Below are 104,365 nucleotides of genomic sequence, written 5' to 3'. Positions count from 1 at the left end.
CACAGAAATTAAACCTGATCAGTGGGTAAACCTGATGCGAACTGGAGATGAGAGAACTATTTATTTCATGTCAGACATAGATGTCTTGCAAAAATCACTCTTCAATGGAAGAGAAGATATTCCTACCACTGATGAAACAAACAGCCTTGAACTGCCAAGTTACTGTCAGGGGCAGCTGAACTATATGCAGATCAAGACAAGCACACAGGAATGTATGGGAGAGATGTTTAAACTTGCAAGATACTTAATCCTTCTTCAATGGAAAAAAGAAAAAAAATGGCGATAGTGTAAAATCTTCAAATGTTTGGATTTCTAAATAATTGAATCTCATTTTATGGAAAAGCTGTTCTGTAAAACTGATACTGTTGTGAAATGTCCATGTTGCAGTAGTAATGGTGTTAACAAGCCCCAAGCATTCAAAATCAGGAGGCAGGCTCTATGAAGATTAAAAATAAATACACTTGGGAGGCTTTATTTGCCTCTTGTTGTTTGAGCATTTGGGGTGTATGTTGGTTAAGTTTTCAAGCTTTTCTCCACAACCATGTGGTCTTGAAATTCACTTTAAAAAAATTCAAGCTGAGATTCTCAAGACTCCGGGAACTGTGGCTTTACGAAAAACTCCAAATAGTGCAAGATTTGTAATTATAATCACAAGCATTGATGACACTGCTAAAGGGAAATATACAGTGGGAGTTGTTTTTATGTGCCAAAAACCTTCACTACTGGAGCTGCCTTTCTGGTCCTTAATGGGCATGATTAATCCAATAGTCTTTTCCAGAGTAATTGATTAACTGCATACAAATAGGAAAATACTGGCAGTACTATTATAATATCTGTCTCATTATAGGTGATAGGAAAAGAATCCTAAAGGTGCAATGTATAATAAAGGCAACAAGATTCTGATCCTTCATGATCTGAGCCGCCTCATACTAGTGTGGTAAAAGAAATTTAAACCCCTCAAGTGAGCTGTCAAGGTTCCTTCCCCACTCTGAACTTTAGGGTACAGATGTGGGGACCTGCATGAAAACCTCCTAAGCTTACTTTTACCAGCTTAGGTTAAAACTTCCCCAAGCTACAAACTATTTTACCTTTTGCCCTTGGACTTTTGCTGCCACCAACAAATGTCTAACCGGTATTTATTATTGGGAAAGAGTTCATTTGGAAACGTCTTTCCCCCCCAAATCCTCACCAAAACTTTATACCCCCCTTCCTGGGGAAGGCTTGATAAAAATCCTTACCAATCTGCATAGGTGACCACAGACCCAAACCCTTGGATCTTAAGAACAATGAAAAAATAATCAGGTTCTTAAAAGAAGAATTTTAATAGAAGAAAAAGTAAAAAGAATCACCTCTGTAAAAAAGGATGGTAAATACCTTACAGGGTAATTAGATTCAAAACACAGAGAATCCTTCTAGGCAAAACCTTAAGTTACAAAAAGACACAAAGACAGGAATATCCATTCCATTCAGCACAGCTTATTTTCTCAGCCATTTAAACAAACAGAATCTAACACCTATCTAGCTAGATTACTTACTAAGTTCTAAGACTCCATTCCTGTTCTGTCCCTGGCAAAAGCATCACACAGACAGACCCAGACCCTTTTTTTTTAATGACATGAGCATTTTGAGAAGTAAGCATAGAAACAGCTATATTTTCAGTAAACATGTCATTTGTAGAAACATCATATTGATCTGATTTCAGAGACATTGAAATCAATGGGAACTGCAGGTGCTTAGCACCTCTACAACTCAGATCATGTTTCTTTTAGGCCATTAAGTATGGTATGGTCCTACTACAAAAAAATCCTCAAAGGTAAAACAATCCTGTCCCCTAAATGACACAAGTAGAAGACTGATTCAACTACATTCTGTTTCTCACAAATGTTATGAGTCACAGCATTTTTCAGTTTAACTCTCCTTGTTTGCCAGGCCCTCTGTCTCTTGCTAAGCTGTAGACACTTACCTCAGTGACACATGGGTTGTATTTTTTTTCCAGTGCTAATTATACTTGTTCCAATTTTAAATAGTACACACAAGTAATGTATTTGTGAGGGTTAATAAATTGTAAACATATGGTTAAATCCAGTAATCAGCTCAGTTTATTGAACTACTAACTTGTGTCAATATTTTGGCTTGAATCTGTGCTAAACAAAATTTGACATTCCTGTAATTGCTTTGAAGACACATCCAGTATCTAGGACATTGATTATAGCTGTTTCTTCATCTCCTGCTAGTGCATCTCTGCAGTGTATGCCTAAAAATTTATAAGTGAAAAAAATCCTGAATAAACGCTAAGCAAAGACACACTCATGGACTTTAAGGCCTGAAGGGACCATCATGATCCTCTAGTCTGCCCTCTTGCAGATTGCAGGCCACAGAATCTCACCCATCCACTTCTATAATAGACCTCCTAACTAGGGTTACCAGATAGCAACTGTGAAAAAACAGGAGGGGGAGGCGGGGTTATAGGTGCCTATGAAAAAAAAAAAGTCCCTAAAAATGGGACTGTCCCTTTAAAAACGGGACATCTGGTCACCCTAACCTCTGGCTGAGTTACTTGAGTCCTCAAATCGTGATTTGAAGACTTCAAGTTAAAAGGAATATTAGTTTTGGCTCTAACACCAACAAGAACAATATTTCTATAGAAAAATAACTTGGGAAAATACTGTTAAAGCAAAGGCTTCTGTGAATAATTTTTAAAATTTTGTTAGTCTTTGTCAGACCCTCTGTCCCAGCTCTACCTGAAAATTTTCAGGTATGTGTGAACCTTACTTTGCAATTGCAATAGTCATTACAAGTGTGCTCATATAGAAGCCTCGCTGTGAGTTAATCTAGCAGAAAAAACAGAATACCACAGTGACCTCCATCTCTGAAAAAAGAAGGTGGCTGCAGGACAAATGGAACCCCGTCTTGTATACCTTTCCATGGAAGATGGATGACTCATTGTACAGCTTCATAGGGTGCAGCTGCATACAAAAAAATGACTGTTGTAAGTATTATTGGACCATATCTCCATATAAGAGTAGGCATAGCCTTGCACTTTACCATAGGCCACTCCTGTTTAGCAAAAAGAGCAGCAGTCCATGGGCTCCATCTGCATATTGGATTATTGCAGAGGTGGGTCTTCTTCATGCTCCATGGATTTCAGTGTATGAAGAATGAGGTAGCTGCAGGCCCACTTGCAGAGCTATGCAGGACCAGGCGTTGTCTCAACTGCACAGGGATGCATCTTTCTATTAAGAATGAGAACTTCATTCCAGAGCTGCCAAGGACCCCTTTGCCGTATGACCCATGAGGGCATTTCAGAAGCTGTCAGGGGCCATGCTGCCTGAGAGAGAACGGTAGGAGCAGGTTTTGGTGTGGACTGCTTGGGAGGGAGGCTATTCCAGCATATGGAACGCAATAGCAGCTGCAGGGCTGCCAATGGTTTCAATAGTTGGTGTTTTTTTTTCTTAAACCCTCAGCTCCCGGAGTCATGTGACTGGTACTCTCAGCCTCTATTTTTAAAGAAAGGCGGCAAGCTCCTTCGCAGAGCTTCTCATGGCTGCTTGAAAACGTGACCCTCCCCCCAAGGCTCGGAAGCCAAACGGCAAATAGAGCCCAGCGTTCAGTGTTTTTGTTAAAAACCCCACCATTTTGTAGCCTCTCTCATGTTTGACTGGGGCCCTGTCTCAAGGTCGGGTGAGGGTGGCCGGGTGAGGCAGGTGGGAGCCATGGGCCTTGGCTCTGCAACCTGTCATTGGGCAGCCCACTCATCAGAGTGGAGGGGGCCTCTGCGGTGGCTCCCTGCTATGAGGCAAAGGTGGGTAAGGCCCTGGCACCGCAGGTCCCAAGGGCTGGGGGCCTGTCTGAGGAAGACGGTGGGATTCCTGTGGGGGAGGGACACTGCCTCCTGACTGTGAAATGAGCGCCAAAACTACTTGAATGGACTTGCGCCCTTCACTACGCATGCGCCGGAACACAGCCGAGTCGGGCGCCAGAAAGCGCATGCGTCCTTGAGCCCCTCACTAGCCTCGGAGTGACACGGGCGTAAGCGGACAGGTAGAGGGAGGAAGTGAGCGTTCGTTCAGGGGGCTGATAGGGCGGGGAGGCACTGCGCCTGTGCAGTGGGGTAGCTAAGCGGCTGGCGCTCTCCAGCAGCAGAGCGCGGCTGAGGTGGTGCGCGTGCGCATTGTGAGCACTCGGGGTGTTGCTGCCGCCGCTGTCAGTTCCGGCTGTTTGTTCGGGAAGTGGATCCGGCCCGGAGCCGCCGCCGCCGCCTGAGGAGACCCCACCTCTCGCGCCGCCCGGAGCTTCCGCTCCCCACCGGCCATGGCCAGAGACTACGATCACCTTTTCAAGCTGCTCATCATCGGCGACAGCGGTGAGGCGGGGAGCGGGGCCGGGCCTCGGGGGTGGCGGGGCTAGGCCGCTCCCCGGGGCAGGAGCCCCCCGCGCCCCCGACGGGGGAGGGGAGCGAGCTTGGCGGCGTCTGCCTGGGAGAGAGGCCTGTGGCGCCTCGCGGCGGGGTAGCGCCGGGCCGGGGGGGCTGGTCTGTGCAAGGGGCGATGCCGCCGGGCGGGGGCACGGCCGGGCGGTCTGTGCCGGGGAGTGGGGGTCTGGGTAGGGGGGTTGGGGGCGGGGTGGAAGGGCTGTTCTGGTGTTTCGCTGGCTGACCAGGCTTAATGCCCGGTCAGATAGCGGCGAGGGGGGTGATACTCATTGAGCAAAGGCTGGAGGCAGAAACTTCTATAGACTGGGTGGCTGCCACCTCCTAGTCCTGCCAGAGCTGCAGTGGTGGCTTCTTATCCACCAGTGGGAGTGAAAAGACACCCTCCGCCTGCCAGCTTCCTTGGTGGACTTCTACAGGCTTGCCCTAACTAAGTGGGGCTAATCCTATCTCACCACGGGCCTGCGGAGAGGCCTTCTGCAGCTAGAACGAAACGGTTGTCTCCTTTGTTTGTACAGAGTCTCTTTTTAACCTGTGGAACTTGCAGCCACAGGGTGTTGAGGCAAATAAGTTTAACAAGATTCAAAAAAGGACACGTGTTTATGTAAGGATAACATCAGCATTTACACTAGCTAGGATAGACTGTACAAGGGCAATCAAACCTCAGGTTTTCAGGGCATATGTTGTTGTCTAGCTGGGATCAGGAAGGAATTCCCTCATAATATAACCTACAGTTAAGTACAGTCTAGAGAGTTTGGTCTGTGCTCAGAATGCCCTAAGGACTGTTGTTTCCAATGTGTCAATTCCTATGTTTTTAACATTAAAAATAAAGTTTTTCTTTAGTATTTGTTAAGATATGCCCAGCTGAAGCTTTGTGTATGTGTTCATCAACTTAGAAATAAGCTTTGGGTCTTGTTTCGATCTTTAAAATGGAAGAGGAGTATGTGTTGGATGTATATGTTCCATCTACTAATCATGGGTGCCTAAAACCTTAACCTGTTGGTTGAAGAAAGGGAAAATGTCTGATCTTTGATTTTAAAAGGCTTTGCAGAATTTGAAACACTTTTGAAGGGCAAATAATTGAATTTACCATCTGTCATGTCAGTTGATCTATTTTGAAGTGCACCAGAAATGCAGGTGGTGGATTTCTACTTCTATATAGGGGTCCCCAAACTTCACCCAGTTAAGTTCCATAGTCGCAACCCTTCAAGATCCTGAAACTTAATTTAAATAAAATGGAGTATATGGCATCCACCCATATCTTTTAACAGAGGTGTGACCTGTAAAGACAGCAGGTCCCAGCATGCAATGTGGCATGGCCATTTGGATAAAAACGGAACACTGCATGATCCTAGGAACCATCTCAGTAGGTTTGTAGCTCCCTGTCAAAAGTGGTTGAGTGTATACTACACTGTGGCCCCCTCAATGCTGCTCCTGGGGCTGCAAGAAAGATAGGACTAGTGTTTACGGAGTCCTTATTTTAAATAAGGTCCTTTTTTTTTTTAAAGGGATATTCTTCTAAAACCCAAGGAGATACATGTGGTAGCATACTGATCGCTTTACTAGAGTTTAAATACTGTCTTCCTTGCCTGCCAGTAGGTTTCAAAACAATATAGGCAAGATTGGTTATTTAGAGAGAGCCCTATTTTAGAGAGGAAGATTTTTCTTTTGATCAGTTAAATCTCTTTGCTGGCAATTCTTAACTTGGGCAAAGCCCCTAATCACTGGAGAGTGCCCAGTGTGAGAAACTGTGCATGACCTGATTGTGAGAGGACTGGATGCCTGCAGCTTGGGGTTCTAACAGTTAAATCCACTGTAGAGCTACAAGTATTGATTGTTAATGTTTTCTCTTTAATCCCAAGAGGAAGGCTTTGTCCCAGTTTCCAGAAACATTTCATTTGCATCATTAATTGATCTTTACAGAAAAGCCTAGTGTTAAGAAATGCAATGTTGTTGGATGGATTGTTACATTTCATTTGCACAATATGGAATTGTGACAGAGTTTAAAGGACAGTAGGTTTTCGTGTTTAAAACAGGTCATTTTGAAAAGATGATTGTAGTCTTAGCCATCCAAGTTGTGCCAAAAATTTTAAAAATGAATTGTACAGATAATTAGTCTATCACTTTCTACTTGCATGCTTATGTCTGCTCTTTCATTCAGCTATAGCTGGGTTTGTTTTGAAAGCTGCGATGGGCAAATTTATGCACTACTAGATTTCACAAAATTAGTAGGCAAGGCAGTGCTTTTGAATTCTTTCTTTCACATGAGTGGAAGAAGCTCTACTGACTCTCTCTCTCTCTCTCTCTCTCTCTCTCTCCCTATTCCCCCTCCCTCCCCTGAACTTAAAATGTACGTCCGTAGGAGGTGGGAGGTCATGGGCAGTGTGGTTTCTCTGTATATGAGCAGTGTGCTCTATAGTCAGTGTTCATTCAGTGAGATCGGTCATCTGGGTAACAGCTAGAATTTCCTGAATTCCGGAGGCTTGGCTTTTTGTTACAAGCCTTTTGGTGGTTGCCCTTGGTCAAGCCATTGTCCACCACTGAAGAAGATCCTCCTGACAAGATGCAAGTCATATGCTCTCCAGGGAGTTTTACAGTGTTGTTTGCAGCTGGTTTTGTCTTAAATGTAGAGATGCAGTCTGATAAGACTATAAGACCCAACATGTGGTGTTGAGGCCACTTGGATCGAGATGACATGCTGCTCACTGGGATCTGTAGACTCAGCAAGCTGCATCTTTTGGAAAGTTGATAGTGGTTGCAACAGGGTTTATTATATAATTTATATGAAGCCTTTGGGTTCTTGGCATGTTGCTAGTGCAGCCCTCTCTAAAGTTTGGGCAACTGTTATCATCCACCTTCTCGGAGCTTAGGGATGTTCAGCATCTGGCAACTGTACTTGGCTGTCAGTATTGCCTTCCGTATAACACGCATCTTCTGTGAGAGGCTACCTTTTCTGCTCTTGATGTTTAGGCAAGTACTGGCTAGGCTTATGCTCTTGACCTATGAGACATGGATTTTGGGGATGGTAGGGAAGATACTCCATTTAGTGTTACGGGAGGTTGGAGGAATCTGAAAAGACTGTGAAGAACTATAGGAGCTTTGTGCAGTTGTCATACAGAAATCCTTGCGGATTTGTTAATAGTGACTGTATTAACCAGTTTCTCAGTGACCAGGCAACCTAACACGAGTAAGCACTCACCTGATAGACCAGAGGTGGGAAAACTACGGCCCGTGGGCCACATCCAGTCCGCGGGACCCTCCTGCCTGGCCCCTGAGCTCTGGCCCAGGAGGCTAGCCCCCGGCCCCTCCCCTGCTGTCCTTCCTCCCCCTCAACTCACTGCACCACAGGCGCAATGCCCTGGGTGGTCGGGTGGCGAGCTCCTGGGGCAGCACAGTTGCAGAGCCCAGTCTGACCTGGCACTCTGTGCTGCGCGATGGCGTGGCTGGCTCCAGCCGGGCGGTGCAGTTGTAGCGCCACCGGTGCTCCAGGCAGTGCGGTAAGGGAGCAGGGGGGGTTGGATAGAGGGCTGGGGTGGTCAGGGGGTGGGGAACGGGGGGGTTGGATGGGGGTAGGGGGTGTCAGGGGGCAGTCAGAAAGGGGGGGTTGGATGGGGCAGCTGGGGGCAGTCAGGGGCGGGGGTACCGGGGGCAGTCAGGGGACAGAGAGCAGGGGGGTGGAAGGGGCAGGGGTCCCAGGGGATGGGGGAGGAATCAGGGGGTGAGAAATGGGTGGGTGGGGGCGCGGATAGGGTGCTAAGTCACGCCTGGCTGATTGGGGAGGCACAGCCTCCCCTAACTGGCCCTCCATACAATTTCCAAAACCCAGTGCATCCCTCAGGCCAAAAAGTTTGCCTGTCCCTGTGATAGACCCTAGTTTTAAATGAGAGGAAATAACATTGGTCAAAAAGAAAAGGAGGACTTGTGGCACTTTAGAGACTAACCAATTTATTTGAGCATAAGCTTTCGTGAGCTTCAGCTCGCTTCATCGGATGCATACTGTGGAAACTGCAGAAGACATTATATACACAGAGACCATGATACAATACCTCCTCCCACCCCACTCTCCTGCTGGTTATAGCTTATCTAAAGTGATCACTCTCCTTACAATGTGTATGATAATCAAGGTGGGCCATTTCCAGCACAAATCCAGGTTCTCTCACCCCCCCCCCCTTTCCAAAAACCACACACACAAACTCACTCGTGTGTGTGGTTTTTGGAAAGGGGGTGGGGGGGTGAGAGAACCTGGATTTGTGCTGGAAATGGCCCACCTTGATTATCATACACATTGTAAGGAGAGTGAACACTTTAGATAAGCTATTACCAGCAGGAGAGTGGGGTGGGAGGAGGTATTGTATCATGGTCTCTGTGTATATAATGTCTTCTGCAGTTTCCACGGTATGCATCCGATGAAGCGAGCTGTAGCTCACGAAAGCTTATGCTCAAATAAATTGGTTAGTCTCTAAGGTGCCACAAGTACTCCTTTTCTTTTTGCGAATACAGACTAACATGGCTGTTACTCTGGAACATTGGTCAGTTACTGTGATCAGGAGGGCAAACTGGAGCTAAGGGTCTCTTCTAAGAAGCAACAAAAATGACTAGCTGGGATTTCCTCATGCCAAAACCCAATGGGTTTGTTGTGAAGGAATCAGTTCTTTGTGGTGGATTTTATTGGAAGCAGATGTGTGCAAGATGTTACCATGAAACTGGAAATGCTGGATTGTGACTGCAGATTGTTTAAGGAAAACCTGAATGAAGTACTGTTCCAAGCATTTTAAATTGTTACATGAAACATCTCATGCAAAGGGTGCAATTTCAGAGTGATCCTGCAGTATGGAATACTTGCTGCTTCCTGTTGGATGACAGTATAGAACAATGGTTCCCAATCTTCTTGAGCAGTTGCACTAGTTTACCTTGGCTGTGTTAGTCTGTGCTTGCTGTCTTCCATTAAATAATGCCCATTCTAACCCCAATTTGGCAGCACCAAACCCTGATCTCAAGGCCCAAGTAGCTCAAATTTCATTGTGGGTTCACGTGTACGTGATTTGAATGGGAGATATAGGCAGTGGTGCTCAGGCCTGGCACAAAAGATCACAGAGATGGGATTTTTTTAGACTATCTGCTGGGGATGCCTGCTGTAGCATTATTGATCCAGGAACTGAAAGTTGGGGAAATTGCAATGTGAGCTGTAGCTCACGAAAGCTCATGCTCAAATAAATTGGTTAGTCTCTAAGGTGCCACAAGTACTCCTTTTCTTTTTGCGAATACAGACTAACACGGCTGTTACTCTGAAATGGATAACTTGAGATCTGACCTGCAGTTCTGTTCGTGTCAGTTTTCTCCTCTGAGGCTTTGGTCAGGAACTGATAATCTGATTCTATCTTCCAGAAGAAGGAATTAAATGGGATTCAGAAAACACAGTGAATGAAAGACAAAATACCACCATCTGTTACTTCTATTCCAACAGAACTCAGTATTTTTTTCTCTCTCAGGTGTTGGCAAAAGCAGTTTGCTGTTACGCTTCGCAGATAATACTTTCTCAGGTGAGTGTTCCCTTTCCTCCAGTGGTGAATTGGCCAAGGGCTGTCCTAGCACTAAAGAACTCTCATCCTGGGAGTTCACTTAACCTGGCACTGCTAGCCATTTTAGAAATCTGTTATCTTCCCAGCTCCATTTCTCTTGGCACACCCACACACAGTCCTTGCATTTTGATTGTGAAAATCACGTGGTATCTAGATCAGTGTGAATCCTGTAGAAGAGTTCAATTTTTTAAATGTTCGTTGCACCATGCAAACTTCTGCCCATTGTAAAACCTTCCATTGATCCTGTGGGATTAGGATTGATGAAGTACTATAGTTAAATCATTATAATTTAATTCTTTGTAACATGATTCAGAGTTATCAGGAGGAGATTAATATAATAGATTGTAGTTGAAGGAAAGAGTGCTTCCACTAGCAGTTTAGATAAATTTTGCCCTGCAAGCTCTCAAGAGTAAAATATTTGTGTATTTGTTACCCCTCTTTTGATTAATTTGGTGCTTATTCTCAACCACTGGTATGGTGTTGGAATAGCTTTCTTGAAATAGATTTTTTGCTACTGGATTTGATTTTTTTGGTATCAGTGGTAGAAAATAGCCTGGTGTCTTGAATGATTATTATACAAATAAAAATGTGGCTTGAGATACCTGTCTAAAAGGAGCCCAAATAGATTGGGGAAAGTGACAGTGCTCCTGAAGCTACCACCAGCTGCAGCCTAGACATGTGTCCTAGTAAATGTGATAAGTCTAAAGGGAACACGGTTTGGTGTTCTCACTTGCATACACACTTCCTCTCTGTAGGCAGCTACATTACCACAATTGGAGTGGATTTTAAAATCCGGACAGTTGAGATTAATGGAGAGAAGGTGAAGCTACAGATATGGGACACAGCTGGACAAGAGCGTTTCCGGACTATCACATCGACGTGAGTATAGTTGGGCTCCTTTGAATATGGCTCTAAGCTTAGATATTATGGGCTTCTTGGAATGCAGCTTGGCTATTATAGGTTGGCAGTTTCTCAAGTATGTGGTTTATCTGTGTTTGTGGGGATTCTTTTTCAAGCTCTCCCATGACAATTAGGGATGAAGGATTTATGGTTAAGGCACAGGACTGGGAGGCAGGATTTCTGGATTCTTGGCTATGCAACAGATTTTCTGTATGATCTTGGGCAAGTCTCTTAATTCCGCTGCCTCTAGTTTCCCAACTGTAAAACTGGGAATGTTTCTCTCTTTTTTTAAATACATCAGTAGATCTAGCCTCTCAACCTTCTGCAAAATGTGCTACAGAAGTCCAAAATATTAATCCTCTCTATTAGTTTTGTAGTTTTAATGAGGAGTTTGAGGTTTAAGAATTCAATGTCAAATACGTGGATTCTTTTTGGAATTGCGAATGGTGAAGGGACATTCTGATGGTTAGATTAAAGTACATAGTGTTCTGTTGAAACGGACACCAACAGAATGTTAACCTTCTTCTTGGTCTGAGGTCAGTTCACGCTCATTGTCCTTTGAACAACTGCAGTGCTTTTCCTGTTCCTGAAGAAACCACACCCTGAGCTGCAGCTGCAGCACTGAGAGCTCAGGAGAATGAAATGTTTTTGCTATGACTGGTTACAGTGGATTTGGGCTGCTCAGAGTGGTGTTGGGGGAAGAGGAAGGAAGATATTTGGAAATGGATCCTTTGTTTCCTTTCTGTATAAAATAAAATTGTACTGGGAGCACCCAAGTGCCTGTTTTCTCATACACTATAAGGCCAGAAAGGACCATTGTGATCATCTAGTGTTGTCCTCCCGCACGTTGCAGGCCACAGAACCTCGCCCACCCACTTCTGTAATAGACCCATAATCACTGGCTGAGTTACTGAAGTCCTCAAATCATGATTTAAAGACTTCAAGTTACCGAGAATCCACCATTTACTCTAGTTTAAACCTGCAAGTGGCCCATGCCCCATGCTGCAGAGGATGGTGAAAAATCCCCAGGGTCTCTGCCAATCTAACCAGAGGGAAAATTCCTTCTTGACCCCAAATATGGTGATCAGTTGGACCCTGAGGATATGGGCGAGACCCACCAGCCAGACACCTGGGAAAGAATTCTCTGTAGTAACTCGGAGCCCTACCCATATAGTGTCCCATCTCTGGCAGTTGAGGGTATTTGCTATTAGCAGTTACAGATGAGCCACATGCCATTGTAGGCAGTCCTATCATACCATCCCCTCCACAAAACTTACCAAGGTCAGTATTGAAGCCAGTTAGATTTTTTGCCTCCACTGCTTCCCTTGGAAGGCTGTTTCAGAACTTCACTCCTGGATGGTTAGAAAACTTTGTCTCATTTCAAGCCTAAACTTGTTGATGGCCAGTTTATATCCATTTGTTCTCGCGTCAACGTTGGCACTTAACTTAAATAACTCCTCTCCCTTCCTGGTATTTATCCTTCTGATCTATTTATAGAGGGCAATCATATCTCCTCTCCTCCTTCATTTGGTTAGTCATTCACAACTGACTTCTCCTTTGGCTTCTGTCAATTAACTGAGGCAGGTCATTTTTCATATAACATATCCGCCAAAATAAAAAGCATCATGCGGTTTGATGCTTTTGGGAGAGGTCTGGATGTTTAGAAATCAGTGAACTGTGCTCCATCCCTTTTCCTTTGCATTTCTTCACTTATACTGCTGGAGACTTGTTTCATAAAAGCATTGCAGACTTCGCTACTTCTCATAGTGATCCTGTGCATGACATCACTTCTTGTTTCAATGCTGTGGCCAGCTTCAGAAAGGAAGTGGTGAGGGGGGAGGCAGTAAGGCACTGCTAAAGTTCTTATCAGCTGTGCATATGGGCCACTTGTTCTGGCTGAATTTGTGCTGAGTCAGCAATGCACCTTCCTGTTTTCAGAATTGGCAGCCACACTTCAGCTCTGAGTTAATGAGCCTTGGTTTACAAGGCTATGGGGGCTGATGCAAGCTAGATCCGAAAACCACGATGCCCAGCAATTAAAGGGGAATACCAGGAAATGAGACTTACTTTTGAGGACAGGAATAGCTGCAGAAGCGACTGTCTAATATAATGTGTAAACCTTTTGCTTCTCCTTCCACTCACAATCGTTTAAAAACAAGAACTTTTGAGAGTCATAGAGGATGCTTTCTACATGAAGGTTTTTGGATTTCCTGATGCATTTAGTGCTATTGCTGTCACAACTTCTCTGAGTGAGCTGAAGACAAATTGTAATATGAGGGGGGAGTAACGAGCCCCCTTGTTTTCCCATATTGCAGAGTTTTTGGGGTAGTTACCAGCCTGCCACAGAAACTTCCATGGACAAGCAATAAAAATGTCCAGCTTTGCACACAACTGAATGGACATTTTTGCTTTTCAGCCCCCTATGGGACATTGATGGCCCATACTTAAGGAAGAAGTGAAAAAGCTGCTTCAAGACTGTATTGTAGTAGAGAAGCTTTTTCCTCTGGCTAGGTGGGCTGGCTGTGGCATGCTGCTACTTCCTCTTTAGTTGGCCAGTAGGCATGAGGCAGCCTCCTCTAAGGTGGACCATATTCCCTGTATAGATAATAAACAACAAGATTGTGGATCCAGAATTTTATTGTCAAGGGAGTAACTGAGTAGCAGATCAAATTACCAGGTTATAGAGTGTACAGAAGGGCTTGGCCAAACAAAGCATGGGTTGGGTACTAATACATTGTCAACAGAATGGTTGAAACTTTAGGTTGCTGTAGCGGTGCCTGTTTGGATTGAAAGGGGAAAAGCTGATCCTTTGCTATTGCTATAGACCAGTAAATCTTTTTTGCAGATAAAGGAGAGTCTACAGGTAGATGTCAAGTATGGTAAACAAGCTTGAAGTCTGAGAGCATCTGTCGTAATAGTGGTGGGTTTGAAGTGCTGCTGGGAAGACTTAGAATTGCAACATGACTGAACTGAGTGCAAGTCTGTAGTACAAAATGGGAAGACATAAGAAGCTGCAGTCAAGTCATCTCTCTGTAAAAGCCCAACATACTTAAGTTACAGAAGCTGAAGACGACACAGGAGTTGTTAAGGAATGTAAAGGAAGCTGAGCAGGAGAATTATTTTTGAGAAAGCCAGGAAAAGTAAAATAGACTGAAAAAATCCTACAGTAAATAGCAAAATGTCAAAGGCAGCAAGACTGTGTACATATGAAATAATCAGGGGTCTTGGGGTTATTTGTGTCTAGGTGGAGCAGTGACTAGTGCACTAGCCACTTAACTTTAGAGAGCTGGGTTGACTTTCTCCTAAATCCAAAGAGAATTTTAGTTTAGACCTGGTAATCCCATATGTGCACATCACAAACCCTCTGGAGACATTGCAGGTCACGAATAAGATGTGAGAGTTACATGCACTGCATCTTTCCATGCTTGGTCTGCTCAAGTACATTTGTGAATATAGAACAGTTTTTAACAGGGTTGGTAGTTTATATCCAGTCCCCTTAAAATAAGGATTGTGTGGGCTTAACTCAAGGAGTGAAGTAATTATAGAGTGATTAGCTACCATGCATTTGTAGAAGAACAAGGTAGAGATATGTCCAAGTCAGGAATCAGTTTTCCAGGACAACAGAAGTAGAGTTGTGGTGTACTGAACACCAGATATGGTTATTAAAAGATTAGATGTACTTAATCAACAAAAATTCTGATTGCAGATTATATGCATTCGTGCATCTGACAAGCAGTAAGTAAGGAAATGGTGAACTTTAACAAATGCTGAATTCACTCCAGTCAGGTGAGATTCCAGAGGACTGGAAAAGGCAAACATGTAAACTGTAAACCAGTGAACTAACAATAACGGCTTTGGAGATGCCATACTGGACTAGACCAACAGCCCACCTAGTTGGGTGTCCTGTCTTTGACAGTGGCAAGTTTTGGATGCTAGAGGGAGGTGTTAATCTCCAGGTTGTATCTAACTTTATGATACAAAACCAGAAAATAGAGGGAGGTTTTTTTTTCCTGATCGCGGGTGGTGATCCGCTTATATCCTGAAGCATGAGATTTGCTTCCACTTGTAATATAAAACAGACTACCCTAACTGCAGGTGCTATTGATAAATGTCTAATCCCTTTCTAAAAAACATATTAAGCTTTCTGACTCAATAGTATCCTGTAGCAGCAAGTCCCACATGCTAATTCTAAAATGTTTCCTCCTTTTATAGGAGTAGCCTTAGAAGAGATGTAGTGGGAAGGCGTAGCGGGTTGATTTAAGGATATCATTGTTTAAACAAGCAGTCCTGGAGTTTTGTGAAGATTTACTACACTGTTGTATAATGATTCAATAATAATGTACTTACAGCTTAAGATTTTACAAAGTTTTGTAGAAAAGATCAGGGTAATGTTTATAATGCATTTATGCATCTGTATGAACTGCAGGATTCTCATTCTTTTATTTTAATTTCTTATGATGTAACTCCAGAATTTAAGCTTTCGTACATTTCAGGTCTCTAGTTTCCTGGTTGAAAGGTAACCTTCAAAGGGTGAATTGACCCAGTAATCTTTGTCTGCGGACAACTTGAAATAATAACTTGGAGGTGTGAGTAGCCCCATTATCTCAATAGGGCATTAAATCGGAAAACCGGTGATGCTTTAAACATCAACAGCTATTTTATGACTATTCTTTTTAGGAAAACACCAAGTTACTATGCTTCTCAATTGTTGGATGTTGTGGCAGATATTGAGTTGCAGGGGGTAGCTATTTGTCAATGTTTTCAGGAATGGGGAAGGAGGATTTCATTCCTCCCTCCTTCAAATTTAAAATGGCCTCCATCCTATCCAAAATAGGGAGGAGAAAGAGAAGATGCATCTTCTCCTTGGTATCAAAAGCCTCAATTGTTTCTTAATTGTCAAAAACACAAAACTGACTCCCACTCCTTCCCGGGTGCCAAAAGCCCCGTCTGTCCCTTACCCATCTGCCAAAGCCAACAACTTCCCCCAGGCAACTTCTATAAAGCAGTTATGTGTCTTTAGTGCAGCACAAGGAAAATTGAAAGTATGGCCACAGTGTAAATCAATATAAAAATACAGTGACAGTACTGTGCTGCACTCAGGGGTTGCATCAGTTATTTCTAAGGTGCCACTTAAGACACAAGGCCTTGGATAAGATTCATGGATAGTGTAAAACGGGGCGACTAGCTTAAAAAAAGGGGGGGGGGGGGTTAGTATCCGGAAATAAAGGTAGTCATAGATTAAACCATCAGGTTAGTGAAATGTTGAGTGAGATCTCAGACAATGAAGAAAATTGTAGTTTAGCATTGTCATAAATATAAAGGGAAGGGTAAACCCCTTTGAAATCCCTCCTTGCCAGGGGAAAGCTCCTCTCACCTGTAAAGGGTTAAGAAGCTAAAGGTAATCTCGCTGGCACCTGACCAAAATGACCAATGAGGAGACAAGATACTTTCAAAAGCTGGGAGGAGGGAGAGAAACAAAGGGTCTTTGAGTCTGTCTATAGTCTGTCTTTGTTGGGGATAGACCAGGAATGGAGTCTTAGAACTTTTAGTAAGTAATCTAGCTAGGTATGTGTTAGATTATGATTTCTTTAAATGGCTGAGAAAAGAATTGTGCTGAATAGAATAACTATTTCTGTCTGTGTATCTTTTTTGTAACTTAAGGTTTTGCCTAGAGGGGTTCTCTATGTTTTTGAATCTAATTACCCTGTAAGATATCTACCATCCTGATTTTACAGGGGGGATTTCTTCATTTCTATTTACTTCTATTTTTATTAAAAGTCTTGTAAGAAACTGAATGCTTTTTCATTGTTCTCAGATCCAAGGGTTTGGGTCTGTGGTCACCTATGCAAATTGGTGAGGCTTTTTATCCAACATTTCCCAGGAAAGGGGGGGGGGTGCAAGTGTTGGGAGGATTGTTCATTGTTCTTAAGATCCAAGGGTCTGGGTCTGTAGTCACCTAGGCAAATTGGCGAGGCTTTTTACCAAACCTTGTCCAGGAAGTGGGGTGCAAGGTTTTGGGAAGTATTTTGGGGGGAAAGACGCGTCCAAACAGCTCTTCCCCAGTCACCAGTATTAGTTTGGTGGTGGTAGCGGCCAATCCAAGGACAAAGGGTGGAATATTTTGTACCTTGGGGAAGTTTTGACCTAAGCTGGTAAAGAGAAGCTTAGGAGGTTTTTCATGCAGGTCCCCACATGTGTACCCTAGAGTTCAGAGTGGGGGAGGAACCTTGACAAGCATAGACAAATGTAACATTGTGGGGGGAGAAATGGGTCAACCTGAAGAACATATGTTAAATGAAAGAGTCTTCCAGTTCGGAATCAAGAAGAGGATTTAGATGTAAACAGTCTGTCCATTGCTCAGCACCAGCAAAGCCAAGCCAGATACAGTACTAGGTTTGTCAGCAGGCTGAGAGAGCACAAAGCGGGAGGCGCTGTGGCTATATGTTAGGACCCAGTCTGGAGCAGAGCTTGTAGTACAAGTCACTGTTTCACATGGAACAATATTTTTGATGCTGACTGCAGCCCGTGGGGATAAAGGTGTTATGTAGTCTAAAGAATCTAAGTTATAAAGGAAATTTCATATTTTTTTCTGTTGAGGAAAAGATGAATTGGCCTAACAAACTTCAAAATCATGAAAGGATTGGTTGAGAGAACTGGTTAAAGGGTTTAAAAGTACAGCAAAATCTAGAAAACCAGTTTGGGACTGAATATTCATGGTCTAAGCTATTTCATGCCAAGGGAATTGAACACGTGGCATATGTTTCTGAGAAAGCAATGCAAGAAAATTGATATGCCTGGGTTTCTTTCTGGAACGTAAGAGTAGAGATGAGAACACACAGGTAGGCAGACAGGGTCGGATGGTGGCCTTTCATGCTTCTGAAGTGTGGTGATCCTATGCAAAAAAGTTGCACGGCACCTAGTTGCAGCCACCGCCACCACCTGGTGATGTGAAACAGAGGCCAAGACAGAACAATTAGCGGGAAGAAGCATAGCGGAGAAGCCTCCTAGAGATAGGAGTACTTTGCACTTCAGTGGGTGAGAAGCACTGAGTGTGTTGCAAAGGTCTGATATCATTAATTCTTTTTCTCTCTCCTGCTGGTAATAGCTCACCTTACCTGATCACTCTCCTTACAGTCTGTATGGTAACACCCATTGTTTCAGGTTCTCTGTGTATATAAAATCTCCCCACTGTATTTTCCACTGCATGCATCCGCTGGAGTGAGCTGTAGCTCACGAAAGCTTATGCTCAAATTTGTTAGTCTCTTAAAAAAACAGATGAGGATACTGAGGCAGAGATGTTAAGTGATTTGCTCAAGCTGTTATGGTGAGTCAGTGGCAGAGATGAAAATAGAAATCAGAACTAGTCTGAAGTGTAGCCCAGTTGGTCTTGCTCAGTTTCACAGTGCACAGATGGACTGGGGTGTCTTCTGTCTGGGGAAGGATTAATTCAGCAAAGGGAGAACTAGATTCAAAGTGTTGGTCGCAGTTGTCATCTCGGAAGAGCCCTTGTGGAAATGCTGATAGCAAGAGATTTGTCTCTGGAAATCTTGAAAAATATTTCTAAGGGAAGTGCCTCAGTTTGGCTGCTGTGAACTTCCGCATTTGCATTAGTAGAAGCTAATCCTAGTCAGACACAAGAAGAGGAGGAGGAGGGGAAAGACAGGTAAACGTGAAAAGTGCATCTAGTAAAATAACTCTTGGAGTGGTTCTACAAAGAAAACCATTTAAAAAAACAAAAATGCCAAACTATTGGGAGGGATCAGTGTTAATTGTCTCAGTGATTTACAGAGCAAATTTGCTCAATTCACAAGTGAAAGGTTTCTTTCTGAACTGCCAGCGCTGCAAACTCAACTGGCCTCTGAATGTTAAGCTGAACGTAAAGGTTCTTTCCTTCATGCATATCATTGTACCAAAGGTTTTGCGTGCCATAAAAGGTCTTCAGTGATGCCTGCACTGTGCCATTTTTTTCAGTGTTTGCACAGGTGAAATAAATTGGAACTTAGTGAACAATTCTGATGCACAAAAAGAAACTGAATCCATCTCCTTTTCTTATCTGTGTTGGTTCTGCAGGACTAACTGGCTTTGACTGCATTTCACTTATTTTTAATCACTAAAGGTAGCAGATATGACTGAATGCACATATGGAGCAGATCTGTTGAGTAGGAAGGTGCTGTCAGTACACAGTTGCTTTTCAGAGTAAAATAGGACTTTAAAGCAAAAGGAGTAACTGGGGGGGCTAAATAGCAAAACAGACCTCTGAATAGTTTATATCTGGAGATCTGATCACAAATTAGACTTGTTCACATGTTAGTTTCTAATGAGCATTTTTCACATTTCAAAACTACTGCACAATTTGGCATGATTTAACTATCTCTGCTGGAAGGCCTATGGCTGGAATAGTGGGTGCTGTTGCCAGAGAGGAACTGAAGGCACCTAGAGATGGAGGGGAGCTTGCAAAATTCCTTTCCTGACTGCAACCATTGATCAGTCTTTAATTTGTGCAGGAACCAAGATTCAAATGAAATAGGAAGGCAGTGGAGGATGGATTGCCACTGTCTGCTTTCACAGCTGGAAGATATGCTTATCCTTGTTTGGGTCCCAGGCAGCCCAAAGAGGACCTGTAGGAGCAGGTTTATCAATATAGGGGCTCTGAAACTTGTTCATATGGGCCAGCTGAGCAGAGAACTGTGCATGTTTAGGGGCAGAGCATGAGCTGATAGTTGCACATTAAATGACTCGCAGTGGGGTCAAGGGGTGATCTAGAGGCCCATTCCAGGGGGTGATCTAGAGGCCCATTCCAAAGGAAGGTGTTCGGGGTAAGGCCAAGCAGCCTGAAGTTTGAACTAGCATCTGTGTCCTTTTCCCACCCCCTAGGTATTACAGAGGGACGCATGGGGTGATTGTTGTCTATGATGTCACCAGTGCAGAATCCTTTGTGAATGTAAAGCGGTGGTTACATGAAATTAACCAAAACTGCGATGATGTCTGCCGGATACTGGGTAAGCTCCTACTCTGCTGCTGCTTGTTCTGGGAAGCCTTTGCTATGGCAGCCTGGCCAGCGTAGGAGGTGTAGCATTGACCTTTTTTCCTTTTTAGTGGGAAATAAGAATGATGACCCAGAGCGGAAAGTAGTGGAGACGGAAGATGCCTATAAATTTGCCGGGCAGATGGGGATCCAACTGTTTGAGACCAGCGCCAAAGAAAACATTAATGTGGAAGAGGTAATACCCTGAAGGGAATAGGAATATGGCTACTTTTCAGAAGTAACAGGCTAGGAATGGCAAATATTGCATCTGTTAAAGGGAGATGGAAATTTCACTGTTAGGAGGCCACATACCAACAAGAGTAGGAGGGGTTTTCATTGCTGTTGGTTAGCATTTATTCTGCCTGGGGAGGAAGAGTAACCCTCCGTGTATGCAAAGGGCAGATGAGCAGTTACAGTGGGAAGGAGAGAGATGGGGTCAGGTGGAGAGGTGCTGAAGATCCGATGACTTTTCTTCAGTGCAATAAAGGTTAAAGCTGGAGGGCGAAAATTAATAAAAATGCATCAGCCTATTAGGTATTTTTCCCAAGAGATCTTTTTTTCACTGCAAGTGGCAGCCTCAGTGGAAGGGAATGCTAGACCCTGAGTCATTGGCTTTGGTGGTGCTGTGGGCAAGTAAGGATTATGCCAAACCCTGACTTGCTCTTCTTGGGCTAGACCCTCATTCACTGGTTTTAGTGGGGGAGGGAAATGTGGGGCTGGACCCCAAGTCACTGGCCTTTGGAGGGGTTGTGAGGAGAATGTGCTGAAATCTGACTTGCTGGGCTTAGTGGCATCATCTACTCCTCTGGAGAGTACCCCCTCAGCAGCCAGCCTGCACTCCCAGATGGTCTGAACTTGATTGTGTTTCTCTTGCAGATGTTTAATTGCATTACAGAGCTGGTTCTGCGAGCAAAGAAAGAAAACTTAGCAAAGCAGCAACAGCAGCAACAGAACGACGTAGTGAAGCTAACTAAGAACAGTAAAAGGAAGAAGCGGTGCTGCTAATGCCATTTCCCTGTTGCAGAGACTCTGCTCTGACAGATCAGCCCCTTCTAGACTTGGGCTACTTCACTGGGGCAGGCTTCGGGAGGACTTTCTCAGTTTGTGCCGTTATTTAAAGATTTTTCTCCGTGTTTTCTATCAAGAGGCCCTGGCACCTTACCATGTTAGTGCCAAGAAAGTATCGGATGGACTCTTGCCCCTTCTCTCCTCCCCTGCTCATTCCAGTGCGCCTTGTAGACAAGAAAGGACGTTGCCTACCAAGTGGACTGATTAACCCAAGAGTTTGTACATAATGTATATTGCTTTAACCAGCCGCACCTCCCTCTTGTCACTCTGGCTTATGCCTTCTTAATGTCAACCAATCATGAACTGCAGAGTTATCTTTTTAAAGATAGAATACCAAGTTCTTAACTTGAGTAGGCTCCAGGCTGGCAGCGATTGCTGCTGGGGGCTTGGGCTTCATTTTGTTTGGGCTCCAGGCTGGCAACTGGTGCCCCTGGGGCCTTTGGCTTCACTTTGAGTTCCAGGCTGTTACTGGGGCTTCAGCTTCATTTTTCTAGGTTCCAGGGTTGCTGCTGGAGCCTGGGGTTTCACTTTACCAGCCCCTGGGCTAGCGGCTGGTGCTGGGTTTCACTTTGCCATGCTCCAGGTTTGTGGCCAGGGCCTTGGGTTTAACATTTGCTTTGTGGTGCAGCTCAGCTGTATCTGCTCTTCAGTTTGTATCAAGATATTTAAAAACAAACCTGCAAAAAATGGGATTTATTTGGATTTAAACTTTTTAAAAAAACAAAATGAAACTAAACTCCTGTGACTTCTGTTTCTGGGTCTGCTGGTTGTTCCAGGCGAGGGTCCAGACTCTTCTTGAGAGCAACAAAACAGTGTGAATCTGCCAAAAAAAGCTCTTCGTGTTGCCCTGTCCACAAGTAGATCTGAACTCAGATGTGAATGCCGGTGGCAAAGCATTGCTTTCAAGAGAGATGGAACATGTGGAAGTGAATCCAGCTCTTTTGGTTGGTGTCTGGATCCAAAAGTTGCTGCAGGATCATTCCCAGGAGTCTCCTGACAGAGATGATTGCTCTCGCTAATGTAAAGAAATGGAAAGCTATTGCTTGCATTATGTGGTGATGGTTGTGGGTAGGGGTTATCTCTGGTAACATACTCTGGTCTCACTATGCTGAACAAATAGCATTCCCCGGGCCGCCTTTGGCTTTTGTGGGAAAATAAGGGCTCAGTTCATCAGTCCCTGGATAGATATGCTCAGAGGCTGAGACTGTCGTAGCAGGAGCAGGATCTATTTGGGCTGCTGAGTAACGTGTTCATCAACTGATTCTCTAAGCAAAAAAGCAATTCTTTTGAAATACTGACCGGAAAGGGGTGGGGGTTTTGGCTTCATACTTGACCCTGAAGATGACACAGCACTTGGGTGTCAGCACATGGTCCTCTGGAATCACTGGCCTTAGGTTTGGTAGGGCATGTCCCACTGACATGCATGAGCTTGGACTCATCCCAATCACACCCAAGAAAGGCTAAATTGAAATCAGACTTATTTATTTTGCCTGCCTTTTTAGATTCTTATGGTTTGTGGTAAAAGCTCTGATCGTACAATCACATCACAGATCAGTCTGACTTTAAAGATTTTTTTTTTTATGCAAACCATGAACGTGTGACAGGTTTTTAACCAGTGCAAGTGTTGGGAGTGTATAGCAGCTGCCTTTTCCCATCCCCCATCTCTTTTCTGCACATATCTGTCCATGTTTCATTGGTAACCCAAGAGTAAAAATGAGCTGGAGATAGTGAGGTGATACTGCTAGAGTGAGCACTGCATGAATGACAAGATGTGCATTGGTTGCCTCTGCAGGTGGCAGCAGAAATTACACCAGGCATCCACCCCATGTGCTTCCAATGTGGAATATAGCATATGTACCAGGAAGGAGGTCTGTCAACCTTCTCTAGCCCTTCCTATTGAAATGGAGCTGGCTTGTGCCACAGTTACCACTCCGTGGGCTCGACTTGAAATACATTGATAGGGCTCGTGTGCTGAAGAGTTTGTAGATCTGGGTAGGGGTAAAGGGTATAGGGAAAAGGAAAACTCTGAATTTGTTGGAACTGATACAATAAAGTGAGGAAATGGTGCACCTGATCTGGAGTGTTTTGATGTGGAAAGGTTAGTTCTCACTGAGTCCGGGTCTTCGTGGCCACAGGTGTGAGCTTTGCCAATCCTGCAATCCAGCTTCCTGGCTTGAAGTGGGATTTTTTTTTAGTGCTGCCTCTATTGGCTGCTGCTGCCACTGAGTATTAAACTGAAAGAGGGTGGGGACTGGGGACTGCATCTCTAGTGGTGCTGATGTGAAGTTTCCTAATGTTAAGCGATGGAATGTCTAACTGGTTTGCTAGGATTATTTCTGTATTGACAGTTTCTAATTATGCTTTTTAAATAATTTTAAAAAACTAAAAATAAAGGTTAAAGCTGCCAAATCTTCCTTTTGAAGGTCTGTTTCCTCTGCTGTCCAGCATCTGGAGCTGGGTTCTCTCCCTGGCTTGCCTCCATCCTCGTTATATGTGGTGCTTTTCTGCAGGGGGTGTTTAGCAAGGGACAGTGGCTGCCTTCAGTCCTCTTGCTGCCCTGGGATTTTTCACTCTTTAGTGGAACTGTATATTACATCTTTCTTTATGGGTTGAAAATTGTTGATCTGCATTTTATTCCTTCATTCCTGTCCCCAGGTAAAGCTTTGAAGACTTCACTTGCAGTTACACAGGGTAGAGCTGGAGACTCCAGCAGAGTTTGGAGCTCTGTTAGAAGCAGGAGAGGACAAATATTAATAAAAATCAGAGGCTCTTTTTTTTTCTCCCCACTGCAATTTTTTACATTGTGGGTTTACCTCCACTTAATGTCCCCCTCGGTACTTAGTTTCTCCCCCCCATGGACAGCGTTGTGTTGATGGGAGAGCTGCTACCGCTTCTCAGGGTGGTGGATTAACTGTGCTGATGGGAGAAATTCTCCCGTCGGTGTAGGAGCGTCTTAAGCGCTGCAACTCCGCCAGTGCAGCCAGGGCCGGCTCTAAGCACTAGCCAAGGAGGAACGTGCTTGGGCTGGCCCATGTGAAGGGGCGGCATTCCGGCCGTGCTTGGGGCGGCACATTTCAAGGGCCGGCCTTTTTCTTTCTTTTCTTTTTTTGCTTCAGTGGCTTGGTGCTTGGGGAGGCAAAAGAGCTAGAGCCGGCCCTGAATGCAGCATTTTAAGTGTAGATCTTCCCTTAGTTTCCCAGGCAGCTGAAGGTGTGAATACTCAAAATAGATGGGTTACTACTGCTTCTCTGCCCTTTTCACCGGGAAGCGCACACATGGCTGAATTGCTTGAGATTGCGAGATGTCCTGAGTGTGTATTCAGGGTGAGGTGGCTCTCTAGGTTCAGAGAATAACCAGGGATCAAAGCCCAGAGACAGTACCGTAGAAATGACCCATTTTATTCTGAAGAGAACTATTTACAAAAGAAGCTGTGGAGCATTGTTTTTACTAAAAATATGCCTTTATAGATGTATATAATACGTATCTTATAAAACCCATACACTTATTTACATTACTGCTACGTACAAAAATTACAGCACTGTGGTATGTACATATCTATAGATACATTCTTTCTGTTTGTCCCTGCTGTGTGCTTTTTCACTTTCAGTCTATGGGGACTGTCACTTCACTGTCTTACCCAGGCACGTCCCTTGTACCTCTAAGCTTTTGGTTAAAACAATCTTGCTTTGCAGTGAAGTGGGAATGGTAAAGAGGGTTTGCTGGATGTCCAGAATCCACCATCAATCCTAGATAGGGTAAGGCCTAAACACATCACCTGACATCCTTGTGCGTGTACTATTGCCAGTAAGCCCACTTTATTGCTGCTCTGCACAAGCTGTGCCGTAGACTTCACTCCTCAGTTTCTCTTCTTAAATGGATCTTGTTTTCTTGTTGAATGGTACCTTGCTGATCTAGGTGTGTGTTAAGATAGTAAAGTGCGAGTGACTTGACTTGAATCTACATTTATTTGTATTTGTTTTCTGTACTATGCTCGAGTCTCATATATAACAGTAGGCCCCAGCTGTAGACTTTGTTAAAGGGAGCTTCCCCCTAGCTAGCAAAAAAAAAAATTTCCTTGTTTTCCCACAGAGGCAGCGAGATTGCTTTGTAATTGTCGTGCAGTTGTGTGAAATGTGCAGCCTCCATCCTTTAACTGTGCAACTGTTGTACAAGGTGCATGTCTCATCCCTGCCATACTGCCTGGAACGGTCCCTTAAGTACTGATGGGTGAAAATATTTTGTAGTGGTGTTCACTGCTGCAGATCCAATTCCTGGGCAGTGGTATAATCCCTGTATGCTGATGCTTGCCTGGGATACGGAATCTACTTTGCTGGGCTTCTTCCGGTTAGTGTTCTCCCTCCCAGTGACCTTTTTCAATAGGTTTGTAAGTGTCAGCTGCCCTGGGGGGGAGGGGGCGCTGGCATGTTCAACCCTCATAGGCAGTGAAAGGAGCCTGGACTTAATCCATCATCAGCTGTGCTGTCTATGATGGTGAGTGCTCAAGGACAGTTTAAGGCAGTGGTGGGCAACCTGTGGCCTGTAGGCCGCATGCAGCCTGTCCGGGTAATCCGCTGGCAGGCTGAGAGACACTTTGTTTACACTGACAGGTTTCAGAGTAACAGCCGTGTTAGTCTGTATTCGCAAAAAGAAAAGGAGTACTTGTGCCACCTTAGAGACTAACCAAAGGTGCCACAAGTACTCCTTTTCTTTTTGTTTACACTGACTGCCCGCAGCTCCCAGTGGCCACGGTTCACCGTTCCTGGCCAATAGGAGCTGTGGGAAACAGCACAGGCCGCAGGGAGGTGCTGGCTGCCGCTTCCCACAGCTCCCATTGGCCCAGAACAGCGAACCGCTGCCACTAGGAGGTGCGGACAGCTGTGCCTGCAGATGGTCAGTGTAAACAAACTGTCTCATGGCCCCCCCAGTGGATTACCCTGATGGGCCACCCACAGGCCGCAGGTTGCCCACCACTGGTTTAAGGGACGATGAAACATTTAGGACACTTAAAGCAGAGCATTAACTACGTGACACTTTGGGAACATCTTGCTGAGACATTGTACTGATGCATAAAACAGTATCTATCTGGTGTTAAGCTAGTTTTGTTGCAGTTGAGCAACAGCAGCTCAGCATAAGGACAATTTCCTCTGACCTGGTCCCTGGTTCATAAGCTCTGTCCTTCCCGTGTTCTGGGCTGAATAGTTCCCATGCCCAACCATCAGCTCGAAATATGCTTGCTTTCCTCTCTCAACCTTCCTACTGGAAAAAAAATATTGCAAAGAGATTAAGGACTAGCTTCTTCCTTAAACGAAGAGCCATGCTGTGAATTTCGATCACTAGCCTAAGCACCTGTGACCCACGTCCACTCTCCCCTCCCAGTGAACATGCAACAAAAGGCACCTTTCTTATCACTGCATCTTCATTGCATAACTTAAGCCCCTTTCCTTAGGATGGCGCATATACGCTCCCTCATGGCTATACATTTCCCCTCCTCACCCACACACGTGCTGCGTACGCAGCTTGGAGAGGACTGTAGGAGACCGGCAATTGGGAAATGAAAAGGTGACAGCAGCATAAAATCCTTCTGGAACAGGCTGTTGCTTAAACATGCTAGCGTCAGCTTTCTCTAACGGGGAAATGCTTATTTCATTGGTGGGAAAGTAATTTTAAAGGAAGAGCTCTAAGTGGTACTTATATGGCCTGCAGAAGGTACCAACCCTACTACTAATCTCCTACATGCTGCAGGACTTCTAGCACCAAAGTGTGTGCGTGTATGTAGAGTAGCAGCATGACCATACTCCTCACACCAGGCTGATCAAAGCCTTCTCACTACAAGGGAGGGTCTACAGCGACACTGAGCATAAGGGGATCCAAACTTCTACCATCAAGGCCTGAGTAGCAGAAAACATATACACAGGAGCTACGGTTGGCCCTGAAGATCAGCCCTATAACTGAAGCTACTGCAGCAATGCTGAGCAGTGGAAGAGCTACACCTAGGACCTGATTTTCAGACACACAACAACCCATTCCTATTCAAATCCATCAGTTTTAGGTGCTCGGGACTTTGAGATGGCAGGTCATTGGAGCCCAGTCCTTATTCCTATTGAAGTGACTCAGATTTTTGGCTATTGATTTCACTAGGAAGATGCACAAGGCCTTTAGCCCGAAGGCTGAGCTACACTGAACTTCCCCAGCCAGACTTAAGGCTAAGGGAAGAGTTGGTACATGAGGAGTACTGAACATTCACAACTCCCATTCACTGCATGTTGAGTTGTAGGTGCTCAGCCTCCCCGATGATCAAATCCTCAATACTTGGGGGCGGGGGGCGTGTCTGGAACTGACCAACAGGGAGCTAGATTCACCTTTTAGCATAGTGCAGTTGTAAATCTGCTAGAGCTGGAAGGGATCTGGATTCCTGATGCAGTAGGAGTAGCTATGGAGAGCACCAGGGGGAATAAAGACTTCCAGTCATATGCAGAGGACAATAAGGACTTCCCCCATAGAGTAAGCTACAGCCATGTAAACATGTTACGTTTCCAGGACCAATGCAACTACAGCCTGTGTAATCTGCAGGACAGCCCAGCTGCCAGGACTGGAGGTTGTATGAAGGCCACTCCTTTCCCCTGCTCTTACTGTGATGCCAGTAGTCAGTCCCCTGTGATGCCAGTAGTCAGTCCCCTGTATTGCCTTGTCCTGGGGTTGCTTATTTCCTTCTCCAGCATGAGAGAATGAGTTTAAGACAATTGGATTATTCTTCACAGCAGAAACTGAGGGGCCTGTGTCAAAACGCCTAAAACGTACCCTGAAGTTTATCACTTTGCTTAAGGAATAAGAAAAGTTGCTCTCAGTTGGTATCACATTGTCAAACTGCAAATCTCCAATTCATGTAAACATTTTGTTCAGACCAGGTGGATTGTAAATAGTGCAGTCTCAAGGGTTAATTCCTTCACCCTTTGTGTTTTTCCTTTTGGATCAGATTCAGGTCCATTAGGAAGCTGAGCAGTTGCCCCCAGCTCTAAGCAGGAATAATTGGAAATATTTCTCCTTTCAAATTAATTTTTCTTGAAAAAGGAAAAGAGACGGTTCCTTTCTGCCCCAATGGGCTCATCCCCCTGCTGCTCCGGCCTGAACACGGGGGAGGGTCTTGCATACCGCTTTGCTCTGTAGCCATTGGAGAAGGAATAAGCAGGCTGGCTCCATTCCTTCAGATGTTTGTCCATCAGCTGCTGGTCAATGACCCTGTGCATGTCATCCTGTAATAGAAGGGAAAAGGGATGCTCAGTCAGAAGCACAGCCAGGGTGTCAGCAGAATTTACTCATGGACAGGGCTAAAATGGGATTATAGAATGGCCATGATGAAAGGAGGAAGGGTGGAGGGTACAAGGACCTCATTTAACCACACAGCATGAGCCTTCATCAACATCGCTGGCTGCTCCTCAAGCACCAGCCCATAAAGAGACAAGAAGTTTACCTTTTGCCCCACCATTATTAAAATGGAAATCAGGCCATTCACAGTTTAATGTAGTTTAAGGGGTGGCTGTTTTCCAGGGTTTTGCTGATGCCCGTGAAATGGCGCATCGCTTCTGGTACCCTTCTCCAAGGTCCCTGGCTTGTCTTTTCAAAGCTGGCTGGCTGTCATCTCCCCTCTCTCTGTCCAGAAAGCTGCACAGCTGAGGCATGTGACTGAAGCAGAGTCCAGGAAGGGACAGGACTGTAGTACTGAACCTAGAGTAGCTCTGTACTGAAGAGTAGGCAGGCCAGGTGACAGAGACGTGGTGAGGGTGACCACATACATGAGAACCTCTTCAAGAGGGAACTAAGGAGGTAAGGTTTTTTTTGATAATCAAAGAGAAACTACTGTCATGGGGTGTGCTACGGATGAGTTATGTGGCATTAGTACAATTTACTGAGGAGTATTATGGTGACTTTGTTTCCGATCAGTTTTCAAATAACATGGCACAGACCATCGGCAGTTGCCTGATCAGCAGGAGGTTATAATTCGCCACTGGATCATCCAACACTTTTAAAGTATAAGAAACCTTCCTTCCCCTAAGTAACTTTCACAGCATTGTAATCAACAGGATTGCCATTTGCAAAAGGATTCTAGTCAACAGCCAACTCTAACATCATCCAGCAAGACATGACTTGACAACAGGGAAATCGAAGTTTAATAACCCCAAACCCAGTTCTGCTCCATTTGGCCCTAATGTCGTATGCAAGCAGGAGACCATCTTGTACATGTTTCGCAAGAAAACAGGATCAGAATTACCATCTTGTGTGAAATTTCAAGTATGTCAAATCAGCCCAAATGACGAGGCTCCTTGCCTCTCAAGGAGGTTGCTCACCCTTGCAGTGTCCATGGGGGTCAATAGAACTTGAGGCTCTGACTAGTTGAACACAGCAATACAAATACACAGCACTTCCGATGTTCAAAGAGTTGTGCAAACACCAGTTCCTCACATAGACACCTCGCTGGAAGCAGGTACAGTCAGAATTCCCAGTTCACGGATGGGGAAATGGAGTCTGAGTGGTGATGTAATCTGCCATTCTCAGAGCAAGTATTCTGTTCGTACCTGTCTCCTACTGCACCTCAGCTGACTCAGCCCCACATCCTGCAGAAGGTATTTGTTTGTGTTTTGTTTTGAATTTAGAACAGACTAACAGCTACCCATCACTCATGGGAATGACATTCTGAAAAGCCAGGACAGTCAGGGTTGAGCTTTCACATCTGTCTTCTGAACGAGGCCTCTGCGTTCTGATAGCTGCTCTCTCACTCCAGCCGGCACCATTAGGCACCCTCACGCTAAAAGTCCTATTTTTGCAACACCTGAATTCAGGCTCTGCTGGGCTAATCCCGGAATGAGGAAATAGCCACCTGGCTGCGGTGGCTGATGAACTCCTCACGGCTGTCAAAACCTACTGTTTAGATGAAACCCCCTGAGTGGTGGGGTCTGATTATGCAGAATGACTTTCTAGCCAGATGGCTACATAGTTGAACAAAGATTCGGCACTAATCAGACTCAGGGTTGCGTGAGTCCAGAAGATGGCAATTTCCAACCCACACACATTCTATGCAGCATAACACTCTACTGGAGCTTGGTTGCTATGGACGACCATCAAATGCCAGAGGACACAGATGGCACATGCTCCATCACCCACCATCACAGCTCAAATGCCAGCTCTGATTTGGTATGTTCAGGGCTCCAGAGATGTGGAACACCGTCAGTGATGCAGTGAAGGCACTGGGCTCCTGGGAATCATGTAAACAGCCTGCAGACACTTATGGCACCGTTCACTTTTACAGTGTCTTAAATTAAGCCCATTATTTACAGGGTAATAGGAAGTGATGTCTCACTTTACAAGGTGATCTGGTTAGTCACCAGGAGTGGGGAAATTGAATAATTTATCCTGAAGAGATTAGCTTGTTTTCAGGAGGGAAAATACCTGCCTTTCTAACTATTCTAGTACACGTAATATAGCAATGTGCATTTTAGATTCGTTCTGACCCCAAAATATTTCCCTCTCCACCCCTTCCTAACTCTGTTTTCAGGCCCGTTTTAGAAATATAAATTAACCTAGCATTGTCGTACTGGAACACAAGCAGTTCCAGTTTGTCCACTAGGTTGCCTCTGCCCTACGTTTCTGATGGTTTAGAGGCAGATGGTCAACTTCCAACAAGCACATAAAACACCACGCCTGGTCATCAGTAATGCTTGATCTTGGTGTGTGGGAGAAGGGGGAGAATTGCCCCTTGTGGCCTAGTCACCCGATATCTGGAGGTGGATGGACTGACATCCCTTGTGATGTACTTGCCCAAAGCCCAGCCCTGTTATCTGAGCTCCTTAGGAAGCAGATGCAGTGAGCTGGAAGTAGCAGGAAGAGGGACAGGGCCGTTAGGGGGCCTGAAGCAAGGACAGACGGAAGAGTTCATAGTTTTTTAAATCAGGGCTGGAAAAAAGGGGGCAGTGATGGAAGAAAGTGAAGGGGGAAGGGGTCAAGCTGAACTTCATTATTCACTCCAGCAGCTTAACATCCTTTGGGCTTATACACCCAGCATTTCAAAGGGCATCTTCCCCCATGCAGATGAGGAAGGCACTTAGCCATCTCACTGGCAGCTCTGTGTCCTCATTTAACTGTGGCAGACCATTATATATAATGCAGAGCAAAGGATAAAAATAGGGAGGCTGGATAGAGAGCCCTTTAAAAGCCTGTCCCAGGAGACATTACATCTTGAGGGAGCTGACTAGACAACAAGAGGTAGGTCAGAAGTTCAGTGACTTGCCCTGGCTCACACCGAGAGGCCATGTCTGAGCTGGCATTAGACCTCAGCAAGCTGTGGCTCCTAGTAGTTTGCAGCAAGGGATACACAGGGATGGAGTGGAGAGGAGAAACTGGGTGGAGGGAGCAGTGATGTATCAGTTTCATTCAGTAAACCAAAGTATAAAGGGATAATTTGACAGTGCTTGTGTATTCTGATTAGCTGAGGTGGAGCCTCCATTTTTAGAGTACATTGTTACAAAGAACACGTATGGTTTTGGGCGGATGTCTACGGACTAGAACACTGCGCCAGGACAATATCATCCCACTGCTAGAGACAAGCCTCGGGGAAAGCACAAGCCTTTATCAACGCTAACCATCAAACCTAGTTAGACACGCTATTATCCAAACAAGCTATTCCATTGACTAGCTCTCATAAACACATCATTAATGGCGTTGGCCTAATGCAGTCATGACAGTTGTTCACCTCAGCATTGTTGGACAGCTGCATTTGGTTGTCTTAGAGCTCAAGAGGCTGATTCATTGCTGCCTTTCACCTGGTGGAGTCACTTACACCTGCGCAAAGTGGCTGTAACATGCTACTATAGCAGAATTCTGCTCTCCCTCCTGCCAGTGGTAACATTTCAGAGCCAGCTTGCAAGGGAGTAAAAGACTTCACATCATGGAAGGCACCAGAGAATCAGGCCCCAGGTTTCTTTCAGCTCAGGTGTTGTGGGCTTCTCCCACTCTACTGGGGTTTCATGCAGGTTTCCAACAGCCAGGCATGTCTTATTTAATAGTGAAAGTTAAAGGGAAGCTGTTGCATCTCTATTTGAATAAGCAACACAAAAGCTCCTTTCAGCATCTAAATTTTTCCCCGTTTGCTTTTGGGGGCACCACTGCTGCTCCTTATTCAGATAATGGTAGGCACAGGTCAAATTCAGTGAAAATTTCTAGTGACCCATAGTGTAAGAAATGGCACTTAGTCTCACCAGTCTGATACTTTCCCATGATATGTGTTCAGTGGCAGATCCTGGGTTCTCCTGTGCAGCAATGTATGAATAAAAGACCAACTGGAATATTTAATTCTACTAAGATCTGCTGTTTCCATACCCAAGCTGAGATGAGAATGGTTTATCTTGGTTGAATGCATGTATCTGTATAAATGTACATACTGTAAATAAGCTCTCCCCAGCTCTAGGAAGCTACGATACATGGCTATTTTTGTCAAGGGCCGTTGGTTAAAATAGAGACTAAGAGAGCAAAACTATAGTACTTTGGACACCTCACCAGCACCAAGATACAATTATGAATTAAACACAGCTAGAGTAGTGGGAGCGTTAATTTAATTTTCTAAAAATACTTGGGGTCTTGGGAAAAAAATCCAACACCACCCCCAAAATACTTAAACTTCATTTATATTAGATGGTTATCAGACATGAATGACTCTTTTTTTAAAAAAAATCTACCTCTAATCTTCTTTTCTGGTTCAGTAAATCAGGAGGCTTGGCAAAAACTTACTGCAATATAGTAATATATATATTTTTTACATGTGGAGTTCCATTTCTGATCTAATCTTCTGTAGTGGGCCACATTCTGCTCCCACTAAAGTCAATGGGAGCAGGATTGGTCCCACTATATTTCTGCTGTTTGACATTATATGCTATGAAATACAAAACAGCAAACGCCTGTTTATAAAACTACAATTTAGCAAAGCACTACACGTGGTAACTAAGAGTCCAAGTTCCAGGAGTAACGAGGGATGTCCATATAGCCTTATCTGCAGCCTTTGGGATCTGTTGTACTGTCATCAGTCAAAAGATAGGACTACAAATTAAAAAAAACAACCCCAATTTTTATTTCAATTACTCTTCTAGGCAGGTGAATGACACTGAATGCATTTTTAGCTATTAGCAGCAAGAATGTCTAGTATGGGCATACCAGGCCCGAATCCCACTGCCTTCCACCTTTTGTAGTCACATGCATGCAGACTGGGTACAAAACACTACCCAATCAGAAATCGCCACTCACAATGGGGGGTGGAACTTAATACTCACTTTGCACAAATTTAAATGACTGCACAAAGGGAGAATGGGCTCATGGTCCTTACCAGAGGCAGGGACACCTTGAATAGTCCAGTTTTTCCACGTAGCTTTTGAAAGACTTCTATCGACTAGTGTGGGGAGTTCAAGTTCACTTGACATAGGGCATGTCTTCAGCTTTAACGTGGCTGTGTAATCACAGCCCAGCGCTGGGGGAGAGCTCTCCCAGTGCTAGAAAAAAACCGCCTCCACGAGGGACGTAGCTCCCAGCACTGGGGCACCCTGGCGCTTTACAATGCGGAAACTTGCTGCGCTCAGGGGGGTGTTTTTTCACACCCCAGAGTGAGAAATGTGCAGCGCTGTAAAGTGCCAGGGTAGACAAGCCCTTAGTCTTTGTGAGTTTGGGTCTGTACCTAGGGGGTTTCTCAGTTCTCGGTGAAAAGCAGTGATTTTTTGTCTCCCAGGTCAGTAGCTGTTATCATCTAGAGCCCGTTTGGTGGTCTGTGTAAAATAAGTCTCAGTCCAGGCCTTACTGGGTAGATACTCCAGCTCTAAACCAACCATCACCTTGGCCATTTTAGAGATGACAAGGACTGAATGGATCATGGAGACTGAACTCCCTTCAACTCTAGAGAGGATCCCTCCAGGGCAGGACTGGGGTGCACTGGCCGGGCAACGTCCAGGAGTTTGCTCTATCCAAACCTGTTCTGTGAATAGCCAGAAGGTTTCAGTTGCAAGAGCTACCAATCCAGCATCCTCCACTACTAAAAACGGAGGTAAGTTAGCTACTGTGTCATCCCATCAAGGCGATTCCCTGTTAACATCCATGGAATAGGATTTTTTTTTAATGTATCTTCTAAATTTTGTGCATGCAATTAGATGAGTGTGATGTGTGCTCTCAGCCTAGAGGGAGAGAAAAGCAGTTTCCCTCATTCTCAGGCTTGATCTACACTTAAAACTTACATTGGCAGAGCTGTGTCGGTCAGGGGCATGAATGCGGACTAAACTCCCAGTGTAGCCACAGCTATGCCAACCGAAGAGTACTTCTGTGAGCACACGTAATGTTGTTTGGAGAGAGAATGTTCTTACACTGGCAGAAAAACGCCTGTTGGCGTAGGTTGTGTCTACACTAAGGGGCTATGTCGACATTGCTATGCCAGCATAAGCTTTATAGTGTAGACTTAGCCTGAGTGGGCAATGTTATGGTTTTAAAGTTTGAGTCCTTGCCCAGCTGTCACTAACATTGGATTGGCTTCCCAAATGACTGCTTCAGTGTCAGATTTGTGAGTGTTGTCGTGGCATGGAAAGCTAGTTTCTACGTTCTGATCTGAAGAGAGAGAGCGCAGTGCCTGAAATGGCTTTTCTTGGCAAAAGGTTTTACATGCTAAAGGGCCAAATTGTGCTCAGTTACACTACTGTGAGTCTCTGTGGACCAGTTCTGGGTTTACTCTGGCATAACTGAGAGCAAAGCTGGCCCTACGATGTAAAAAGGTTTTGCTTTAACTTTAAAACCCTTACCATGACGCAATGTTTTGGTTATACAAAACTTTTCAAAGGCTGTTTGTTCTCGTTCATTATTATTCAACAAAATTAACTCCGTTTTATAGGCCAAATTCATGCCTGATGTAACTCCTGAAGTCAATGGAATTACACCAGGAGCTATAATAATTCTGATGATTTAAAATAGTAATTACCTGTTATGTTTTCTTGTTCACAGCCAGTTGTCCCAACACACATCAAACCCAGTGAAGGTTTCAAAGGAGAAGGACTTCCGGATTGGACACAAATGACAACATACTCTTCAGAAAATACTATTTCCCAGACAGACTCTATTAGCTTCCCTAAAATAGACCGGACCTTTCCATTCATTCCTCAGAAAGGAACAGCTCATCTCACCTGTTTAATAAGATTTGTGCACATGCCAAGAGACATTTGCCATCAGTTTACCTGTGCAACCTCACTTAAGTCAGTGAGTTGTGCAGGTGTAAGTGATGGTAGAATTTTACCCTTATAGACCTGTTCAAGCCAATGACAAGACTCCCACTAGCTTCAAAAAGAAAAGGAGGACTTGTGGCACCTTAGAGACTAAAATTTATTTGAGCATCAGCTTTTGTGAGCTACAGCTCACTTTATCGGATGCATGAAAGCTGATGCTCAAAGAAATTTGTTAGTCTCTAAGGTGCCACAAGTCCTCCTTTTCTTTTTGTGGATACAGACGAACACGGCTGTTACTCTGAAACCTGCCACTAGCTTCCGTGGATACAGATTCATACCCTAGCTTTGGAGAGGAAAACAGGTGTTAAAAGGAAACAGCTATAGGAGACAGACAGTGAATTCCAATGGGCACCTTTCACTGTGTGGAAATGATCATGGAGGATGCCACGTGTAATGAAAGTAGTGAATGGAACAGAGGCTAGTGTAGTCTGTGAAGCACACTTTCCTCACAGCAGAGAATGAAGCAACACTGGACTTGGATGTGATGGGAGAGTGAATGAGGTGGGTGGGATGGAGCGTGGGAGCTCACCTCAAAGGCAGGAGGGGTGTACGACTAAAGCTGTTGGTACGGGAACTGAGAAAGGCCACTAGATCAGAAACCAAAGGAGCCAGATAGTAAAAAGCCCTGAGGAAGCAAACTGTAAGCAGGAGAAAAAAGAGAAACGAAAACACAATGGAGTTACAATAGGAGAAAGGTTGCATGGGAGAGGTTTCTACTGGTCAGGTTGGATAGTCAGTGCAGTCATCATTTTACACATTCTGTAACAAGCTATAACAAATCAGGGATTGAGCAATCTCTGTCTCTCTGCCTTGGTCCTTGTCTCTCCTTCCATTTGTTTGTATCTTTTTTCACACATCCCTCCCTCCATATTATTTGTCCAAATTAATAACTACTGTCTCTTATTTCTCTCAAGCGATCTCTGGCTTTGTGTGACTTTGGTACTAGTGGCTCCCAAACTGGAAGAACCCAGGTTAGCCATTTTACCTATAATTTGGAGTGGGACTGAGCTTTCACCTTTCCATCTAGCTAGATTTTCTGATGGAAAAGAAAGCATTTACATCTGTGTCCTGAAATGGTAGACCCCAAATGATCAGTAATGGCTTCCTTGCCTCTGTTCCCTATCTGAAAAGGAGGCACAGAAGACTGACTGAAGTTTTTAGAAGATTTAGTCCTGCTACACGTGAGTGTCTTCAGTCAGCATGTTGTTCAGATAGTAATCTGATCTGAGATGGTCAATGTCTCTGACCTATGGACATAGGAAATCTAGAGTAAGGAACCTTTGTCCCTGTACAGCAAAACTTTTCCATATCCACATCCCAGAGGCCGAGCCGGGTCACAGCTGTTAGAAAGAAGGACTGAGTTTTGAAAAAGAGATGTACCTGTCACCAGGGTTATGGGCAGCTGTGAAATTAGAGTTGGTTCCTTTAGTTGTTCTATCCCCATATTAAATAGTTGTTTCTTTATAGTATACTGTAACAGCCACTGTCTGCAAGGGTCCAAGTCCAGAGATCACTCCCCTGCTTTAACCCTGGGGCTCTCAGGGACTTGTGCCCTTCACATTAGTGTTTTATTACTTGAGAAACAACAACTTTTGTATTCCAGATATATTCCAGCTTTAAGTGTGACATGAGCTTACAGACAAGAATGAGTCAGCCTGTGGAACTTTCACTTCGTCAACCAGTATACCCCCTCACCTTGAGCCAATGATCTGTAAGTGCTTCCACCAATGCTTTGTACTGATGTTGGGCATCACCTACCTGCCATGCCTCAAGCTGCTGCGAGAGGTTCAGTTTCTGTTGAATAGCATCCAGCAGCTGACTGTTCAGAGACATCATGTCGATCTTGCACTTGGCTAGTTCCATTTCCACTGCATTCTTCCTGGGGGAAAAAAAGAGAGACATGGACAATCTCAGAGCACAATTCAATTTTATCTAAATCAATTCCTGCAGGTCTTCAGAACCACCTCACCAGTTTTCACTGATTTCCATTCAGCACATTCAACAAAATCAGGATATGGAACCTGGCATCAGATCTGCCAAAGGACTCTGAATATTCAGTGGGTGACTAGCTCCAGCTTCTACTGGGACAATGAAAAGGAGATGGATCCTGTAGAAGGGACCAGTTCAGTAAGCCACCAGGTGAGCAGAGCCCTTATCATATGGAGAATACTTCTCTGTAGAGGGGGAATGGAAAGTGGGACATACTCTGATAAATTGTTGTGTAGGCGTCCAGTGTTAAGACCCTGGCCCAAACAGTTTATACTTGTAAGTCTTTATTCAACCATTTCCTGTGCCTCATATGCCCAAGAAACAATATAAACTGGTAGGGAATATCCTGGCTGCTAATTTTAGATGCAAGTTTGTTCTGATATTTGTATCAACCACATCTGATTCATCCGCTACCCTGGAATAACAACTTTCCCCTGCTTTTCTGCAGAAGAGTGGTCTGGGAATTAGTTTTTATGTTATAGGCAGAGTTGGTAGCACCACCTATACTTAACGACGCTCAACACCTCCCATTAAAACACGGTTCTCAGTTGCTTATAACTTTGCCAAATTAACAGTTCAGTCTGAAATTTTCCATGCTGGGTGTCTGCCTGAGGCTGAATTGTTTTAGAAAGTTTCAGCAAAAATGGCCTGAGATAAGAGGGAAATACACTTTGTCCATGTTAATAATAATCTTCCAACTGCTCCACTGAGATGGTCCAATACCTCCAGCCTTTGGAGCAGGGTTTTGAAGTTTGGCAGGGGATGTTACCCTGGTGCTTGGGATGTGCCTTTTGCTGTTTTTTATATCTGTATGTGCAAGCACAAACACTCTCACCTAAAGCACCATCCCACCCTTCCCTTGTCTGCAATCAATCAGCCACAGTCACTGTACACCCTCTCTCCAGTAATATCTCTCACACCCAGTTCCACACACCATAAATATTAATGGCTTGTCCCACGTGAACTACTAGGGTCACCTGAACAGCAAAAAATCTGCAGACCTCCAGTGAAAGGCCCCAGGTCTGAGTGTTTCAGAAAAATAGGCTTCTATTGTAAAACAGCCCATCACTGCTAGATATTAACAGTAGAATTTATGCATCCCCCAAGTGGCATAGTTGCCATAGAGACAGCAGAACTGGCAACCCATACTGCTATTAAATGTCAAAGCAAGCCTTTTGCACGAATCAGCAGCAGGGATATTCCCTACTTCTGCCAACAGATGGAGCTGTTACAATGGCATTCTGAAGGGATTTGGTATCCTTTGGGACACTGTAAAAAACACTTGACAGATCGTATAATTTAAAAAACAAAATGAGCCATTCTGTATGCTTGCTTATGTCCCCTCCCTCCTCATATACACGCATGTTTTTGTGTGCTTTTCTCCTCTTGCCAACCCAGCAAGGATTAGGCATTGCTGTAAGGAAGTGGGCTGCATTGTGTTCCGTCTTGTCTCATTTCACCGGAGGTTAGAGAGTCTCCTCTAATCTAGAATAAGCAGAATACAAGTGCTTTTGCCCTTCTTTCCCTTCCTCCAGAGCCTGGTGTTCTGAACTTCATGTTCCTCCCTCAGGCTGCCTAAAACTGAGCCAGCAAAGATGGGGAGGGAAGGGGCAGACTGGGGAGGTAAAAAAATGAAAAAACGTGGCATAAAAGACGGGATCGAAGTCATAGGAGGGGAAGGACAGCAGGATGCACTAACAGGGTTGCACAGAGAAAGTAAAGCAGGAGAAAGGGAGAGCAGAGAGGAGGTGGAGCACAGAGGCTAAGGGCAGAGGAACAGGATAGAGGAGAAGCATAATTAAAGGACCAGAGGATTGCAGTAACAGAGATTCACAGAGGCACCAGAGCAAAATGGAAGAGGGGGGCTGGAAGAGCTATGGAATAGGTTAGAGAAGGTGCAGTAGCAGAGTTACACAGAGGAATTGGAAGGGAGGCTGGAAGAGCAAAAGAGAATAGGAGGAGGAGGAGGAGGAAGGGACCAGTTCCAATATTTGTATTCCCTTCCCAAATGGGGCAATAGCCATCTCTTGGCTTGATGAAAAGATCTGTCCCCCAAACTTGATGAAAATAGAATTTATGGAGTTTCTTTTAAATGAGAGCAGAACTGCTGGTTCCAGGAACTTCCCGGGATCAGAACCCCGGTCACAGGCACTTAGCAGGACTCCTCAGCACTCAGAAGTGGGAAGATCTACCACTTTACTGGCAGCAGCCTGGCAACAAAGCTGCCCCCAAAGTGTCTCCTTTGAACAAACTGGTGGGTAAATTCTGAGACCACAACCCAAACTCTTCTCTGTTCTTCGATAGAATTCTAGTTACTTGGCAATGGCTTCATCTCGATCCCTGATGGCCTTCAGAAGCCGTTCGTTTGTCTCCTTATCTTCAGCTGACCCTCGGAGCCTGTCCCTTTCCTCTTTCAGTGCAGTCATCTCCACACTCAGCAGCGTCACCTGTCAGGAACAGGAAGAGCACTGTCAAACATTTCTCCTCTCAGGGTAATAATTAGTATGGGTGGAAGGCGCCCAACTGGCATCCTTGAAGAGAGAAGTCCTCTCATCACACAGCAGTTAGCATGAGCAGTAACTGGCCTCTACTAGACATGTGCCTCAGCTCTGATCTGAATGAACCACCTTGTAAGGGTGAGAGTTTCCAGTCTCCGGGCCCATCAAACCTTTGCCTTTACAGAGGCTGCCAACAATGGTCATAACTGAAGTGGTGGCTCCTACCTGAAAGGCCTATGCGTTGCCAACTCACTTGACATGGGCCACCAAACGCCATCAGATGGCAATGACTCCACCCCATTACATTTAATGGTCACCATGGATAATGTTAGAGGCCATTGCTCCACTGCAGCGCCTATGATCCACCATAAAGAAGATGGGTTGTGATCCCGCTATCTCAGCTGCATTGCAGCCACTGAAGGTTCACTGTCGAAATGTTACTTCCTCACCAAGGGACTCCTCTATTGATCCAACATCCTTTCAGCCTGCACTCTTGTCTCTGACCTTTCCTTGACATCACTTGGGTTCATATATTTTCAAGTGTCCCCCGCCCCTCCGCAATAAGATTAAAAAAATAATAAATTTTTTTTTTCCTGACTGTCTTTTCTTTAGAAGCAGTGAGCAGTTAAAAACAAACCTATACAAGAGTGATGATGCGAAAAAGGCCACTCAGCTCTAAGGAAGGAGTTACTGGCACTCATCAGAATTTTAATTAGACTTTAAAATACATGTAAAATATTTAATAATCTGAGAATCTATTTACCCTTTAGTCCAGTCCAAAGTGAATTAATAGCGTATGAAATCACGAGGGACTCGCTCTATCGCAGCTCTGCAATCTTCCATAGGCATTTAGTTTCTTGGTCTGCTGTATGCAGGAGTTCCATTACCAACGTACTGCACTAACTCCTTGGAAATCTTCCTGAGATGCAGCAAACTACCCTTCTCTAAACCTCACTGGTGGTGGGAAGACAGCTAAGAAGTTATCCACCACATCGATACTTACTTTTCCACTGTCACTGGATCTGCCATGGATCTGCTTCTGGGTATGGACAGATTGTGGGAGATGAATGTACACAGAGAAACTGCTTCTGAAGATGGAGTTGTGATGACAGGTGAAAATACAGTACTGGCTGGCAAGTCTTTCTGGGAGGCTGCAGGAGGGGGTGAGATATGTTCACTAGGCTGAAGTCCTACACAGTGTTGGACTCTCCATGTCCCAGTAAAGAATACAGAACCACAGGGCTGGAAGGGCTGGTAGGGCTGGAAGGGATCTCAAGGGGTCATCTAGTCCACCCCGTGTGCTGAGGCAGAACCAAGTAAACATCCCTGAGAGTTGTTTGTTTGACCTGTTCTTAAAAATTTCCAGTGGTGGGGATTTCACAACCTCCCATGGAAGACTATTCCTGAGCTTAACTACCCTTATAGTTAGATTTTTTCCCTAATATCTAACCTAAATCTCCCTGGCTGCAGATTAAGCTGATTACTTCTTGTCCTACCTATCATTTTTGTTGCTATCCTGTGGACTCTCCTCCATTTTATCCACATCTGTCTTAAAGTGTGGCACTCAGAACTGGACACAGTACTCCAGCTGAGGCCTCACCAATGCTGAGCAGAATGTGACAATTACCTCCCAGCTTTGACAGATGAGGTAGTGGGTTGTAATGGAATTAACTGTGAGAAGCTACCCAATACTTTGTCTGAAGTATTGCTGGGAGCACCTCTTTCATCCCTAGGAAAGGCTCTGGCTTTAACTTGAATCTTCTCCGTGTTAGCATATTCCTAAGAACGAAAGAGCTGTTCCCTGTGAGATTGCCACACAAGCACTAGGGAACCCTTCAAAGATATGTCTGTGTATTAACCATTTATACAGTGGGAAAGCTCCTCATTTGTGTTTGTTCAACTGGCCCTGATTGGGAAAGCCACCATGCTTATTCCCAGGAAGGGGAGGGCTATACAGTCCCAATACAGTACCTTCCTCCAAGTGGCAGTGGTCAGAGGTTCTAAATGAGCTGTAAGACATTGCATTAGTGTTTTTTCCCCCCTAGGAGAGGAACACAGTTCAGAGCAGGTGGCTGGGGAGCCCACACTATTTCATCCATCTAAAGCAGATGAGCTTCCAAGCAGAGGTTGGAACAGACTTTCAGCATGGGACAGTCTATAAGAATTGACCAGTTCCTTTGTTCACAGATTGCACTGCATGGCAAGCCCTGTAAATATGCCTGTTATACATATCCAGAGGTGTGTTAGAAGGCACTGTCCCTGTAATGATATCGGTAGCTGTGGATGTACAGAGGGGTGTACAGGAGAAAACACACCACTTGGTGGGAGTAGAATGGAGAAGTCATTCACCTGCTCAGCAATTTTCTTTAGCATTAAACAAAGATTTTCTGATTGTTTCTCCCACGTGGTTACTTACCCTATGGAAACTGTGGTACTTTGAGCAGTCAGCACGGACCCACTGTAGATGTGCATGGGCCTGATCAGTGAGAGAGTGGGTTTATTTTGGAATAGCAGTGTTCACTGGGCAGCATATTCACTCTGTGCTGCCTCATGCTCCCATATCGGGGCATAAAGAGTGGGGTGGCTGTGACCCCACTCAGTTCCTGTGTTGCCGAGGAATCTGAAAAGTGGTAACAGAGGATGGGTTGCGGGACTTGCACTGACAACAACAGCATCCTGAAGAACCACAGTTACTAGGGAATGGTGAGTCTTTCTTCTTCAAGGTTGTCAGCGTGGATCCCACTGTAGATGACTGGCCACTAGTACCTTCCCTGAATGGTGGGAGTGAGGGGTCTCAGCTGTATTGGTCAAACAGTGATTGAAGTACCACTCCCTGAATTTGGCATCAGGCAGCCTTATCAAGTGCATGAAGTCTGTGGGTTGCTCTGTGTAGCCTTATAGATTTTGGAGATCACCATGTTCCTGATGCAGGTGGAAGATGCCGGCTGTACTCTGCGGAAGTGTGCTTTGATGTCTGGAGGGAGATGCTTGCCAGCCATTTGCTAGCAGGTGGATCCTGTGTGATGAGATAGCTTAGTCTTTTGATGTGCTGAATATGGCCTGAAAGCCTTGCTTCTGATGAGGTAATAGAACAAAGCACTAGAGAGGTCTAAGTAGGCGCTTCCTTTCTCCTGGCGCTGAAGGGGGCTTTGGGAAGAAGGCTAGTCAAGCAATCCATTGGTTTAGGTGGAATTCTGAGACCACTGTAGGGATGAACTTGGGATATAGTATCAGTACCACCGTGTCCCTATGGAAGGGTGTGTAAGGCAGTCTGGCCATAAGGGCTCGGAGTTCATTAACTCTCTGTGGTGAGAAAATGGCCACAAGAGAGAAGACAGGCTTGATATTAAGGTGGTGTACAGAGCATTCTGATAGTGATTCAAAGGGGGTATCCACAAGCTTTAGAAGGATGGCATTGAGGTCCCAGATGGGAGTTGGGTCTTTGACTGGAAGGCAAGCCCTGCAAGGGAGGCCTTTGAGGAATTTTGATACTGTAGGGCATGCGAAGACCAGCTATGAGTGTACTGGAGTGCGACAAGCAGATATTGTAGCAAAATGAGAGTTGAATCCTAACCCTGCATGATCTTGGATATTATTCAGGTGATCAAGTCATGCCGAGACCACGTGCCTTGCATCTGCCAGTGGTTCAGGTAAGTGCCCCAGCCTGTCCTTAATGCGTCCGTGATAAGCATTATCATGAGGGAAAGGACAGAAAACAGCACCCCTTTTCTTATGTTCACTAAGTCTAGCCACCAATAGAACTCTTGCATGACCCAAGGCACTGAACAGCTTCCTGTGATGTCTGGACAGGAAGTATACAGATGTCAGCCACAACTGTAAGGGCCATAGGTGAAGTCTGGCAAGTGGCACGTACATGGACACTGACATGTAATCTAAAAGTCTCAGACATGTATGCACTGTCTGAGGTAGGCTCTTGCCAACCTGGAGTCAATTAAAGCTCCTCTGAACTCATCTGCAGTGGCATGAGAAACAATGTCTCATAGTTCACAAGGAGCCCCATTTAAGAGAATAGGGAAAGGAGGTATTCCAAGACTTAGAAATCTCATGTTGGAACGTGCTTCAGCCAGTCGTCCAGGTACGGGTGGACATGGATTCCCTACCTCCTTAAATGCTCTTCCACCACTGGTAGGCATTTGGCTAATATTCCTGGTGTTGTGGAGAGTCCAAAGGGCAGAACCTTGCATTTGTAATGGTTGGGCCCCACTGTGAATCTTAGGTACTTCCACAAAGCCATACATCTGACCCACAAGAAGTACGCATCCTACAAGTTGAGAGCCATGAACCGGTCTTAAGCACAGAATGACAGAATGATGGAAGTATGCTGAACCAAAGACAACATATGTATTTGTTCAGTTTCCTCAGATCTAGGATAGACCAAGACCCCCTTTCTTTTTCAGAATGAGGAAATACTGGGAGTAGAAGCCCCTTGCCTTGAGATCCTGCTTCGTCTCGGAGCCACAAAGGAAAGAGGCCACTTCTGTTAGTAGCTGGCTCTCATGAGAAGGATCCCTGAAGAGCGCGGCAGAGGGCAAAGAGTGGAACTCAATGGGGTGACTATGAGACAAGTGTCTTGATCTCCAAAGTCTCGGCAGGCCACACAAGGAACTTCTGGAATGTTTTAAAGTCAGCCTTTGCTGATGCCATTGCCGTTGGATACCACTGCATCTAGCAGCGAAGGGTGGAGACCATTTAGTGGTGAGATGAGGCACGGACATGGCTCAGCCCTGGATCTAGCCCTTCCCAGTATTCAGGCATCAGTGGTCTGGCTGGGGATGCTGCTGGGAAGAGAGATCTCTTCCTTTTCCTCAGTTTGGGAAGGCTTTGAAGAAGTGTTTAGATTGAGCTGCAACTTAGTGGGTTGGATACTTGCCGGGTTCTGTCTTGCTGCCACAGCCAGTAAGAGGGAACCAAGACAGGGTTGCAGCCATCCCATCTTTATGCTCTCGGATGAGGCAGCACAGGGTGCATACATGGCTCCTGCCACTCCAGTTCCAATCTCGCATGTGCACACCTACAGAGGGATCCACACTGAGACATACTTGAAGAACATTGGGTTAGCAAAGATTGACTCATACAGGGCTCTGAAAGGTGTTGCCAACAGGTCTTCTCAGGATATGACTAGACGACCTCTTCCACATAAGCAGAGCGCCCTGTGGGAATGTGCCACAATCCTGTCTTACAAAGCAACATGCATTTTAGAAGGTCCAGGGAATCTGCATGGATTGCTCACCTGGCTGTGAAGTCTCTGCAGCTCCTCCAGGCTCTGCCTCAGCTTCCCTCTTTCTCCCTCCATTAACTCCCTCAGGGCTCTTGAGTCCTCACTTGTTTGCCTGATCTGTTCTTCTAAGGCATCATCATCACTTCTCCGAGAACTCTGGCAAAAAGAGAGAAACATCTTGCTGAGCTTTCATTTATAAGTTACAGTTTGCATTAGTTTTGTACTGATTTGGAGACAGCTCTAAGAGAGTAAAAGGAAGTGGGAACGTCACTCTGCAAGAGCTCTGATATTACAGTACATGTTCACATATATTTATACAGTGTCCAGAGGGCTCACAATGCAAGCAGTCACAAACACATCAACTACGATGAACACACACACAGCCCCTAAGCCTGGGCAGAAAGAATACACACAGGTGACTTACCTTAGCACAAAGATATACAGACATGCTCCCCACTTTGTAATCCTCTGCCCTTATCTCTGAGTACAACCCAGCTCCGATATTTACCTCTTCATACACTTATTCCTAACCAGGTTTCTATGTTTAGGCCTTTATATGTTATCTCCATTCTCCCTTGAACAAATACAATCTTGTATTCTTGCTCAACCTTTTATGATTCAATCACAACTCCTACAGGCATTGAAACTGGTTGGGTCAGGGTTCCCATTCATGTCTGAGGTTTGCAAGTACACATAGCCTGCTGGCTTATTTCTGGATGTTCCACTCCAGAATGGAGCTGCCTTCAGGTTGGCTATTTCCTTGTGGGGAACGCACAAGTCTCGAGGATGAAGCAAATGGAGGGCCAAGATGTGATTTTTGAGTCTTTCTGAAAGGCTACACATTTCCCCACTATTTTACTCTGTCATGGAGGTTGTCCCAGTCCTCCAAAGAGAGGATCTGCAGATCTCCTCCAGCATGATTCCATTCAATCACCTATTACGTTAAGTTTCTGAGTTCTGCTTCCATCCTCAGTACTCCAAGGCAAACAGTAGGTGCTATTCTGCTGTAGAACATTCCCTCTTCCAGGCATAGGGGCCACCTCTGATGGCTTATCACAGGAGTGTTTGTGTCTATACTCTATAGGGACCCCAATTCTCATGATAACTCTTACCTTGATTTTCACTCACTGATCTCTTTATATCATTGCAGTTTAAAACAGGGTTGGGAGACTTTAATCAGAAATGAAGGTGAAAGAACCAAAATACCATGAGAAACTTTGCAATATATTCAAGCTGGCTGAAACTAACACAAACTAGAACTCTTGCAGGAAACCCTGATCTCATGAGTTTTCCAGAATGATTTCTAGACTAGAGAGATTTGGATGAGTTTTCCAGAATGATTTCTAGACTAGAAAGATTTGGATGAGTATCTGAACAGAACCTTGATACCTTTTGAGGTCATAAGCTTAAATCCCTTGGGTTGGCATGAACAAATACTGGCCTACTTGTGATATGTGAGATTGCTGAAAATGGGTTGTGTACTCTGATGTCCCATCTTCAAGGCCACAAAAGAATTCTGAAAGCCCACAGAATTAAGGATCTAAAATAACCCAGACTCTTCCTTGCCTAGCATCAACACTGACACCAAAAATCCTTCTCTGTGTCCAAATACCTACCGGGGAGTCTGTGCCATCCAGAACACTTTGTATGAGCCTCTTCAGCTCATTGAGACCGGCACGTAGGCTGCCAGCGGGGACATCTTTGGCTGATGAGGTTTCTGAAGACTCATCCATGGAGGAGTCTGTGGAGACTGCAGAGTCTGCGCTGTCATTTCCTCTGAGATGAGAGCAGAGATACCTGACTTGGCAGTAGGCCTCCCAGAGCTGCAGTCTCAGCTGGAACAAGACAGCATTATATTAGTCCATGGCTTTAGAGACCCATGAGATTCTATTGTTTGTAGACCTCCAGAATGTGACGATGCCCCATTAGCTAGAAAAGTCCTTCGATGCACCCTATCCTAGATGTAATATTCATGAAAAACAACAAGTATTTATCTAGTGCTTTTCATCTAAAGGTCTTGAAGTATCATTACCTGCATTGAATATATAGGGAAACTGACACAGAGAGGTTACTTGGTTTGCCTAATGATACATGGTGAGTCAGCATAAGAGATTGAGACAAAACCCAGATTTCCTGACTTACAGCCCAGTGCCATGTCCACTGGATCACATTGTCTCCTTGAACAGCCAGGTTTTGTGCAGCCCTTGCTCTTTTCATCTGTGTGCATGCGCACATGGATTTTAAATGTACTTTACAATATGTGTTAATAGTGCTGCCCTTTCGCTCTCTCCTAACTGGTGTGGTTCTGTACCCCTAGGTAAGTTCACAGAAGCATATGCACGTGTATTAATGCACTGCTTTATCAGATGCAAAAAAAAGTGTTGGATGACTACAGTGTGGTTTGCAATAGGCTGTGACTGTGGGTTTCTTAACTGATATCAATAGCAGCTTTGCGGAATGTGGTGTGTGATTGCCGTTTGCACTAGTCTGCCATGCTTTCCAGCTACTAGCCGTGAACATGTTTACACGTGTGTTCATATGGGCACATTTACAAAGGTTCATATGCTTCCCCAGTGTGCAAGGATGATCATACCTGTTCTCTCTCTTGTTCCTGCTCTTCTGCCTCCATGCTCTGCTCAATCTCAGATAGCAGGGATGTGCTGGTTGTGTTGAAACTTTGGAGACTTCTCTCCTCGCTAAGCTCTTCTACCTTTCCCTGGAGCTGCCGACAGGACAGTCGCACCTCCTGGAGCTCCAGCTGACTTTGATGCAGCTTCCAAAGGAAATCAAAGGAAAAAACAAAACTAGTGAATATGACTGAGGACTAGATGAATCTCTCAGCTCATGAAGGACCTTGGTGGGAGCCCTGAAAAGACGGGCTTTTGTGGGAGGAAAAGACGCATATGGGAGGAACGGTCTTTGCTGGCTTGTCTAATTTCTAAAATTTAACAGTCTAAGACATTATTACCAAAACTTTACTCTCAGCTAGAACTAGACATGGGCTGGGAACTAAAATATGCTGAAGACTCAAAATCACCAGGTAAGTTAAGGCTAAGACGTATTATGAAGAATTCCAGAAGGAGTTAAGGAAAAACTAGGTAATTAGACAACATAGCAACAACTGAATTAAAAAAAAAATCACGCAACCATTTGTATTTCAAAAAGATATAGTTAAACCCTGGTCATTCAAACCCCAATTAACCAAGATTCACATATCCATCGCATCTAAAATTCACAGAGAAACATTTCACTAATTTGAAACTCCAGTTATCTGAATGTTTCAGTTATCCCTCAAGGCATTTAAATCAGGGCATATCTGTAGTGAGAGGGTACACAACTGAGTAAACAATTAGTTACCAATATATTGTCACATATATTTTTGTGAGTGATATAAACAGAAAGTAACACAAATATATTAGGTCTCTTGTTACACAGCTGATACAAAGTCAAAGCAGTAAACCCCAGTATTGGGTGTAATCACTTTCTACACAAATAACAGGCAGACAGAAATTCAATGGACACAAGTGCATGGGAGGTAATGTACATTAAAAGGAACAGTTTAATCCATCTGTTTACACTGACAGGTTCTGAATTAGTGATACCTAGATCTTTTTCCTTAGAGGCTATCATTATGGATGGCTTAGTGTACAGCGATGTTCAAAAAAGCAAAGATGCTATCCTGTACTAAGTAGGGGATAGAGCGAAGTATGAAAAAAATACTATGTTACAATGATGGTAAGTAGTCACCTTGCATACCTCATTCTGCAATGGTTCCCTCATCTTAAGAAAGACAGCAGAAAAGGTCCAGTGGAGGACAACAAAATTAGTTAGAGGCATAATGTGGTGGGGGCAGGGTCCAGATGTGGCAAGATGAAAAAACACTAGGAGTAGTAGTTTGGAAAGGAGAAGAGTTCTGATAGGGAATATTTTTATAAATACTGTATACTACAAAAAAGCAGTTGGGAGCTCCTATTTAATGCTCTCCCATCACATGAGAACTAGAGGGCACTTGCTGAAATTAAAAAGGGGAAAAATAAATGAATAAAGGAAATATTTTAATGCAATGTATAATTAGTCCATGAAACTTACTTGTGCAAATTGAGGCACATAGCTTAGTAAATTTCAAAATCTGATGAGACTTTTATCTATGAATAAATTATATTAATTCGAATAAAATTAAAGAGGCTGGTGAAATGGACAGCTCAGGGTGTTAGGAATGGCAGAAAGAGTCTTTCACCTCTAGGTCACCAGTTCAAATCCACACCAGGCTGGTAGCAGATTATTGAGCAGTGCTCAGATTGTAATGACTTTCATCTGCATAAAATGAATTGGTGGGTCTCAGTTCAGTTCCCAGTGGATGGGTGTCCAAATCACAAACCCACTATCACAGCTCAAATTAACTGGCCCCCAAAATGTCAGTCTCACATCAGAGAGGCCAGGGACCGAATGGGTCAGTGGAGACTGAACTCCCTGGATGGAGTTCCTCCAAGCCCAGACTGAAGAACAGTGGTAGGGCAGAGTGAGAAACTTTCAGTTTCCAGGACTGTTGACCCTGAGTTCAGGAAGAAATTATTTCCCTCATCTACTATGGTAGAACAGGATTCTAGTTAGGTGCATTATAGGGGATTTTGTACTTCCTGCTGAAGGAGCAGCCAAGGTCCAACAGAAAATACCAGGCTAGATGGACTATCAGTCTGTTTGTGTAGCAGTTCCTATATTCTTATATTCCACAGACTGGCAGAGAATACGGGGAGCTAATTGCCAAAGAATAAAAAAGCCAGTATAGCCTCAAACCTTCAGTGGGTAGGGTGAATTGAGAAAAGAAACCATAAAATATCACTCACCACCCAGAAACAGGGCCTATAACACTGACATAGCAACTTGTTCAACATCGTTCCACGAGTAATGTTTACTAAGAGATGCTGAGAACTCCATAGGCATGTTTTGCACACCTTTTGAATAGTGACAGATCTGAGGCTGGCTACCATCCTCTGGACCTCTGCCCAAAATAATCATAAGAGGATCTTACTGGAGTCAGTCCCAGTAAGAAATCAGCAGAAATGTAACCAGGTTCCTCAACCTCCATATCCTCCACTGAAGTACCTGTTTTCCTTGGTTAAATGTTCTCATTCCTTGTTCTAATAGTTCATTTTTTCTTCCTTTAGTCTCCTCTGTGAGAGTTCCCATTCTCTGCAGGTCATATCTAGGCGCTAGCCACTCTGTTGTTCCTCTGTGATCATAAGAGTCATTTTACTCTTCCCTTTGGTCTCTTATCTCCAAATTCCCATTCTCTTAACTGTAGGTCCTATCCCAGAACCCCTCCTTTATCCCTTCTTAGCTTTCAGAGTTTCATTTTCTCTTTCATTTGAGCATCTCTCTCCAGCTCCTGTTCTCCTCACCTGAAGATCCTTATCATGGCTTTGTCTTTCCAGGACCAGCACTCGCTCCTGCAGTTCCTCCACGGTTCCCTGAAGCAGATCGTTTTCCTCCATCATGGCACTAAGGCGACATTCCAGCTCCTGCTTCCTATCGGTAAGCATCTTAATCTGAAAGGGAAAGAGAGCTCGAGTTGTGCTCCAGGCTTTGGGATTTTTCTTTTTTCCACCATGTGGTAAGAGAAAAGCAGCAGGAACCAGAGTCTGTCTGTGTCTGCACCTGTATGAGAGAGATGGTGCCTCTTTATGCAACTCAGAGCTTAGGAAGAGGCTGAAAGAAAACACCTCCCACCAGAAAACTCTGTGGAGCAGAGTGGGAGTGCAGCTCCTGAGACGCTGGAATGTGCGTTGCCAGGCAAACATAGAGGGAGGGAAGGGGAGAAAAGAAACCACTGTGTACCTTGGAATTTCCTAAGAGCTACAGTAAAACATGACCCTGCCCTACCCACCCTCCTAAGGATTAACCCAGACTATAAAATTTGCAAGAATGTGAAAAGCTAGTTACTCAGCCCAGCTTTATTATGATTCTGTTCCTGGTGTGAGCAAATGTTGGAGTTCCCAGGAAGGGAACCCTCACCCTCCTGCATTTCTACATGGCCACTTACTGGAATCCCCAGGAGAGGTAGGGGTTTGCGTGTGTGTGTTTGTGTTTCTCGCTATGCCCTTTGTGGGTGGTAGGGATTGTGTACCTTGTTCTTTGCTGTATGTTTGGTTTGATGATTTCTCACCACAATATAATTTTATGCTTTAAAAAACAGACTGATGGTTTTGTGCAACAATTACTGATATCCCCCCAACAATTACTTGGTTTAAAACAGATTCATGCCTTTCAGTTGTCCAGTGTCCCTCATCACCTGTGCTTGCTGCAATGTGCCCAGTCCATTCCCTTAGCAAGAAGCTGCATATAGGATGAATCAGCACTAATAAAGGCCACTGTTTGTTTAACGAGGAAAGAGAATACTTTTCCCCATCAAGCTGTCTATCCAGGTTCTTCTGCAGTGCCCACCACCATGATACCTGAGTGCTGGGGATATGTTTTGTACGCTGTCCAATGCCATCAGCTGTTCTTTAGCTATGCTCACAGATCTTTGATGATCCCAGTACTTCCTGGTCAGTTCCTACACCATCTCAGATGGCTTGGTCCAGCAACTCATGTTCCCTAGGCCTATCTGATACCCACTCTGTTAGCTGCTCCCCAGTAGTATCCCAGGTCCTTTCAGACCTCTCCAATAGCTTGAGGAATATTCACAAAGGTCTCTTCAAATCGCCTTTGCAGCTCCTTGATTAACCTGTTGGTTCTCTCCAGGTTGCCCTCCCACCTATTCTGGATGCACTCCTAGCCCCCATTAGCACATACCCTAGATGCCTTAAACCGTCCTGGATATTCGTCTAGCCGTTCTATGGTTGCCTTCTAGACTCTCCTCTAATCCCCTCTGCCTTACTGTTCTCTAGGTCTTCTCCAATACACCCATGTTAGTTGCTAACTGTCCTCCAGGCTGGCTCTGATATTCTTCCATCTGGCTGCCTTCCAGGCCCTATGTTTATGGTTATGTACCTAGTGTACAGATGGTGCCTGGACACAGATTAAGTAGACAGTCAGCTGTCCTGGATAAATGAGGAATGCTGTATTCGTCCAGGGGAGTCAAGTGTTTGGAAAGATGAAGGAATGTTGTGTCAATTTTGTATATCTGCATTTCTCTATTTATAGAACACCTCCTGTACATATTAGGACATTATTCTTATATGAGTAATGATTGCTGAGAAGACTCTTCCCCTACAAGCTTGACTTCAATGTAATGGAAAGAAGGGATGCAACAGAGATAAACACAGAACAAACAGAAGGACTGCATTTTACATTAGTACTTGTTATAAAACTCAGTAATGAACACCCTGTGAATAACTGTAAAAAAACCCACAACTGTCCTGCAGGCCTTGGGCCAAGGTAAGGGTGGGGGGGGAAATGGGTTGAAAGCACAAGACAGGAAGGACCTTAACAGGTGGGGCATGCACAGTGATGGTAACAGACATGCATTCAAAACTCAATCAAAGCATCTGTACTTACTTCAAGGACCTGCTGCTCCATACCAAGGGGAAGAGGACAGGAAGGGAAAAGGAAAAGAGCGGGTAGGGAGGGGAAGAGAAGCAGAAATTTAGGAAAAACTCTTCTAATCAGTTAAAAAGTAGTAGGATTGTACAATAGGGTTTTCCCCCACTGCTCCAGGTTCTTCATATTCAAATCTCCCATCCTCCCCAAATCACAGAAGGAAAAGGAAACAAACAACATACTGGCCAAGATATCCAGAGCAAAAATAAGAATAAAAGATGGCCTCATGTTTCCACACACATCTCAAATGCAGGAGAGGATTTCTGCTTTCTTCTCAGCCATTCAGAACAGCACCCTCCTCAGAAGTGGAGTGTGTGTTTTGATGTGGCCTACTGGAACGTACCCACATTTTGTCTCTAAAAGATCCCTCTCATCGTCTCCCCTGCTTTACATCTTCCTGACAGGATTATCCTTTAGACAGGGGCTAAAACCAACTGAAACAGGATGGGGCGCTTTCTGTGCACCAGTCAGGAAGGAGGAGCTGTGCTTTCCAGCTGCCTGCATACACCCCTGCCTTTAGAACATTATCCATACTCGGAGTTGAATGCCAGGGAACATCTTCCATGGAGCTCTTAGAGAGCCATGCTTCTTCCAGAACATTCTTTCATGACAGTAGCTGTGCCTGTATGACAGTCACCACCTTAAAGAGAGTAAACTTAAGGGCCTTTATGTGACTAACACACTTTTGCACATGCAGTGTTGTTGTAGCTGTGTCAGTCCCAGGATATTAGAGAAACAAGGTGGGTGAGGTAATATCTTCTATTGGACCCACTTCTGTGGGTGAGCGAGACATGCCTTTGAGCTTACACAGAGCTCTTCCTCAGGTGACCTGAACATTTTGGCTCCTAAGAGACCCACCTCACTGTCTCCCCTGAAGTGGGTCCAATAAAAGGCATTACTTCACTCACCGTGTCACACTTGGGTACAGTAACTCAGGCTATTTTCAAAACAGGGGACAACTCTGCTACTTATATACAGGAGTCCTGTTGGTGTGAATGAGGAGCATCAGTTAAGAGGGAAACACAGGTGGCCAACTAAATTAATTATCTCCTTCTGCCCGTTAGCTAGCATCCCTTTTTCTTGCTGGCACAAACTATCACCATTAGGCATTTGGTTTTGTTTACCTAGTTCAGAGGGGTTCATTACATAAGATTAAAATACCACTGAGTACTTTGAGAGACAGATCAAACCTTAAACCACCCTGACCAGAAGGCCACTCACCTCAGCCTGGAGACTTTCGAGTCGTACTATATGTTGACTGGTTGATGAGTTCTTCTCCCGGAAGTCCTCTCGAAGGGCATGGACCTGCATTGAGAGTTGTCTCTCCACCTCTGATGCCTACAAATAGGAGGCCAAACACAATTACCCCGAAATGAGAAACATGGGCAGGAAAAAATCCGGAAAGTGGTTAGCTTCTCCCACCCAAGGTGGATTTTATAAATCTGAAGGGAAACCCCTAAATTAATGTTATTTCCCAACAAAGTCTGGAATCACCAAAAATTCTGAAAAGAGGAGAAACGCTATGAGCTGGCTAACCCCCCCATACAAAGCTACTGAAGACACTTGAGTTGCATAGAGTTATAAATCAGTGCAGAATTCATCCCACACAGCCTCCTAGAACCACTGCAATTTAGCAAGCATCTCAAGGATGGGGACAACCAAAGAACACAGCCCACAGCTTTCCTACATTTCACTTTGCACTACTCCTACGGCATCCAGGGGCTTATGCTGAGTCTCAGCATTAGTAGAACAAATTTACCTCTTTTGCATCTATTTATATATGACACGAGGAGAGGAATAGCCTGACAGTGAGGGTAGCCGGAAGTTGATCTCTCTGGGTCAATCTTGTCTTTTCATTAAAAGATTTAAAGTGATCTCTGGCACCCCGCTCTAAGCCCTGGGCCATCTCTCTGCTTGTATGGTTCTAATAATCCTTGCCTTAGATCTGTGGCCTGATAAAGGGGGAGATGCTCCAGGTGCATCTCTGAATGGGGTTTGTTATGTTCTTCCCTTTGATTTTGTCAGCAAAGATGGCTACCAGATTGGCATGATGAGACTTGAGAATAGTTCCAGAACATTTTACCAGCCATTCCTCAGAGACTACTGCAGACTTTCAGCTATAGTAATAGCCATAGAACAGCCCTATTGCCACTCAGAAGCTAAAAACGATCCCTGAACTTGCACAGCCTACTAAAATCATAAACAAGGAACTAGAGCAAAGCCACTTTTTCCAGGTTGGAAAAAAATGGTGGTAAATCAGAAAAAGATAGTTTAATTGGTTCTCTCAGGATTTCCTAATTCAAACCTAATTCAAAGAAGCCACTCCCTGGCCCCTATTAATAAGAACCATAGCACCCAAAGGTCATGCCTATATCTGTCAATAAAAAAGGCTCTGTGTGCTACTAATTGATTTTTAGCTTCCATCCTACCCTGTGCCAATATATTGTGTGTCTGGCTTCAATTGTCACTTCTGAAGGACACTACAAATCTCCCATTTTATTTGTCTTTTTTAACCATTGTTGTTACAGGTGCAGCATGTACCCACTACAACAAAAACATAGTGATATGAAAGATATCCTTTTTGAAGCAGATGCAATGTTCTCAGCATCTTGATCAGTTATCAGATTGACCCTAAACAGGGTCAATGAATTGCAGGTTTTGCATATGATTAATTAGCCTTGTAAAGATGCTTTGGAATACTTCAACATGAAACACCGTATACATATAAGACAACCATCCTCTTCAGATGAAGGATGCTATAAAGGTCTTTTTCTGTGAGTATGACGCACTCAACTTCCACTGATGTCAAAAGGAATTGAAGAGACTAATAAGCACATTTAGTGCTACCCAGCATGGGGCTTTAAAAGAGCAATATATTATGATGACATTATCTGAGGGTCCACAATAGTATTAAGCAAAGTAAACTCAAGTTGTGCATAGAGATAATTAATTCAACATTAACTGAGTCTGATTCTCCATGGATATCAGCTGACATGGTTTTGTGTCTGCGTATGCAGGTACCCACACCCAAGTTATGCAAGCACTCAGAACTCCAGGACCAACAGTGTCTCAGAAGATATGCTTAGGACTTGATGTTGCAGAGCCTAGTCTAGCTGTAGGATGGTGAAATATACAGACAAATAACCTGGTACTAATACAGAGAAGAAGAAATAATGCAGCAAAAACTAATTCAGCTAAGAGAGAAAGAGCTTGTTGCAATACACCCAGCTGGCTTGGGTAGACCCATTAGAGACCTCAGAAGTCCACACGTTTTAATTACCTTTACATCATGAACTTGTAAAAATTTGAAATGCAATCAAAAATGTTTTGGCATGTGTCCCTTCGCCATGTTGTTTCCTAGAAAATGATGTTTGATTTCCAGCAAGTGATTTTTGTTAGCAAGAAACAAATCTCTGTGCCATTCAGCTATGCAGATGTCATCACAACCAGGATCTTTTATAACTTATTATTATTTTTAAAAATTTAATATGGAATATTATTTGATGAGTGATGGTTTAGCCTGAAATCTACATGGAAAATGGCAAAGTTTTTTGTTTTTCTCAAAACAGAAGACTAGTTGTCTTGCTGGAAGACCTGATAGATGAAGTGTTCTGCTTTAGCAGATCATTATGATTGAAGTGGGGTTGTGGTGGACTCAATTTTACAGTTCAAGGAAGGAGGTGAGAAACATGATTCATGGGATTGTGTGATTTCAGTGGCTACAATTTAAAGGGGAGTTTGGTTTAGTTCTTGGCCCTAGTATTCATTCATATAGGTTTAAAAACAACAGATGCAACTACAATAAAATACAACACAGCAGTACTTGCTAGTGTGCTCTTGTGTATGCCCTTTTTAATAGTAATGATGGATTTTTTTTCTGTGCCACTAAACACTACAACACTGGAGAATGGATGGGTTAGGAAATCAGTAATAAGGGGGAGGCTAGGGGAATTTAAAAACAAAAAGTGTTTTGATTTTCCCAGGCCTTTCACCTTTCCTTTGGACACTACAAAGCATCCATAATTCTTTGTAAAGGTGACAGACATGCAAGGACCAGTTTGCAAGGCAAATCTCTGCATTTTTTAAACTGAACTTTAAGAAACCAGATGCAAAGCAACAGCCTTCATCTTGTCCACTGGGCATTGCTATTTGGATAATTTCCTGGGTAGGCCCAAATTTATTACCACAGGTTAATTAGTCTTCCAGGATTGCGAACTTTACAGCAGGCACACAAGTGGAGTATAAACTGACACAAGAAGATTTGAGAAAAACTACAGGTAATAACCAACTATTGTCTCCGTATGGAATGTTTTCTGATTAGTTAAATGAAAACAATGTCTTAACAAATGACTGTATGCACATCACAGGAGGTGTCTGAAGTAGGGTGACCAGGTATCCAGTTTTCGACCAGAACACCTGGTCGAAAAGGGACCCTGGCGGCTCCAGTCAGCACCGAAGTCCGGTTGGTGATGCTGCCCAGCAAAGGCAGGCTAGTCCCTACCTGTTCTGACACTGTGCTGCGCCCTGGAAGCAGCCAGCAGGTCCAGCTCCTAAGCAGAGGGTCCATGGGGCTCTGTGCGCTGCCCTCACCCTGAGCACAGGTTCCACACTGCTGGCCAAAGGGAGCTGGGGGGGGCAGTGCCTGTGGAGGAGATCAGCATGCAGAACTGCCTGTGTGCCTCTGCCTAGGAGCCGGACCTGCTGGCTGCTTCTGGGGCGCAGTGCGGTCCGTGGTGCCAAGAGAGGCAGGAAGCCTGCCTTAGCGCCCCTGCTGCGCCACTGACCAGGAGCCACTGCGTCCGCAGGTAAACCCGCGCTCCAACTCCCTGCCCCAGCCCAGTGAAAGTGAGTGAGGGTGGGGGAGAGTGAGCCACTGAAGGAGGGGGAATGTAGTGAGTGGGAGATTGGGCCTCGGGGAAGGGGGTGGGGCCTCGGGGAAGGGACTGGGCTAGAGTGTTCAGTTTTGTGCGATCAGAAAGTTGGCAACCCTAGTCTGAAGCCCAGCCTTCCTGTTGTACTTAGGTTTAAATGGAAAAGGAAATAAATCAAGCATTCAGCTTAGCTTAAGAGGAAAAAATTATGCATTAAAAAGGGCCCAAATCCTTCTATTGAAATCAATACCCCCATTTTGGACCTACAATAGGTTGACATTAAAAGTCCAGATAGAGGACAAAGATATGATAAGAAACAAAACATTATATGCTTGGAGGACATCCAAAACTAATTAGTGCACAGTGTTGCATGTTTGGCTTTTGTTCTGCATGCATATGTTCCACTCCTGAAAGAAATGCAGAAAATGGGATACAGTTCTGCAGTGTGAATCACGGAGTGGAATTTTGCTCTAAGACTCTAGTTGCTCCCAATCTATTAAAATGAAAATCAAACATAGGGCTCAATGGCAGCAAACTGATTCCTGGTTATTAGAAAGCACTAAGAGTCTACTACTGTTATACTTTAACTATATTAAAGATTATTTTAATTGTCTTTACAGCATTGTCAGTCTTCATATGTGACCTTGCGCAAGTCATTTAATTTCTCCACGCCTCAGTAACTCCATCTGTAAAATAGGAATGGGTACAACCAACCTCACAGGAGGGTTGAGAGGCTTAATTCATTAAAGGTCAGGTCTAGTTTCACTGAAGTCAATGGGAGCTGATTTCAATGGGACCAGAATTTGGCACCAATTGTTTGTAAAGAGCTTTGGGATCCTTAGATAGAAAGTTTATTATATCTCACTGCAAGGATGTCAAAGATATATCCCAAATTTCCTCAGTTTTATCATCTGGCCTTGACTTTAAATGAAATACCTGAATGATATACACCAAGTCAATAGAGGTCAAGATAATTGTTAAAGGTGCAGTGTTTTGTATTGTGGAAAAGTGAGCCTGTGTCTAACAAGGAAGGCAAATCTGTACCTTTCCAAGGAACGAGAAATCAGGGAAAGGAGACTATCATAAACCTAGTATTTCAAACTCCAGGATAAGTGGAATTTTAACATTAAAGCTTCTACAAATAACTACTGTTTCCCCAAACAGGGGTATGCTTTGAATTCTTAATATGGACTGTGGCAAAAATCAGCCTGTATGTGGCCTCTCTAGTGTAAAATCCAAAAGTCAAAGACATTCCTTATAGCAGAACCAAAAATAAATCATGAGCATAGACCAAAAGATACTCTAATGGAAATACACAACATTTGAACTCCTTTTTAGGGTATCTCTATAAATACCCTAAATTTAGATAAATAGATAGATATCTCTACTGCAATAAAAAAATCTCATGGCAGTGAGTCTCAGAGCCCAGGTCAAGCAACTCAGTCTAGCGGGGCTTAGGCTGTGGGGCTAAAAACAGCAGTGTAGATATTTGGGCTGGAGCCTGGGCTCTGAGACCCTCCTGCAAGGTTTCAGAGCCTGGGGCTCCAGCCCAAGCCTGAACATCTACACTGCTATTTTTAGCCCCAGAGCCTGAGTCCTGTGAGCCCAAAAGCTGTGCTGTGGGTCTTTTATTGCTGTGTTGATGTACCCTAGTGACTAGCTGAGGACACAGGAACTTCCAAATATCTTCAAAAGTATTTATTTTTAAATGAGGAATAGATATCAGTGTGGGCACAAACATGAAATACTTCTTCAGAAAGAGAGAGGTTCCAAGCTCCTAGCTGGCAATTGGAACCCAGGGGAATCCAGCCTCTATTCTCAAAGTCAGTTCTGAAGGAAGTATCTTAGGCTGAAGTCTATCTGAGAGACTGGCCATCCAGGTTCAAAAATATGACTTCTATCCTGTCTCTTAAAATGTGCCTATGCCTAAAAGTGGGTCACAATGAAAGGCCCAAAATGTGGGACTGCTGGAAGCTTAAAATGATTTGACATCCATTTCTTTAACATAAATAATAAAAGGGAGAACACACCAGAGTTATTTGGGGCACATTTAATGTGTGACAACCAAGGCAGAGTTGTGAAGGATGGGAAATGAATTCTAACATTTTCACCCTTAAAGTGCAGAGATGCAATTTCTACGTTTAAGGTAAACGCTATTCTAGATCTTAACATGCATTAATCAGAAAACAGAAGGAAAGCCATTAGATGGCCCAAGCTTTCAAAAGCATTTTTACACAATTTTTAAATTTGTGCCTGCAAACAGACTGTTGACCTCTATCTATCTGAACTGCAGGTGCTAATATGTCTGTGCTTGCAAACCGAATAGGTGGATGTCAAAAGTATATTATTTTCACCTGCGAATAGCTGTGTGCCAAGAAGTGCAAACACAAATTCAGAGGCTGTTTTAGATAACTTAGCCCATAACCTTTAAGAAACTGACTGGCAAGTAAAATCTGAAAAAGCTCCTCCTCACCCCACCCCCAACTGAAGAGAGAACAGTTTCTAAAACAGAAAAGGGAAGGAAGAAAATAACTTTTTCTTAGTTTGCAGAACAAATCAGTATATCTAAACAAAGGATCAGGAAGAAATTTTCCCCCAAGCCAAACTGTGGTATAACCTTGGTTTTATTTTCCCCTCTTCTGCAGTATGTGGTGCAGGTCACATACCAGGATTATCTGGGTATATCTCACTTAATCAATTCCCTGCCTTTGTAGAGGCCTCAGGCATTGGTGCATGTCGGTCCCTCCTGTTCTCTGCCTGTGGCACATAATAGTTTAGTCTCCTGTGGGCTGTAATACTTGGGTCTAATTTTGTTTGTTGGGTTTAGCGTGCAGGTACTGGCTGGTGCTGGTGGCTTGTGCTATACAGGAGGTCATACTTGATGATCTGATGGTCCCTTCCGGCTTTAAACTCTACATATGACTCTCTGAGACAAATTTAAATCGGATCTAAGGGTTACAAAGCCAACCATCCATTAGGCTCAATTTCTGTCCTGTCATTCACATCACAGTTTAGTTCTAGAATAAAATGTTCAGCTGTCACTCATGCTGATTTTGTTAGCTTCTCAAGTGTTTTTTCTCAAACCTTGCAGCCCCAGAGCTGATGAAATTTTCCTTGGACTTGAGCACAAACTGTTGGTGGACAGTGAACAAAGTCTCCACCCCAATCACTGCAAAAGTTCACTTTAGCAGCAGGAGTTTCATTTTAATTCACACAATAAAACAAATTTTTGGCTGCATACATAACAAGCTGTGGTCATAAGCTTAAAATTAACACTTGGGCACAGGGAATCCAGCTTGGGACTATGTACTCAATACATATACAATCTCCTTTTTGGGCTAACAGGGAATCTCTGCCCCCTGACAGTCACAGGAGGACAGACTGTTTTTGTAGGCCAGCCACTAAAAATCCTATAAACAGCTCTGATTCCATCACACGGAGAGTGCAGTAGCTCACACACCAGTACACTACAGTTATAGGTTCACATTAAAAAAAACCAACACCCCAAGCTGTCCCTCCTTTGAAGGAAAGCATCATCATGCTCTCTAACTGTGCCTGTGCTGGGGGACAAGCCTTTGCCTGCTAGCAATACTCCCTGCTCAGTCAGTGTCCTTTATTCTCCCAACAACCCAAAACATTGCTGACCTTAGAACTGGGCTGTTAGACATCCAGATGAAAAGCTTTTAGATGTCTGTTAGGTCTGTCTCCTCTATGCAGGTAACCTAGCTTCCAAATACTTTCCCTTCTATATTTTCATCAGCCTCCAGACACAATCCTAAATTGTTGTTCTCCTTCATGATAGCAAAAGAATGGTCTGTCTGTTTTAGATAGTAAGCTCCTTGGGGCAGGGACTATGATGTCTCTGGTTTTGGTTGGTTGGTTTGTTTTTTAAATGCTTAACTCTCAAAGTGAGTGCATTTTGGAGATCCTGGAGGCTACACCATCACGTCTTTTCCTTTATCCTCCCCACTCAGCCTCCTTTCTATGTCGTCTCCCGCTGTGCTTGACTTGACTTAGTGCTGAATACTGCAAACATTTTACACAGGTGCATAGTCCCACTGATGAACATGTTTACAGGATCAGGCTCTTGGACTGTAAGCTCTTCAGGGCAGGGACGTGGCCTTTGTTTTTTGAAGGGCCATGCATCTCTATAACGTCATTTAAGTCATAAACAAAACAATAATAGCAGCAATAAACTCTAATTGGGGCTAAAGCTGCTGCATTAGGTTACTCTATAATGAAGACTCTCTTAATAGCTACTTATACAACTTAGGGTACACCTACACAGCAAAAAAGACCTGCAGCATCAAGTCTCAGAGCCTGGGTGAACTGACTTGGGCTTGTGCACCAGAGCTAAAAATAGCAGTGTAGACATTTGGGTTTGGGCTGGAGACCTGGCTCTGAAACCCGGTGAAGAGGGAAGGGTCTCAGAGCCTGGGCTCCAGCCAAGCCTGAACATCTGCACTGATATTTTTAGCCCTGCAGCAAGAGCCCTGCAAGCCCAAGTCAGCTGACACGGGCTCTGAGATTCACTGCTGTGGATTTTTGTGTATGTGCTATGTAGACATAACCTTTGAGTCTAATGGGCCAGATTTTCAAAAGTGCTCAGCACCCAGGATTGGGGATGCTAAGTGCTGAGCACTTTTGAAAATCTGGTTGCTTATTTTGATGCCAATGTGAGAGGAGTTGGGTGAGGAACTGTTTTGAGAATCTGGCCTTAGTGTTGCTATGACTGGCTTGAGCTCATCAGGTTTTTAGTCAATTTTCTTGAGAAGCAATTGCATAAATTCTTCAAAAGATGTGGGAGGCTGGAGGCAAGAGCATGGAACCTTTTTTTGGAAGCTTGTCCTCCCTCAGTGGGATTTTAAACAGAGTTTCTTAGAGCAATTATTTTTAAAGATCAGCTTTCAGCATATTTTCCTATGCTCCTGCTCTCAAGCTATGTCCTACAAAAATATGTGCTTGGAAAAAACAAAAATAAAAGAAGTAAATTAACAGAAAGGACAATTTGTATGAAAAATAAAAGAACAAAGCTTATTTTAAAGGCTCACCATCCCACAGTGTTTTTACTCACAGTCTGAAATCATACACACGTTTCAGCATATGTGATCACGGCTTGAAAAGAGGTTTTTACTCATTTTTTCGATATAGGTTAGAGGTTGTTGGGCACCAAATTCAGGACATCCCTTCATATGCTGCATGGGTGGTCACCTGTGCTGGAACAAGCCACTTTCGGGTCACATAAAAATAATTTAATAGATGAAGTTTTTGTTGGAGGGGTGGGGAGGGAAATAAAATTCCGGCAGGAGAAAAGAAAGAGCTACTAAGGCGGTGTCACTACCAAAGGTTGTGGAGAGCGTAACTACATGTGTAAATCAGAATGCACTGAAAGTATATTGTAGGCACAGACACTTTTGTGCCTAGCTTTGTACTCTGAGTTTGGGGCACCAATGTCCTAATTAGATTTATGACTGCAGCCACAGTTTTGAAAATGTAGGTCAGGCTCTGTTATTGTTTAATGTAAAAACCTCCCCCGAATGGTTCAGTAGGAGCAGAGATCTGCTCTAGAAGGATAAATGTACTTGTTTTTGAACTGTTTTAGAAGCACTGAATTTGCTGCTTCTTGACAACACTGAGCTCGGACATATTGAGTGTTTTCAGTAGTCATAGACCAAACAGGTTCAGTTTGGAGTGGGTGAAAGAGGCACAAATGCTCAAAGCACCACACTGCACTCTAGCTTTCTGTGTACTTATCAGCAGTGAAGTCATTCCTACCAAGTCAATTGGGTAGAGAGGAATCTGAGGACATTGTCCAGATCTCAGATTCAAAATATTATCAACCCAAGCACAGTGGGGATTATACAAAGGTGTCTCTGTTTTATGTCACCCTATTTGCCCACTTCAAAAAGGATGCTCTCCATCCCTATACTGCTACTAACATATTGTCCTTTCCCAGCAGATGGAGATCTGATAGCATGTGCTCCAGTCCCTGACGAAGACAGCTTCCTGGCACAGCTGGCAAGATCAGACTGAGGAATATGATTTATATTCCTCAAGCACCACCTACTTGGACTCTTTGTCCTGGGTGGGGACCTGAAGTGGCTCAGTCCTATTGCTCTTTAGGGCATGCTGCAAGGTTCCTCATTCCGTGGTGGCTTTTGGGGAATAGGATGTTGCTGAAGGGGCATGGGGTATTTATAGGGAGTATGGGGCATTTTTCTTATTTATTCCTTTGCTGCAAGGTTTAACCATTTGCTGTTGTAGTAGATAGAGGAGGCTGCTGATGATATTATCTTTGTTTAATTGTGCTTTTAAATAATTGTCAAGGCTGCCTGGAGCTTAGGAGAGGCGCCTCATGTGTCTGTTTCTACAAATCTAACTAAATAAAAAGAAATATTTTAAGAGGACAACAACTGAAATGAGAGCTGAATAAAACAGACAAAGTAATTGTGTGGCTGAGTCAGCTCCTCTTAACTGGTAGCAGGGAGATTTCATGCTCACATACAGTTAGAATCAGATTTATTTTTGGAAAGTTTTTTTTTTAATTCTGGCAATTTGCATTTCCTTTGTCTCCTTTTCCATGGAAGTTCATTTATTGTTACTATTTTTATTTAAATGGAGAAACAAGACTAACCTCATAGGGGAAAGCATGCAGATTATTGCACATTTTGAGAGCACACTGATCTAGTACACTAATTCTTAAGAAACTACAATAGGCTTTTCAACTGGGATCTGACATAGCAATGCTGCATTTAAATTAACATTTTTCTTTTCCTCTCATACTGTATATCTCCTGTTAGTGAAAAGCAAGATTAATGTGATCAATGTCAGAAGAGAAAACTTTATTCTGCATTCCAGGCTGGGATGTGGCTGATACTTCTCTTGTACATGCATGAGTTTTTGGTAGGAAGAATAGGTGTATCATAGCACTGCGTGCCCAAATATGGGGCTGAATGCATCTAAGATGGTGCAGCTGACACTTTCTTCCAGCCCTTCAGCATGCTGGTTACAACAATATAGGCCTAAGCTACACTAACAATTCTAAAAGCACCAGTGCGTAGCTGTTTGACACAGTTAGGTACATCCATGTTCTAGCACAGCTGATTTTTGGAGTGTGAACGGGACAACAGCCTTATAGAACCATGTTAGGAAATAGAATTACAGCTCCCTTACACTCAGCCTCAGCCTCTTTTATCCCTACTCACATGTCCCACTTATCAATATGCTGCTTACATGCCAGCCCCCTTTTTCTGGCCCACTGACTGGACAGTTTTTCTGGCCTGGGGCAAACCTGGAGTCCTCTCCCTCACTAGCTCAGAAATTTGCTCTTGGGGGAGATTTAAATGTGCATAAGCTTCCCTTACCATGGCCATCCAGACATATTTGTGTAATGTGTGGCTATGTATAACCTTGCTACCTAAGGTTAGGCTTATTTTTAACAAACCATATTACTCCATAGAAAACTGGAGTAAATAATAGGTCTCAGTGTATAGACTCTCTGTTGAACTTCTTCATGGGTTCAATCGGTATTTTCAAATCTTTGTCTGGTTTCAGTTGCTTTAACTCTTTTCTATGTTCCCTCATACATTTTGGTTTCTCCTCTCTGTTCCTCCCTCCTTTTTTTTTTTTTTTTTTGCCTTCCTCCCTGTTTAGTTCTTTTCTATCCCTATCCCCTCAGATAATCCTCTCTCTGATCTCCTAGTTTGTCACAGGAACTTCAGGTGCCATCATTCCTTCTGTTTTCATTCTCTCTTTAATTTTAAAGGAACAGCACCAACACCACTTTTTTGGGCCCAGTACAACCAAGCTGCATTCAGTGCAGGACCTGAGGTGGAGGTAGAAAGGTAGCTCTATGCCCCTTTCGCATTTCCTGGGAAAGCCAACCCTCGTTTGGCCCCTAGTGAAAGTTTCAGAGATGCTTTAGCTTACATTGCCATTAATGACAGAGGATTGCTTACACACAGCATGCTCCAGTCACGCCCCCTATGTCATGGGCATGGTAGTGGCAGACAGACGGCTACACAACAACACTCAAGGATTCCCAGGTAAGACCCTAACCATGGTAGCTTTCCAGTCCTTTTGTGCCACCAGACCGGTGGAAAGTGTCTGCATGGGGGTCAAGTATATGGTCTATTTTGTTTATCTAGGTTTTTACATGACACTCATGGGAGCTGAGGAGCAAGAGAAGGGAAAGGAATATTAGACGTACTATAGTTCTTTATAGGAAGATAGATACTGACTAGACAGACCATGGGTCTGATTTGGTATGGGAATTCCTATCTCCAACATTGGCCAATACCATATACTTGAAAGGAAGGTGCAAGAAATCCTGCAACAGGCAATTATGGTATTACTTGCTGTGATGGGGTGCCTACTGCACACAGGTGGTGAAAGAGTTAATATGGGCTGGAGAGGCTAATTAACTCACTTGGTTGCACCTGGAGGGTGGGCTAGACCTAATTAATGATGAAACAGAGCTGCTGCGAAGCTGGGTGGTTACTATAAAAAGACAGGAAATGTGGCATAGATAGGGGTAGTAGGGAGAAACTTTAAAGTCAGTCCTCTGGTAGGGAATAGGAAAGCTCTTGCAGGGTGAGGAGACAGGCATGGTAGGTAGAAGTCAAGGGAGGTAGCAGCAAGGAGTCTGCTGGAGTGAACCTAAACTGCCTGTGCTAGGGTCCCTGAGCTGGAATCTAGTGTTGTAATTGGGCCTGGGTTCCTACCAGCGAGTACTGTGGTGGTGTGAGCCCCCTGAGAAGGGGCTATGGACTACTGGAAGCTCTAAGAAAAGCATATACAGACCACTGGGTCCAGAACAGAGGGTGGCAGACCAGATGGAGAAATTAGACATTTGTTTTTGTTGAACTTTTAGATATCCCTGGACTAAATGTGACCTGGCTGGAGAGCTGAGTCATGAGAGGAAGCAGACTAATGCAGGACCAGAGTGAGTGTTGGTTGAGGGTGCCAAACAGGAAAGAGTTGATATGCTCAGCTGTGAGGGGTATACAAGCAGTGAGTTCCTCCTTCTATACTTCCCCACAGAGACAGTTTCTAAGCTGGATCAGTTAGACGCTGGTTTATGCCCTTAGATGTGAGGGCTTACATCCTTTCCTAAGTACTGAAGAAAAAAAATATTTCTTATTGTAACTTTGGACATTTGAATCATCAGTATAAAAGTCCAATTCTTTTTAGAATCCTGGTAAACTCTGGCCCTCAAAGATATCTTGGTGACAATGAGTTCTATAGGCCAACTGTGCATTGTGTAAAAAAGTAATTCCTTTTTATTAGTTTTAACTTTAGTGCCTCATTGTCATTGGTGGTCTCCTTTTTCCTATATACGGAAGTGTGTGTAGTCCCACCAGGGCAGGTGTGTAAGAGTGTCTCACATTGAAGGGGTCTGTGGGAGAAACCTCTCACTCCTCCTCCAGCTATAGACCTTTGTACCCATGAAGACCACAGCTTTCCCCTGAAGAATATCAAACCCCATCTTTCTTTCCTTTCTCCTGCTCCACCCATAGTGGATCGCTAAGAAGTTAGAACATTGTGTCTGGTCTCAGGGTCAAGATGGGTGATGACAGAATAAAATCACCCTGATAGTAAAGTGTGCATACAACAGCACTTTACATTTGCAAAGTGTTGTCCTACTTTAATTCTCTCTCACCTGGGAGGCTGACTAGATGTTATGGCCACTTTACAGAGTAGAGAAACAGCAGAGAGGTAAAAGGACCATGAGACTTTATTGGAGAGGGCAGCATTACAAGATTTTCCACCCACCCACCCCCTTTCCCTGGAGTGTTCCAGCAGGTCACTCTAGGGCAGTAGTAGGAGACTGCAAGCAGGTGGCTGGGATTAGTTAGGCTATTCCTAGAAGATGATTTCATTTCCATGACGGCCTGGGGTCCAGGCAATGAATCCCAGCAAAGTCTAAGGCTGTCTGCAGCAACTCTACCAAAATCAGAACATGAATAGCAAATTGCTACTCTTGTGCGTAGACTTAACATTTAAACCACTAAATGCAGGAAGTGCCAGAGAGGTCCTTCACTGTGAATGAAGGACCTTCCAATATATGTTTCTTGGATATGGTTAAACTGAACACCCCAGAAATATAGTTCAACCATTGAACAAACAAAAACTTCATTGGTTCCTGTTGTTGCAATAAAGCCATCCCCTGCCCAGGGACAATTCAGAAATGCACTCCTCTATTGTCAAGCATACTAAGTATGTCCAGAAAAGGTGGACAAAGACACAAATGCCATTCAGAAAGATACACGTCTGATGGAGTTGAGCATCCCACAGTTATCTTGAGGGATGTCCCAGAAATGTGCTTCTCCAATATGGGACATAATATTGGAAGGTCACTTTGTTCCATTATTCTAAAATGGTTTGAAACACAAAGCGCCAAATAGCAGCAACAGATAATGGTTTAAAGAGCCTCTCACTTCTAGGTCAGATCAAATGGTCACCAACAATAAAAAGTTATTGTTGTCTGGCTGTTTGATGCCCTATATGAAAATAGTGTGGTGATTTCAGTCCAGTGGCCAAGTGTTCTCATGTTTCTAACATAAATTGTCCAACATTGTTGGTAATGTCAGCAGAGAGAGACTGATTAGGCTACAGAAACTGAACCACATACTCTCAGCCTTAAAGCAGGTCCATTCAGGTCAGGATTTATGAATGTTGGTAAAACAGTGTGGGAGGAGGAAGGGAAACTTGCGCTGCTACTGCCCATTCCATTAGTAAACAGAGGATAGCCATTTCCAGCAATGTCAAACAAAGCTACACAGGAACTCTTAAACTGGTGCTTAAATTATGAAGACACTTTTTTAACATTGCCAAGGGAAAGTATTTTTGATGAAACAAAGGTGTTCTTTCACTTGTCCTTGTTCAAAGAGTTTGTAGTCATGTCAAATTATAGTGACTATCTCCAAGCTGAGACATTACAAATGAAGACACAAATAACACTTAACAAAAGGGGAATAGATTGTGAAGAGGAGACAAGTAGTTTAAATACTTGTGCACCACAAGCCATGTCTGCTGTCACATTATTGTATTTAATAAAGGCTGCGATGCCTATATAATATTTTAATTCTTGGTTTGCTTACCAAGCTGTTTTTCCAGTAAGAAAAATTCAAGAGCTTCATATCTTAGGAATGTGAACCTGCAGTATGTATACTGGAGGTGTGTGGAAAGCATACTGTGTGCTGAATTCACTGGTCTGCTAAAGTCACTTTGCTCTGCTTATCATGCATCTCAAAGTGGCCTTGAAACTGGCTGGTCATAGCCAATGAAGAAATCCTCCTATGCAGAGGAACTCTCTGCTGGTGCAAAGCTAGCAGAGGCAGTTCTGTCATCTTCTGTGCCAGTCAGTCCCCTCCTTGGTGTAAGGGAAAGGACAGGGCACATCAAGAAGGGGTTTTTGTGGAGTGGAAATCTTCTATGCCTGATCTTCTATTGGTGTAAGGTCCCTGAAGGACTTTACACAAATAGTATCAGCTAAGGCTGCTCCTGTGTCCATATTACCAAGGAGTGATCCAAACCCAGACTGAACAGTATTCAGAAATTAACAGGTTAAGGAGGGAGAGGCGGAGAAGGGCAGCATAGGTTCATTAAGCCCTTGTTGTGGGGATGTGGAACTTCCCAGCATGATATCCATTGGCACCAAGGGACTAAGGAGATAAAGATATTAAAGTCCAACTTTTCAGCACAAGCCTTTTGTCAAGTGCTGATTCAAAATACACCTTTACCCGTCAAGCTGTGAGGCATTAAGTATATCCACACACCTTGAGCCTGTTAACTGGGAGAGCTGGTGCAAACCCTAGTTTTTGGAAACAGAATACTGGCTTTCCCCTCTTTCATCAAGTTTACAGAGGAGCTTTGGAATTGGTGGAAGTAATAATCTCACTGCAGCACTTTTTAACATAACCTGGTGCAGCGAGGAGATGTGGCCTCCCGCCCTGTCAGAAGGGGAAAGACCAGAGATCGCCCCCTGGTGGGCAGAACCAGGCCACCTGCAGCTGCCCCTGCTGCAAGCAGAGGGGTGGGACAGGAAGCTGGACTATAAAAGGCCAGCCGCCTAGCTCAGTAAGGAGAGGGTTGTTAGAGGAGCAGGATCTCTCTTCCTTGCTGCTGGGGCCTGGAGCTGAAGGAGATAGCTGCCCAACCAGAGGAGTTACCTGAATTGCCGGAGACCAGCAACACAGATGAACCATCCTAAAACTGAATACCCCAGAACTGCCGGGGCTCCCATTGGCTGTTTGCCCCAGAGAGACCAAAGATGACCCTGGAACCCAGGTGCCCCAAAGGGTAGGAAAAAAGAAAAGGAGTACTAGTGGCACCTTAGAGACTAACCAATTTATCTGAGCATAAGCTTTCGTGAGCTACAGCTCACTTCATCAGTATGCATCCGATGAAGTGAGCTGTAGCTCACGAAAGCTTATGCTCAAATAAATTGGTTAGTCTCTAAGGTGCCACTAGTACTCCTTTTCTTTTTGCAAATACAGACTAACACGGCTGCTACTCTGAAAAGGGTAGGAAGGAGTCCAGGGATGCTGAATAGGGTTTGGCTGTGGAATTATTGTGAACTGGCCACAGTGTTGTGGGTGGATCCCTGCTGATCTAGTGGTGAACTACCCTGCCACTAACAGGGCCCTGGGCTGGGATACAGTGGAGAGGGAGGGCCTGCATCCCCCTACCCTGGGCAGCCCACCTGTGGAGGGTGGCCACCTCGCCACTCGGAGGCCTGAATTGATCTGGCACCTGCTGGAGCTAAGGCACCAGGAGCATTTGCTGTTGCTCCCAGTTGAGAGCTAATTCCTCACCCTGACCTGCTGGGCTGTTTCACATGGACTCAACCTGAGCTATAAACTGTGAATTGCCCTGACTAAGGGACTGGGGTGGAAAGACTTAATTAAGGCCTGGGCTGATTGTCAGACAGGCCTGTTAACTGTTCACTGCCCTGACTGGGCAGAGGGACTAACTGCTACTTGGATTAATCACCATGTGGACTCACCAGCTGGGAGCTGCGCCCTGCTTAAGAAACAGTGAGGAGGCATGGCCTCCCACCCTGCCAAAAGGGGAGAGACATGCCCCTCCTTACAGCTGGTCAATGCTCTTCTTTTCCAGTAACTTCACAGAGCAGGAATTTACACCAGGTTATAAGGCTCACTGGGGCTAATCCCTGCTAGTATTACACTTGTGTCCATGGTAACTGTCAGATGAGGCATTATCTTAGTGTGACAAGAGATGCGAGAAGGGTATTTATGGATAGTTGCCTGATGATGCTGGTTTAAATGTACCACAAATACATTATGTGAACAGCTTTTACTTAAATGTCTCTCCTCCATGGTGAATTTTGGAAGATTCATTTCAGATTGAGTCCAAAATCACTGTTCTGCCATGTAAAACAGCAGCTAGATGGGGGGGAAACCTAGCCCTGTCATTTCCAAGTTGCCCTTCATTGCCTTATCTACTGTAATGCAGCTAGAGGGACAAAGCATCAGTGTCCTGAGATCAGTGACCATCTGTTTGCCCTTTGTATTGGGGGGGGGGGGGAAGAATGTAAATCCTGTATCTACAATATGTATCCACATATATTATGAGAAAGTGTTGCCGGTGTTTCAAGGCAGTTTTTTTGGGGTGGGGAGTGCATATAAATGTTGGTTTGGAAACTGCTTCCTAGAGAGATTATCAGCTACTATATTTCTCCCTCCTACCTGTGAGATGGGCAGCTCCAGGCACTAACTTTGCAAAAAAAATTTTTCAAGGTATGTGGGAGGAGTTAACTTTTATAATGGGTGGCTTGCATGCAAGTATGTCCAGTCAAACTAAGCTACCCACTCTCCTGACTTGAAGAGTCTCTACTAGCACAAAGCTCACAATGGCTACCATGTGAGCCAGTCCCCAGGCTGGGAGTGGCTGGGAGTGCCCAGGAGACGGCGCTTTCAGCCTTTGGCAAGACAAGAATGCATCATGTTAGGCAAATGCAACCCCTCTGGCTGATTAAGGAGAAATGCTGGTGAGCAACAAAGAATTCACTTGTTTTCCTCAACATTAGCCCAGTTTAGTTTTCCTCCGCCCGTGACAGAGGGCCTCGAGTATGGATTGTAAAGCAGAAAAGAAACAGGGAGAGGATTCCCCAAGTTTAAGACTTGACACAAATCACTCTCCTTGAAGTGGGGGGAGGAGGAATGTGTCACTAGCAGCTGGTCCATCACAGACAATCTCTCTGTCACTGCTAATCTCAGTAAGCAGCAGTGATGAGCTGGTGGGCTGGATAACACCTTCTATTGTGGGAGGCTTCAAAGAAAATCAGCTGGTTTATCCCCTGTACTTGGGTTAGGAGGAGCTTTTCAGAAGGCTCATAGCAGCAGCTGCTAATCTCAGTGCCACTATCTACAGCTGCCCCCTCACTCCTTCCATTTTAAGGGGGGTTCAAACAAGGGGGCTAGACGAAAAGTCAGCTTTACACAGTAGTTTAAACATGGGGCAGTGTCCCTGGACTCAGCTGAGCAGGGTTCCCATCTATCCCTCAATTCTTCTTTCACACCCTGTAAAACAAATCCTTTTCCATTCACCTCTTTGGAATTCATGTCCAGTAAATGTCCGTTATTCTGAACAAACAAGGCATCCCTTGGAAGGCATCCTTCTGTGAAGGGCCATAAAATCTCATCCACAATGTGGAGGCAGGAGTGAAGTGTCTTGAGGCAGGTTATTTGAATTTTTAACTTCAGATATTTAATCTCAATCGGTGTGTTTAGGAGTTGGTTTTTAAAGGTTGAAAAATATAAATTTTCCTCTTGTGTGTGTGCATCCTTTTAGTCAAAACATGTCTCAGCATCTCTGGTGTAGGCTTTATAGGCACTCATTGCTTCAGATACAAGTGCCCTAAAAATTGATAAGTTTTTTTTTTTGTTCTGAAACAGAATGAGGAAAGAGCCAGAGTTGCAGATGGAGAGTCTAGCAATAGACCTTACTGGGTCTAGAAGGATCTTCAAAACAACAAGCAGGCAGAATCGGTTTTGCATCTCTTCCAAAAGATCTACTTAATATCCCCGTTATCAGAGGATCTGAGCACCTCACAATCTTTAATGTATTATCCTTTCAACACTCCCTTGAGGCAGGGCAGTGCTATTATCCCCATTTTACAAATGGGGAACGGAGGCACAGAAAGACTAAATGACTCCCCCATGGTCATATAGGAAGTCGGTGGCAAAGCAAGGACTTGAACCCAGGTCTCTCAAGTCCTAGGCTATTGCCCAAACCACTGGACTAGCCTTCCTCAAAAAGCTTGACCTTGAACAGCGCAGAGCTCCCTGATGCCACAGTGGTTCAGTACTGAGGTTTTTTTTTCTTTTTAAATCTCACTTACCACTTTCTAAGAGGCTGCAAGGTGAGGTGGTATAGCTGCAACAATCATTTTCTTCAGTAACCGGCCTCCACAAACTAATATCTCAAACCTATAAACCCAAGGATAGCTAATCTGGTATTTAAATCCGAACTATTTAGCTAACTGTTATTTTTTGGCCATCTATGCTAAGGGGAAGAGAAGACAAAAGATAAAGTATGACAGGCAGCAAGGAACAAACATTTAGCCCATGAAGTACAACCGTCAGTAGAAATCTACGTTTTTCTAGACAAAGGCACGCTGACACTATTCACTGCAGTGAATGTAGACCTTTATAAAAGGTCAATGAAAGCTACTTTATAAACAAACATCGTGTTAAAGAGAATCAGTCTGTTAACTTTTAGAATAACTGCCGTTTTAGGAACACTTTTCTTGCCGCATCGTGTAAAAGAGTCAGAAGTAAAATGAAGCTGACATAGAGTGCTTCTAATATTCGTCAAGGTGCAACAATCTGCCTTGGAACCTTTCCCTGACTTTCCATTCGCTATTTCATCCCAGGAAAGAGATGCTTTATGCCTGCATACTTTACTCTCAGCTTGGCTGGACAAAATATTTCCAAAGCATATGTCCTTTTAAATTAAAAAAAAAAAAAGTCTTGGTTTCCACCCCCACAACCCCTCTACCCGTTTTTTTTTTTTAAATCTTAGAACTCTCTGGAATGTCCACTCTGATCTATGATTTTGCTGAAGGATCAGATAGCTATTTCAGATGAATTGTATTGTTCATCTTTCATAAGATGACTAATGGAACAAGGTGGTTGTATCTTTAACAACAGATCTCCTTTCTCCAAAATATTAGTCATTGTAGTTAACTACAATTTCACAAAACAAATAATTTTGTCTAAAGGCCATCCTCTCAATTGCTAATCTTTCATGCATGATTCTTGTGAGGTCATTTCACTAGTTCTCCACTCATCACAGAATCTTCCAAGGTAAACAGGACCTGAGTTTCTAATAAAAAAACAAAACAAAACACCACCTTGTTTTGAAGAAATATCCCAATATCTTTTAGACCCCCCCCCCCACTGTATGTTATGAAACAATTCATTCCCCTCTATTGGGCATGGGTGAGGCCTCATCTGGAGTACTGTGTCCAGTTTTGGGCCCCACACTATAAGAAGGATGTGGAAAAATTGGAAAGCATCCAGTGAAGGGCAACAAAAATGATTAGGGGGCTGGAGCACATGACTTATGAGGAGAGGCTAAGGGAACTGGGATTGTTTAGTCTGCGGAAGAGAAGAATGAGGGGGGATTTAATAGTTGCTTTCAACTACCTGAAAGGAGGTTCCAAAGAGGATGGATCTAGAGTGTTCTCAGTGGTACCAGATGACAGAACGAGGAGTAGTGGTCTCAAGTTGCAGTGGGGGAGGTTTAGGTTGGATATTAGGAAAATCTTCTTCACTAGGGGGGTAGTGAAGCACTGGAATGGGTTACCTAGGGAGGTGGTGGAATCTCCTTCCTTAGAGGTTTTTAAGGTCAGGCTTGACAAAGCCCTGGCTGGGATGCTTTAGTTGGGGATTGGTTCTGTTTTGAGCAGGGGGTTGGACTAGATGACCTCCTGAGGTCCCTTCCAACCCTGATATTCTATGAAAAGGGCACAAATTGCAATGTCCTTCCTTTTCAGGGCACTTTTAGACAGATTCTGCTGGTCCAAAGAATACAGAATTTTTCACAATGTGCATGTTATATATAACTACTGGTTTCTTTGTGACTTCATTAAGAGATGTCTTGGTCTATAAGCTGTCTCTTCATTGCACCCTGTGTAGTATCTTTGGTGTAAAGATTAAAAAAACCTTCCTCCTGGATTGGCCAGCATGCCTGGAAGTGTACCCTGGAGCTATGCCCCTGGCTTTTTAATATCTCAGATTTAAAGGCAAGAGTGTCATTAATATTTAACGTCTCTCTGTTCTTTAATCCTACTACTAACTCAATCACAAACCTAGGCCAAGTTGTCCATGTAGTTTCCCACTGCAATAATGATGGGTGTCAGTCTATAGATAAATCATCTTTGTATTCTGTTCTTCCATTAATTCTTGAATACTCTGTCTTGAAGTTACACTGCTCAGGAAGGGTGATGGGTCACTAGGTTTTCTAAGCTAAAGTTTCAAAATGATTTATCCATGGCCTTTTCTCCTAGTGTTTTATAGGCTAAGGAATTTATGTGCTATATCTATCTATCTATCTATCTCCAGGAGATCAAGAGGAGAATTCAAAAAATTGTTTGAAACCAATACTTGGTCTCCCAATGCATCATCTTATTGGTGTTGCACTAGGAGCTATATTAAAATATTCTAATCTATGACAAAATGCATCAAGTACTTATATGGCCCTCATCTGATGAGTATATGTTCCCATTACCAAAGTATCTGAGCCCCTCATAACCTTTAATATATTTTATCTTGTGAGATAGGGAAGTGCTATTATCCCCATCTGAGTTTGTGGGCTACCACCCTGAGGTGGTAATGCATTTTGGAAAAGAATAGGCAAACAAACAACTTAAACTAAATGGGGTGCTAAACAAAACCAGTTTCTGAAAGTGGCTGCCCCTAATAACCTACAAAAATGGATATGAATTTTGGAAGCAGATTCCTTCTGGGAAAACTTTCCCCCAAGAAAATGACTGACTCATGGGGCCAAACTCTCCCCTCAGTTGCACCACTGAAATATGATAAACTCAGCCAGGTCACACCAAAGTAAATGAGAGTAGAGAACACAGTCTTGTGTCTGCTTGCGGACAAACAAATCAGTTCGATAAGGTTAATTATGTTAGCCTGGGGCTGATGGCTAATTTCAGGTTAGATTAACAATTTTGGGACGGGAAAACTGAGGAGGTTTTGCGCATACCAGGGAAAAATACGCCTTTGAGGGCCAAGAGAAAATGCACAGCAGCTTCAGTGTTCAGAATAGCTGAGTCCAGAATAGATTTTAGAGAACTTGAATGATTGTGATAAGGTAGGAAGGGATGTATGTCCGGGACGAGAAGATGATGTAATGACTAGGAAGCTAAGGGCAACCAGTGATTGGCTCACAACACCTGCTTCAGAGCAAATTACAGTACTACTGTTCGTGATCTTCCAAATGGATCCACTAATTGCTCTATGAAGGGCAAGTTCAGATGTGAATGGCACATTTTAGGTGCATGTATATTGGTGGAGAAAATTCCTGTGCCAGATTCATTAACAGTTTTCTTGTGACTACCTTCATATACATCATGATCTGTGCAAAAGATAGAAAATTCAGTAGTTTTTTTTTCTTAAATGTTTAAATGAAAAACATCGAAGATAGACAATTAGAGCATTTTAAGGAGTAGTTACCAAAGCGTTAGAACTTTGCTCCCACTGGGAGTTCTCCTCCTAGTTTTGATCTCTTCCATCCCCCTTCTCTGGACCTTGGCAATCCTCCTAGCCATCAAGGAGGGCTGGATGCAACTCCCACCAGAGTTAGTACATGGAGGTGAGCAAAACTGCCTTTGCAATGTTTTTCTACTGGCTGGGTTGTGAGCTCTGATCCCATGAAGCAATTGCACCAGGTCAGTTTTGTCATTTGCTTTAAATGTTCACTTTTCTATATTCAAATTCTACTCCTAAGCTACCACTATCCATGCAAGTTACTTGTGTCCCCACGCATTTCATTTTGGTCTATAAAATCTGTGTGTGTCAGACTCCTTTCCCACCCCATCTTCCTCTGCATGCAATTTGTCTTTCAGATGCACAATAGAAAGCTGTCAGACTGCAATACCAGTAACACTTATAGAAAAATCAGCCTCACAACCCACCCACTCCCAAATGTCACCACTCAAAAGTGACAGCGCCTTGCACTTTCAGTCAAGTGTATGCTGGCAGTCTTACCCAGCAACCATCTTGTCTTTCTGTGCCATAATTAGTGTTGCCAACATGTCGGTCTAACTGAGCTCAATCCAGTTCTATATTTAAATAGTTGTGCAACACCTTATCAAAGGTCTGTAAGAAGCTCCAGTTAATCCTATAAGAGTGTCTTTCAAATAAGATGTATGATAAGTTGCTAAACATGATTCTATACAAACAATTTAATAAAGGTTTGGTCTTCATGCAAGACGACTCATGTTTCATAAATAACTAGAACACTAAGTGTGCTCATTTAATAAAGCTAATGGAAAGGAGACCTTACTCTACTCTTGAACTTGTGTAGTTTTAAAATTACTTTATTAAACTAGCCATTTAAAAGGCCTTTATGTTCTAAGATAAGCATATATTAGAGTAAAGGCTCTTTCAAAGATGTTTGCAAAGCTCAGAGTTTTGAATAGCCCTGGTTTCAGCTAGAATTGCAATGTGTGGACTCCAACACTGTCTCAGTTTTCTAGAACCTGCTGGAGCAGATTTACAGCTGCAAGTGTGAATAAGCAAAAATAATATTTTTAAAATTTCCTTTCCTACCCTTATCTGAGGTGCTGCACAAGACCATCACTATAAACATTAAAATTAGACACTGATTCAAATTAGACCTGCTGAATTTGTTTAGCATGAGAAGGCCAGTGGGAAATGATTTCAGATCAAAACCCAATTCAGTTTTGGTACCAGGTCAGATTCCAGAAAGGGCCTATTTTCCAGATGTGTCTCAAGGGGGTAGAAATCTGAAAGCCAGCTCATCCTATGTGACTTCCATCATTAAAGCTCATGAAAACAGCTGAGATTTCAGCACCAAACCCAAACTCTAAGCACAGATCCAGATTTAGCCGCTCCAACCACTATCTAAAGTATAAGAAAGGCCAGTGAGTTCCAGTTATAGCCATTTATCAGTGAACTACCCTACAAATTATGCATGTGATATATCTGCTACTTTGGGGACTAGCACTCAGACGGGGCATACCCCAAAGGAGGCAATGGTTGGGTTCAAGGCCGGGGAGCGGGAATCAGGAGTCCTAGGTCCACCACCAGTTGGGGCAAGTAGCTACCGCCATTTTGTGCCTTGGTTTCCCCAGTCTACAAAACAGGGAATATAGAAATGCTGTGAGGCTTGTTGGCTTAGCACTGTGATTCTTGGAGCAAAGGCACTTGTATATAAGTAAGATACGAGACCAAATTCAGCCTGATATAAGCCGGCGCAGCTCTCACTTAAGTGAAAGAATTTGTACCTTCTAATTCCAGGCTTAACAGATTTATTATATATAAACAGAAAAATTCACCACCTTCTTTGTTGTGGGTGGGGAAAAATGCATTTTATCAACTTATTTCAGTACAGTGAGCCTTGCTAAATTCTACTTGGCCACTTGCCTGGAGCAAATTATTTTTGACAGGTGAATAAAATATTATTCATCATCGCCTGTGAGAGTAAGGTATGGGCTTTCATTCTTGGGCTGGTAAATCTCCATTACAATTTTTGGAAGTCTAAAGCAAATAAAGGAGGACCTGTTTTCAGGTGCAGCCCTACAACATGCACCATGCCCAATTCAGGAGATGGGAGTGTGCTACTTCCCTGCAGCTAATCATTTAATAGGGATGTCAGATGGTTCCTGACTGACCAGCTTAGACGTCACAACTGCGTCTTCCATACACTTGCAGCCTGACCGCAGCGGACTCACAAGTGGAATAACAACCTTGTCACCATGGCAACATCACCAGTCTGGGACAATGTCATAGGCTGTAGCCTAGCAACTGGTGACGGGGCTGCTGAGCAGCTCTGGAAATGGCAAATAGGCAGCGTAGAGTGAGATTGATCATCCCCAGGCAAAAGCTGGGATGACGCTGAGTCGAGTACCCTCTCACCCCCGTAAAGCCTTGCTGCAGGAATCAGATGGGAAAACACCAACATTCTCCCACCCCGATGGTGTCCAGGGGAGGGCTGAGGGTGGAAAAACACACCTACTACAATCAGCAAACACTAAACAATCCTCCCCTAGAACTGCATCCTGTAAAATCTGCTGATCTCCCTCTCCTTTGCCACCAGGCAGAGTGCAGCATTTGCCTAGTTACTAACATGCCTAGGGATTATCCTGAAAATAATAGCACCTTATAGTTACATAGTACCTTTCATCCTGAAACACTTCAACCAACCTTAATACATACATGCAGTACCCCTGAAATTCAGCCATAGCTGGGATGAAGGGAGTAGCTATCTGTGCACACATGCCAGGGAGGACTGCTCCTCCTGCCCCCTCTTAAATTTGTTAACAAAAGAATTTCTCCACTCTGACACTGAGCGTTTCCCCCAAGTATATTTCAGTGAAGTTAAAAGATGTGCCCTTGGGGGCTCCTAGAGAGGAAAAATCACTTGTTGCTTATAAATATGGAGGCAAGGGACAGTGTGATTAAGAAAGCTAGGACAAAACCATAAATTTACGTCAAGGGCCATGGGATCCTGAATGCCCAGAGTGAAGAGATGGGACCTCACTTTAAAGGTCTGAGCTGAAATTCATCCTATGCAGTTTACTGGATTTAGTTATTTACCTCAAAATAGAGGGCTAACCTGACTCTCCTGGACTTCAAACTTGTGGTTCCAAGCAGTCTAGATATTTCAAACTAGAGGTATAGATAATGCAGCCATCCCCCATGTAACTAGCAGGAAGCCTTTGTTAAGCACATCAATGGGGAGAGATCTACAGTGATCTTAAAGTGTCATTAAAGCAGTTTATAATCTTAAAACTTCTCTGCATCTCTCTATGAACACCACTGCCTTTCTGGACAGACAAGTCAAAATTTTTGCTTACAAATTATTTGAATATGTTTCTTAGCATCCATCTACAGCACTGAATCAGCTTGATGAGGGGCTTTCCAGGGAAGAACACTCAGCTGTGGCAATGTCCCAGTTCTGGATCTTTAGCCTGAAATCTACACAGTGCTCTGTACTGCTCCAGGTACTGCACTTGATACGCTGGAGTAATTTGCCACATTCACGTGAGACATTCTTGCAAGGGTACTACCATATGGATTGTTAAATTTCTATTGGTTCTCTGGGAGTACCATGGAATAAAGGAGGACAAAAGATACAGATTCTTAATTAGTTTTGGGGCCTGACAACCTTAAATCACCCATCTTTAAATTATTGAAGGTATGCATTCAATCTAGACAAACTTCTCATCCTAGTTTTCAATTTTCAATCCTTCATGCAGTGGGACAAATTATGCCTTTAGTAGAAAAGTCCCAATAATCTGGTCATGATATGGCATGAAGCTGGATTATGATCTTGGAGTCTCTGCTATGGTATTAATCTATTTTAATCAGAAGCCTTTCCTGGCATGGTGAATTCTGCAGAAAAATTCCATGTGCATGGAATAAACAGGGTCCTGTAAATGATATGGGGATTTTTAACTATCAGGGAATGGCGGGGCAGCCAAACAGGCCCATACAATTCGTAAAGGGCTTGAGCCAAAGCCCCATGAAGTCAACGGGAGTCTTTCAATGGGCTTGGATCTGGGCCTTTGACAATAAATATTTTGACTTTTGCAATCTTGGCCCCGCTCCCACGTCTAGGCAGACATGTGTCCCCTATTGAATATGCGGTACATCAGAACGAGACTTATCAAGATACACTGACTCAGGTCAGGTCACCTTTGGCCTCTGAACCCAACTTTGCGTCACTTACAGGCAATGTATACCTGAAGATCCTCCTGTGCGAAGATACAATACAAACGCTTCAGTAGCAGGCAGCTGAGTGCTGCTTCATTAAAACAATTCTAGCCACAACAAAATTAAAACGGTACTTTAAAAAACAAATCAATGATTAAATTGCAAGCCCCAGGATGCAGAACTAGTAATTCACAGGAAGATCCTTCCAGGGCTGAGGCAACAGCAGAATAATTAGCAACAATGCCAAATCTGGAAATGTACTCTGCAAAACCAGCTTAATATGTGTATGTGAACCTAGATGAATTACCTAAAACTTATATAGTTCCTATACTGCCAGAACCAATAGAAACAAACATTTAAAAAAACCCTTCAGCTTACTAACTGCAAACAAAAAACTCCACACTGCTCTGAGTAGGGCAAGGGTAGCCAGAAAAGGTACTCAATAGAAGCGGTTGAGAAAGGATAACATTATCTGGCCTGCAACTCTGGAATAAAAGCATTTCTTGCCAAAAAAACGAAGGCAAAGGGCAAGAAGAGAGCTTCACTTCTATGCAGAGGTGAAAGTGGGCCGGTACAGCATACCAGTAAGAAGTGGCCACTGGTACGGACTTGTACACCACCAACGAATATTGCTGCTCCTTTTGTTGCGCCCCTTCCCCAGCGCCGTCAGAGGGGGCGGGGGCAACTGCCCCACGGCCCAGCGATTTAAAAGGGCCTGGGACTCCTGGCTGCTGCCGTTACTACCATGGCCATTGAAGGGCTGGCTGGGGGAGGCTGACCCCCTAGCCCTGCCCCTTCCACCTGAGGCCCTGCCCCTTCTGCCTGGAGCCAGGCTCCCATACCGGTAAGACTTCTACATTATTTTCACCCCTGCTTCCACTCCTATGAAGCTTCCATCCCTTAATACTGAATCTGAAGAGGAAACACCCGTTTAAAAATTGAGACAGATCAGTCACTGAATGGACGGCATGTGGCTAGTAACTAAAACCTGCTCTGGAGACTTGTACCTGAAGCAGGCTGGCTAATCTTTCCCAAGTTTTTTCTCTCTACTCTAGAGGGATTGATTGAAATAGCTCATTCATTACAACACCATGTCACCGGAGATGTCAGAATACAAAAACTACGGTGACTCTACTGAAGAACTATGCTAGAGGGAAACCAAGGCAACTTAAGACTTCAGTTTCTCTAAACACTAAAAGCTATTCCAGCAACACAAGATAATACACGCTTCTTCCTGCCACAGAGAACAGATTTTCATTGCAAAAACTACTGGAGCTTGATGTTGTTAAATTACTTCTTAATGCTCCATGTACTGTAAAAGAAGCTTAACTAAACAGGGAATGATACATCCTCATCCAAACTGTAGATGCAGCAACAGGCTACAGCAGTCCCTTGCTTGGTAGGAGGAAGTATGTGGGAAAGCCATCTGCTAAAACCTATTTCAGAAACAACATGAAAGATTCCTTCAATCACTTCCTGACAGAGGAAGAAGCAAATACTTTCTCGCATTCTAAGTAGAAGGTCATTATTATTATTATTTATATTACAGAAGCAATTAGAGGCCTGAACAGTGATTGGGGTCTCAGTGTGTTATTTGCTTTAGAAACACATAGGAAGAGACTGTCCCTGCTCCAGAAAGCCTATGGTCTAAATAGACAAGATAGAAAGTGTAGGAGAAAGGGAGCATTATCTCGATTTCACAGATGGGAAACTGAGATAGATTAAGCACCTCGCCCAAGGTCACAGAGGGAATTTGGAGGTAATGAACCTGTGCCTCAACCACAGGACCATCCTTTGTCTCCTATACTTTTCAGAGTAACAGCCGTGTTAGTCTATATTTGCAAAAAGAAAAGGAGGACTTGTGGCACCTTAGAGACTAACCAATTTATTTGAGCATAAGCTTTCATGAGCTACAGCTCACTTCATCGGATGCATACTGTGGAAAGTATAGGGAGAAAACCTGGATTTGTGCTGGAAATGGCCCAACTTGATTATCATACACATTGTAAGGAGAGTGATCACTTTAGATAAGCTATTACCAGCAGGAGAGTGGGGTGGGGGGAGAGAGAAAACCTTTTGTAGTGGTAAACACCCATTTTTTCATGCTTTGTGTGTATAAAAAGATCTTCTATACTTTCCACACTATGCATCCGATGAAGTGAGCTTAGCTCACGAAAGCTTATGCTAAAATAAATTGGTTAGTCTCTAAGGTGCCACAAGTACTCCTTTTCTTTTTGTCTCCTACACTTGATACTTAAACATTATAATGAATTTCTAAGTCATATTTATGCATACCACTCCCCTGCATTTAGGCAGAATCAGAACTAATCAACTATGTGTCAGACATTTTACCGCTTACAGATATTCTCCTTTACCTCAGATTGGGGCCTGTACCAGACTTATTACAATAATACTTTGTACGTGTGAATTAATCCAACATACAACTGAGATTTTAATCACAAATCAGGAAACTCAGAGGTTGCTGTGGAGACCTTAAACTTTTACTTTTTTATGTAGGTATCACAATAGTCTTTCATTATGATCTCAGTACCCCCCACCTAAATTCTCCCTGAATTTCAAATGGATACAATATTCTTTTTCACTCCCCGTTTTAAACTGCTGAGTTGTGTTGCTCTGTTTTGTTACAAACAAACCTCCCCAAGGAGCTGCATTTCAAGGGTAGGTTAAGTACCCGTAATATAATAATATTAACTGTTAGTAGTAGAACTTTACACATCTATGCCGCTTTCTCATCTGAAGATCTCAAATCACTTTACAAACATTAATTTATCCTCTCATCACCCCTGTGAGGAAAGAAAATATTATCTTCAGTTTTACAGATGCAGGAAAACTGATGTACAGAGAGCTAAAGTCACTCACATAACACTGCAAAGCACTTCTACCGGGTAAGATATCACATATATATCTTCAGACTAAGATACGGGATCATTAAGAGCAACGGTTACATTACAGAGGAACAACAAATGTAGAACACTAAGCATTCTTAGGTAGTCACTCATCCATGTACTAATCAGGCTTAGATTAAAAAACAGAAATTGGATACAATGAGCAACAATCTGATTTCAAGCTATTAGACCCTGCCACTTCAACTGCAATTTACCAAGATTCCCATGGCTTCATCCCAGTAAGAATTTAAAACAAAAGATGATGATGATGAAAGATGTATATTAAATGTCAGGAACTGTTGCACAGGTGCCAAACTGAAATGCTGAGAACTACATTGCTTACTAGTATCTGAAGTTCACTCAATAAATTCTCCCCATAAATCCACCCTCTTTATCTCTAAGAAGGGGGCTGATTGTCACTGCATATGTGAAATTCAGCACCAAGACTGGAGTTCTAAAGAGATGAGCGTCTCCCCGCACCCCCCAGTGTCTTTGTGGGGCACACAGGCTCTGTAGAAATGGATAAGGAGGGACACCAAGCATAGATCTCTGGAAGTAGCAGGGATTTAAAGGACCAAAAAGACCAGTTAGGACTTGGATGGTGGTGGAACACTGTGACTCTCTAGGAAGGAACTGCCATATGCTATGTTTGCACAGTGCAATGGGGCCCAGACTGAGGCCTCTAGGTGTTCCTAATACTATAAATGCTATATAATTATAATCCTGTGTGGCCCAAAGCCAAAGGAAAAGGTTTGTCTTTTCTGAAATCATCTTTCAGCTTGTTGTGATGCCTGCAAGCTACAACCTTTTATGTCATTGTCTTAATGACGCTGTGAAAAGAGCATGGCAGTGAAAAAGTGGTCCTGAAACTGGCAGAAATCTGACTGGGACTAAGTTCACAGCCTGACTCATGTGAAGTCCTGAGCCTCTACCCCCTGCAATATCAATCTAACCTCCAGAATGTCTCTCTAGTCCTAAAGGAAGACCTCAGCCGTGGATTCATATCCCTCTTTGACAGAATTGTCGTATGAGCTAAGAAGAGCAGATTCTAGATAACTAGGTACTTATATAGCGCTATCAGTGTGGTCTGAGAGTACTTCACAAACATTAATGAATTTTTCCTCTACACCTGAGGAGCTAGAGAAGGATTATTATACCAATTAAAAATAAAAACCGCAGACGGGGAAATAAAACCGATTAAGTGACATGCCCAATGCCACACAGATAATCTGTGGCAGAGCTAAGAACAAAACCCATAATTTCCCAAGTTTCAGTCCAATGCTGTAACCACAAGCTCATCTTTTCTCTCGTACAGAGACCTTGCAGAAGCTACAAACACAAAAAGACAAAGTAAATGCACAGCTGCAGCCAGAGGCCCTGTGTCCAGCTACTGATATTCTCCTGGTGCCAGCACTGTGGCTCAGGCCTTATTTTTCCCTTTACCAACTACTGTGTTCCTATCAGCTCTAGACAACAAAATCCTGGCTCAAACCTACACTTTGAGCTGCTGCTTCCATACTGGCCCCAGTTCTGGATCTTTAGCCTGAAATCTACACAGTGCTCTGTACTGCTCCAGGTACTGCACTTGATACGCTGGAGTAATTTGCCACATTCACATGAGACATTCTTGCAAGGGTACTACCATATGGACTGTTAAATTTCTATTGGTTCTCTGGGAGTACCATGGAATAAAGGAGGACAAAAGATACAGATTCTTAATTAATTTTGGGGCCTGACAACCTTAAATCACCCGTCTTTAAATTATTGAAGGTATGCATTCAATCTAGACAAACTTCTCATCCTAGTTTTCAATTTTCAATCCTCCTTCATGCAGTGGGACAAATTATGCCTTTAGTAAAAATCATGTAACCCCAATGATGTTAGTAGGGTTTTGTATGTTTACCCATGGACAGAATTAGCCTCAGTGAGCGCATGATCTTGGGGTGACCAATTCTGCCCTCAGTTCTAACAGTACAGATACCATTTAATTCAGTAACTGTCACACCTGGGTAACTGGAGGCAGAATGAGGCCTTTGGTGTCATCATTAAATTGACAGTAGATTAGTCTTGCCCTGCATATAGTACAATATTAATAAAAAGAAAAGGAGTACTTGTGGCACCTTAGAGACAACAAATTTATTTATACTCCTTTTCTTTTTGTGAATACAGACTAACACGGCTGCTACTCTGAAACCTACAATATTAATGACACTTCAAGCTGACAGCTGTTTAGAAGTCTGATTTAAGTTACTGGAGAGGAAAAAAGAAGTTGGATGAAAAATATCCATAAAATAAACAGAAAACAGCCTTGATTGTACAACTAACAATATGTGAATGTGTTGTGGATCACTTTGAAGAGCCCATTTTCAGGGTATGAACTGCAGTTTAAGGACAGTACATCTTGTTACGGGCACTGATGTAGTTTGACCCGAGACATGGAATAGATTTTTTTTTTTTTAAGGAAAGGGTCTTGCTCATTTGTGTAAAAGGTTGATTACAGAAGAGTTCAAGACTTTTCTGAATGACAGATTTGACTAATGATGTGGGGACTTCCACCTCCCCTGCGCCTGCCCCTGCTAGAAGGCCTCACCTTGCTGAGCTGATCCAAGAGTCTTTGGTTCTGTTCAGATAGTTCCTGGACAGCTCGTGTTTTTTCTCGATCTGCTTCACGAAGGTGAACCTGCTGCTTCTCCAACTCATCCTGTAGCTGTTTCACATCGCTCTCCAACTCGGACACCCTTCCTTCCCATTCCCCTTCTCTGTTCTCAAATCGTCGCCTTAATTCGTGTTTCTCTTGCTCTAGATGCTAGGTAATAGAAAGAAAGAAAAAGATTATGAAAGCAGAAAAAAAAAATCAAAGGATGCTGCATGTTCCTACCAGATTCCCCATTCCCAGATATCCCTCATGTTTTGCATCAGCTCTTCCCTGTACTTTCATGCAGCAAACACAATACAAGAATTTGCTACTTCTATATGACTTGCAAATCTATATTAGAGTCAAGAAACAGGTACTGAAATCTCTCCCTATTCCAATAATAAATCTGTCCGTGTGCTTTGTAGATAAATGGAGGAAGTCAAAAATGCCAAATTTTGTTTCGAGTACAAAGAAACAGCAAAGCAGAGTCTGAATGTCAATAAGCAGAAAATTTAGGTCACACAGACCAATTAATAATTTAGACAAACATGAGTCAACTCAAACAATTTTTTTGGGGGGGTAACCTAGTACCATCCTGTCATTCTGCTCTCACAATCACAGATCTTTAAAACCAGTTTTGTGGTACTTTAGATACCCTGCAATAAAACATGCTTCTTGTCAAGTGGCTCTTTCTGTCCTAACTGGGTACATAGTATTACTGTGTGCTGTAAAACAGCTATTGTTTTCCACACCAAAGGAGGCGGGGGCAGGTGGGGCATATCAGTGGCTGGTGAAGTGACTTCTGTACATTATATATGTATGCATATATTTAGGACCAGATTTTCAGAAATTGACTTTAGTTTTTCAGGCACAATTTTGCATCCACAATTAATGGCTTGTAAAAATCAGGTTGTTAGAAGTCTATTAGAATTTGCACGTTTTGCAGGGCCAGTTAACTGAAGGCCTAAAAATGGAGGCTCGGCTAAAGTAGAGCTGCAAATTTGGTCAAATTGCTTCCATAGTATACCCTTTTGCAGAAAAATCCAGGAGGGCTAAAGTTGCTTGGAAAACTCAAGTTCAGAGAGTTTCTGGGGTAACAGAGGCCACATTTGCTTGCCTGCAGACTGGTTCACAGAGTGAAGCCCTTTCCTGGTGATGCTCCAAGATTCTTGGGGAAATCTTGGGTATTCTGAAGAGTGACAGCCTCTGCTTGCTACTCCCTGGGTCCCTTTGTCCCACATGGCAAGCTGGCTCTATCAGAAGCCATGCTGCCAATGCCTCCTCTCCTGAATGTGGTCCTCCTTTCGAGAAAATGTGACAGCATGGGACAAGAGACCACTGGGATTAATACAGACAGCAATTCCCATTTTTTCCAGGGTACAATCCCACAGTGAACAGGTCACTATCTCCCCCTGCCTTCATGTCCATAAACCTATGGGGAGAAAAATCACACAGTATTTATTTGGAGTGGCTTCTTTGGTGTCTTTAATTCTAGGTACCGTGTTAGCACCTGAGTTTCAGTCATGGATCTGCCCCATTGTGCCAGGAGCTGTACAACCAAATAAAGAAAGACAGTCCCTGCTCTGAAGGCTGCCATCTCGATTTTAAAAAAATCTCATGAGGAAAAGTGTTTCCTACTATTTTAATGATGCTACAGTTGCTGCAGTCTATGGGATATATGCTAATTTTAGCAGGTGAGGGGGACTTATGCATGTATATACCCACACATCAAGCCAAAAATATCCTCCTTTATAGCTCACTATCTCATTCATTGCTAAGCACTATTCAGAAGGATATGGGGGGGACGGGGGGTTGTGGATAGAAGACTGAACCTCAGCATGGTGAGTATAAGTAGCACAAACAGATTATAATCAAAATTCTCAGTTGTATAAAAAAGATATTGAACATAATTCAGAAGCAAACTGTGGATGAAGGGAAAGCAGTGGATGTATTGTTTCTTGACTTTAGCAAAGCTTTTGACACGGTCTCCCACAGTATTCTTGTCAGCAAGTTAAAGAAATGTGGGCTGGATGAAGGCACTATAAGGTGGGTAGAAAGTTGGCTAGATTGTCGGGCTCAACGGGTAGTGATCAATGACTCCATGTCTAGTTGGCAGCCGGTGTCAAGTGGAGTGCCCCAGGGGTTGGTCCTGGGGCCGGTTTTGTTCAATATCTTCATAAATGATCTGGAGGATGGTGTGGATTGCACTCTCAGCAAATTTGCGGATGATACTAAACTGGGAGGAGTGGTAGATACGCTGGAGGGCAGGGATAGGATACAGAGGGACCTAGACAAATTGGAGGATTGGGCCAAAAGAAATCTGATGAGGTTCAATAAGGATAAGTGCAGGGTCCTGCACTTAGGACGGAAGAACCCAATGCACAGCTACAGACTAGGGACCGAATGGCTAGGCAGCAGCTCTGTGGAAAAGGACCTAGGGGTGACAGTGGACGAGAAGCTGGATATGAGTCAGCAGTGTGCCCTTGTTGCCAAGAAGGCCAATGGCATTTTGGGATGTATAAGTAGGGGCATAGCAAGCAGATCGAGGGACGTGATCGTCCCCCTCTATTCGACATTGGTGAGGCCTCATCTGGAGTACTGTGTCCAGTTTTGGGCCCCACACTACAAGAAGGATGTGGATAAATTGGAAAGAGTCCAGCGAAGGGCAACAAAAATGAATAGGGGTCTGGAACACATGACTTATGAGGAGAGGCTGAGGGAACTGGGATTGTTTAGTCTGCAGAAGAGAAGAATGAGGGGGGATTTGATAGCTGCTTTCAATTACCTGCGAGGTGGTTCCAGAGAGGATGGTTCTAGACTATTCTCAGTGGTAGAAGAGGACAGGACAAGGAGTAATGGTCTCAAGTTGCAGTGGGGGAGGTTTAGGTTGGATATTAGGAAAAACTTTTTCACTAGGAGGGTGGTGAAACACTGGAATGCGTTGCCTAAGGAGGTGGTGGAATCTCCTTCCTTAGAAGTTTTTAAGGTCAGGCTTGACAAAGCCCTGGCTGGGATGAGTTAATTGGGGATTGGTCCTGCTTTTGAGCAGGGGGTAGGACTAGATGACCTCCTAAGGTCCCTTCCAACCCTGATATTCTATGATTCTATGATTCTATGTAAGCCTATATACAGGACCAAAATGACTATTTTAAAATATTGTGCTCATTTACTGCAAAAAGATTAAATAAATGGAAGAGGTGTACAGCAAATGGGAATCATATTGTTTTGGGGAATGTAGTTACCAGGAAGACCTAACAGCTCTAGCCTAGTTGTCTGGTGAAGGAGATATAATAAAAGGTATTGTGGGATACCACTGCAGAGTCAAAAAAGAGTAGAATCCCCCAAGATGGGCTGACTAGATTTGTTTTGTCTCTCTCTCTTTTTTTTTTTTCATTTTTATAATTTTTTTTGGTCTCAATAACAGACTCTTCCTATAATCAATCCTTCCCCAAACCTGGAGTCCCTGTAAGTTTGATGGAGATCTCTAGTGCATTTCCATGCTATTTAGTACTGACTAGAGTGAAAGAACAGACTGTTCTAATTGCTATTTCTTTTCTAGCATTTATTTCTACTCAGAACTGAATTCCAGAAGACATTCTATTCTGAAAGTGTGCTTCCTCATCCAGTTAACTGAGTTGGGTCTGTACTGACTTAAAAAGACAGGATCAAGTGGGAGTTGCCTTGTTGACAAGGAGAAGCTGCACTGCAAAATGTTGGAAAAAGGACACAGAAGGGAACAGAGGCATTAATTGTTTTAACTCCTTGCAGAGGATAACAATGAGATTCAGAGAGTATCTCAACTATAAAAAGATCTGGGATTCCATATCTGGAAATGAATGTAAACTCTGACTAAGCACTGAGAAGTCTGTCAAATTAGGTGTGCTTGGTACCAAATGCAGAACCTTAGTAAGCCAGGCCGTCAAACACACAGAGAACACTTTTAGAGATAACAAAGAGCTAATTGTGCATTGTGTATATGTTTTCAGAGGAAAACAAATTTATGAATCTGCAAAGGATCAAGAGACAGAGAGTGTATAGATTTATATCTGTTTTAGTGACTCCAGAAGAGCAGCCCAGTGCACTGTTAGCTGGAAAGTGGATACACTGGAGAAACTGCACTGAATTCTCAGTATTAGCTCTGAACAGTTAACTTGGGAGGAAAGGAGGAAATGTCCCTTGACAGCAGTGAAACTGTAACCAGGGTGATCTCAGCTAACATCTCAGTTTCAGAAAGCAGTAATAATAAATTCTACAAAGGAAGAGAGAAACTGCGATATATAGGGAAAAGGATAAAATAAGCACAGCTCTTTTTCTTTCCCTGCCCCCCAGTCTCTCTTGCTCCCATTGAAGTGAATGGAAGTTTTTCAATAGACTAACTTTTAGCTTGATGAACACAGGATTATCAATGTTTTTTGCAGTATTGTGTAGTCATGTTGGTCCCAGGATGTGACAGAGTCAAGATATTATCTCAAAACACCCTGTCTCTAAGGTTAAAACAAAAGCAAATCTAACTATTAAACAATGCACTGGGAGTGAAAAGGGCTAAATATTAAAAAACTTGTACTTTGGGGGAACATTACACTAATAAATAGTGTAATTAAACAATATTTTGAACAAATGTCACCTTCACTACTGTTGCTATCAGAAGAGTAAAATTACAGAGAAGTTTTACTATGGAGATAAAGTTATTTGCTATAGTAAAGTCTTGGGTTTAATAACAAAAAGACAGATATCACTTTAGGATGAAAAAGCTCAGAGAACAAAGGACTTTGGTACTTACAGTAAATTCACAAATCCTCTTGAATTTGCAAAGATATATGACTCCACAAGGAAGACAGGAATATGCTAAAGTGTACACACAGGGTCAGTGTCAGGTAATGGTTTCAAATTAGAATGTTAATCTGTCACTGTTCAAACTAGCTCTAATACGGTGTTCCCTGGGTTTAGTATTTTCAACAACATTTACTGGTGGAATTAGAAAGGTCTAGTGTAAATATCTAAGCAAAGAACTGGTGTAATAGTAATACTTTATATAGTTGTGTCATAGAATTGGTCCAAGAGAAGCTGTCTGCACAAGCTCTTTCATTTATAATCACTCCATTTCAACCTAAAAATCAATACATAGCTCAATCCACTGAGTTCCTACCAAACAGCCTTTCCCAGCTATTTATAGGTATTTTCAAAGCAGACAGTTCACACACACACACCCCATTAAGGTTATCTGCTGGCATACGTTATCCATAATAGCCAATTGCTAAGGCACAAAGATTATGTACACAGTACCTTCTACTTTAAATTTCAGTTCTGAAGTATTCCCGATTCTAGACTTTAAAAAAAAAAGTTTGTACGTCCACAGTTAAAATGTACCTATCGTTCTACCTACTTCTGCAGGGTCAGCACCTACTTCACAGACCTTTCAGCATATTGTGTTGTAGTCTGAATTAGTACAAATTATTCAAAGTTCTATACAGTAAAAAAAAATTGAAAGGAGGAATATTTTCCCTTTATTGCATAATTATTTTTTTTTCCAAATAGGGTTTTTCCTATTATCAGCAGGGGGCATTTTCAGTTGATGCCCTGTTGAAGGCCTTTCCAGGTCTGTCTTGGGTTCTCCCATTATAATAACCACATGCCTCATCTCCAGTAAACACAAGAAAGGAAGGTACCTGTGTCAAGGATTACTGTTTTCTAGAAGACCAACCACACCAGAGAAATGTTTTAAAGACAGTGGATGGACATAATTTGTAACTGAAATGCCTTCATGCAGTTCCATATGTTCCAGTAGACTATCCAGTTGTTCGATTATATACAGGTGATACAAAACTAATACAAAATTAACCTCAGTTTATTTCATTTTCATTAACTGTAGTTCCCATGTCAGGTTCTGGTAGGTCTGTAGACAGATTTTTGCAATGTTGTATACCTTATCTTTGGGCAATCAAAGGTTTTCATGGTTTCCTCCCATCCCTCACAGCCCTAAGACAGGAGGTCAAGGCAAGAGCATCTCTTGGTTTCCATATAGAAATCTTCTTTTAGAAAGAACTAACCCTTGTAGCACAGAGTTCATACATTTTATACACACTAACAGCACATTACACATTCAAAGTAAATTGGATAAAAAGGACTTGTGCCCGAAACCTCCAAACAAGTCCCCAAAAGTTACCTTTAAAGAAAAAGTGATTTGGCTGAAGATGGAAAAGGAAGGGCCTTCATTACTTGTGCCTTTACAATACAATGCTCTAGCAAGGCCTCTTAATTTAGCATTGCCAGTTTGTGGTGAAGGAGCAACTGAGACACACAAAAACTTGCTGTGAAGAAAGGCCTCCTCCAGGCTTTCTAAAGGAGCTCCAGTCTCCCTGCTCCTCCGACCTCCCTCTGTGTCTCTCTCTAGTCCTTGGAGCCAGGGTACTTCCCACCCCGAATGCCAATGCTTCCTTTCACCAGCCAGGCCCTTAGGTGCAACTTAGGTGAAACGCTCCTTGTTATCCCTGGACCGCAGGTTTCTCCCCGCCTCGCCCCCCCCCCCCCCCGTACAGAGTCCCTCAAGGGCAGGTTTCCAGAGCCAAGTTCTCACTTGCCCCCACACATACTGTCACTGGAGCCCAGGGCTTCTCCTCGCCCCCCCCGCCCCCCAGCCAGTAAGTGAGGCTGGAGTCACCCCAGCCCACCCCACTGCTCGCCCCTGCGGCGCAGCTCCCCACCTCCTGCCGTAGGCGAGTGCCCCTGCGGCCGGCTCTTCCCCTAGCCCCGATCACCTAGCGGCCGGGTCCTCCGCCCCCCGGTCCCTCACCTCCAGCTTGTCGGTGAGCTCCTGGTGCATCCGCTCGTACTGCCGGCTGATGTCCTGGTTCCTCGCCAGCAGCGCCTTCCCCAGCCGGGCGGCCAGCACCAAGTCCTTCTCCTTCTGCCTGATCAGCGAGAGCAGCTCGGGCTGCTGCCCGGCCGGGGCAGGCCCCGCGTCCTGCTCCCCGGCTTGCTGCTGCCGTTGCTCCCCGGCGGCGGCCAGGAGAGCCAGCTCTTCCTCCAGCGCCAGCTCCAGCTCCCCCGGGCCGCCCTGGAGCGGGGCTAAGGCGGCCGCGGCGGCCGCGGGGCTCCGGGCGGCTGCTGCTCCCGCGGCCCCCGGCAGCTCCATGCAGCAGGCGCTGTCCAGCTCCGCTGGTGCTGAAGCGGCGCCCGCCAAGCCCAGGCAGTAAGCGGCCATGGCCCGCCCCTCGTGCGCTCCCGGCTGCGGGGGCAGGCGAGCCCGGCCCCCGCCGCTGGGGCTGCCGCTGCCCCTTCTCCTCCCTCACGCGGGGCTGCGCCAGGAGCCTGCGCCCCGCTCCGTGCCCGCGCCGAGCCGCCGCCGCCGCCGCCGCGCGCCGCCGCCGCCCGGGAGCTGGCGGGGAGCCGCCTTAGCCGCCCTGCTGCCGGGCCCGGGCTGTCTCAGCGCGCGCGGGGCGCCCCGCTGCTGCCGCCGCCGCCGCCGCCGGCCGCGCTCCGCAGCGCCGCTGCCCGCGCCCCATCTCCGCCGCGGCGCCTGCAAAACATCGCGCTGCAGCGGCGGCTGCGGGAGCCTCGGCGGCGGCCGCCCCCCTCCCAGCCCCGAGCCCTGACGACACCGAACACCTGTTTTCCGAGGGGCTCTGATTCGCCGAGCCGGGTAGCTCCACAGGCCGGCACCCAGGTGCTGCCCTGATTAACCCCGCCGTGCCCAGAACAACATCCCCGCCCCCAGACACACGCAGGCGCCGGGGCCCCTTGCAGACAACCCGCCTTGTACTAACACCCAGGCACAGGCTGCTCTCGGGGTGGGGCCGGAGTACGCGGCCCTGACTGGGCCCTTGCCCTGCATATAGTGCGTTAGGTCTTCTCCAGACAGCCCCTAAGGCACAGCCCAGCCCGCTGATGGAGTCCCCTGGCGCCCCTCGCAGTGCCCAGGGCTGCGCTCTGGAGGGCTGGCTGCAGCGCTGGCCCAGTGCAGGGCCTTCAGCTAGGGAAAGCCTAGGAGAAGAGATGAGGCTGAGCCTAAACCTGCCCATTCATACTAAACAGGAAACTATTAGCGAGCAAAACCAGACAAAGGCAAAGAGTTCAAGCCAGCCCAAGGCAAAGCTTACTGGCAGGATTTGCCATCTAAGATGCCATGATGACGGTTGCCCTCGAAATTACCTCAGATTAGTCTTGAAAATGCCCATCAGATATTTCTTTATAATAATGCTACTCACTTTAACAGGAGTAACATCTTCAAAGCACTTTATCAATGTAACCGAATACTAATACTCTGCATTTACATAGCAGCTTCCATCTGAGGACTAAAAGCACTTTATTACCATTAGTAAATTAAACCTCACAGGCCCTCTGTCATAAATGTTAGCACCATTTTACCAGACAATGAAACAGGCAGAAAAAAATTAATTCACTTGCCCAATACTACACAGCAAGTCTAAAGCAGAGTCAAAATTCCCTCTCAGAAGTTCTTCACTCCCAAGCTTGCTCAGTCCACTAAACACTACTACTTCTATTGTTATAAACCATGATCCTCTTAAAACCTGCCAGATTCCAAAAACAGCCCTAATGTTGAATTTCATCCTGCCTAAGACTGGTTCCTGAAAATCAGGCTCTTTATGGTTCTCAGATCATTCAGAACTCATATTTGGATGAATCAGAATCTAGAGTATTTTTCATAGACATGGTTCTCAACGCACAGTCAGTATGGTTCACTGGTCAAAGCAGGGGACTGGGATTCAGCCGGACTCCTGGGTTCTATTTCCAATTTACCAGGGACTTGCTTGTTATGCTGAAGCAAATGACAGAGGGCCTCATTTTCAAAAGTGGCCTCTAGCTTTGGATTCCCAACTTTGGACAGATAGGGCTCAACTGGGATTGTACCCACTCAGCCTTCTGAAAAAAAACCAAAAACCCACACAATTTATGTGTCTAAAGTTGAGCAACAAAAAGTGAGGCACTTAAAACTAGAGTCTACTTTTGAAAATGTGGGCCTTATTCTCTCATTTATCAATGAATGACATAACAATGTCTACTTTGTAGGCATGTTGTGAGAATTACTGTAAGAGCGTCTCTGATTTAGGATACTAATGACATGATCAAAACACTAACCTGTTAATAGAGTTGCTGTGATGGGGCATCTGCCCCACACTGGCATGGAAGGGGTTAATAGACCCCTAAGGAGGCTGGGCAGGAACCAGCCAATAGGCAAGAGGCTGTGAGGAGCAGCCAATTAGGGCCCAGCAGGCCTATATAAATATAGGGCAGGGCAGAGTAGAGTTAGTTAGCTAGCCCCTAGAGCTTAAGGAGGGAGGACTGGGGGGCCTTGTTAGTGCATGCATGACAGAGCAGTGCTAGGCAGGAACAGGGGAGTGAGAGGGAGTGCCTGCCTGCTAGGAGTGGTATGCTGTGCCCCTGGAGTAAGGGTGATGAAGATGCTGGGGCTGTGGGGAAGTGATCCAGGGAAATATACTGAAGAGTTGGAGGGGATGCAGCATGTGGCTGCTATCTACAGGGTCTCTAGGTAAGCCTGGGACCTGCCACTCACTGCTGGGGAAGTGGCTGGACAGTTGTCTGTAGGGCCCCTGAAAGGGGGGGGAAGCACAGATTGTGATGTGGCTGGAGGGCTGTGTCATAAAGATGATACTGCAGTCCTAGGAGTGACATGGGTCAAAGAGCAGATTTGATGGTGGGCGAGGCACCACTGGGTGAGTGTGTACTGACCGGCAGACCTAATCCCCAACATGGCCAGCAGGAGGCACCAGCATAGTGAGTAAAGCCCTGCCACAATTGCTTTTAATGAATTTTGGGGGAAGGCATTTCAAAAAAGCTTATTGTAAAATATAACAGTTCATTAAAGAAATTCTAATTTTCAGTTAAATATTTTTTGTTTTGAAAAGTTTGGAGAATCCCATTTCATCCTCTTAATTTTTCACACATTCTTATTAACACTATTGGCTAAACCTGTGGGGTGCACACATGTACAAATTCACTAAAAATGTGGTTGAGACTTTTTTTTAAAATGCTGAAAGGAAGCGTTCACAAGTAGAAACAGGGTTTTTGTTTTTAATATACACACACTCTCAAATCCTCTTCCATATCCAGCATAAAATGATGAGAGCTGATCCTTGCAGGCCCCCAAGCCAAAGAAAATACCATCCTACCCAAATATCTCTAAGGAGAGAGCCTTGTACCCCTTAGAGTGCCATTATGTTATCCTAAGCCCTACTTGCCCCTTTGGAGGCCTTGGTTAGGCTTGCTAGGCTAACGAGGTGAAGTGAGCTGTAGCTCACGAAAGCTTATGCTCAAATAAATTGGTTAGTCTCTAAGATGCCACAAGTACTCCTTTTCTTTTTGAGGTGCCTTATAGCATCTTTATGGCCAGCAGGTTAGTTTGGATAGCTGACTACAACTCCCAACAGCCACGGGGGGTTGCCATCAACTGAAGATGATTACTTTTGTACTTGGATAAAGTTCATTTTAAAGGCAGCCTCAGTGACTGTTGGGAGTTGTAGACAACTCTAGGATTAAGTTCCCTCTCTGGAAAGGGACATCAGGGAGGAGTGGGGAACCACCAAATAGCCAGGCTTCCTTGAGATCTTTATTAGGGTATTTTGCTAAGGGCCCCTTTTTGGGGGGGAGGGGGCAGGAGAAGGAAAGTGGTGCTGAGATTTCAAATTATCACCATTTAAAAATAAAAATGGTGTCATTTTAGCTGTGGTTGAATTGAGACCCCTTTAAGGAAGACTACACTTTTGTAGAAAGAACAGGAATTTTACACAGCTTTATCCCGTTAAAGATTGCCTCTAAATTCCTATGCCCTTTAGGGGACTCACTTGAATTCAGTCTATATATCAATGGCTAGGACATATAATTAGTTGGAGGGTGGGGCGAATTCTGTCTCACAACTGAGCTGTATCCCTTCCTAGTGCTCATGAAGTTGTCAGACTGGGAGCCCTACAAATCTTCTGTTTAACCTGATACGTTATAGCATGAGTTGTGGAAATGCAAACTTCCCTCTAGCTTTCTACCAGTGGACCTTAACCCTGTATTAGGAGAATAACTTACTTACCCAGCATGCCTACTCAGTCCTTGAGCTTTTTCTTAACAATGTCAGTTAATGCAAACTGTGGTGGAGTTTTTGTGATATGAATACCTGTTCACTAAGAACTAGACTGAGATGCTTTAATTCATTTCATATGGGCCACCAAGAGCCATCAAATGGTATTAAATGTTAAATTAAATTAAACTAACTCATTATTACCCAGAACTATATTCAAACCAGTAACTTAGAGGTGGAAGGCTCTGTATCCCATTATCAATTCTTTCAGTCATCCAGCTCTTAAGGCCTGCCTTTTAATCAACAGAAGTTTACACAGATGGAAAGCAGGACTCACTTTACTGCAAAATGATCCTGTACAATATTTTATTCCTTAAAAGAACCTCTCCCCAGAACAGAAACTATACCATTACTAGGTATGCTAGCTGGTTGTTTCTTCTTAACTAGGGGAGGTAGTTTAAAATCCAAACTGAGTATGTGCGCCTTCTGCTGGAATAGCCTATTATAACAAAGCAAGCCTTCTGGTGTGGTTAAGGAAATCCATTGTGGCATTCATTTTCATCTCTAATGCCTCCTTCAGTTATAAAATAAAGAGCTTATACTGAGAAGATTTTAATCCCCCCCAAAAGTCTCAAACAAAACTCTTAGCTCTAGCTGTTGGATGTGTGGGAGAGGTGTCTGGCTGGGAGGAGAAATAGACACACCTAAACAAACATTTATTACAGATCTCTTAACTCCATACTCATACATTCTAGTTCAAGATGCTCCGCTTTCATTTGTGCCCAGCTGACTGCACAATGTTCTATGTAATACATTTGACTTGGTTTCTATTAACGATTTGTTAATAGGCCATCTATTAATCTCCACATCAGAAAATCCATCACTGTCCTCGGAATTTAATTATTGATTGCCATTATTAGAAGTAGATTACTGGATTGCTTTTAACTCCTTTATTGTATTGTGTACATTGTTTTAATGGATTAAAAATAATATGTACATAAAAGCAGTTAAAGATCAATTATTATCTTATATTGTTATAGTAGCTTTCATCCAGAAGTATAGAAACGTGCTTAACAATCTAGAGCTGGGATTTTCAATAGTCTATGGGAGTTAGGGACCAACTTCCTTTGAAAGTCAATGGGAGTTGAGTGCCTAACATTCTTTGTTCCTCTGAAAAATCCTAGCCTAGAAAAACAAGCAGCATTTAATGGAAACAAGTCAAAAAACATTTTGGGAGCCATCAATGCCCATGTACTGAGAATTCAAGAAAATTGCACAGTTTTCATGGTAAACTGGAGATTTTGAGCCAAGCATTTCAGGATTTCTTCAGTGTCCAGAAGCATGAAATGTGCCTGCATATACAAATGTCAATATTTTTAAACATGGACATTACTACAGGGGTGATAGTAGCAGGGAGCCACATTCCCTGAAGACACAGAATGGGCTGACCCATTTAACTATGCAAACGGTGCCAAAGTGAGAAAGGGGAAATTTGCCAGTTAATTTTGTCTGCTCTAATGACATCTTCCTCATTATACAGCTATACAATTTTTTTGTCCAAAGAGTAGCAAGTCTCAACCTATGGCATAAGTAAACAAGGATGCAAATGTCATCAGTCAGAGTTGGTGTGTAACTTTAAGCAACAGGATATTCACTTCCTTCTAGGTCAGAAACTTCCACTGTTGTAATATTGGAACAAGCAACCAGATGGGCTAACCTGGATGGGGCGGGGGTAGAAGAGAACCACAAACATGGTTAGCAATGAGGGATTTCATCTTTTTCTCCCTGGGACAGATATTGCAACCCCATGCAGTGTCTTTTTGGGACCACTGCATTAAATTTATTAATGTTTTGTGTATGATTATGTTCTATTCCATGGGGGAGGGTTACCACAGCTCCTCCAGGAACTGAAAATAGTGGGGGTGGGGTGGGGAGGGATAATCACCCCTGGAGTTCTTTACAATCCCAGAGAAGCACCACTCCCTGGGGTGGTTTGCATATAGTGGTTCAGGCTGGATTTACCAGAGACTAGGGAACAAAGGCATTCTGATATAAAAGAATAAGTCTTAGAGTGTATAAAAGTGTACTACCCCTTTAAGGGATAAGCTGGAGCCTGCAGCCTGGGGATAGCCAAGGAGGAGGCGGCAGTGCCCTGCCCTAGGGGCTGAGCCATATAAACAGGAAGTAGAGCAGTGGATGGAAAGGGGGAGTAGAAGTTGAGCTGCCTGAAGCAGATGGTAGTTGTGCTTGCCTGTATTAGGAGACAAATTGAATCTGACCCCGGGACTGACACTCTTCAGAAGGAGTGGGATGAGGGTCCATAGCCAGAGACAGGTGGTGGCTGAAGACCTGAGGAAACCACTTGAGTGAAAATATATGTACAGTTACCCTGAAACGGTGACACTCCATCCTACAGTAATACAATTCTGTAAATAAATAGGATGTTTAGGGAGCGTGGGGGGGCTTAGGGCTGGGAGGCTTTCTGGCTGGGCGGATGCTGAAACTCACTTAATCAGACACAGCCACCTCTGAAGGAAGCAAATCTGGAAGTGAGCAACCTAGCTTAGGACACTGGTATATAAACACATCACGTTCACTAGAGGGGTCAAGGAGAAATGAACTCCAAGCCACAGAGGCTCTCAACCCTTCCATTAAGGCACGTTTTGAAATTAACATTGTCCTGCTATATTCACAGAAGAAATGAAGTGGTAGAATGATCCTGCACCCAATTTATTAAATAGTGAAGCAAGCAGAAAGGGTTATGGTTTACCTAGTATTTGACACACTTCTTTGCCTCTCTGCTTCCTAGCAGTTAGACTACAGCTTTCTGTATACAGGATTGTATGATTCAGAAGGGGTCAAGGGAGACCTGAAAACAACACTCTAGATGTTCTAAGTTTTTAACCATGACATTTAGCTTTGCTATTGAAGCAAGTACTCATGTGTTACCCAGTCACTTCAGGTTGAAATATTCTTTAAATATTTAAATATTCTTCAAGAAAAACTGAAAATTCAATAAGCACTTTTGCTTCAGTCAATACCTCCTCCTCAGACATAAGAGGGCAACACTCAGAAATTAAAACTATAAGTGAACACCTCCTCTCCTTCAGAGGAAGAGAGGATGCGTGGGAGCCTAGAATCTAGAAAGCCTTAGCCAGATCAGTGAAAATTCACTTTTGTTCCTTAATTTGACCTCTAACGTCACTGGGATGAGAGAGGAAAATTTTCTTAGCAACCCTCAGGCTCCTTTTAATATGGTGAAAATGCCCTGCTGTGGGGGTAGCAGCGACTATGCACACACTAGCAGACTTCTGTTGCAGCTCTGCATCTAGTCTTCTAAAAATGTTATTTGCTTTATTTTTCCTCCACTTATCACATTTTAGAATAATTTCTGCTTCTAATATGCCTCAGAGCAAAGCTGAACTGCTATAATATGCCACTTTTCTACTGAAAGGGGGAGAGACTAAGGTAGAGGTGGTCAAGTGCAGGCCCTAGAGTTCAATGGGGCTGCTCAAAAGGCCAGTTCAAGCATATGAGTCTCCTTTACATCCTGGGCCTTAGCTGTGAGGACCAAGGTTCAATGTGTTCTCCCCCACAACTGTTACAAATTCCTATGCTCTGCAAATTGCAGCTGTGTGTGCATTGCTATTGGATAGGAGAAGTAGGTAGTGGGCCCTCTCCTCTGGGGCCCAGCCTAGGGGTGCTAGGGATAGTGGCAAACCACTTGAACTAGTGCTTCCTTCCCCTAGGTTACTTCCCTCTCCTGCTCTTCAGCTTGTGGGGCTTCCTGCCCTCTCTCTGCACAAGCCAGGTGTCTCTTTACCTAGGGTCTTGGTCTTCTAGCCAGCCACAGCACTTCTCCAAACTCTCCTCTACTTCAATTCCTTCAAACTACTCTCTGCTCCAACTCCTTTCCCTAGATGATTGAAGCAGGGGATTTTTATCAGGTGACTGGCTTCAGGTGCTTTTAATTAACCTATAGAAACCTTTCTTTTCTCTACAGGGAATAAGGCTTCTCCTCATCCTGGGACTTACATATCTCTCCTATATCACTCTCCTGCTGCCTTCTGGCCATGCTGTATCACAGTATGTATATTTATGAAGGCAAATAGGGGACTAGAGGATGGAGAATTCCTATTAAACAGGAGGAATCTGCTATATGCCCCTGCCAAAGCTAAAATAAAAAGGCAGATGATTCAGATTCTCCACAAGGCTCAAATGATCACCACAGTGATCTTTACACGCAACGAGAAGCTTGTAGTCCACACTGCACAGCCCTGAAACATAAAACAAACAATGTCAACACTGGTGGGCACTTTGCAGCTGCTTGTTTGCAGCATTGTCTGAAGTGGCCTTGGTGGCCCACTGCTACCCTCATTTAATACACAAGTTATGGGTCCCAGCATGCTTGAATCAAGATGTAGCATTGTCTGAAGTTTCTGCAGGCTCTTCTGCCGTACTGAAGATGAGGAACAATGATGATCTTGACTATTTTACTCCATTTTATGCAAATAAGGTGTGACATTTGGGCTTTGGACAAGTTATCAATACAGCCAACAGCTGGGCAAAGTTTGGGCATCCCTGATTTAGGCATAGTTCCTCATCAGGATGGTGGCTAGCATCTCTTGAGTGAGTCGAGCGTCCATGATGGTCAAGACTGGCTTTCGGTTGTCCAGAGCCCTATGCGGAATAACATGCAGGGCCTCTTGGGCATCTCTTAGGTCATGTCAGACCATCGGAGAACTAAAAATGGATCCAGCTCCACAATTTAAAAAGCACAGGGTCCCTTGATGCAGGATTTCCAAGGCTTTATAGATGATCCATTGGGAGGGGGTGATTGTTACTCCAATTTGGCATATATGCTGACTGTGGGGACCCAAAAGTCTTGGGTGTCTCCAAGCTTGGCTAAAGGCAGCCATGCCTGTTGCCCCTGTATAGAGACAGCTCTAAAAGCTTCACTAAAGCTTTGACCTAGTAAAAAAGGAACTGGATTTTCCTGCAAAATGCATTGATAGAAATAATGACATGGATACCTTTAGGTGCAAGGCCCTGAAATAGAAATTGCTGATGTAGCAAGATGTTGTTTCACAATGTTACCATTATTAACCTAAGAATGGCCACCCTGCATCAGACCAATAGTCCATCTAGCCCAGTATCTTGTCTTCTGACCAGTGCCTGATGCTTCAGAAGGAATGAACAGAATAGGGCAATTATTGAGTGATTCGTCCTCTGTCAGCCAGTTCCACTTCTGGCAATCAGAGGTTTAGGGGCACCCCGAGCATGGGGTTGTGTCCCCGATCATCTTGGCTAATGACAATATCTTCCATGAACATATCTAATTCTTCTTTGAACCCAGTTATGCTTCTGGCCTTCACAACATCCCCTGGCAACAAGTTGCACATATTGATTGTGCATTGTGTGAAGTACTTCCTTATGTTAGTTTTAGACGTGCTGCCTATTAATTTCATTGGGTGACCCTGGGTTCTTGTGTTATGTGAAGAGGTAAATAACAGTTTCCCTATTCACTTTCTGCTAGCTGTCTCTTTTCTAATCTGACCAGTCCCAGTCTTTTTAACCTCTCCTCACATGGAAGCTGTTCCACACCCCTGATCATTTTTGTTGCCCTTCTCTGTACCTTTTCCAATTCTAATATATCTCTATATAAGATGGGGTGACCAGAACTGCAAGCAGTATTCAAGGTGTGAGCATACAATGGATTTATATGGTGCCATTATGATATTTTCTGTCTTACTATCTATCCCTTTCCTAACATTTGCTAACATTCTGTTCGCTTTTTTGACACTAAGCAGATGTTTTCAGACAACTATCCACAATGATTTCATTATCTCTCTTGAGTGGTAACAGCTAATTTAGAACCCTTCACTAAGTACAACTGGGGTTATTATTTCCAATGTGCATTACTTTGTACTTATCAACACTAAATTTTATCTGCCATTGTGTTGCTTAATCACCCAGTTTTGTGAAATCCCTTTGTAATTCTTCCCAGTCAGTTTTGGATTTAACTATCTTGAGTAATTTAGTATCGTCTGCAAACTTTGTCACCTCACTGTTTAAACCCTTTCCAACTCATGTATGAATATGTTGAACAGCACAGATTGCAGTATAGATCCTTGGGGGACCCCACTATTTACTCTTTCCATTGTGAAAACCAATAATTTATTCCTACCCTTTGTTTCCTATCTTTTTAAATCCTGAATTAAAAATAAGGACCAATCCATAAAGCTGATGAAATAGAAATCCAAGAAAAGGTAAAAGTGTCGAGACAGCTGGGTTTACAGTTGGTTTGAACTGGATAACTCAGCAATGTTCTTCATAAGTGGCTATCAGGCATCCCGAATTTCTGACCCTGATATTAGAATGCACTTAGCCCATTGACTAAGTGCAGCCCTGAAAAACAAGTGATGAAAGTGGATAACAAATAAGACACATTTCATAGCATGTTGGAGTAGCATATCGTAACCCTTTGATTTATGAATTAGTGAGGGAAATTTTTTACTACAGTTCTTAGTCATTTGTTTCCATGTGTGAGACCCCCTCAAAGCTTCACAATCTCATGGGACCTATTTCAATACTAGCACAAACAAGCACACCACCACTGAAGCCAATCAATTCATACCTCCATATATTGGCAGTAAATTCAGCTTGTATTTTCTTCAACAGGTGCTCAGTTAGTACTAAAGGAAAAACTCAAAGTGGCTTCATTTTAAATGAAACACATGCCTTTTGCAGAGGGTTAGAATGACCCTTTCCTAAATCTTACAGCATGAGACTGCATAATGAGACTCACTGGAATAAGCTTTTTAAAAATGTAGCCCATTCTCTCTCAGAACTTTTTGTTGTGTGTTCAAGTGGAAGACACAGCAAGTAGCATTTTCTTCTGTCTTGTGGTTTATTTATATGAAACAGTTATGCCCTAACTTTTTGGGCTGCTGTATTAACCAGGTTAGAATTGTTCTGCATTCATTAAATGCAGAGATATGACTTTCCTTGGGTTTTTTTGGGGGGGGGAGGGGGGAGAAGGAGGAGAAAAGTTTTGTTTTTAGTGTGTGTCTGCTTGCTTATGCATATGCTGCAATTTGTAATCACACACTGCTGTTGCTACTGTGAGTCATCTATCATTACTGTGTTATAAGTGACCATGCGGACATGAAGCAATTTTGATTTTTAGTGCAGCTCCTTCAGGAAGGACCATTGTTGAGGTCAATTATTTCATGATAATGGCAACTCTGCCAGGTATTTATGATTCATTGAACAATCATGTTGTTATGGCAACTAGGGTTCCATAAATTACCTGAAAACCAGCCTGATTCACAAGTGTTGGGTGCAGAAAGTGGAAAATACTGTATTCCTTTTTTAAAATTTCATTTGTATTCACAAATGCCGCCACT

The 104,365-nt window shown here is 43.9% G+C and overlaps 2 protein-coding genes across 5 annotated transcripts; one reads left to right on the top strand and one right to left on the bottom strand.

Moving 5' to 3' along the window:
- The first annotated feature begins 4,158 nt into the window (after positions 1-4,158).
- RAB35 (RAB35, member RAS oncogene family) lies at positions 4,159-23,411 on the top strand. The gene is made up of 6 exons (XM_073312297.2): positions 4,159-4,363; positions 9,919-9,969; positions 10,764-10,887; positions 19,783-19,907; positions 20,005-20,129; positions 20,810-23,411. Exons 1-6 carry the CDS (start codon positions 4,312-4,314, stop codon positions 20,936-20,938), a joined length of 606 nt encoding a protein of 201 aa, XP_073168398.1. The 5' UTR covers positions 4,159-4,311; the 3' UTR covers positions 20,939-23,411.
- A 2,294-nt stretch (positions 23,412-25,705) lies between these two features.
- Positions 25,706-93,206, bottom strand: BICDL1 (BICD family like cargo adaptor 1). 4 transcript variants are annotated; one of them, XR_012155034.1, is made up of 11 exons: positions 92,703-93,206; positions 85,868-86,083; positions 53,779-53,895; positions 50,418-50,564; positions 47,612-47,791; positions 46,635-46,853; positions 45,031-45,174; positions 39,598-39,728; positions 37,051-37,171; positions 35,822-35,930; positions 28,169-28,251 (listed from the first exon to the last, which is right to left on the bottom strand). XR_012155034.1 is itself a non-coding variant. In XM_073312586.2 (10 exons), exons 1-10 carry the CDS (start codon positions 93,111-93,113, stop codon positions 28,051-28,053), a joined length of 1,887 nt encoding a protein of 628 aa, XP_073168687.1. In that variant the 5' UTR covers positions 93,114-93,206; the 3' UTR covers positions 25,706-28,050. The 4 variants fall into 4 exon arrangements, 3 of the variants coding, with proteins under 3 accessions (XP_073168687.1, XP_073168688.1, XP_073168689.1); XM_073312586.2 differs by lacking the exon at positions 35,822-35,930 and having other exon boundaries at positions 25,706-28,251; XM_073312587.2 differs by lacking the exon at positions 28,169-28,251 and having other exon boundaries at positions 35,495-35,930.
- Between the last annotated feature and the right edge of the window lie 11,159 nt (positions 93,207-104,365).

Source organism: Lepidochelys kempii, chromosome 15 (genome assembly GCF_965140285.1).
Source record: "Lepidochelys kempii isolate rLepKem1 chromosome 15, rLepKem1.hap1, whole genome shotgun sequence".
Taxonomy (NCBI): domain Eukaryota; kingdom Metazoa; phylum Chordata; order Testudines; family Cheloniidae; genus Lepidochelys; species Lepidochelys kempii.
Note: the sequence above shows the minus strand (reverse complement) of the source record. Positions and strands in the feature narration are given on the sequence as shown.

Coding starts and splice junctions, on each gene's coding strand:
- RAB35 (XM_073312297.2), top strand. CDS start 4,312: ATGGCCAGAGACTACGATCACCTTTTCAAGCTGCTCATCATCGGCGAC. Junction 19,908..20,004: donor TGATGTCTGCCGGATACTGG/GTAAGCTCCTAC, acceptor TTTCCTTTTTAG/TGGGAAATAAGAATGATGAC. Junction 20,130..20,809: donor AAAACATTAATGTGGAAGAG/GTAATACCCTGA, acceptor TTTCTCTTGCAG/ATGTTTAATTGCATTACAGA.
- BICDL1 (XM_073312586.2), bottom strand. CDS start 93,113: ATGGCCGCTTACTGCCTGGGCTTGGCGGGCGCCGCTTCAGCACCAGCG. Junction 45,175..46,634: donor TGGATGGCACAGACTCCCCG/GTAGGTATTTGG, acceptor TCTTTTTGCCAG/AGTTCTCGGAGAAGTGATGA. Junction 39,729..45,030: donor TGCAGAGACTTCACAGCCAG/GTGAGCAATCCA, acceptor TGTTCCTGACAG/GTGACGCTGCTGAGTGTGGA.